General features: G+C 47.5%; 27 protein-coding genes across 27 annotated transcripts; 16 read left to right on the top strand and 11 right to left on the bottom strand.

The window, feature by feature from the left end:
* Positions 1-2,256: 2,256 nt before the first annotated feature.
* Positions 2,257-2,868, bottom strand: PtA15_5A422 (uncharacterized protein; the record flags this gene model as incomplete). Its single annotated transcript, XM_053169182.1, has 1 exon — positions 2,257-2,868. The coding sequence occupies one exon, from the start codon at positions 2,866-2,868 to the stop codon at positions 2,257-2,259; it is 612 nt and encodes a 203-aa protein (XP_053020404.1).
* Positions 2,869-3,929: 1,061 nt separating this feature from the next.
* On the bottom strand, positions 3,930-5,625 carry PtA15_5A421 (uncharacterized protein; the record flags this gene model as incomplete). Its single annotated transcript, XM_053169181.1, has 11 exons — positions 3,930-4,005; positions 4,081-4,090; positions 4,155-4,186; positions 4,267-4,363; positions 4,440-4,577; positions 4,660-4,693; positions 4,770-4,839; positions 4,905-5,001; positions 5,071-5,193; positions 5,278-5,386; positions 5,512-5,625. 11 exons carry the CDS (start codon positions 5,623-5,625, stop codon positions 3,930-3,932), a joined length of 900 nt encoding a protein of 299 aa, XP_053020403.1.
* A 312-nt stretch (positions 5,626-5,937) lies between these two features.
* PtA15_5A420 (uncharacterized protein) lies at positions 5,938-7,014 on the top strand (the record flags this gene model as incomplete). The annotated part of the gene is made up of 4 exons (XM_053169180.1): positions 5,938-5,971; positions 6,056-6,174; positions 6,467-6,832; positions 6,910-7,014. 4 exons carry the CDS (start codon positions 5,938-5,940, stop codon positions 7,012-7,014), a joined length of 624 nt encoding a protein of 207 aa, XP_053020402.1.
* Positions 7,015-7,838: 824 nt separating this feature from the next.
* Positions 7,839-11,507, top strand: PtA15_5A419 (uncharacterized protein; the record flags this gene model as incomplete). The annotated part of the gene is made up of 7 exons (XM_053169178.1): positions 7,839-8,049; positions 8,142-8,933; positions 9,006-9,197; positions 9,275-9,687; positions 9,760-9,910; positions 10,002-11,088; positions 11,186-11,507. 7 exons carry the CDS (start codon positions 7,839-7,841, stop codon positions 11,505-11,507), a joined length of 3,168 nt encoding a protein of 1,055 aa, XP_053020401.1.
* Positions 11,508-12,184: 677 nt separating this feature from the next.
* PtA15_5A418 (uncharacterized protein) lies at positions 12,185-13,472 on the top strand (the record flags this gene model as incomplete). The annotated part of the gene is made up of 2 exons (XM_053169177.1): positions 12,185-13,087; positions 13,203-13,472. The coding sequence occupies 2 exons, from the start codon at positions 12,185-12,187 to the stop codon at positions 13,470-13,472; spliced, it is 1,173 nt and encodes a 390-aa protein (XP_053020400.1).
* A 975-nt stretch (positions 13,473-14,447) lies between these two features.
* Positions 14,448-17,618, top strand: PtA15_5A417 (uncharacterized protein; the record flags this gene model as incomplete). The annotated part of the gene is made up of 7 exons (XM_053169176.1): positions 14,448-14,528; positions 14,599-14,898; positions 14,988-16,329; positions 16,361-16,410; positions 16,811-16,879; positions 17,014-17,079; positions 17,148-17,618. The coding sequence occupies 7 exons, from the start codon at positions 14,448-14,450 to the stop codon at positions 17,616-17,618; spliced, it is 2,379 nt and encodes a 792-aa protein (XP_053020399.1).
* A 221-nt stretch (positions 17,619-17,839) lies between these two features.
* On the top strand, positions 17,840-18,272 carry PtA15_5A416 (uncharacterized protein; the record flags this gene model as incomplete). Its single annotated transcript, XM_053169175.1, has 2 exons — positions 17,840-17,889; positions 17,972-18,272. 2 exons carry the CDS (start codon positions 17,840-17,842, stop codon positions 18,270-18,272), a joined length of 351 nt encoding a protein of 116 aa, XP_053020398.1.
* A 3,341-nt stretch (positions 18,273-21,613) lies between these two features.
* Positions 21,614-23,555, bottom strand: PtA15_5A415 (uncharacterized protein; the record flags this gene model as incomplete). Its single annotated transcript, XM_053169174.1, has 2 exons — positions 21,614-23,309; positions 23,389-23,555. 2 exons carry the CDS (start codon positions 23,553-23,555, stop codon positions 21,614-21,616), a joined length of 1,863 nt encoding a protein of 620 aa, XP_053020397.1.
* Positions 23,556-23,744: 189 nt separating this feature from the next.
* Positions 23,745-24,092, top strand: PtA15_5A414 (uncharacterized protein; the record flags this gene model as incomplete). The annotated part of the gene is made up of 1 exon (XM_053169173.1): positions 23,745-24,092. The coding sequence occupies one exon, from the start codon at positions 23,745-23,747 to the stop codon at positions 24,090-24,092; it is 348 nt and encodes a 115-aa protein (XP_053020396.1).
* An 11,266-nt stretch (positions 24,093-35,358) lies between these two features.
* PtA15_5A413 (uncharacterized protein) lies at positions 35,359-36,628 on the bottom strand (the record flags this gene model as incomplete). Its single annotated transcript, XM_053169172.1, has 2 exons — positions 35,359-35,369; positions 35,494-36,628. 2 exons carry the CDS (start codon positions 36,626-36,628, stop codon positions 35,359-35,361), a joined length of 1,146 nt encoding a protein of 381 aa, XP_053020395.1.
* Positions 36,629-38,266: 1,638 nt separating this feature from the next.
* On the top strand, positions 38,267-39,663 carry PtA15_5A412 (uncharacterized protein; the record flags this gene model as incomplete). The annotated part of the gene is made up of 6 exons (XM_053169171.1): positions 38,267-38,413; positions 38,497-38,648; positions 38,727-38,889; positions 38,963-39,059; positions 39,167-39,385; positions 39,461-39,663. 6 exons carry the CDS (start codon positions 38,267-38,269, stop codon positions 39,661-39,663), a joined length of 981 nt encoding a protein of 326 aa, XP_053020394.1.
* A 2,954-nt stretch (positions 39,664-42,617) lies between these two features.
* On the top strand, positions 42,618-43,694 carry PtA15_5A411 (uncharacterized protein; the record flags this gene model as incomplete). Its single annotated transcript, XM_053169170.1, has 3 exons — positions 42,618-42,683; positions 42,769-42,942; positions 43,017-43,694. The coding sequence occupies 3 exons, from the start codon at positions 42,618-42,620 to the stop codon at positions 43,692-43,694; spliced, it is 918 nt and encodes a 305-aa protein (XP_053020393.1).
* A 980-nt stretch (positions 43,695-44,674) lies between these two features.
* Positions 44,675-46,169, top strand: PtA15_5A410 (uncharacterized protein; the record flags this gene model as incomplete). The annotated part of the gene is made up of 9 exons (XM_053169169.1): positions 44,675-44,845; positions 44,933-45,000; positions 45,074-45,188; positions 45,281-45,297; positions 45,376-45,465; positions 45,527-45,633; positions 45,703-45,740; positions 45,823-45,991; positions 46,087-46,169. 9 exons carry the CDS (start codon positions 44,675-44,677, stop codon positions 46,167-46,169), a joined length of 858 nt encoding a protein of 285 aa, XP_053020392.1.
* A 5,471-nt stretch (positions 46,170-51,640) lies between these two features.
* Positions 51,641-52,324, top strand: PtA15_5A409 (uncharacterized protein; the record flags this gene model as incomplete). Its single annotated transcript, XM_053169167.1, has 3 exons — positions 51,641-51,751; positions 51,840-51,890; positions 52,013-52,324. The coding sequence occupies 3 exons, from the start codon at positions 51,641-51,643 to the stop codon at positions 52,322-52,324; spliced, it is 474 nt and encodes a 157-aa protein (XP_053020391.1).
* A 333-nt stretch (positions 52,325-52,657) lies between these two features.
* PtA15_5A408 (uncharacterized protein) lies at positions 52,658-53,481 on the bottom strand (the record flags this gene model as incomplete). The annotated part of the gene is made up of 3 exons (XM_053169166.1): positions 52,658-52,996; positions 53,074-53,222; positions 53,295-53,481. The coding sequence occupies 3 exons, from the start codon at positions 53,479-53,481 to the stop codon at positions 52,658-52,660; spliced, it is 675 nt and encodes a 224-aa protein (XP_053020390.1).
* Positions 53,482-54,683: 1,202 nt separating this feature from the next.
* Positions 54,684-56,582, top strand: PtA15_5A407 (uncharacterized protein; the record flags this gene model as incomplete). The annotated part of the gene is made up of 6 exons (XM_053169165.1): positions 54,684-54,861; positions 54,955-55,227; positions 55,311-55,877; positions 55,948-56,182; positions 56,259-56,382; positions 56,463-56,582. The coding sequence occupies 6 exons, from the start codon at positions 54,684-54,686 to the stop codon at positions 56,580-56,582; spliced, it is 1,497 nt and encodes a 498-aa protein (XP_053020389.1).
* An 8,730-nt stretch (positions 56,583-65,312) lies between these two features.
* On the top strand, positions 65,313-70,987 carry PtA15_5A406 (uncharacterized protein; the record flags this gene model as incomplete). The annotated part of the gene is made up of 8 exons (XM_053169164.1): positions 65,313-65,544; positions 65,625-67,403; positions 67,470-68,524; positions 68,610-68,759; positions 68,839-69,043; positions 69,118-69,905; positions 69,968-70,288; positions 70,367-70,987. The coding sequence occupies 8 exons, from the start codon at positions 65,313-65,315 to the stop codon at positions 70,985-70,987; spliced, it is 5,151 nt and encodes a 1,716-aa protein (XP_053020388.1).
* An 895-nt stretch (positions 70,988-71,882) lies between these two features.
* Positions 71,883-72,901, top strand: PtA15_5A405 (uncharacterized protein; the record flags this gene model as incomplete). The annotated part of the gene is made up of 3 exons (XM_053169163.1): positions 71,883-72,141; positions 72,257-72,312; positions 72,458-72,901. The coding sequence occupies 3 exons, from the start codon at positions 71,883-71,885 to the stop codon at positions 72,899-72,901; spliced, it is 759 nt and encodes a 252-aa protein (XP_053020387.1).
* A 977-nt stretch (positions 72,902-73,878) lies between these two features.
* PtA15_5A404 (uncharacterized protein) lies at positions 73,879-77,817 on the bottom strand (the record flags this gene model as incomplete). The annotated part of the gene is made up of 15 exons (XM_053169162.1): positions 73,879-73,932; positions 74,055-74,352; positions 74,452-74,514; positions 74,601-75,082; positions 75,152-75,285; positions 75,357-75,371; positions 75,451-75,574; positions 75,650-75,691; positions 75,777-75,861; positions 75,953-76,235; positions 76,300-76,493; positions 76,571-76,717; positions 76,806-76,836; positions 76,914-77,541; positions 77,614-77,817. 15 exons carry the CDS (start codon positions 77,815-77,817, stop codon positions 73,879-73,881), a joined length of 2,784 nt encoding a protein of 927 aa, XP_053020386.1.
* Positions 77,818-83,500: 5,683 nt separating this feature from the next.
* Positions 83,501-84,499, bottom strand: PtA15_5A403 (uncharacterized protein; the record flags this gene model as incomplete). Its single annotated transcript, XM_053169161.1, has 1 exon — positions 83,501-84,499. The coding sequence occupies one exon, from the start codon at positions 84,497-84,499 to the stop codon at positions 83,501-83,503; it is 999 nt and encodes a 332-aa protein (XP_053020385.1).
* A 5,054-nt stretch (positions 84,500-89,553) lies between these two features.
* PtA15_5A402 (uncharacterized protein) lies at positions 89,554-93,181 on the bottom strand (the record flags this gene model as incomplete). Its single annotated transcript, XM_053169160.1, has 8 exons — positions 89,554-90,762; positions 90,822-91,028; positions 91,102-91,181; positions 91,258-91,325; positions 91,391-92,031; positions 92,120-92,583; positions 92,650-92,711; positions 92,883-93,181. 8 exons carry the CDS (start codon positions 93,179-93,181, stop codon positions 89,554-89,556), a joined length of 3,030 nt encoding a protein of 1,009 aa, XP_053020384.1.
* A 334-nt stretch (positions 93,182-93,515) lies between these two features.
* On the bottom strand, positions 93,516-94,710 carry PtA15_5A401 (uncharacterized protein; the record flags this gene model as incomplete). Its single annotated transcript, XM_053169159.1, has 7 exons — positions 93,516-93,603; positions 93,662-93,717; positions 93,808-93,902; positions 93,984-94,069; positions 94,175-94,233; positions 94,438-94,529; positions 94,659-94,710. 7 exons carry the CDS (start codon positions 94,708-94,710, stop codon positions 93,516-93,518), a joined length of 528 nt encoding a protein of 175 aa, XP_053020383.1.
* A 1,365-nt stretch (positions 94,711-96,075) lies between these two features.
* Positions 96,076-97,720, top strand: PtA15_5A400 (uncharacterized protein; the record flags this gene model as incomplete). The annotated part of the gene is made up of 2 exons (XM_053169158.1): positions 96,076-97,584; positions 97,706-97,720. The coding sequence occupies 2 exons, from the start codon at positions 96,076-96,078 to the stop codon at positions 97,718-97,720; spliced, it is 1,524 nt and encodes a 507-aa protein (XP_053020382.1).
* Positions 97,721-100,388: 2,668 nt separating this feature from the next.
* PtA15_5A399 (uncharacterized protein) lies at positions 100,389-102,833 on the top strand (the record flags this gene model as incomplete). Its single annotated transcript, XM_053169155.1, has 1 exon — positions 100,389-102,833. The coding sequence occupies one exon, from the start codon at positions 100,389-100,391 to the stop codon at positions 102,831-102,833; it is 2,445 nt and encodes an 814-aa protein (XP_053020381.1).
* A 1,153-nt stretch (positions 102,834-103,986) lies between these two features.
* PtA15_5A398 (uncharacterized protein) lies at positions 103,987-106,173 on the bottom strand (the record flags this gene model as incomplete). The annotated part of the gene is made up of 5 exons (XM_053169154.1): positions 103,987-104,181; positions 104,296-105,189; positions 105,346-105,489; positions 105,555-105,737; positions 106,105-106,173. The coding sequence occupies 5 exons, from the start codon at positions 106,171-106,173 to the stop codon at positions 103,987-103,989; spliced, it is 1,485 nt and encodes a 494-aa protein (XP_053020380.1).
* Positions 106,174-106,324: 151 nt separating this feature from the next.
* PtA15_5A397 (uncharacterized protein) lies at positions 106,325-107,305 on the top strand (the record flags this gene model as incomplete). The annotated part of the gene is made up of 3 exons (XM_053169153.1): positions 106,325-106,620; positions 106,744-107,085; positions 107,161-107,305. 3 exons carry the CDS (start codon positions 106,325-106,327, stop codon positions 107,303-107,305), a joined length of 783 nt encoding a protein of 260 aa, XP_053020379.1.
* A 275-nt stretch (positions 107,306-107,580) lies between these two features.
* Positions 107,581-109,374, bottom strand: PtA15_5A396 (uncharacterized protein; the record flags this gene model as incomplete). The annotated part of the gene is made up of 3 exons (XM_053169152.1): positions 107,581-107,634; positions 108,562-109,034; positions 109,140-109,374. The coding sequence occupies 3 exons, from the start codon at positions 109,372-109,374 to the stop codon at positions 107,581-107,583; spliced, it is 762 nt and encodes a 253-aa protein (XP_053020378.1).
* Between the last annotated feature and the right edge of the window lie 30,015 nt (positions 109,375-139,389).

The following is a 139,389-nucleotide window of genomic DNA, read 5'->3' as shown; positions in this document are numbered from 1 at the left end:
ACAGTTCTTCTTTGGCAGAAATTTCTTTGACAGATGGTTCTTTGGTCAAATTTTCACATTTCTATGCCGGAGGTAAGCTTTCTGTTGAATCCATGAGGGCTTGCTTGCAAGTTGAAGTGCTTTGCAATGTTGGATGATCAAAATTTGGCTTCAAGGTTAAGTGTCTTGTGTGGGCTTTGCTTGGGGGAAGAACCTTTTTTCATCTCTTTTTTATTGGTCTGATTTCAATGTAAATAATCCTGAGGGTCAATGAAAGCCCTTCATATCAGCTGGCAAAAGGATCTTTTTTTTTTTGGGCAGTGCTTGAGCTGCAGAAGTTTTTAGCTACCGCACACTGTGGCCGGGACATTGAGTGGACACCCCCTGCAGTGCACAGCAAGTTTTTTGCAGTGCACAACAAGTTTTTTGCAGTGCACAAAGTACATCTGTAAATTTTAACTTTAATCACCATAATTGTTGTTGTACCTCCAAATCCACTTCCTGGATCAGGTCAGGTTAGAGAAAGATTTTCTTAACTTCATCTTAATCATCTTTGGGCAGATCTAACCCAATATCATTTTCATTTATTCAGATCCTTGTCAAGATCTCTCACAAACAACCATATAGATTTATCCTAAAAATAATGACTGTGAATTATAAGATTATGGTGTTCAAAGTTGGTTTGCATAATTTTATGCATGCATAAATCATAAAATCATAATTTTTTTCTTGCAGGGGATATGACTGTCTGATTATGTAATACAAAATTTCCTCACCAAAATATTTTTATGATTTTATGGTTTATGCATGCATAAAATTATGCAAATCAACTTTGAACACCATAAATGTATGTAGTGATTATCTGTACTTGTAGCTATTCTACTTAATGGAGATATGTACCAATTCTTGAAAAATTTCAATTTCCCAATCAAAAATTGCTCATTGTGAAGATGATCAGCACTGGTTTAAGTAATGCTGCATGTGTGAATTTCATATTTTGAAGAAAATTAAAATGAAAGCAAAATCTAAAATTGGGATTTTTGGCTATGGTACCAGCCCTTAGGCTCCTCCTCCATTAACCAGAAAGAGAAATTGGAACATGAGAGAAATTAAATTGCAAAAAAATACCAAGTGTGTGAAGTGTTCAAACACAGCATATACACTTGGGTTGCAATGTGGGGTTTCTAACTTTCCAGGCATGTAAAACAAATTTTCAGTGTGTAAAGAAGTCCATTTCTTCATGATGTTGTTTTTTTCTTTCTTTTTTTAACCTCCTACAATTCACATTTATTTGCCCCCAGTTCTAATATTGTGAGCTGCTGGGGGAAAGAGCTCCTGAGGTTTGATTAAGAAAAGGGAAGGCTTTCCATGAACACATATTTTATCATGGTAAGTGCCTTTACAAAATGAGTTTTCACAATATCTAATGTTGCCTTTTGCTAATATTTGTGTTTTACTCAGAATTTCTGCTGTCAAATTATAGATATCAAACATTCATTGTGGGAGATGGTCCTCACTGCTAGCTGCTAATTGAATCATGGCTCTTTGGCATCTTGCAGAAACCTTGGGAATATATTGTGCTTTTTTCAAACTTACAAAGCTGCCTTGATCTTGAAATTTCTCCTCCAGATCTCTACTGTTCAACTGATTTGTAACAAACTTTTCTCCCAGGAAATTAAATTTTGTGGTGTCTTTATCTGATTCAAACATGCTTCTATGACATCTCCCAGAAATCTTAGGATATTGAGCTTTTTCCATGCTCCTGTGATAGCTCCCAGAAAGCTTAGGATATTGATCCTTTTCCCACTTTCCCAAATTTTCTTGATGTTGATATTTTTCAATCATTGGTGTTGACTGATACTCATAAAAATAAGTGGGTAATTTTCTGCCTTGGTTTATATTTGATTCTGTCTCTGCTCTACCAGAAATGTTCCCAGTGTTCTCATGGTATGAATTATATTGAAAGTTCACAGGTCTATATGCTTCATTTTCCTGGTGAATTTCAAAACTGGGATGAAAGTGAGGTCCTTGTCTAGGAACAAATTCTGAAAATTTAATCCTCTTTCTTTTAAGATAATTGCTCAAATCATGTTTGTCTCTTGCAATAGATTCCTCAGTGAGTGTACTGGCTTCCAAAGATTTATTGGCTGTGGGAGATTCCGGGGTTTCACAACTTGCAGGAAAATTGTTTTGGTGAAGGTGATTGATACCACTGACCATCTCAATTTCCGGTAACACAGAATTTCTTACTCCAGGCGCTAATTGGTTTTGGAAGATTCAGATTTCGGAGAGAAGTGATTGGATATCAGTATGGGTTTTGGTGAATCTATCATAGGGAAATAGCGCACAATTATCTAGGAGGTCAAAGATCTCATCAAGATTTTGAAGCTGTTCGAAATCTTCCAACATGTCATAGGGTCTCCCAGAATAGCCATGAGCATCTACGCCTTGATCGGTTGCAGCTGTGCCAGTCAAGCCAGGGGCAAAGACGGCTTGTGGTGATCTTGTTGAATCTGTCTCCACCTCCACGTGCAAGCTCCCGCCACACGATTTCTGGCTGTCGCAATGGGCTACCAAAGAATCCCTGGGCGATTTGATTGCACATTTTTCGGAGGCTTTGTGGAATTGAGACGAGAGGTCTGCAGGCGTGTGTTCCACTGCTGAAATGGCTAACTGGCCGTTTGGTTCGGATAGATATGATTGGCTAGTTTTCTGCCAAGAAAGCCATTCATCAAGTTCATTGAAGTCAATGTCCTCATTTCTCATTCCAGTAGACTTGGCAGAGGGATCCAAGCCCTGCTGGAAACTGCCAACTGGCGTGAACTCGTCGTTTGCGCTGACAATGACGATGAGCCTCAAGCCAAGAATTCGATATGTGCTCCACTTCATGCCAGGTGACCCTGGCCGCTATCCGAGACGAGGGCTTGAAGTCTCAGTTTTTGCTGCTTATCAAGATAACAACTAGATTACTTGAGTTTTAGAGTGGTAAATGAATCAAGTTCTTGTGGGTGAATTCACAAAGGGTATCGCGAAATAGCCTGAACCTTATAGCATTGGGGAATCATACATGTACCGGATGGAAAGGTCATTGATCTACAGCTACTTATGACGTAACTTCAAGGACGGAGCCCAGAAGCGTTTGACACTTTCAAGTTCGTTCTCAAGTCTATAAAGTTTCCCACCAAAACAAGATACACGTCCGGTATTACAGGCATTGGATCAAGTAAGGGTAGTTCGCTTACCACTTAACAGTCTAACTGAAACCTGCTTGGCAACCGGCTGGAACCAACTTCAATGTAAGGGCTGGTTGTGTACGTAATATTAGATGTTGGAGTAATCTTTTCGTGTTTTATTCATTCACGTAAGCATTTATATATCTCTAAAACCACTGTGTCATAGTAATTGGTCATGACTTGGTACCTAAGACCACGTAGTCAAGCCACAACCCCCTACTCGACGAGACCGTGAGTTGACACAAAATAAATAAATGAAAAGTGTAGACAGGCTGCTCCGAGATGGTCACCAGCTATATCGAAGTTTTCGCCAATCTAATCTCGGCGTAACACAAGGCCTAATATCTGTACAAAGTGCTGGAGCAAGGGGCTGTGGTCTAGCATTCTAGGCAGCTATTGCATAAGATGACCATCATATGCTGACTGTGGAAGTGGGTCATTGATTTCATCAGAAAAGGAAATACAAAGACTCAGCAGAACACAAACGAAAGGGAGAACCATACCAGTAGGCGACGACGTAGTACAAATCATGCGGTGCGACAGGAGGAGGGGCAATTGGAAAGGTCGAACAGGCAGATGTAAGAAGAGATCGGGGGTAAGCAAGAAATGAAGACTCAAGTCAAACAAGAACCGAGGGCGAATGGTCGAGTGGAAAGTGACACTGAGGCTGCAATCTTGTAGTTCGAAAAGTTGGATTATTTGAGTTTGACGTGGCGATCAAATGTTGGTGTGCTTTTGTAAGAACTCCATTGTGAGCTCATAGCCCACGAAAGTGGAAGCTGCCGCTGGAACACTATCATCCAAGGAACGGGATGGAGACGAATCAGAGATGATATATCTTTGTGCGAATTGTGAAAATTTATCTTACGCTCGAAGATCTGTCACAATGATCACGTCAGCTGAGTTCGTAAGGTGGTGATGTTCGACAAGGGCAGCACTTACATGTTGGCATTAATCCCCGGAACAAAGCCCGACTGCACGTTGTAGGTGAATGTATAGATCAACTTGATGATACGATAAAGTAAGCAGATAATCCATATGAGAGGGGACTCACCCGCCTTCCTCCCTACAAATAGTCCGCCATGTGTCGGCAATGTAGTTGATACCTTTAGGTGGCTGGTCTGCCATTTGGATCCGGCTCTTGATGACGTCTGTAAGAAGAAAACTAGTTAAGGTGGTGCATGCTTTTATGGGATTGAATGATCAGATATGCCCTCCGAGGCTTACCAAGAGGGTAACAGCAAGTCCAGTATCCGATGCCGCCCATGGCCCCACTGCACAGGAGGGTCCAGACTGGCAAGGTCTGGGCTGAGCCGTATCGTTTTTGAAAGGCTTGCTTGCTAACCTCGAATCCCGTATAAAAGCCTAGGATTTGTTGTATGTTTAATTAGAAAAGGCTGTTTTGTTGTTGAAATTAATATCCATTTAATCATGCAGCAGGACTGACCAGCATAAGCAGGGATTTCACGAGCGACAGTCACCTGTGAAAAATGAAACGATTGGCTAATCATCTTTTTTGGGGATGGGTGAAGAATGGAAATAAACTTTTCGACCAACCCAAAAACCGCGCATAATTCCTTGTCGAAATCCCCACTTCTCCCACATCAAGCGGACTGCTTCTCGTAATCTAACCGAAGAGCGGACATCGTAAGTTTTACTTGTTTCTCGAAATAGACGGAATTCGCATCTCACCTCAAATCGTTAGGTTTCCCGTACTGAGCTTGCATTCTAACTTTGAACATTTCCACCGGTGAAGCTAGCACGCTGTTGACGGCCCCTGCCATCGAACCTGGAAGAATTGAAGGAAAGATGTTCAGAGGCTATTCAAGAAAGTATGGGAGTGGGCTAACTCATTCACCTGCAAGAGCTGTCTGGAGAACAGTAAGGTCGGGATACGGACTGACGATCCGCTTCGATACTGCATAAGCTCCAAAGAGAAGCGAGTTGACTCCCGCCACCCCAAACAAGGGCGAAAGCATTCCTGGAGGTCCCTGGTCGGTCTCAATCAAAAACTTATTCTCTCGAGATATATGTATTATTCAGAAACAAGGATTGTGGCGGATACCTTTGTAAAAGCCCAAGAAACCCTCTTGTGCTAATGTCCGTTTCGCCACGTCCATCGGGCCGGTAATCGTTCCTGGGGGAGCTATCTGAGCGCGTGTTTTGATCGTATCCTACAGATTGATGGTTCCGAAGTGAAAACATACATAATCATTGACCCAGTTCGTGTGATTAGTTGAATTTTGCCACTACTGTGTAAGACTCAAGAGAAGAAAGAGTCGGCTATGGACTGACTTACGAGCGGCTGACCGACCAATACCTGCATTGTTCCACCAACGCTGCCACTGATCAGTGAAACAGCCGTCGAGGCGTGCTGCTGCCCTGCAGTCAAGCTTTCGGAGGGGAGATCCATCTTGGAGGACGAACAAAAAACAGAGGCTTCTGTGTATTCGGTGCAACCGGCGCCACAGATTCGACTCAATTCGACGCAAGGCCGACGTAAAGACATTCGTCGGCTTGACCCACTCGACCTCTCGACCCCACCACAGTAATCTGCTCACTACACCACACCGCAATGAGTTGAATACTAAGGCCTGTACCATTCTACCCCCAGACTGTCCCTGCCACCTGGCGAGCCTGGTTTTGTGTTTCTTCTGCCAGGATCCAATTTTCTACTTTTTTTCCTACAACACCTTTCCGCCTGTGAAGTGTGGAACACTTGACCATGAAGTGTCCTTCAAGCCTGGCCCATGGCGGAGGTCGGCGCTTGCTTTAGCCCCTGTTTGATTTTTAGCTATTCTGGAATCTAATACGAGACTAAAAAACTAACATCTTTGGTTTAGTATTACGCACCAGACCAGGCAGGCTCAAGTTTTCCCTTCAGTTACCCAGCGGACTGGCTGAAATGACGTACCACCAAGCTCTTGAAACGGAGATAGAACCAGCAATGAAAATATCCCATGTTAGTTCCATCAACCTAAGTTGACTTCTGGCCGGTCCAAAATTTCCCTATTCAATCGTGCTCCAGTTGAACCGAGCATGCTTCGCAACATTGTGGCCGTGAGTGAGTGCAGCGCCTGCGTAGTTTTCGCGCTCGTCTAAGGGCAAGGGCTTCAAGGTATAAAAAGACAGCTAACCCAGTGGTCGTGCCGAATGTTCATCCCATCAACCGCTTATTATTGTAACATACTATTTAGATACCGACTTAATCAGATCCCCTATTCACATTCATTTTTACTGCTTCTGCAAGCCAGATCAAAGCCGCCACAACTCCTCAGCACACCTTCATTCAAACCTTCGTTCAGCTAGCACTTTTCGAGACTGTAAACCAACATCCACTCGTAATCTCCAAGGAAAATACCCAGACCATGCACTCAGTTTCCTTCCTGAGCATTCTCTTGCTTTCCTCGGCAGCGACTGCGATGCCAAACGGATATTCCTACACCAATCATCCCAGCGAAGCTTCGGAATATTATTCAGTAATCTATGGGGGCACGCCTTACTACGGTAGCGGTACTTTTGACAACCAGCCTTCGACGTATGATAGCTACTGGGACCCGACACTGGCATCGTCCTATCCTCATGGACGTGTAGTCGCTGCCTCAGGTGGGGCTTCAAAGGTGAGCGAAAAAAGTCATATTTCCTCTTCCTTTGTTTAGATCAGAGCCTGAAATTTCATCGCTTCCAACTTTTGCAGACAGATACAGCTCCGGTCATCGGACGTGATCAAGTTGGTGATCCCGACGGCCGCCAGTCTTCTGCGGAAATAGAGACCAGTGGATCAGCAAATCTCCTCAACTAACTAATGGTCTTCTCCAAACGGTGGTGAAGACCACCCCACATTCTCGATCATTTCGATGATTTTCTTCCAAGAGCGCAAGACGGAGGTGTCTAAATTTTTCCAACAATCCTAATGTAGTTTTTTAATCGGAGCCAACCTATAGAGATAATTTTCGTCTGTGTTTGTAAATACAATTTTAATCAAAAATAATATAGATGCATACCACATGGCGAAAAAGACATGAACAAGAACAAAAGCAAATTCGCAAATGGTTTGGGGATCATCATTGGTTAATGACGGACTCAACTTGAATCATTTCATGACGCTTAAGCAAGCAGAGATATTAGCGCCATTCCACACTTTAGAAGGGTAGCTACGGCATGAGGAAACGTCGAAGCAGCAAATTGATGAAATTTGGATCATCCACCATCCATTCAGGTTGAAACTTGAGAATATGTAATGATGATTCCGAGGGGTGTCCCGAGATATCACCTGAATTAGTGGTGACACCTACTTCAGCTGTCACACCTGTGGGCCACGTTTTCAACTTTTCCTTGTGTCGTCACTGGCCTTCGCTAGCTGATGATTGCTCTGACAACAGTTTGGAATCCGTTGACGATTCTTAACTGAATAAACTACTCGTCGTCAGCCCAACTTCGTCACACCTTTCTTGGAATCTTTCGCACCCGGTTCATGACCATCCCATCTTCATAACCAAGCGATCTCGGCCTGGGTTCAACCTCCTTCAAATACGAACTGTCATCTTCTTATTCGGCGATCGGCCTTTGGCGTTTTTCCTCGACCACACATTTCGATTGGGCAAGCGTCATACGACGATCATCAACATGTATCGTTTCAAACCAATCATCATCTATACACTTCTCGTTTTCGTCGGATTGATCATTATTATCAGCTCGACTGTTGCACATGATCAGGATTCACTTTCGGAGCCGACAGTTTCCCAAGACCAAGTCCCGCTGCAATCTAGCCAATCAAAACCACAGGACTCCTCCAACTCGGAATTGTCATCATCAGGGAGAAACCGAGAACAGGAAGGTAGGTTGACCTGAATGCTTACTATTTCTGCATCAAGCTCTGTGAATTTTGGATACTCATAATAATCTAACCTTTTATGAATATTACTCTAGGTATCGCATTATATAACCGAGCCCTACGCCTCTTGAACCATGTTGAATCTCACTCAAATCTAGTCCCGCCTCGCACCTCGCTTCATCCGCCTCTATCAATTCTTTCACCGTCCTCTTATGCACCCCTCCTCGAAGATATCCCATGGCTCAACCGAGGTGTTTTTTCATTCTTGTTGAAATTACTGCGCAAACCACTCGATTCATCAAGCGAAGATGCCGACAATCCCACCAGAAGGGACCCCAAAAAGCCAGCCTTACTCCTCGTACTCGGGTTTCCCAAGAGGATTTTTGATCGCTTTGGACGTACCTCAGCTCGCATCACGAAAAATGGGATGAAGTCGAGTTCAGCGAAAATTCTGGGTCAGAAAGAGGCCGAAGAGGCCACTTTTCGAGCCATTGAACACTTGAACAAGTCGGCTTTTGAGTACGGGAATTTGGATGCCGGTATGACTTTGGGTAACATCTGGTTATGGGGCGGAAATCCTCCTAGTGTAATACAACGAGATCCTCGCAAAGCAATGGACGCTTTTGAATGGGTTGCCAACCTCTCCGGAAACGCAACTGCTCAAGCAAACCTCGCCTTTCTATATGCCACTGGCTTTGGAGGCGCACTTGGACAAAATCTCACCCACGTGGGCGATCAGAGTAAAGCTTTACTCTATTACACCTTTGGTGCTCTCGGTGGAGATTATGCTGCCGAAATGGCACTTGGCTACCGTCATTGGGTTGGGATCGGCACTCCACAGAGCTGCCAAGAAGCACTACCCTTTTATAAGAGTGCAGCTGAAAAATGTGAGTGTTGCTAACCTAGGCTCATAATTCTGTCTTTCTTCTCACTGACCGAGTTTTCATGTATTCTCAAAGCTATGCGCACTTTTAATGCTGGACCACCCGGTGGCCGACACATGCCACCTACCAAGGTACGACTCTCGGATCACGATGGCGGGGTTTATGGCCCGGGTGCTTCTGTCGCCTCTTCGGGCAATAACAAAAATCAGCATTCGCCTCAGCAGCCCTCCACTCTCCAAGCTTGGAATGACGTTCTAGAGTTTTATCGTAAGTAACATTGTCTTCCACCAGCTGTTTTTTCATATTTCACGACATCCATTCCTCACGTTTTGATTCCTTTGTAGAGTTTCACGCCGACCGCGGAGATGCGACGTTTATGTTCCGTCTCGCACGAATATATTATTACGGTTTCGGCAGTGCTGGTGATAGCATTCAAGATTTTGCTTTGACGAACGGGCGTAATTATTTGAAATCCTTTAAATGGTTTAATCGAATCGTTCGTGCTGTATGGCCCCGTGATCCAGAAGCAGCCACATCCCCCAATGGACATGCATACCAGAACAAGCAAGGCCAATGGCAGACACCAACAGTTGGCACTTACGATGCAAATAAGGATCCCAAACAGCCCGTAGACGAAACGCATTTGGTTGCCGCCGGACTCTCTGCAGGCTACTTGGGTCGGATATACTTACGGGGAGAAGGTGTCCCACGTAACAATGCCAAAGCATTCCTTTGGTTCAGTCGAGGCGTAACTCAAGTAAGATTTTGATTGGTCCATTATCCTTTAGTGCTTATAACCAGGCATAAACTCACATGATCCTATCTGAAGGGTGATCGCGAATCTCACAACGGGCTCGGAATCATGTACCGCGATGGATTGGGCGTGCGACGAAACCTTGAAAAAGCTTTGGAATATTTCCAAACAGCCTCCGATGCCGAACTTGCTGACGCAAATGTGAATCTTGGAAAATACTACATGGGTAAGATCCATCATTCCTTGACGTTAATCGAGTAGGAAGTAGCGAGGTCGTTGAATTTATTCATTTTTGACCTTTCCCTACGCCTCTTTAGGTGTAGATCCATTGAGCGCCATTCCTTACTTCGATAATGCCATAAAGAATGGCGATACTTATCAATCCTACTACTACCTGGCCGAAATCAACGCTTTGAATGCGGGTCAGACCAGCAAGCCCGAGTTCTGCCCGATTGCGGTTGCGTTTTACAAGCGAGTGGCCGAGCGGGGTGATTGGTTTGAAGAGGTTTTCTGGAAGGCTGAAAAGGCGTGGGCCGATGGTGACGAGGTTACCGCGTTGCTTGGGTTCTTGATGATGGCTGAACGCGGTTATGAAGTAGCTCAAAACAATGTCGCCTACATCTTGGACCGTCACAAGAAACGACTTCGATTACCTAAGGAACAAATTTCGGGTAACGCAACAGATCGACTGGCACTTACCTACTGGACACGTTCCGCTGCTCAAGATAATATCGACGCCTTGGTCAAGATGGGAGATTATTACTTGGATGGATTTGGGACTTCGAGTGGACAGCCACAGCCAGAAAAGGCGGCGGCTTGCTATCAAACTGCCACTAACACTCATCTGAGTGCGATGGCGATGTGGAACTTGGGTTGGATGCACGAGAACGGGATCGGAGTTTCGCAGGACTATCACCTGGCCAAACGATTTTACGACCTAGCTTTGGAGACCAACTCGGAAGCCTCCTTTCCGGTTGCCCTGGCTCTAATGAAGCTCTATATGCGCTCGGTATGGGACTACGTTATCCATGGTGATTCCAAGTATCTCTTAGTATTTACATCCGCAAGCGATGAGCAGAGCGGTTCAGGATGGTGGAGCTTGCGTCGACTGCGAGACGAATTGACTCGAAGATGGTTGGGCATCTCACCACCTCCAGGGGCCAACCCGGCTGACGAAGCAGAGGTGAACGTCCCAGTCGATGGTGAAGGGGCTGGTTTTGATGCCGCGGCGACGCAAAGGGCCCTCGAACAGGATGAAGACCCAGTGGAATGGGCCCGCAATGCCAGAGAACGAGACCGGATGCTGGGCGAAGGAGAGGAGGAGGATGACCTGTTTCTGGCAGGCAATACCGGTGATGATTTTCTGGAAACAGCTGGGATTCTATTCCTGTGCTTAGGCCTGGGGTGCGTATTTCCTGTACCTGATCTCGACTTGGGACCGCAATATGATTGCACTGTGCCTTTAGGTGTGACGAAGTACTAATACAACCTTGATATGCAGTGCGTTCGTGTTTTTCCGTCAGCAAAGAGAGCAGGCCAACATTCGAGCAGAAGCCGAACAAGCACACGCTGAATTGGATGAGGCACTTGGAGAGCTTATCCAACCTCAAGCAGCCGTCGTCCCTCCAGCCAATGACACCAACGATCCTACTCCACCAGACGATTTGGCTGACTTGGCAGCACAGATACGAACAGCAGCCGAGATCGCTGGTGCCGATGGGGAGACAAATGAACAGAGGGAAGGGGAGCTGGAAAATCGAAATGCTCAGATTGAAGACGGATTGAGGAGGAGGACGAGAACGGATGAAGAAGAGGCAAATTAGACCGATTGACCATCCTCGACCGAAGCGAGCGGACAAAATGTCTTGATGAAAATTTAGTAACCTCGATTCGATAATATCCCTCTGGACCTGTCCTTCTGGGTGCTCAGTAACTCGGAAATGTTCTCAACTGAAAAGACCGGTCAAATAGAAGATGTGTATATATAAAAACCTCAAGATAGAGAAAAAGAAAATTCGCTGTACATTAACGATCTGACCAGTGGCTCCACACCATCCGATCTACCCCCTAAGAGGAGCTTGTTGAGCTAAAAAAGTTTCTTGCTTAGGGTTTTTTTCCTCGACATTGGGTGAACGATAGAGGGCCGAACAATTACCAATTGAATGCTGTTGTTTTTTTTAAATTCTACATTCAAAATCCATTCTTCTACCCCACACCCACCCTCTCGCATCACCACTCTCACTATGCTCTCAACCTAAACAAGTCTTTCTAAAATTTGTCGGAATGTCTTTTTGTTTTGCCTGTTTTGTTTTGATTTTTTTTTTCCGCACACAAATCCATGCACATTCCTCTTCAGATTCCGAGAATTCGCTCTTGGGAGCATCTCGATGGGTGGCTCGTTGATGCCTGTTTGGGATCGGTGAGCTTGTCCGTGACATGGTGAGAGAATGGCGCGGCCATGTAGTTCTGAGCCGACCCGCCGAAGCCAAGCGAAAGAGGGATGTCTGCAGCCCATGTTCTCCTCCGGCCATCCGCCCTTCTGTCCCGCTGCCGGCCACCAAGAAGAGCCCTGGTCCCTTCATCCTGCACTTTCGTCTCGTCTGCATCCTTCAACAGCAGCACCCCTCCATCGCCAACCCCGGCAGCCCAGCCATCCATCCCAGAATCAAGCGTAGAGGCAGCCGGGCAAGCCACCTCATGGATCGACCAGCTATCCGACTTCCTGATCTCTCAGCCCCTCCAGCCATTGTCGTATACCGCCACCGTCATCCTAGCCACGATCTTGGTGAGATCAACAACAACCCTGCCCATCTCAATCTGGGCGCGACTTCGAATCAATCGCTTCGAAAGGGTCGTCCTGCCCACTTTCAAAGCCTTCCGCACGAACCTCGCTCTCCGCGCCAAGCGGGCCTTCCTCGACCCCGCTCAGATAGCGCTCTACCAAGCGCATCTCCAATCCCAGCTGAAGCGCGAGCTGGACCGGCTGATCTCGGAGAATCGATGTCGACCAGCGGTGACGATCGTGGGCTCGCTGGCCATCCACGTGCCGGTGATTTACGGTCTGACGACGGTGCTCAGGACCGCCTGCGAACGGGTCCCTCCCGGCTTTCCGTTGGCCATCGAGCCCTCCCCGATTCTCGGAGCTAGTCTGCTCGAAGCCGACCTTGCACTCGCCTTGGTCTGCTGGGCCGCCTTCCTGGTCAACATCGAGCTTAATGCGAGCTTCCGCTACCTCCGCCGGTCCACCGCCCCTTCAGCTTCATCGGCATCTACCCCCTCCCAGATCAGGAATCCTACTTCGTTTATCGCTAGAGGGTTGAGCTTTTGGACCCCTGAAAAAATCCGCTCCGCTTCTTTTCTGGCAGGCGTCGGCATGATGGGCATCTCTTCCTCTCAGCCAGCTGTAAGTCTTTGTATTACCTTAAGGAAAATTTCCCATTCACTATTATATTGATATCGGGTTCATCCCTGGCTGCGATCTGATCGATGACTACGACCACGACCTTGGAACTCCTCAGCTGGTACTCATCTACTGGCTTACTTCGAACTGCTTCTCGATCGTCCAGAGCCTCTGTTTCATATACCTTGACCACCGCCATAACGTCCTGAAATCCGGCTCAAAAGATCTTCTGGTGGCAGATGCTTCTGAAGCCCAGCGACCGCTCCCAACCGCTGCTACTCATCAAGAAATCAGCTCAAGAGCTGCCTCCAGTCATCCCCGGAATCATCATCAGCTTCCCAAGCACTCTTCGGGTCGACAAAAGCCTCGGAAACCTCCTCCTTCCTGATCTGTGAATTTTTCTGATCAGATGGCTAAAGAGCTTGGCATCAATTTGTTTCTTTTGACAAGTTGAATTACTCCCGACCAATATTATCTTGCATGCATACCATGTGATGCACATATCTTTTGTCACTTGATCAATACGCCTCAGGGCCAGTTCAAGGCAACCACGAGGGGGAGATGGGGGATCATGTAGCTGAATTAAAGGAAAAAGAAAGTATAGAACAAATTGCAGTTACACGCCAGGATTATCTTTGGTGATTAAATTGTGAACGTGATCTCAAGCCTTTCTCTGTGTAAGGAATTGCTAAATGGCTTCGGGTTCAACCGCTTGTTGCCAATCATTTTTGTACGGTTTTCCTGGCTCTAGACAGGTTGAGAGAGGTGCCCATGTGGTGGACTTCAGGAGGAAGTGAATTTCCTTTTGGATGTGAGAAACCCTCGTTTCAGATGAACGAATCCGGCCCAAAAATCTAATGCACGTTGGGGTTGCAAGTATGCTAGAAAAACTCGACGAACTGTTTGCTTGCTGGATCGAACCCTTTCAATTTCTGGGCCCACGCGTCGTGCCGTTCGCTGGAAGGCCGGACGCGCGCCTTTGTTTTCTTTCCGGAAATATTCATTGTTGTCCCCAACTCTGAGCTGCCCAAAGGTGGTGTGGGGTGGAGAATGAGCCGGGTCAGCCGATGGGCGAGCCGAGTACGAGTTGGGTTCGGGGCGGGTTCGGTCACTTGCCAAGCTCGGCAAGCAGCTGGAGCCTGGCAAACTGGCAACAACACCAAACTCCGATACTCTTTCTTCCAGCACTTGTACATGTATTCGCCGGCTATCCCCTTCTGCTTTCTAGCTTCCAGATAAGGTACGTATACTTCATACTTCGTTTTTTTAACTTTCGCCGCAAACGAAAAAACTTATTCATGTTTTTGTAATTCAGGAACGCTTTCCCGCTGGAATCATCATCCTAGTCCAAGGTCATATAGACATGCGAGTCGCGACCACTTCCCGGACAAACACGCCTGAGGCTGCCACCAAGGAAAGTTCAAAATTTGATGAACACTTGAAAGTCAGTCAAACTCTAACTTTTTTTTAACCCCTTCTTCTTGTTCTTGCGGCTAACAAATCAATCTCGAAAGTGTTTTCAAATTGTCCTCGAAAACCTGGATCAATGTCGGAAGGACGAGAGTCTGATTGCGTCTCGCCTCCTGCATCCCTCATCTCGCGATCCCGCTCGGATTCTAGAACTGTTGTGGAAAATCCAAAGAAATGAGTCTCTCGTTGGACTTTTGGCTCGCGGATTCGATCGTCATCAAGCCAGAACAAACTCTCCGACTTCAGCATCTCCTTTGCCATCAAACTTACCCAAATTAACCAATGAAACCAAACTCAAGCGGCGTGTTCACCTGGTGAAACTCTCCATTTTGTGGATGCAAATAGTGAGTGTTGGGAAATGTGGCATTTGGATTCTTCATGGTTTTTCCATGCATGCATTTGTTTTTGCTAACCGTCTCTTTTGTTGCAACAGCATTGTCTTCAGACGATATTAAATGACCTTACAAAAGATCACAATCATCAAGTATTTCAATGCCACCCTAGTCAACAAGTTTTGAAACACTATTTTAGCCTCTCAGCATCTAGCTATCACTGCACTACTCCATCCCCATATCTATCACGCCTGCTGACCACCCCTTCTTGTGCGAACGCTTTCGTGGGTGCTGGAGAGGACTTCTTCAAGATTTGGGAAGCTTTACCTGACCATTTGACAATACGACCTCAAGCACGATTAGCGACTCGAGTTGCAAATTTTCCCCACCTATCGGCTCAACTCGACCTATTAGCCCAAGCCTTGAATGTCTCCGAAACATACTCAGACCCTCTCGATTTGATCAAGTCATGTGCCCGTGCATTGATTCGTCAGACACTTGACTGGACACTGGACGCCTACCATAATGCAACAAACGTCGCCAGAAGGGCATCACTTTTTGCCTCTCGTCCATCTCCCCTCTCAAATCAAGCCGAGCCCCGAGTGAATCCCACAATTGAATCTGAACTGCCTACGATATCCCGCCCCACAGTCCAAAATAACCCCACTGAATCCCAACAGACAAATCACATTACTCAGTCACCCTCCCAATCTGTTCAAACTCCAAACAAATCAATTGTACCCAGTCGCGATCGATCAAACTCTCCTATAAATAAAAATCATCGGGCTCAAACGCCAAAAAGCCCCGATCGATCAAGCCCTTCTGTCAATCAAAGCCATCGGGCTCAAACGCCCAAAAGCCCTGGCGAGCACCCGCTACTCTCTCACTCGAAAAACCAAGATGCTACTAGCAACCCAGTTCTCTTCCAACCAGCGCCGGATTGCTTGGCCACGACAGATGCCGGACAAGTGGATGGCCCTGCAACCCCCCAAAGTTCACTCCAAAAGACCAACGATCCTCGGAATCAGGATCTGACGCCTCTCTCTCAAACTATAAATGGCTCACTAGCACCAGAAGACACTCAATCAATCCTATCTGTACCTGCAACGCAGGGACAGCTCGCCCCTGGACATTCGGACGAAGTATCATCGACAAATGCTAGCCCATCAACTCGCCCGATAACTGACCAGGATTCGTCTGAAAAAACCAACGGTCCTTGTGATCAAGGGCTGTCGCTTCCCTTTCAAAATCTCAATAGCTCGCCAGCACCAAACAAATCACATTCAACCCTCCCAATAACCGAAGGACGGACCGCCGCAAATGATTCTGTTGAAACATTATCTTCAACTGACAAACACCTGGGACCGCGTCCAGAAACACCTCAAACCTGTGTTGGCGAGGAATCTAATCTCCAGCCTACGCCAGAACCATCTCGAGTCCCTTGTGAGTTAACATAAAACCTATTTGATGAAAGCGCAGATAACTGGATCGCTGACCCATGTCGTTGTGACAGGCGCCGACCAAGTAACTTGCCCTGTAACCCCCCAAAGGCCACTCCAAAAGACTAACAGTCCTCGGAATCAGGACCTGACGCCTCTCTCTCAAACTCTGAATGGCGCGCCAGACGATACTCAAGCAATCCTCTCTATACCTGCAACGCAAGGACGGCTCGCCCCTGATCATTCTGTAGAAGCATCATCACCAAACGCTAGCCCATCAACTCGCCCGATAACTGACCAGAATTCGGCTGAAAAAACCAACGATTGTTGTAATCCCGGGCCCTCGCTTCCCTATCAAAATCTCAATGGCTCGTTAGAAACAAACCAATCACATTCCACCCCTCCAGTAACTGAAGGACGGATCGCTGCAAATGATTTTGTTGAAACATCATGTTCAACTGACCAACACTTGAAACCACGTCCAGAAACACCTCAGCCCTTTATTGACGAGGAGTCTAATCTTCAGCCTGCGGCAGAACCATCTCGAGTGCCTTGTGAGTCAACATGAAACATTTTTGATGAAAGCGCTGTTACCTGGATTTAATTTGTGTTTCACTTACCGATCCCTGACCCAATGTCATTGGTATCTCCAGCTCATGACCGCATCCGAGAGTTAGGTGATGATCAGCACTATTTGTCCGAACATCCGAGATTACGCGTCCACCGGAACCTCCAACACGCGCTATTATCGAAAGTACGCTACTTTGATCTGAAAATTACTTTATCCATTAGGCTGACATCAGGTTTCTTGCTTGGGAGCAGGTGCGACATTCTATGGGGCCTCTCACGGATGGGAGTGTTGCAAATGCAGAGGACCCAAGGGACAAACCGACCAATAGGAAGCGGCGACGATCAACAGATTGTGGAGGTCAGGCGAGGCAAAAACGACAGCACCTTGATCCGATCGTGGAATTCGAGAATCAGAAATCCTCCAAGAAGATCTTAAAAGAATTCCGAGACAGTCCACGATTATCAAGTGCATTCGAACAAGCGAGGAGCATGGCCCTCCAGAACAACTCCGAAGCTAATGACGATCCTGATCATGAATCAGATCACTCCAGCGGCTCTGAATCGACCGAGAACAGTAGCGTAGCCGATGATCAGGATGTGGAATTGGACCCTTCAATTGTTGAAAAGTTGAAAGCCAATGCAGCCCAATTCGGGAAACAAGAGACAAGTATCTTTGCCAGATTGATGGTGCTAGCTGCCGCTGGATGGAAAACCATTAAATAACGAGATGGCCTAGTTTTTCCGAAATATTTTGTCTTGCAGTTCTTTGTTCGTTTGTGGAACTTTATTGTAATTGTTTATTTTTATTCATTGGTGAACCAAATCCAAGTCCACTATTACATCCGTCTTGAGACCGCCTCTTCGCTGCCAAGACTACTCGTCAATCATTCATCAAAGATCCGTCGTCAGCCTGATAGTCCAAGCTTATTGGATGAGGAAGGATCATGTCTATCTATCCAAGCATACCAAATCCATTTCACACATTGCACTCGATGTAAGTCTCTCTTTCCAACTTCCCAGCTAACCTACCTCTTTTGCAACGAAAACTGACCTCCTTTCCGTACCCCGATCAGTAGGTTTCTCGCCAGCTTCGTCTACTTTTCCCGTGCCGCGGATCATAACCCATCCCCCTCCCAAGTGACCCGGCAAACCTATCTCGACCAAGCAACTAGGACCCAGGCGCGGTCAGCCAACAATCCACCCTCTCGACCATCTTCCTCGGACTCCCAGTCTACCTCCTCAAGTGACACGAGACCTGCACAACTCCCGGCCTCAATCCTCAGCTCGAGCTTTGGTCAGCCAGCCAAACAGGATCACCAACCTGGCCGTCGTCGGGGGAGAAGTTTACATCCGCAGGGCCAGATCTCTCGACCCTAGAAACTAGCAAACCTTCTCAACCCCATAACAAGCTTGCTTCGTTTGCTAGCTTAAGCTTCAGGACCGTTTCCAGAACCCCACAGACACTCTGAAAATCATCTCAATGACTGTTCTAGACAGGCATCATTGGTTAGATAACCTGAGAAACACCTGGTGATTTGCAATTAACACTGCAAGAAACAGTCAAGCAATTACAAGTAGTTGACATGCACTTAAAATCACCTGTTCTCCTAAACTGATGCACAATTTTTCATGAAGCTATGATAAGGAAGACTTTCCTGTCTTTCTTTTTTAATAAAGCAAATTTTTGATATTTGATATCCCCTACTACATAGAGATACCTTGGTCACAAGATTAGTTGGTGGTTTGGAAAAGGGATTAGGTTGGTTTCCAGAGACAATGAAAAAACTATGCGGAAAGAGACTAGGACCTCATGCTGTTTTTTGTCTTTTGACCATTTCATTGGACTCTGATTGAATGAGTTTTCTTTTACCAATATGATACTGATGAAATTTGATGAAGGAATCAAACATCATCTCCCAAAATGATTTGTCATCCAACAACCATTGTTTCCATTGATTTGGAAAAAAGGATTGGTACCAACAACCATTCAAGAAGATTGACAGTTGTAACAACTTTCCATGTGTGCCACCATTGCTGAAATAATTGATTATGAGCACTTGTAGCTCTCCAAATTTTGAACTGTCAAGTGGCAGATTCACTTCTTTCACTTGCCCAAATATTGGAAGACTGCCATTTGGCTCAAATAATTCAACTTTGAACCAATCCATGAAGTGTTGACTTGGTTTATCTTGTACCAAAGCAAGTTGACTATCCCCCAATTTTGCTGCAATATTTTTTACTAGAAGATGGTTAAAAAGTGTTGAATAAAGCAGCAGATTCTTGGCTCTAAGCAGCAATATTGAATTTCTGACTCTTCCCAAAAGTCCATTTGTAATTCTGATTGATTCTATAACTGGTCTTGAGGAATTCTTTTGATGACTGATAATTGAGACCAAAAAAACTGGAAGATTCTGAAAACTCCTTGTAAAATGATGATTGCTGGGAAGTCTCTTGTTGTATTCTTCAATTTGCTTGAGTATCATTGCTGCAGTCCCCTTTAATCCCTCTAGTTCATGGGAAACAATTTCTGCTTTGAGGATCACTTTTGGTAATTCTTCAACGCTGAGCAGAATGAAATTATTAATTTTAACTGGAAGTGGTACTGAAAATCTCAATTCCTCCTTGAATTTCCACTTGGAAAAGATTGTCTCCATCACCAAGTCCTGAGAAAGAAATGACAATGGTGATTTCTTGGAGAATTTAATGAGAAAGTTAGAGATAGGAGGATTGAATTTATGGAACCATTTCAAGAGTAATAGGCATGAAGTTTTTATGGATAATTCATTGGATGTAGGTTTGGATAAAAACTTGATAATGGTTAATTGGATATCTTGAAATGCGGTGTGATCCCCAGGAAAGAGCTTTGCTTTGATTGCTCCAAAAACAGGGAGGCTTGAAGTTGGAGAAAATACTTCCTTGATTAACCACCCAATGAGTTGATTATTCAGAGAAAGCTCATCATTTGCGGTTGAATTTGTATCAAACCTCCTCAAGGCAGCTGAGCCAATAAGGAGAAACCAACTGGTTAAATTTTTCAAGTGATAAATAAAGGCTTGTTTCTCAACATATCTCCCATTTTTTGAACTTACCGGACGGACAACGCCATGATATACACCCGCTGGTATTCCTTGAAATCTGAATTTATCAAGAAGAAGAGAATAGTTTGTACAAGTTGATAAAGCTTCATATTGCTGGGTAAATTTCTCCATGAATTTTCCCAAATGAGGGTGCTGGATGTTTCTGACATTAAAAGGTTTTAGGGTTCCTAAAAAGTTGGCAGGTATTTGATTGGTTGGAATCTGAAGATGAGCCTGTTTTTTCAGTTTCTCATCAGAAGCTGAATGAAAAGATGGGCTAGTATTGTCAGGTTGGTTTGATTGACCAGTAGGATCAGACTGTGATGTTTCTCTAGATGTCAAGCTTGTTCTAGATCTCTGATCTATGTGATCCGGAAGAGTATGAATCCACCAGAGCGATCAACATAAATATTTTAACAGCGAATCAGCTCGAGCCATCAAAATTCTGCTTACTAGGATAGTCTTCTGGTGACCTGCTTCTTGCTTGGTTTCTTGAAACCTCCGGTTGGAGAGTTGATTGGTCTTCCGGATATGGTTGATAGTGATGCTTCGACATATCACCGCCACCTGCTTGAGGATGGAAAATTGTTCCAGGTCTCAATGTTAGAGAACCAACATTCTTCTGTCAAGTGGAAAATTCACATAATTTTATAATCCTGACCTCTCAAAGAACCCTTGGATGTTCTTCCGGAACTGCCGAAAGATGGATGCTCTTGTGGCGGATGAGAAGCTTGGAATGAATCTCTCAGTCCAAACTGATCATGCCATCGGATCCCATCCTCCAAAGGATCCAAGTTCCAGTCGAACACGCTGTAACAATCGACTGATGGAAGGCCATTCGTGACGAGATCACCGGGCTGCCACGGCCACCTCGAGATTTGCTTTACTGGGTGTTCTGTTGCAGCAATGCCCTGGAAGCTTGAGAAGTACAACCCCACCATCAGGCGGGGGGAAAAGGTTGCCCGTCCCCTGCGAGACATAGTGCCGTGCGGTCGAGAAGGAAAAATGTACACTATTACCCAGGCACTTGTTACGGATATGTACTCGATCAACTTTTTTATAGTGGCCCAACAAATAGGAGAGGGGCTGTCGCAACTGAATTACACTTGTATCAGCTCTAAGAGAGTCCTCGGAAATAGGTGATCTGCTGAATGATTTTCAATGATCAGAGCCGGTCAGACATACAAATTCAACTGACCCAGTGAGTTATGCTAGTTGCGCGATTGTTACAAATTTACTTTGCACTGTGGAGTGTTATGTTTCAGTGATACAAGGACCCATCCATTGATTTTGGACCCACCGGTGTTGCTTGGTGTTGCCCATGAGGGAATAAACTCAATCAATACACTATGGATATAGCCGAGCAGACGGAGTTCTACTCGATGATGCCCTGTCAGCAGAAGTGCGCAAGCTACTGTGAGGACGTATGTGTATTCAAAAGTCACCTGAGACTATCCAACAGGATACTGCTGAGGTTCTCGATTGAGCGAACGATCTCCTCGCAAGAAAATGATTGAATGTAACTAAATAATAAGAGGGAAGAAGAGTGAGAAAAGAGACGTCTGTGCTAAAAGTCTAATAAAAAACCCAAACAAGTATCATGTCATAAAGTTTTACTACAGTTAAAATTGTCACATGCAATCACGATTTTTGCGGGTTTCGGGCGGATTTTGATCTGGCTTTAGAGCTTTCACGTTTCCATTCAAGTTTCAAATCTTCTAATTCATCTAAATAATTAGCTCTACGGAAAGCGGAACATAACATAGAATACAGCGGCTTCCTGAACCTTCGAAATTGTTTTCTGTCTAGATTTGGTTCTAGATTCGAGCCAGATTGATCGAGTGAGATATGCTTGATGTTCGAGATTGCTTCTTTGGAGTGGTATGGTGACCGGCTCAGGAAACTGCGAACTAGAATGTTTCTTGTGACTTCATCTGATTTCATATTTGCTTTCTTGATCTGTTGCATAGTTTCAAGTAACCGCTCCTCGCGTCCGGCCCTGTTTGCTGATTCATTCCGAGAGTAGCTAAGGTTTGAGTCTGGATTATCGATGGGCTTGGCACTGAGCAGGATATTGGAGGTGTGTTCATCTGGGATGTATCCCCTTGAGACGAGCTCGGGTAAGACCTCGTAGGCAGACTGAATCCCTCTTCTACGTCCTATCGAATGCAGTAGAATTCCGTAGGTTTTTTGTTTTCCGTCCTCCTCAAGAATCCCACGACGTTCCATATTATGGATGATTCTCATCAAGTCTTCGACATGGCCAAGCCTTGACTTCAACGCCAGATAGAGATTGTGGGCATCATGGTCTGGGACTATGTGAGGATGTGAAACCAGAGCGTGCCACACCGAACAAGCCGAATGTAGTAACGGTCGAGGCGTTCGTCTGTCCCACACTGACATACAAGCTTTAAATTGATCCAACGTTTGCAGCTCCGGCGGAAGCTCAGCCAAAAGATCGTGGGCTGTCGAGAGATATTGATGAGAGGCACACGTGCTCATCAGCCGATGAAGAAAATGGGAGGTGAAATATTTTGCGAAGTTAGGGTGTCGGCGAAGTATTTGAAGAATCATGGCGGCAGCGGGTTCGTGACAACTCATTCTTAGGAGAGCATCGCAAAGAATCTCGACTGATTGTGTCATGCATTTTATACAATCAGTTTCCTCATTAAACGTGTCGGTAATCGCTCCGGAGAGTCCGAGGATCGCCGTAATTCTAGCGTTTTGAGTTTTTAACGAAGAGGAGAATAGGATCTTTCGGGATGCGATTCGGACGATGGAGAGAACATCCGATCGTCTTAAGTTCCTTTGCCGACTCAGTAGTCGTTTCAAAACTGTCCAATTTTGATACTTTAAGGTAGCGAAGCCGATCGACTTGAAAATCCTCTGATCAAATCTAGTCGATGGAGAAACCTCTTGAGATCGTTGAGCTTGTTCATTGTCTTCGAAAATTGTCAGAATTTTACTGGGATGCAGAAATAAGAATTCGTGGGTGATGCGAAGGATTACATCGCTATCTAATATTTTCCCTTTTGGAGTTTTCAGGAACTCGTTCCATTGTTCCCAGTGATGTTTAACGCGCTTATGGATTGAAGATTTACTAGCACGTCCGGCGTTCTCTTGCAGGGATTTGAGCTCTTTGAGGAGTAAATCTGTATCGATTTGAGTTGACGGTCCGGCCTCAACGATGCCACCTTGTCCTTCACCCATCGATTCCGAATCTGCAGTGAGAAAATAATGACTCTCATTCTTCGAACCACGTGACGATGCGCTCAGATCGATTGCAGGCGACCAAGCGGAGGATGCTGAAGTGTTGTTGACTTTTGCTTGCGACGGCCTATCCTAAAAGAAGATACTAGTTAGTATGGGCCGGACTGAGGTGTCTGAGCTTGGCAGATACTTCAACTTGCACTCACATTAAGCCGGCTTGACCGCTACCTGGTCTCCGCTGGGTTAGCTTGAAAGAGTAACACGACAGGTTCCGTGGTTGACCATCGGCAAAGATAAGTTTAGTCGAGCTGCTTGAGGAACGGATAAGCCTTGCCGGGTTGAAGCAGGTCGAGGGTGTGATGACTTGGAACATGAGACAACCAGCCCTGACTTCACCGTTCTGCTATCTCGCCAGGCCATCTGCCGGACTTTTTATACTCCTGCTGTGAATTACACAAGGAACCCTCTATAAGACTTCACCTGGAAGACTAGTAGCGAGGGCGGATGTCTCCTCCTCAGCACACGACGAACAACACACGCATGCAACCAGCGGGACCTCATCATGTCTACCGATTCAACCACACCGATACCGTCCTCATCACGTCTCTTGGAAGCTGCTAGGCCGTTATTCGATCGACTGAAGAGCTCTTCCATCGACCGTCGACGCAGGGCATCCTCAGAATCGATTTCAGTCGACCACACTACATCCAGTTTATCCTCCGTCGACCAGGAATGGGAAGAAAACATTCGGCAACTCCATCTTCTGATCGATGTGATCTTGTTGCCGTTCATCGGAAAATGGCTCGGTCGGAAAACAGCGTCTTGGCTCTATGCTCGTTACACTCAAGGCTTCGCAAACAAGGCAATTAACTCATTAGGAATAATTCAATGGATCACTAGTCGGAAATGAAAGAGCGAGTGCAGGAAATATTCAAGTCGTAGTATCAGCGTGAGTTTTCTTTCTTCCTCGGATGTATCAATTGAGTCTAATTTTACTACATTTACCTATCTTATTTTCTGCTATGTCTATCTAAGTCTAGTTACAATCACCGGTGATCAGGACATCGATCAAATCTAATATGTGAACACTCATATTCTACATCTTTTCCAAAGACGCCCAGAATTCCTTTTTGGCAGAAAATCAGCACGCGACTTGTGATGAATTTGTGTACACCCAAGCCAAGCTGACCCCGGTCTCTTGAACCATCTTTTCGCTGTTGTGTCAATCTCATTTTGACATATTTTTCCCGCTTACTTTTCAAATATCGGCATGGGATTCTCAAAACAACACCAAGATTCTGTATTCATTCACCTGTGTTTCTTGACACAATCTTTCATGCTCCAACAACTGCTTATATATCTCATCAGTTTCATCACGACTATCCCTTGGATCATTTCTCGAGTTCATCCACGGTCTTATTCCCTCATCCAACCTACATTGAACCACTGGAGGACTTCCTGTTGCAATCTGGGAGCAATCTGAGAGCCTCCCAGAGTCTCAAAGCCTAAATTTCCCTGCGAAATTTGGCTCAGATCTGGGTCTGGAAGGGGTTCCCAGATTGACGGGAAGTCCTCCACTCCCTGTCTTGATTTCAAAAGGGGAGAAGGAAAAATACTGTTGAAACTCCATGTCTCTTTGCCTTTCCATCACCTGTCACTCATTCTTTTCCCTCCAATATCCATGTTTCACCTTCTGTCCCACAACTCAGCCCCAAAAGTTGTAATAGCATTTAACTCAGCTACATAGATAGAAACAAAAGCATAAGTCCTCTCCGCCTTTTCCCTGAGACCAATGAGTCTCTTGTAGTGCGGAGCCTTTTTCCTCCCACAAACTAGCAGACTAGCCCTCTTTTTGGGCTTCCTTTTTCTTCAAAACCCGGCCTTGAGCTTTTTTCCTCAGGCCACTGTTCTCTCCTCTCTACGACTTGGAGCTCACATTTCTTCAAATACCTCCAAAATAATGAGTTTAGGATAGGAAAATAAAAATCTCACTGGGTAAAAAACTGGATGCACATGTATCAAACAACTGTTCAAGCTTGGAAATTTGTCAAAAAGACTAAGGCCCCGTTTGGAGCCAATATAATCTGGAAACTATCAAGTTTTGGCGGACCTGATCAGATGTCACATAGGATGTCATGCAAAAAAACTCATATCTTGCCTGGATTATATTGGCTCCAAACGGGGCCTTGTGGCACCAATATAAATATAGGTGATATAATCACCAATAAATTCAATAAAAAATACAAAATTCAACATAAAGCCTCCATATTTTTTTTTGTAGGCAACCTATAGTGCTGGTCTTGTCAACTGATTCAGCCATCTTAATGGTATTATGGTGCTGAAGATGGCTGGATAAGTTTATTCTGAGTTCACAGTTGAATGGAGGACTTCCTGTCAATCTGGGAACTCAGATTCTTCCAGATTTTGCAGGGAAATCTGGGCTTGATTGTCCCAAATCCTAGATCTGCCTAGATTTCCCTGCGAAATCTGGGAAAATCTGGGTTTCCAGATTGGTGGGAAGTCCTCCAATAAACCAGTACTAGTAGGTTTCCTACAAAAAAGAATGGAGGCTTTATGTTGAATTTTGTATTTTTTATTGGATTAATTGGTGATTTTTTCACCTATATTTATATTGGTGCCAAACAGGGCCTAAAATTGGAAGTATAAAACAGACCAATTTGAGGCATTTGGATGCCCTGTTATACATCATAAGTGAGCAAATTTGAGACATGCAACCCTTGTGGGCTCTAGAAATTGACAAAGTTTATTCAGGGGGCTGATTCATCAAGATTTATGACATTCATTCCTCAGGCACTCCATTATAACTACCAATTCCTGTACAAAGTGTGCAACGTCAAATCAAAATTGCACTTACAAAAGACATGCATGAAATTTAAAATGGGTCCTGATTTGATTAGGCCCCATTTGGGCACCAAATTATACCTGATAAATCATCAGATTTATAATGTGCAACCCGCAATTTACCCCCTGTCTCCACCAGATTTCTAGAACCCCTAGGGGTTGTGTGTTATAAATCTGACAATTTATAACATACTAGAGTCCAAGGTGGCTACACTGCTGCACTTTCAGGGTATTTTTCTGAAATGTTGCCATCAACATCCACAAGACACATGTGCCATCATGGCCCCTGTTGCATTCCTAAGCTTCAAAGGGGCCTGCCTTCAGTAGACTCAATGGTAGCCTCCAGAAAAAGTCCCATACCTCATTCCTATGAAAATCAGTTCAATATGAAGGGCACATTGTTTAAGCAACATCCATGTTTCACCTTGGAGCTAAATTAAAACTTTATGGCAAAGCCTCAGGCAAGTGATACTTGCTTTGTTTGCTCTGTCAATTTCAAATCCCAAATAATAAAAAGTTATACTTCTCTTGTCAGATATTAAGGTAAAATTTTAAGGCAGCCAGGCTGCCACACCTTTGGATGCACACAAACACATTAGATTATGAAACTCATTATCTGAGAAGCCCCACAGATTTTACATCCCCTTGGCATACTTTCATACTTTGAAAAATTGGTGAGCATTTCTAGATATTTTGTTTAAAGGAGTGCTTGGACATATTTTCAAGCTGTACACTCAAAATTGTGGGATCCTGAAATTTGACTTCATGGTTTTGATCTCTTTATGGTGTGAGCAACAAATCAGTACTTGACTTGGATGATGTCAGCCTCAAGGGCATGAGACTACAACACCCATGCGCCATAAGGCAACTATAGACCTCCTGGCGCAGCAAAGGAAAACCTCCCTGTTAAGAGTCAAGCTCGTGCCTCAGCCTGAGCTCCTGACTCATGTAGCAGACATGTCCTGCAAATATCACAAGACATGTAATCTTCTCGGATTCTTCCTCTAGTCTCCAAACTTCTCACGACTCAACCTAATTTGTCTCGCTCATCCCTCGCCTTTTGCTCTGCTCGACCTTCGTATCCGACTCAAGTCCCTGCTCATCGAACTCATTAGGAAAGACTCTCTCAGCCATTCAAACCAACAAACCCAACAATCTCGACATATTTAAAATCGAAAGCATTCTCATTCCTCTCGCCTTCTCCGGGGAACCAGCTTGATTCTACTCTCAACATTATCCTTGATAGTCTCAACAAATCATCAATATTTGTCTTCCTGACTATCCGTTCCTCCAGAAGACAATCAATCAATCAGTCTTCAAACTCATCCAAACCTCAAGCTCAATCAACCGCCACAGCAATCAAAGCTCTCTTTGGTCGTATGTTGTGCTCTTGTTTCTTTATTATCTTTTGCCCGTATTGACAGTGTTTTCTTTTTAGTCTGCTCTTTCTTCCCATCTTTCTTATCATCCATTTTTTGTCGTGCTCTTCTTTTGTTGTGTTTGCCTTCAGGTACTTTTTCTTTTTCTTTTTGTCTTCATTCTTTTTTGTCTCTTTGTCTAACACATGCAATTACTTCAGTTTGATTATTAACACTCCCCGCGCCAGAAGGAGCGCGAACAAGAGTGCAACATGGATACTAGCTTTATGGAGACTAGTACACCTCCTTAAAGGGAAGAATTATTCCCTGAAGGACAAACACCTGTCCTTACTGAAATGAAGGCTCAAGCGTAGCAAATACACAAGAGTGAGTGCTTAAAAGCTAGGGGACCTTGCCTTGAGGAGGATCCCCCAGATTATACCTAAACAAATGTTGAGCAGTTAGATTGTCTCATACCTACCAAGCCCAAGCAATTACAACACGGGTTGTGATTGGGGCTTTTATATAGTTCTCTTTTCTCTCTATTTCCTCCATCCCTATTCTATTTTGACTTATCCAACATATCTCTTGAGCATTTCATCCATTCTTATCTCTTCATTATTCTTAGTCCTTGAGCTCCTGTAGCATACTCCTTAAACCTTCCAAAACTACAGCACACCCAAGAATCTTATTCAGCGGTAGTCCAAAATCTCATCTTGTTAGCTGTGTTTTTAACCCCAAACTGCATGTAATTGAGATATAGTGAAAGTTCAATTTCCTTATTCTCTAGAGCTTCAGGCAGCAGTGGGCAGATACGTTCTCCAAATGGATAACTTTGAGTGTAACGTAACCTTTACAGTTACATTATCTGCTAGTTAAAGATATCTAATTTGGAGTTACGATATCTCCTGCAGAAAATGGGCTTCATTTTTTCTAGTTACATTCCCTGGGAATTTTGAACAAAACGAGTTACATTACATTTTTTTGCCAGATTTGGATAACTTGGGTGTAACTTTCTGGTAGAGGCCCTGATTTGTGGTTGTTTTTATCAATATGAGTGAGATGTTTTCTCAAGTTGACACTAAACAACCACATAAACTCAGTATGTTACCAGGAAGCCAGATCAAAAGTTGTTCAGAGTGAGGATTGAACCCACAAGCTCAACCCTCCCTCATTTCAGGGAGGCAAGCTTTAACCAATTATAAGCTAAATACATCATACCACCTCTCTCTTTTTTTTCAACCATGTCAACCCCCTTTGCAGAAATTCCCATATCAAAAAAGTTACATTACCCAAAACATGAAAAATCAGGTTGAAAAAAAAGTTACTTTACTTTAGTTTACCACAAAAAAATTGTACATTACCAAAATAGCCAATTTGGATAACCAAAAACATGTTACATTAAGGCAACTGTGGGTCGGTACGGTACGGTTATTGGTAACGTACCGATATTGTAATGGTTTTTCTCTTGTTACCGTTACCGTTAACCGTAACGGAAGTGCGTTACGATATCACACACCCAGGATGTTTGATCTTTGACATCCATTACGATATCTGCCCGCACGGAGGGGCAGATATCAGACTATATATGATCCAGAGGGGGCCATTTGCCCCTCTTTATCCTGTTAACTGGTGGTTAAGGCGTTACGCTACTAGTAACGCGAGTAACGCACCAAAAAAAATCAGGCCCGTTACGATACGGGCCTGGGGTTAAAACTGGTTGTTACTAGTGCGCTAACGCCTGAGCGCAGTAACGACAAGCGTTACGCTACACAGATAACAGTGGTTATTGTAGCGTATTGTAACTACCCACCGCTGATTAAGGGCCTGTTGTTGTCTATTTTGACCTTGAAGATGCCCTCCTGCTTGCATATAGACACCTGGGTGTTCATGAGTTGCAACATCAAAACTAAGTTGTGAGTGAGGTTGGGGACGAATAGGGCGTCCTGCAGAGTGAGGAAGTCACCAGATGGAAGGTGAAGCTTAGCCGTTCAACGCGCCACAGCCACGAGTTCAGACTTCCCGCTCCCTGTCACAATGCTGATGTTGACTGGCGTGGTCTCTTCAAAGTAGCATAGGGAGTTGAGCATGTGATTGCTTGCTCCCAAATCGAGGATGGTTGACAGTGATTTGGAGGGGGTGGTGGTGTTGTACGTGAATGAGGGTCAAACGCTGGTGTGATGCGCTTCTTCTTCATCTTTGTCAGCTGCTGTATGATAAGCGGTGCACTGCTTCTTCTCTGGGCGGCCCTGGTCTACAAGTGGTCGCTCAGGCGGCCGGGTGGACAGATGAATAGTCCAGCAAGTCTCTTCTGTGTGCAACATTGCTTTTGGATTGTGCTTTCCGCCACTGCATCGGATGATCTGTTGGCCAGGTTTCTTTGGCATTTGATATGGGCCCGTGGCTAAGGCTGTAGCTGATGGTTCGGGGTCCTCGACGAACTTTCTCTTTGTTGCTGTCTTGTGACGGCTGATGTCTCTTAGCTTAGCAATGATTTCTTTTGGCTTTGCCAAAGCTTTGAGATCAGCAAACAGCACCTGCATTAGCATGGGTTGCTTCTTTGTGATTTTACCAACAATACCACATCCGATGAGCTTGTCGGGAAACTTGAGACCTAGAGAGCTGAATTTGGCCAAGCTCTCCTCCATTTTGATGATTTAGGTGTTGAGATCTTTGTTGTATTGGATATCAAGCCATTTATTCCAGACCTGGAATACCAAGAGTAGCAAATCCAAGGCGTAAATGGTTTTGATGTCCGTCCATATTGCGTGGGGATCTTGCTCATTGGGGTTGTTGATGACGCTTGTGAAGATTGCGTTCAATATTGCTTCACTGAGGATGCTGCAAGTGCGGAGTGCTCCCTGAAGCTCATCCTCATCCAATTCTTTTGACAACAGCTCCTCTAGGTATGTCTCAAGGCGCCTTGGACAAAGGTGCATCTTAATTTTGCGCTCCCAGAGAGGGAAGTTTGTCCCGTCAAATTTTGGGACATTGACGTGGTCCTTATCGGGACTGTAGGCGTTGTTCTTCGGAGCAGAGGGAGTCTTATTGCTGGTAGAGCTTGGTCCTTGATTCCTGGTATTTGCCATTTTGAGTTGCTTTCAGCTGCTGGTTGAGGTAGTTGTATCAAGCAGGTTGCAAGACTGTAAATCTGAAAAATTTGGAGCAACTGAAAGTATTTATTACAATCAGAAACTAGTACAATTTATAACACAAGACAGCTTGGAGTGAGAAACAGAGTGCAGGACAAAGTCAATTTACAATCTTTGTTTTATCCCTGTGGCAGAGCTCTGTTGTGCTGTTTTGGTCTGCTTGACAAACAATGTTTGTTCAAGTCAGCTATTGTTATTTCTGCTTTGTTTTTTTGTGGTCTGAGGACATTGGATCACTTACCAGTCGTTTGACCGTTTGTGATCCTGTCTAGGAGGGTGTCTTTTGGTTTATTGCCGAGTCGTTCCGCAAGCGTTCTGTTTAAAGAACAAGATTGAGTCAGCCTTGTGGAAAGTCTGCTCCAATCTTATCTCAGGAACATACAAGGTTCTAAACTCTAGAGCTGGCTTTGTCTTGGCTTTGGCCGGGGCGGCTACCAATGAAGGTTTGGGTTCTATGGTCAGCAAAGCAATACACTTTAGCTTCTGGTCTGGGTTAGGTTTGGGACTGCAAAAGGAGGCTTAACGCTCACCTTTCTTAGCAGCTGGGGTCTGGGGTTTGCTTTGCCGCGCGAGCTTCCTTTGCGGTTGCTGCGGGTCAGGGTCTGGTCCGGTATTCTCACAACATGCTCCCTGATTCACTGTGTATTACACATCTTGCACCTTACAGAATCTGAAATAAGTGGTGTTACTGTTGAAGCAAAGGCCAAAGGTCAAGCTTGAGGAGAAAGGACCCAACTGTGAAAACAAAACCTGGAGTGACTCACAGGGACAGAAGAAAGGGGGCCAAGGAAGCCCTCAAGGAGGGCTTGGAGCTGCAAGTGTGCATGGCAGAAAAGCGCTCACGCTACAAGAGGTTTTATGCCACAGAGAACTCAGGGAAATGTGCACAGAAAACAGATTCACCAGGAACAAAAAAACAGCCACTTGATGACAAGTGACATCATGCTAGCTCCAGCAGGCTACACACCATCTACCCACCATCTATCCACATCTCCCCCCATCTACTTACCTCTCAGAATTTCCACAGGAGACCCTCAGTTTTGGCTGGGCACCACTAATCCTCATTTCTGGTCAGCTAATACTCAGCTTTGGCTCCCAGCTCATGCTCAGCTTTGATGCCCAGCTCATGCTCAGCTTTGGTGCAGAGCTCATGCTCATTTGATGTTCAGCTCATGCTCAAGATTTAGTCCAGTCATGGCTCAGCTTAGACTCAGATTAGGACTATCATTGGCCGGCTCAGCTGATGCTCAGCTGTGGAAAAGCCTTGACTGAGGGCTCAGGTGATACTCATCTTTTGAATAGTCTCAAAGTGGCTGATTCTCAGCTTTGGAACAGCCTTGGCTCAGCCAATGCTCAGCTTTGGACCAGTATTGGCTCAGCTGATGCTCAGCTTTTGAAAATTCTTGGCCCAGCTGGTGTTAATCTTTGGAAAAGTATTGTACCAGCTGATCCTCAGCTCTTCAGAACTTTGAAGCCTTTTCCAAGATTATGCTCAGCTTTGCACCATTGTTGGATAAGCTGATGCTCAGATTTGGAATATTCTTGGTCCAGCTGACACTTGGCTTTGTATCAGGCTTGGAATAGCCAATGCTCAGCTGTGGCCCAGGCTCAGCCAATGCTCAGCTTTGGCCCAGGCTCATTCAATGCTAGAGATGGCCCCTGTGAACCCAGGTACCTGTTTGGATGCGGGTACCCGCCAGCTTTTTTTCCAAAAGTTCAACACCCGCACCTGCACCCGCACTGCCTGGGGCAGTCAGAGCGGGTACCTGCAGGTACCCGCCCCTCAAAATCAACCGGAAGGAATATTCCTTCCAGTCAAAGAGGTTGCAAAGCCTCTTTGGCTGGAAAGAATCCTTCCGCTCAAAGAGGTTTTGTAACCTCTTTGACTGGAAGGCCTTTGAAGAGGTTACAAAACCTCTTTGACTGGAAAGGCCTACAAAAACTCTTTGACTGGAAGGAATCCTTCCGGGTGAAGGGGTTTGGTAACCTCTTCAACTGGAAGGCCTTTCCAGTCAGCAAGGTTTTGTAACCTCTTCAACTGGAAGGACTTTCCAGTCAACAAGGTTTTGTAACCTCTTCAACTGGAAGGAATCCTTCCGGTCAAAGGGGTTACAGAACCTCTTTGACCGGAAGGAAGGCCTTCCCAGTACTTCCAGTCGTTGTGGCAGCCGCCACCTGCCCAAACAAGAGCGGGTACCCGCTAGAATAACCGGGTACCCAATCGATTTCTCCCAGAAATTCAGCATCCGCACCCAAACACGCACATGCTGGCGGGTACCCGCCAGCGGATAGCAAGTACCCGCAACGGGTTTGTTGGGGCCATCTCTATTCAATGCCTACTGCTCATATTTTGATGAGAATCAGCTGTTCCTGGGAAAAAATTAGGATCAGCTGACTGTGCCACATTGAGTGCTCTGGTGCGGTCTTGCAAGCTCTACAAGTGCTGGCGGAGCAGACTTGGAGAAGCTCTGGAGCAGAAAAAAAAGCTCCATGATGTCTGCCATCAAGTGACTATATTTTTTCCCTGGTGATTGGTTTTTGATTATCCAGATGCACAGAATTTATAGCTTATTACAAATGAGGGGACAGGCTGTGGGCAGAGGGTTTATATGCATATTCATTCTGACAGCTCTGTTTATGAAACTAAAGGTCAAAACCGTAAATTTTATATGTAATTAAGGTTTGTAGACCCTTGCACTATAACTGTGCTGAAATAAAACACTGGTAAAAATAATACCAAGCTTGTTACGTGGTAATTAGCCACTACAAGGGTTTTTCTCTCTTTATGTAAGAGGTAGAAGGCTTTATTATTAATAATATATAATTATTAATAACAGGGAGTTGAGGCGTAAAAATAGCTGGTAAGAGCTTAAGCTGATTGGCTGCTTGACAGAGGCTGTAGTCTTACTGCAACTATTTTCAAAGAATTTACGCTAAAAATTGCTACATATATAAGGAATTTTGTTGAATTTAAAGTGTAGATTCTAGTAATTTTGACGTGCTAGGTGGGGTTTTTATAAGGGATACACTGCTCTTGAAAGCAGGAGGAGAATATTCACGAGTAACTTACAGGTTATGGTGGGTGAATAGTCTGGGGGATCTTTTCCTGAGGGCCAAATAGGCCTCTATTTATAGAGGGGACTTCAGTGGGTGTAAACACTGAGTCCTTTTCTCCCTATGGGAGTATCCAGGGCTGTAGCCGTGAAAAGGGCTTGGCTGTGGGTATTTTAATTGTATTAAAATAGACTAATTTCCCTGACTCTGTCACATGACATGTTTATAACCAATTGTCATGTGAAAGAGCTTCAGTAGAAGTCTACATAATACTTTCACGGGATATTTTTACACGATTAATATTACTCATTATTGTACAACAGTTTAATTTTATGTACTTTAATTGTTTTACTAATTTTTTGTATGTAATACTATTTTTGGGCGCTTTCTGTGGCCAATTCTAATTTATACAATTAGTACATGAAGGAATAGGAATAAGGGGGTACTTTAAGTGGGTGACCCCCCTTAATTTATGATGAGGAATCTGATTCTGCAATAATAATTTAATAATTATTATTATTTACTGAGTTATTGCAGTCTTTTGGATACTTGATGTATCTCTAAGGCTGACACATTCTGTAGGAATAGGGAGAGAGAAAGAGTGACATAGATGTGACAGGGAGAGAAAAGGAAACCTGGGCAGTTTCAGTTTCAACAGTTACAACTCTGATTAATGCAGGACAACAAGAGGGGTTGAGGATGTGACAGCTTGGGCCATCCCAGAAATTAAAAATAGAGCAAGAATGGGTTGGGCACTGAGCCATGAGATTGATTTTAAAAAACTCCCCACCAAAAAGGATAATTTTATACTGCTGCGGGGTCAACACACCCCCCAAGTCCCTCATTTGCAGGGTCTCTGCAGGATGTTTTCCCCCCTTTGATCAGGGAATGAGTCAATTTACACAGAAATATCACAACATCCAAACAGGGCCTTAATTATTGGACAATTTCAGATAACGTTCAGTCAAATTATCCATTGAGCAACAGAAAAATGTGTTGATGACACCTTTGCTTTGTTTTTTGATCTCTTTTGGCTTTAGTTTTTTTCCAAGGGTTAAATTCCTTGCCATCTCATACCAAAGCTCATGGAAATTATCTTTGATCCAAGGCTCCAGAAAAATCCACAAGATTTTTGAACCATACTTGTCATATCCAGAAAGTTCATCTCCTACAATGGCTCCATTGTTTTCACATATGCTTTTTGATGTGCTGATAAAAAATATTGAAGCTCTTTCTAGTTCATCTTTGTATGAGATCCTTTGTTTTTTTGCTCCAAAGATGGTCACAATCATTTCAACATGAAATAAAAAAACAGGGAAAACACTCTGGAGATGCTTTGATTTTACATATTGTTCACTGTACTTCAAGTCAATTTTTGTTTGATCTTTCCAATAAGCATACCAAAGGTCTTCATTTTCATCAAATTCTAAGCGTTTTTTCCTTTTGAAGGCAAGTGTCACTGTACCTATTGGTAATTTGCTCGCCTCTTTCTGATAACTGCCTCCATATGTACCTCTGAGAATAGCATCAGCTAGTCCAATTTGACCTGGTTCTAGGAGAAGACTTTCTGTCCTGGTTTCCTCAATGATCTTCAAAATCCTTTTGAATTGAATTTGGTTTTCTTTCATCTGGTCTTTTAATTCAAAAAGCTCCTTGTTAAATGATAAGCGTGGAAGTTTGGCTTGAGCAACATCCTCTTCCTGATTTGGAGTCTTACCATCTGCTTTCTTGATCTCTGAATGTTGAGTAGTTAATTCTGAACTAGAAAAAATGTTTCCAATATGTGAAAGTGAATTGTGTTGGTTTGGTAAATTCATAAGGTTGGCTTCACAACCTCGAAATGATTTAGAATTCATTTCCTCTGTCATTGGTTGCATAAATCTACCTGGGATTGTGAAGCCAGAATGATGATGTGAGATTCCAACACCATCTTCTTGGGCTTGTTGGTACAAACCATCCGTGAATCGAGAAGAGGGCTCTAAATAATTCATCTCTGCTGGAAGAACCTTTACACCAGGGAATCTATTATTGACAGCAGTTTCCTTGCTGGTGGAATTCATTTGTGGGTAAACAGAGCCCTTTCCGGTTAACGCAGTGCCATCCCTGAGTGTCTGAGTTTCCCAATGGCCTGCTACAGAAGTCAAGAGCGGGTTGGTCGAATAGTGTTGTAGACTGGACATGTGCAAGTCAGATAAGAGTCCCATATGTTCTGGATGCTCTTGTGGACTGCTTGATTGATTTGGAGGAATTTGATCTATCTCCTGGCTTGTATTTAAAGATTCCCCATTGTTGGTACTAGCCTTAACCGCATGATTTGTTTTCTCCAAAGATTCCGAACTGAGATTCTCATAGGGGACAAGCAGATTATGGTTCAACCGATCATTTCGAATTGAGGACAAGACGACGTTTGGTGATAAACTGGTGAGGGCATTGAGATTTCTTGTTTCTCCCTTGTTGATCTTGAAGCTTATATTGAGCCGCTGGCGTTTTGGTGGTCCTGGAGAAGAATACGTGTGCGGAGCTAGCGCATACTCTGCAATTGTTTCGTGACCGTGAGGTAAGATTCCCGGAGGGCGTTCATCAGTGGCTTTTATTTGTTCTTCCTGGTCGCTTCCCAATAGGCCAAGGTAAAACTTTAGGTCTTGAAAAGTCAGGCTACTAACATTGGATGATGTAGAGGACTTCCAAGATTGGTCGCAAGAACTGGTGGGCAATAAGTCCCCTGTACTAGCAGAAATAAGTCTTTCCAGAGCTCCTTCGGTGAGCGAATCTGTTCGAGGGCGATAGGCTTTCTTGCCCACTTGGACACTGCCGTCAGTCATCGAAATTTCACGATGGAGTGGTGAAGTTAATGGGAACATTTCCGGTTGCGCTACTGGCTCTCGGCCATTAGCTTGCTGAGAAGCCCATGAGGAGTGTGTAATGGTGGGAGCAACTCGGAATTTTTCTTCTTGGTCGCGTATCTGTGATAGAGATGAGACTACTTCCTTAAAGCTTAAGTTGACCTCATCCCCAATCATTGTCAGAATACAGCTGCCATGACACAGCCCGCCAAAAGGCGCAGGGGAAATACAGACTACAATGCAAAGCAACGTAAGTCCTGAAACTCACCCTTCAGACAAACAAGCTCAAAGCTTGGTGAGAGAAACGGTCGCTAACCCCGAACCTGTCTCATCCCATGTACAGCAGGTGATGCGAGCAACAAGTCTCCGAGGGCGCAAGCCGAATCGAGAGGAGACGGCAACACCATAGCAGCCACAATTCCAGGATCTTCGGCATTGTGAGTATAAGAGCAGCTGAGATTTAGCGATGAGAAAGAAGCACCAGGCTAACAAAGTTGCTACGCTTTCAACATCATTTTCTCATAGAACATCCATCGCTCCAAGAATCACCGCACCTCCGTTAGCCACCAGAATCAGCCCTAATCCTATTAGGTGAGTGGCAATATAAAACATAAGGGTGCGACGATAGAAAATCATCTAATAAGCCCATGTTCCTTTTAGGCATCAACAAGACCTCTCGTTGTCAAAGGACAGAAAGTAGACCGAACGAGCTCAGCCATTCTTGGCTACTGCAAAGGTAAATCCAAGATCGGATTTGTAGACTCAATAGACAGCAGGATCACTGATTCTACTGCAAAGATCATTCATACCAGATCTCTCAGTCCTTAGGATCCTCGTCATCATCGGATCCTTCTCTTATTTCAATCTTCTCTCTCATATTTCCTATCAGATCTTTTCTCCGACAATATCAATCAGCCAAGCGCAGCGACAAAACTTTCCTGCTCTTAGGTAAAACCATTTCCTTTGTCATTCTCTTTCTTTCTCAAATCATTGCCTCGATTGTACATAGCATCAGAATAGAGGATCTAATTAGAAATACAACTCTCTTAGTTGTCTGCATTTTTACAATCATTGCTTCATGGAGCGGGGTCTTGGATTCCAAGAGCGAACCGCGGCCAGTAGTTGGGTTGAACTTAGCATTGCCGCTGATGACAAAGATGATGCCCAAAAAGCCAGAGGATAGAGATGGGCGAACTGGCATGCTCGAGTGATCAACCTCTGGCGGGGATCTATTCTGTTCACGTTTGGCTAAAAGCTCTGAGCGCGGAAACAGGGACCACTGTCAGTCTGATCAATTAAAGTGTTTAAAACGATGACAAGTGAGGAGCAAGGGAAAATCTGGCCAGAAATCTTCGATGCTCAAGCGTCACGAACTAAAATAGAAACCGGCTATCCCGCAAAAGCAAGTGAAGCACCACAGAGTTTCGGCAAACCGGTGGCGATGGCGACGGTCCGTTGCATTGTGGTCCGTTACATTGTATGTACAAATATCGAGCGCAGCAATTTAGGTGTCCGCTGTAGCTTCTGCGGCGGGCCGGACTTGCCGCGCGGCAAAAGGAATGTTATGTACATACAAAATTAAGGGACAGGCTTGTGTTGTGGGCTGGGGCTGAGGTAATTATGTACATAATAGCCTACAGCCGGTGTGAGACACTTCCAACTCGCCAGCCGAACCCATAACTCCATCCGAGGAAGCAAGCCAGCCGACGCTCCGAAGCAGTCAGAGACATCCCGATCCCGGTGTGCGAAAAGTTGTACATACAACCAACTCCGGAGTGCCAGGCAGACAAATTAGACATCAGCACAAGCTTCAGAATGGACCCGTCCAACTCTCATTCGATGAGCAAGAGCTCACCCACAGCCTTACGCAGCTTGATTTGGGAAGGATCGATTCCGATTTCTTTCATACTGGATCCAAGTGAACTACCGCCCGGGTCGGATCGAGGGGTTGAGGCGTTTTACGTTGGTGAGATGATCCTGGTTCGACACTCGGATCCTTTCAGCTCACGGATATCGTCTTCTTTCCTTTCCTCCGTGCTTCTTAGACCTCGGCTCCTAGGATGTCCTACTTGAGCTTGCTAGTTCCAATCGTCAAGAACAATCTGATCGGCCTTTGTTTGGATGATAACTCTCTATTTACACTGAAGGAGGACAATATTTGGTTTGAGCATGCGCCAAGTAAAGTTGCTTTAAAATGGTTCATCGGTTTCTTATCAGCAACTCGCGCGGATTTAATACTTATTGATTACTGGTTTATTTTATTTTTCGACCTTAGGCACTGGCCGATTGGATTGATTTATGATACCCTCCTAGCATCACTACCTTCATCATCCTTAGGACTACCACTTCAAGTGACGGTGCACCTTAATCCTGTCCCAGCTGACAAAGGATTGCTACCGAATAATGTTTCGGTTTGTAGGGAGGCATTTATGAGTCAGGTCAGTCGACTTGCTTTACAATGTTGAGATACTCTGCCGGCGGGAGTTTCGTGGTGCTGAATTAATGATGCAGGTCAAGGAAGCAGATTTTGTGAGATGGGGCAGCACTAGAAGGGTGACCAACTTGAGACAAAGAGAAGCAGAATCGCTATGGGAAGGATTGGTAGAACGTTTGCTTATTTTCAGAGACGTTCTGAATTCAATTGGGAAATCCATTGCTTATTGCCCAACCACATCTTCCCTGGTCTCTGCTGCTCTCTCTATTCACCGCTTCCAGACGACTTCGACAAGTTTTGGCTCGTTGCCAGTAAACTGATACCCATCCCCCCGTCACCATCAAGTCTCCACTCGGTACCTATGGCACAGGCGCAGCCTACAAACTCATCGATTGATCGCATGCCGGACGGAAATGGTGTGCGAAATGTGCCTTTGAGAGTTTATCTTCCCGACAGCATCCCAGTTATACAAGCTCAATCAGGTCCATTGGATCAGAACGGCAAGTCAATCATTAGCCAAACCGTTGTGATAAGTCTCAGTAGTTTACCTTCAGTTTCCACTTTGCCATCCGTAGGACGACGTGTTACACTGGGAGCCGCTCTAGTTGACCTCGCGCCCTCGCTGTTCCCTGAACCAACGTCGACGTCAAAGCGACGCCTTGCGAGAGCTTTTATACACGGCGTTCAAGTGCCCCTAGAAACTGAACTCGGCTGGCTTGGGGCGGTAATGTGCTGTGCCGATGGCTGGGTTGCTGTAGTCATCCATCTAGGTCGGTAGAGCAGGCGTTTGACATTTTCCGCCAATTTCTTGTCAATCCCGACTGTTTGAACATTATGAAGACATAATTATATTTGGCTACAAAATCAATAACGCCCTATCCAGTATTGAGCTAGTAATGCTGTATGTCGATTTCGTATGTTGATGGTAGTACATGCTTCTACCCATCTCTACTACTCGACCAAATTCTGTCTCAGTACTATTTCTTCACTCTCACGAGCCAGGATTCTCACACATCCATAGTTATCATGAGTTCCTGGCATTAAAAACATTCAGGTTCCGTTGGTTCCCCTCAACAGCCTGTGGGTGTGCAATCCCTTTTTACGTTAATATCTTTCACTCCATAATCAACTGATCTTTCTCCAAATTTACATAGTCCTAATAACTGTTGTTGGTGATGTGGGGGGGTGAGTAATTGTATCTTAGATTTGCACAGCTTGCATGTTCTTTTTATACCCTTATGGATTGGTGCATATATTGGTGTAAGACCCCTACAGCTGAACCATGGACTGGATTCCAAGCTCAGCGTGGCACAGCCAAGCTGATTTCCTTTCTTGGCATGTTGCTTGCTTAACAAAGCCACCCAAATGGAGTGTTGGAGGACCCTGTGTGGAGTGCTCTCCATAGGAGAGGCTTATGAGTTATCTCTCAATTTAAGCAGGAGTGGCAAGTGCTACACAAAAAAACCAAAATGATAAAAAAAAATTGAAAAGACAGAATTGTAGGCTCTGTCCTTATTAAGACTTTTAGTCACTCACCTGTTTTGTAGCCAGAATGATTCCCGGATTCACAAATTGTTTGACCCTGATTGGGAAAACTTGCACATTCTTCAATTTTTGAAAAGATTATTGAAGGTCAACATGAACAGATGGTGATAGAGAAGATTTGAGTAGACCACATTTTAGGCACAGTGATTGAAAATATGGGAAAAATACCTGTGGAGAGGCAGCAAGGCTTGCAGAGAAGTCATAAAAAAATCAAAAAAAACCCAGCCAAATGAACTTTTTGCTCCTGCTTAAAATTTCCAGGCCACAGGAAGGGTGGCTTTGCTGCCAGCCACAGACAAGGAGGGAATTGCGGTAAGTTATGATTTTTCAAAGAAATATAAACTGGCTTGGTGTTTTTGAGATCACTAATGGATGACTCCCTCAGGCTTAGGAAAAAAAAATCCTTTTTATTGAAAATTAAGGGCTTGGGTGTCCAAATTAAGATCTAGGAGGCTCCCAGACTTGATGGGAAGTCATGCAATATAAATCTTGTTGTTTTTTAATTTTCAAAAAACACTGGACATTGTGGTGATCAAACTGGTGCAGGACCTCAAGATCAAGAAATGTCTGCTTTGAAGATTCATCAAGACCCTCAAGATTTATATCATCCTTTACCCTTCAAGGCTCAAGATCTCAAGACTCAGATTGCTCAAGATTCCAGATCTCTCCCAGACTCTTTTCCTTCTCTCCTGGCTCTTTTCCTTTCTTGGTCCTAACACATGAGCCATGTGGGTTTTGTTCTGTTCTGTTTCTTTTCTTTTGTTTTCTGTTAAGATTCTTTATCATTTGATTGTGTGATCCCTTTCTTCTTATTCTTATTTGTGTTGCTTTATCTTTGATTGTTGTGGTGTTTTCTTTGTTTTCTTCTTTTTCCTCTTTTTTCTGTTTGATGTTTGTAGTTACAGATGTGATGACATTTCCTGTGACATGTCACTCCCCAGAGTCCAAGTTCAAGTTTGAACTTGGAGGATGGGACAGCATGGGACTTGCTCTGATCCAAGAGAAATTTCATCAATCCTTTTCTGATCCGCTGGTAGTATCCCCAGCATTATCCTGATCCCTTATCATCATCCAATCCTCAACAAACCAACCATTGCTGACGGTATTCCATCCCTGTTGTCTCTCAAAAATCCCCCCCCCCCCCCCCAATGCTATCACTTTTTGATCCACATCTCATTTTCCGGACCACCCACAAGGGCAGCTCAACAGTACCTATCCCTCAACGCTCTGCCTACCACCTGGCACGGTAGGAGTTCCACAACATTCTGACCTGTTTTATTCCCTTACACATATTGATGGGCTATATACTATAGCCTACACCTTGTTTGTAAAAATGCATCTGTTGAAAAGTTCCTGATCAGTTTTCTCCACTTGTGGGACTTTCTGCTTGGTATACTGAGGAAGTTTGTTGAAATTGGATCTTTCTGGGAAAGCCACAAAGAATGAGATGAGTTTTGACAAAAATTCAGATGGGCCAAGTAAGGGAGAAAATCTCACTGGATGAAGCTCAAGTTGGTGTAGAGAAAGAGTGAAGAGAATCAGAACCAATATATTCCTTGGAGTTTAACCCGGTTGGCTGTTGGTGATGTCATCACGGCTTTGCAAGAGAAACAGTTGGGTAAAAATTGAAACTTAATATTTGTGAAAATTGAGTGAAGATCCTGTCCAAGCATTCTGCAAAGGGCAATGGTTAAGGCCCCGTTTGGAGCCAATATAACTATAGGTGATATAATCATTTGTAAATTCAATAAAAAATACAAAACTCAACATAAAGAATCCAATTTTTTTTTGTAGGAAACCTACAATACTGGTCTCATCAACTATGAAGTCAGATTCAACTGATTCAGCCATCTTCAGCACCCTAATACCATTATATTGCTTTGTTTTGGTCAAAAGCAATATAATGGTACTACAGTACTGAATATGGCTAAATCAGTTGAATCTGACTTCATAATTGAAGGGACCAGTATTGTAGGTTGCCTAGAAAAATATTTGGAGGCTTTATGTTGAATTTTGTAGTTTTCATTGAATTAACCAATGATTATATCACCTATATATTTATATCGGCTCCAAACGAAGCCTAAAGCTCGACCGGGGTCCGGGTGACACGGTCTATGTATCGAATCTACGTAATTATTTATAAACCACCGGAGTCTTGAACTCTTGTGTCTGTGAGCTACTCTCTTGATGGCTGCGATCACTCGACATCAAGTCAGCTTGTCCGATGGCGTAACGATTTCTCTATCCCTCCATGTAAGCATACTCCTCTCTCAACGTCTTTCCGGTCCCATGCCATGTGTGTGCGATGAAGATTTCATTTAGCTGATCCTTTGAGTAGCTTCACCCTGCACCGTTACTTCCAGGGCTCGTCATACTACTACACGGTCGCTTGCATAATTCTACTCGAGGACCATGCAGCGAGTTGTTCTCAAAGATCTCCTATTCAACCCTGACCTATGATGCTCGGGGGATGGGTGAAAGTAGTGGAACCACCGGGTGGTGCAACATTGATGTGAGTCTCCTGATCCGATGATAATATAATTTTTTTCGTGGCAGGCTCCTTACCCTTGCTTACTACTCTCAAAGCAAGAGGTGGAGGATCTACAGCAGATTATCAGCCACATCAGAAGCACATTCGGTCCCCCCCTAAATCAAGTGATTGCCATCATCGGACACTCCAAAGGCGCAGGCGTTGGTTTTCGGTGGGCATCCCTGAAGGATTTACACCAGGAAATCAGCCAGCCGCACCTGTATGACCAGATAGACCGACCACCACTCCTGGTTTCACTGTCGGCTCGATACGATACCTCCGATGTCGGGCTTTCGCGTTTTAATCAAGAACAGCAGGCCAAATTGGAAAACGAAGGCAAGTTCGTATGGCTAAGCTATCGGGCCGGACGAAACTTCTGCGAGCGGAGGGATTATATCGTGACGTTAGAGGATATCGAAAAGGCCACCAAAGTCTCATTGGAGTGCGTCAAAAATATGCGGGAAAACGCTCAGGTCCTCTTGTTTCACGGCAGAGCAGACGGGACGGTCGCCGTTCAACATGCCGAGAAGCTCGGCCGACAACTTCGCGACACCAACCCGAGCACAAGTGTGGATTTGGTTCTAGTCGAGGGCGCAAAACATAATTGGGATCAGGAGGGCGAGATCGAGATGCTGGTCGACTGGATTAACCCATGGATCAAACGCCGAGCAGGGAGAGATTCGACTAGGATTCCTGCAGATAAAATTGTAGATCACCTTGGCCCTCAGAGGTAGATTCGGAGCTTTGAATCTCTTGTGCAAGTTTCTTTGCATATTCACAATTCCAATTACAAAAATTTCGTATGTTTTGTTTATCTACATGCAGAATAGTTTTTTTCTTGACTGTTTCCTATTTGAATGGTAGTCCCAGAGTCGCAATGACATGACGACAAGTCACAAGAGCTCTTATCAGAAGTCAAGTAATTCTGCAAGCAGCTAAATTCTTATTGAATGGGTGACATGACAGCTTGATATGATCCTCGGTACACGGTAAGGGGAGGCCCGTATATCAAGGTCTTGGATTGATTTTTGATTCTCCACTGTTTAGCTCTTAATTATTCCGCTGCATTGGTTGAGAGGCATTCATGTTTTTGAATACCGCAACTTGTTTGATCGGTGTGCGTATGTAGCTTGCGATAAGATACACTCTGTCATACAACGCAGTCCCTAACCTGGGGTGTGTTTTGATCTCTGCGATCAACTTTAAACCGGAAAAATATAAATCCTTGTTTTTGGTTTTCAAGCTGCAAGACCAAGCCCCAAGATGGCTATTCTTGCGCCCTGCAACGGTGGTGGTGTGCATGGCTGCGTTGTATGAACACTTGCCTTAGCTAAAAAACATTTGCCTTGATCTTGCTTGGCACGGAAGTCTGTACAGCATGAGACTGGCCTCTAGTTTTGGCATGGACATCCGAGTATCTGTCACCAGTGTGACCCATGCCGTTAGTCACTGTACAACCTCGATAGCTTTTGTGGAGAAAGGTTCTCACCTCGGTTACGTCATCATCCAGCCTATCTGATTCTGCATACAGTAACCCCGACAGTTTGTTCCAGAATCCAGCGGGTGTGACTTTATAAGGCCTTCGGTATTCAACACTTGTCGGGATTTTCCTCGTTCTCCTCCATCTCTCTCTGCTCAACTCCTCTCCATAACAAGATCCCTTCACGTCGTTCACCTCACCCAGTTTATCGCGAGTCCTTTCAAAAAAGCTATCATGGCAAGCCAGACAGATGTTGTATCCGAGTCTTCAGCCCCAGCCGGCGAGATCGTCCAAAAGAATGCTAAAAAGTTCAAGTTTATCCCGCCACCAACATTTTCCAACAAAGAAGAGGAGCGCAAGTACAAGCTTGGTAAACTTGCTGCCGCCTTCAGAATCTTTGCCCATGTGAGAATTAACTAAATATCATCTAGTCTTTACCTTTAGTTTTCAGATCGGTCTTGACTGACACCACTTGATATCGTCGTTCGCTAGCATGGCTTTGATGAGGGCGTAGCTGGTCATTTGACACTAAGAGATCCGATTCTCACAGATCACTTCTGGTGAGTATTCGTCCTACCCTGAGCAGATCTCCAGGCTAACGGTAAGGCGTACCTTCTGCGTTGCAAACTAAAGGGTAAATCCTTTCGGTCGAGCATTTTCTCAAATGACTGTTTCCGACCTGTTACTCATCAATCCTCAAGGTGAGATTGTGATGGGTGGTAAACCGGACCGCCAGGTTTACAACGAGGTACGTCCGAGGTTCACCCTCTCTCGCACCATTTTTTTTTAGCATACCGTGCAGATACGTTGCCCCTCGCTCAAATTCACTCTCCCATGTAGGCAGCATATGCGATCCAGTAAGAGCTCTTCTCGCTACTGGACAATTCCTATGAAATCGGAGAAGGTCACACATTTACATATGCTCAACTCTCTAGCCATGCCATCCATACCGCGCGCCCTGATGTCGAGGCGGCTTGTCACAGCCATAGTGTTTATGGACGTGCATTCTCTACGCTTGGTATTGAGTGAGTTCATATCCTCTCGTCTTCATCCATGTCTCAGTGGAAGACTCACATTTCCCTTCAGCCTTGACATCACCACTCAGGATGCCTGCGCCTTTTACAACGATTTGGCGGTGTATCGTGGCTTCGGCGGGGTTGTTTTGGCCTCTGAGGAGGGGGACAACATTGCCAGTTAGGTTTCCTTTGCTCCAGTTCAGTTTTAGCCTGGTTTCATGACGTTTGACTGAGATCGGATTATAGAGGCGCTTGGTCAAAAGAAGGCCGTGATCTTGCAAAACGTACGCATACTTCCACTAAACATTCATTCGTCCCGAAGCCACATTCCAACTGTTGCCTGTGCTTCTTTTGAGCCGCAATTAGCACGGTTTGTTGACCACAAGCACCAGCATTGAAGCCGCGGTTTGGTGGTTTATCTCACTCGAAAGTTTGTGCAGGATTCAGCTTTTAGCTGATGCAGCCGCTGGTGGGAGAGGGATTCAAACCATCAAAGCCGGTGACCAGGAAGCAAAATTCACCTACCAAGCCGTGGGTACGTATATGTTAATGTAGCCATTCTGATCCGGGCGAGCCCAAGGTGTGAACTCTAATGCTCACTGATGCTGTCTTCCTCTTCTATTTTTACAGGCTCTCACATGGCAGGCTGGGCTCAGGCTCAACCCTACTTTGACCAGATCCACGAGAAAACCGGGGGCGCGTACCTCCAATAGCAGCTTTTTTGCAGCATTTCTCCAAATGGCCTAGGATGTAGTTTCTTTCCTATTTTTTCTTTGTGAGAGAGTGGTGGCCGATGTACAAACCCGATTGGCAAGCAATCAACGGTATATATTCTGTGAAAAAATGACAACAACAAAATTGTTTCTTTCTGGCACTGCTTAAGCACCGGCAAAAGATACCAGCATATCTACATAGCAGCAGCCGGAATGTAGTTGACTATTGAATTGGAGTAAATTGGGGCGAGCTTGTAAAGAACCTAAGAGAATTTTCATTGCAAAGAAACAAAGACCAGAACCGTTGATTTATTGGTGAGACAGACCAGAGAAGGACAAAGGACAGGAGAGTGGACACAGGACTAAGACAAAAATACAAGGATTAGTCATAAGAAATGACAACAAAATCAAGCAGAGATAGACCAAAGGAAATGTTTCTGTTGGTCCATTTCTCACCAAGTTGAAGATGAGACAAGATGTCTGCGGAAGAGAGAAAGAGTCAATTGAGTATGACCAAGATTGACAGAAGTGGTTGATTGAGTTCAATCAAATTTGAAGATAATTCTTGAATTGTGAGTTGAGATTGAGCAAGATAGTGAGATTGGAGAAGGAAGGGGAAAAGAGACAAGTTGGCAAGTAATAAGTATTGGCGACTGCGAGTGAACAAGTGATCTGAGGAAAGCCAGTGATGTGAACCAGGTTCCAAGTGTGACCCTGACTGGATTAGGTTTATCTTGATGATCTTCACAGTTCAGGCTGTGCTTCAGGCGCCACCTAGAGAGCTTTCACATTGAGTTTCACCAGAAAAATACCAGAAGCGTGTTGAGTTTCAACTGCTTGTTTGAGAGCCACAGAAAGAAAGAAAAGGGGGCAGAGATGCCAATCTTATAACTCATTTTTTTTATTGCAGCTGGTCATAGAAGATGGTGCTTGTTATGACACCTTGAATTGGTCATCATGCACTTCAAAAATAACTGGGTCAACTGTAAGCAGTTGACATGCGGGAACTTGAAGGAGGCTTGTGGTGTTACTCCACCCTTCCTCAAAGGGTTTCCTCAAACAAGCTTAAATGCCCAGTGACTGTGCAATGTGCACATTGCACATTGACTGTGCCTCAAAGGCAATTAGTTAATTACAAGCACCAGGAAAAAAATATAGTCACTTGATGGCAAGTGACATGATGCAGGTTTGGTTTTTGCTCCAGCGCTTCTCCAAGTCTGCTCCACCAGCGCTTGTAGAGCTTTCAGGACTGCACCAGGGCATTCAATGTGGCACATTCAGCTGATCCTAAATTTTTCTCAGGAACAGCTGATTCTCATCAAACACTGAGCAGTAGGCATTGACTGAGCCTGGGCCAGGAATTTTCAAAAGCTGAGCATCAGCTGAGCCAATACTGGTCCAAAGATGAGCATTGACTGAGCCAAGGCTGTTCCAAAGCTGAGAATCAGATGTTTTAAGACTATTCAAAAAAGCAATGGTGGGCCGCTACGCTGCGCTAGAAATCAGCCAACTGCCAACTACAGTGGCACAGCTGGCAACAGGATTTTCCAAACTGATCCCTGAATTTTGCAGCCCTAATTGACTGATCCCTCAGGGAGGCTTATAGTTCAATCCACGCAAGGCAAGCAGTTGAATGCTGCAAAACAGACCATGTTAGCTGAACTGTCCTCAAAATGGAATTTTGGCTCTGCATCTGGTAACCCTGATGTCCTGACTCCTTGATGCAATGGTCCTGCTGGACCATTTTGATCAGGGAGGCTCCTAGAAGATTCTCACCAGTTTAAGTGGTTTAATGCTGCGGAAAGGGCCGCGTAATCTGCTGTTAGCTCATTTTTTGGCATAGCGTAGCGGCCCACCGTTGAAAAAAGTATTATCACCTGAGCCAAGGCTGTTCCACAGCTGAGCCAAGGCTGGTCCAAATCTGAGAATTCTCTGAGCCAAGGCTGGTCCACAGCTGAGCATCAGCTGAGCCAAGGCTGGTCCACAGCTGAGCATCAGCTGAGCCAAGGCTGGTCCACAGCTGAGCATCAGCTGAGCCAAGGCTGGTCCACAGCTGAGCATCAGCTGAGCCAAGGCTGGTACACAGATGAGCATTAGCTGTTACAGGAGTGGTAAGAAGCTGAGTATTGGCTGGGCTAAGATTGATCCAAAGCTGAAAGTCAGTTGAGCCAATACTTGTCCAAAGCTGAGCATTGGCTGGGCCAATGATAGTCCTAATCTGAGTCTAGGCTGAGCCATGAATGGACTAAAGCTGAGAATAAGCTGGCCCAGGACTGGTTCAAAGCTGAGCATGAGCTGGGCACAAAAGCTGAGCAGGAGCTGGGATGATCTGGGTGCCAAAGCTGATTATCAGCTGACCTGAAAATAGGATTAGTGGTGCCCAGCCAAAAATGAGGATTTCCTGTGGAAATTCTGAAAGGTAAGTAGATGGGGGGGAGATGTGGGTAGATGGTGGGTAGCCCGCTGGAGCTGGCATTGTTTCACTTGTCATCAAGTGACTATTTTTTATTTTCTGGTGAAGTGGGTTTACAATGGCAGCTTGGTTGGAGCGCCCTGCATGTCAACTGCAAGTGGTCAACCCAGTTTTTCTTGTAGTGACAGTAATGAAATATTCGCCAAGTTCTTTTGACACTATTGCTCAAAATGGTGGATGCAGTTCACCAAAGAATTGTGTGCACATCCATTTCATTTGGCAGCTGGCCTGTATTGCTATCACTTGCCGCTGGTAGCCTATGTACTTGGTGCCATGGCCTGTGGGTCAAGTGGTCCGGTTTGATGTCTAATATATTTTCTGCTTGCAGGTGCTTTGAATTTTGAGTCAAACAGCCGGGCTTGAAGAACTTGATTTGTTTCTTTGTTTTTCAATTTTCACTTCAACCACTACCAGATATCCTGTGTGGGATATCCAGTACTGAATACAAGATACTATGTATCACAAAGCACACTCTGTTGTAGGATTGTGCCAAAAAGCACACTTTGCTCATTGTGGTGAGCCCAATCAAAAACTTCATTGCATCACTCAGACACCTAATCTGAAGGAACCAGCACCAACACCCTCTAGAAATCATCCTGGTACACATAATCTACGCCCACAGACACTTCATAATAGCCTAGAATCATCTCTACAGGCGCCTCAAACCCTTCAGTATTTGCTTTCATGGATGGCCCTCCATGATGGGCAATAAAATATGTATACAAATTCAGGTTCAAAGTGGGAGAAATTCCACCATCAAACAGAGCCAGACTATTAGGAAGGACCCTGAGTATTCACTACATTTTACCCCCCCTATATTCCATCAAGGCGTAACTCCTTCTCAGATGCATGGCGGCTGATGCACCATGGTTATTGTTTCCTCTTATGTCATCCCAAGCCATGCAGTAGATGCCTTGTTGGTTTGTTGCCTTTTCCCCTTGTTGGAGGCTTTTTGTACCCTTGTTCCCATATTTCTCTTTGTCTCAGAACCACCTGTTGTCCCCTCACTATAAATGTAGAGCCTTTTGGCCCATTCTGTTTGTCCCCCATCAGATCTTCATTGTCTCTGGTCACAGTTTAACATTAGATATCATTAGAAATATTTACCCTTATAGTGGAATACCAGTAACCAGTCTGAATCTACTCCTTTTCCCATAATTTTGTCTAGAAAGCACTATTCTCAATACTTCATCAGCCACACTTTTCTTTAAGAGTCCATACTCTTATTCTTGTTCCATATTACTCTCCCAACCTGAGAGGCAGCTCTTCACGCACCTCCCTCTCTAAGCTCTATTACCCCAAAGAGTAGTTCCAAATTGTACAAGTGTTTCAAAGAACACTCCATTCCTTGGAGTGTGCCAAAGCGCACTCTGTTCCTAGGATTGTGCCAAAGCACAATCCTACATTAACAAAACTATCAAAACCGCAACCAGTCCACTGGAACCCAAAAACTAAGAGTTGGGGTGAGTAAATTGTAATCTACAAGTGTGATTACTTGGTGATTTTCATTTTCCATTATGTACCATCTGAAGTGTTTTATTAAAATTGGGATTTTCCAATTCTTTTCCACTAGAGTTGAACTAAAAACACTTCATGGACTTAAAACAATTCTCCCATTCCTAATTTTGGGCCCAAATTGTTGTGGGTGAGACATCTTGAGACCTGAATTCCACAGAAAATAGTCCAGTGACTGGAGAATGATGTAGTTGAATTCAGTGGGGAAGGAGCATCATGATCAATGGTGGTGGCAACACCACTACCACCATCAGTGTGTTCCAAAAATTGGCAAAATAGTGCAACACAGTGGACATCCACTTTTCTTGGCACCAAAAAGCAATAGCAACAGCGGCCAAACAATATTTTTAGCACCAGAGCAGTGAAAAAATTCTCCATGTATTTTGAACTTGGTTTAGGGAAGCTTTTTTTTTGCTTTTGCTGAAGAATGGCACAGTGAAACTTAAAGTGACATAGCAGCTGGCAGCGCTTTTGCGCGCTGAGTGGCTTTTTGCTGAGTATAGTGTTGATAGCGCAAGGCACTGCTGCAAATTTATGCACTAAAGAGCTGGTGTTTGTCTCTATTCCACCCAAACTTCAAAAACCTTTGATTATATCTTCACAGTCATTTCCAGCACTTTGACTTATTTGAATGTGATGACTAAAAATGAAAATCACTTCACCAATTTGTAGTAAAAAACCACATCCACTGCAGAATACTGCAGCAAAGTTCTGCTATTTCAGTGCTCAGCGCAGCATATTCCCACTTTTCAGCCAAAGATTAGTGGTACCAAGACCCACTTTTTGCCACTGCAAACAGAGCACTGAAATCTATGAATTTCTTAGAAAAACCAGCAGCAATTGCAGTGGCGCACCCACTTTTTCAGCATAGCTCTTGTGGTGTTTTTAGTAGTGAGGTACTAAATACAAGCTGCATACTTAGTTCCATCTCCCAGCCAAAATTGCAGTTTATGATTTTATGTAAAAAAATCTTCTGCAATTAAGGTGTTCAAAGTTGAAATCATAAAATTTTCATTACATAAAATCATAAAATCATAAAACTTTCAAATGATCATTTCATATGTACCATCTTAGAAATGTTGCTCTAATTTGAGTGTTTGGGTGTACATATTTTTTTCACCTCAGAATTTTATGATTTTATGGTGTTATGATTTTATGCAAGTCAACTTTGAACACCCTAAATTTTGAACACCATAGATCAATCCTTTCCATGATAAAATCACAAACTGCAATTTTCTCTGAGAGCTGTTGTTTTAAGCTTCATGTAGGCTGACATCTCCCAGCCAAAATCTGCTTTTTGATGTTGAATAAAAAAATCCTTCTGCAATTTCAAAATGCTTCTTGTTATAACTTGTTTGAAGTGTGTCCCCTGTCATTTCAAGATTGTCCTAAACCCCCGACGCGGGCAGGGCTTTGCCCCGCGCAGCCCATCGGGGTCACAGTACACCACTTGCCACTCCATGAGGAGAGAAATCCTGGAAAGATGACGGCAAGACCGGGATCTATGACCACTCAACAAGCAGGAGTACCCGATTCATTACTCGCGTCGAACATTCCTCTGATCAGAGCCCCTGGCACATGGCTCCCAAAACCAGTGAGAATCTCCGTTCCTCTTTCTCTTCAGTTGTTTGTTCGGATGCATCGCTCCCGTTGACATGACATTGGTCCTTTCGAATCATTAGATTGCTTGTCCCAGTGATCTTCATCCATTGCCGGAAGACGTCACGGCCTATGTAAGTCCAGCACCCTTTGTTTGAAAGTTGCAAGGATTGTGTGTCTCGGTCATCTTCTTCCACTTTTGCTCGTCTATTCTGACGGTTTTCACAACTTGCTGGTTTGTTATGAGCAAATACAGTTCGTGTACCCATATACTTTGGAGCCATCATCATTGAGATATTTAAACGGTTTATCGTCACATCCGACAAATTGGGAAACAACCTTACGGTCTGCCCAAACTTACTTGGAAGAACGTCGACTTCGAAAAGAAGCGGAGCGGATTCAGATCGAAAACGAGAAAGAACAGATCAGATTGAACTCGTTGAGGCTGGTTGCGCCCGGCTGGAATGGTGCGATGGAGTCTATCCTGAGTGCTCCTTCAAGCGCTCCTCCTACTGTATCGTCTGCCCCCTCCACTAGTACCACTCCTCCAAACTTTAGCTCCTCTTGACATCCTTGATTATCTGCAAGGAGTAGGAACCCAAGAGGACTTGTAATCCATTAGGATCTTAATTGTTAATTTTGTAATCATACCGGTACACCAAGTTCATATTGGTGGCCCATTGAGATTCATTTTTTGGCACCCACACAAGACAAAGCTATACTTCAACAGCGTATCAGAGGCAATAATCCTGAGAGGGTATGTGAATTGAGTGTTATACTGTTCATGAAAAAGATCTTCGATGATCCTGCTCTAGCCCGAGATGTATGTAAGAATAACTTTTGAATTGCAGAAGCCTTTTTTTGAAATTGAAGTTACAGAGTCATTTGAAAATTCGCTAGATTAATCGTAATCATCCTCCTCAACATCCTCTAGTCTCCTTCTGCCTTGGTCAGGAGCCAAATTACCGTTGCCATTGCCATTGATGGTGATGACAGGTGCGAAGTCCATCTCTGTATCGCTATCGCTATCGCTGTCACTACTATCGTCGTCGTCGATCCCTCCAAACATACCGTCCTCGTGATCGCTCGGAGTTTCCGCGTCTGTAGGAGGGGGCTTGGGCGCGATATCGAAGTTAGGTGCCGTCAAGCGATCTTTTTCAGGAGGGAGTCGGATCCCGTAGCGCTCGGGGATTGGAGGAAGAGCCGTTCGATTAAGGTTGTCGGCCAGATTAAGTAAGAACTGGTTATCATGCAGCGTGTTCAGCGAAAATACCCATCCGTTGGACCAGCTTGGGTGGCTCGAGTACTCCTACTTACCTCCTTGCTCATGGGCACACTCATTGAATGCTCCACCTTGGCTTGAACGGCAAGACGAACGTCTTCAACGTCCGGTCCATGGGCGGCATGGGCCCTTCCAGCGTGTTCAGCATACACCAGAGCATCGGATAGGATATCGACCGTATAGCCTTATGATTGCCGACAGATCAGATCACTTAATCGCGTGAGTGGAATGGGCACGAAACCAGTGAACTACGGACGATGAGCAAACTCCATAAGAACCCGAACGACGCCTTCCGAAGCCGATTGCACACCCATAGACGCTAACAACAAGGCGATAATCCGCGCATCTCTCGGCGTGCTGGGCACAGGAAGTTGTCTGACCGATGGCTCAGGCGCAGACGATGTTGCGCCTTCTGCGCTGGTATTGTTGGCTGGTGTCGACATTGAAGGATTGTGGGTTTCCCAGTCAGATGGAGAGAAAGGTTGGACGGATCCAGATTACACCGGGGGCGGGGGCGGGGGCGGTAGTTCTCGGCGCGTGAGGGACGCCAAACCTGGCCTGAGCCCGGCTGGGTTTAGGCAGCCCGTTGGCGGGCCCGCCCAATTGCCATCCCTGCGCCAATGTTGGAAGAATTTGGGATCCAGAAATACCCGCGGATATTGAGATATCCGTCCATATCCGCAGGTTTGGGAACCTTGGATCTCAGATATCTGGTGTGGTCCGCGGTCCTTTAGCTTTTTTTTAGTGAAATTACCCTATGAACTAACATCTACGTGAAATAAGACAAACACAAATTAAACCCAACACAACTACTTGAGCACTGGTGTTAAAAAGAAAAATTGAGGAAAATGAGAACATCTTGAGAAAAAAGAGGAAAGAGACGAGAAAACAAGGAAAACGAAGAGGGAGGGGGAGATCATCGAGACAATTGCTCAGGGAATCGGTTTGTGTCCTGGATACAACCACCTCGGCTTGCCGATTGTAGAGTATCTTGTCGAGCCGTTACGCCTTGAAACGGATGTGAAGAGCCGGTCCACCAGATATCCCGGATTGTCTACCGGATATCCCGCACGGGATACTGGAATAGCACTAATCTCTCGGGTAAAGTAACCCCGGGTTTGTGGGCATGTCAGTTAACCGAGTCTATTTGGAGCGGGCAGACGCATTCGTTGGGCCAGCTTCCAGGCGAGCTCAAGCCTGGGTTTGTTGACCCGGGATTTAGCCCGGACCGATGCGATTGCCAGTCGGGTTAGTTTGCCAGAAATCGGCAATTTAACCCGACGAATGCGAATACTATTGATTGGGTGCCTCGGTCTTCGCAGCCGGGCCAACGAATGCCCAATTTCCTCGAGACTGTTGTTACGGTCATCATGGGCACCACAACGGACTACCTTGGCTTCCTACACCATTTTTGAGCCTCAATTGGTTGTTGTCTCTTTTTATCCACCGTCGTTTTCCAGGCCCAAGTGTTGTCTTGCCTCATTCCTCCACCGCAGGCCGGCAGCCAGCGACCCCCCATCCATCCACTGTCTAGTTGTTATCATCTGAAATTTTCCCATCTCCTTTGTGCCATCTGGAGCACTTAGCAGCGTCTGAAGGCACCTCTGTGTGCATAAAAATTGAAACCCTTGAGAAGCATCCGAAAATGTTTTACTCACTCTCTCGTCTGACAATTGAAATATTATTTCTCTTCAACCTTTCCATCCATCTGGCCTCTTCTTCGCGGATCCCGTTTGGCCCCATGTCAGAGCTTACTGGCTCTGCTGCTATTATCGACAAAATACTCTCTCCTGGTAGCCCGAGGAATACGACACCCCTTTCAGGTAAGCTCAGTACCAATCACAGAGACTTCATTATCATTTTCGGCTATTAAGACCTCTATTTCTCTCCCTTGGAATCGATTGAATCGCTGTTAGGACCAACTCCGACTGAGACCAGCAACTCAACGACACCCAGAAAATTGAATAAAGATCCAAATACGCTTGAATATTATGGTTCAACGTGTTCACTTTCTTTCACAAGGAGATCAAACGACCGCGAGCCTCGAAGTCTGAATGAAAAGATCTCCCGGCGAGCTCTAGATCCTTCAAGAGATTACGAACGTAGCGCTTTGTTTTTGACTGAAGCTGCTGAGAAATGTGTGGAATCGTCAAGAGCATGGGGCGCGACTGCAGGTTATCCTTTGGGAGGTGCGTACTTGACTTCGCTTTTACAGAAAAAAACAATCAATACCTTTTACTGACTGTGCAAGTTGATCTTTTTTTGATCATAGTGGGTGTCTGTTACTCCCTCGGTTACATCGATGAGCCGAAATCAACTGTGGGTGGACATATCAATGTTTTCAGACTTGGAACAGTTTCTGAATTGAGCAGAATGGACAGCATGATGGATGTCAATGAGCTGGAGGATAGCGCCCGGCTTCAACTTTCTTTCTTATCCCAAAACTCACCGGATGGCTTTGCAGAATATTCCAAATCAAGTCTTGAAGGCGCCTTGCGTCTCTCTCAGCCACCTTGGGCCCCTTCGGATGATGCTACGCATCTAATCAATCCTGCCAATCCTCAGTTTACTGCGTCCTACGGCGAGACAGAAATGGTCCTTATCGGTTCCTTTCACTTGAACTTGAAAGATGCTTACGTTCCTAAGGCCTCAAGAATCAGAAAGCGTGATGATGCGGAAAGTCTAGCGGCTTTGATCCCCTCTGGGGCCAGACTTGTCAGCCGAGGGACACCAGTCCTGGAATCGCATTTCTTTGATCTCAACGATCGTCCAACAAAAAGATCGCAGCTAGCTGGAACAAAACCATGGGGGTTATTCAAACGACAAGCGATGTCCTCTAGTAATTTTTCTTGCCACTTTCATCAAACCATCCGAGGTAACTAGCTGACCTCTTGAACCATCTGTTCTAGTTTCATCGGATTCCGAATTCAGCTCTGATACCGCTTGCTCGAACGCAGGCTTGTCTCCAAACACCTTTTTTTCTGGCGGAGGAAAAGATGCCCCAGCTGCCATTGAAGATCGACGCAGGACCTTCGTGTCTGAACCAACAACAGCCCCTATCGTTCCACCTTCTCCATTTCTCTCCCCCGCGTCCCGGGACGCAAACGCCTCTTTTGAAATACCTTCGAAGTTTATGGCAGCCAAGTAAGCAAAAAAATAAATAGGTTATTTATGAGTAATCTTAAATCTGAGATGTGTATTTCGGCTCGCTCTTTTTTAGCTCTCTCAAATTGGCAGGAGGTATAAATTTCAATGTAACCGAATACCAATTGCCTGGACGATATTTGATGGTCCTTCCAGTTGGCCTCATCATTTATGGCGCATTATCTGCGATTGCTTTACTTGTGAGTAGTTTCCTAAATTTTAAGCTCGAATGAATCATTGTCTCATTAATTTTAAAAATAAAACTACGATGGAACTATAGATGGTCATAATTGTGACCTACGAACGTAAACAGTATCGAGACCAGTTTCGAAAAAGGAGGAAAGAACAGCGTGGAATCCCCTCCGTAGAATTCGGTAACTTTTCCGACAGACGGGTTTAGTTTATCAAAGTCCGACGTTCTGATTAGCAAGCCATGAATGTGTTATCAGTCCCTCCTTCGTGGAAAGTCTGCAAGACAAGAAACTCCCCTCTTGCCGTGTGTTCTGATTCATCCCACAATACTTCCCCTCTGATTATCATTATTATTCTCTCAGAAGTCTGAAAATTGGTAGTACTTTAATATCAATGCTGTCGTGTCATTTTTCTTGTTTAAATAAGTATGGTTGTATTTTTTTATCAAAACTAGTGCTTTTGAGCCACTGTTGGTGTGCGGAACTTGAAATTTGCCAAACTTGACACACGTCCCTTCCTCCTTCGGAAGCGCGAATTGGCTGTAATGTCCCAAAGCTTGCGTGAGGGCAGCCAGCCATTTGGCTGGGGTGGTCATATACCAATAAATATTGGTTTGTATTGGGGCCCAGTACACTTTAAAACTGACAAGCCCGAAACATGTAAGGGTTTTTCAGCCTTGTCTCTAGTGGCCATCCTGTCCATTTGCACACAAAGGGTGGGGTATACAGAAGTGTGAAAAATCCAAAGTTTTTCCCATACACATATTTGGTCATACCAGGCCTCAAGAGAACACCAAATGAACTTATGGAACCCCACTGGATTGGAAGATGCACCCTCTTGGACCCCTCATGGACACAACCAGTCCCAGTTATAACCAGAGTGCTTGTAGCGCTAAAAATCACCAAAAAGTACCAATTCCGCAGTCAAACTAAAGCAAAATAAAAAAAAACCTGCTTTGCTATGTGCAGTTCCAATTTTCAGTAGCAATTCTGGCACTTGGCTACTGCTCCAAGTAGCGGTTTTCTGCTAGCTCTGTTGAAATAAAAGTGTGTTGCCTGATAAGAAGTGGCGCTCCACCTCCTTTCTAGATAACTCCGGGTTTGTATGGTTACCAGTGCTGGGTTTCTGCAACATATGAACCTCTTCAGCGCTCTGCTATGATCCGTCTAGTCTACGTAAGATTCAGCTTCTCTGCTTGCACAAAGTAAAACTCTGCCAGTAAGTAAGAATTTGGGTGGTAAATACTCTCTGAAGTACAGCAATACGGAAAAGCTACGTAAGAATAGCAGTAACTACAATAATAAAGTAAAGTGAGTAGTATGTAGAATGATAGAAGAAGAAGTGAGAGAAAAGCCCCCCAAAAAGTCCCTATTCCTTGAATCCCTCCACCCGCATAACTTGACTCCCAGCCAACATCACCCACATCCTAAAATCCGCATGCATCACTTCAAGCCTAGTACATCTCCAATGCCTATTCTCCCGCACCCTCTGAATAGCCTCCAATCCCAGTCTCTACCTGGCGCGTCCGTCCCAACTTCATCCGCTTCCGCTGCCCCAGTTCACCTGGTGCCGGTCTGCACTATTCAGTCCGTCCAAGAGTTCCGCCAAAATCCTACTCTGACCGTTCTGCTAAGTCTGCAAATCTGGAGTGTGGCTCAAACCCAGGTTCCCTTTTCCCCTTTAAAAGACCCCGGTCCTACAGCTTCCCCGTTTGCTGACTTTCCATGTGCTTTTGTAGCTGTACATTCAAGGTTTTTCCTCAGCCTACATATGGGATGCATAAGCACACATGATTATGGTCTGTTTGAATATGTAGACTGAGCATTTTGCGCAGCCTCCCCACTGCATTTCTGCACGTGCTGAAGTGGGCCAACATTCTACGCTGCTTGCCTATATAAATCACCACAGCGCTAACACTACTCTGGATCTAGAGTAGCAGGGGTTTGCTTTGCTACACAAAAACACCACTTTTTGTAGCAAAGCTTAGCTCTTGTGGTGTTTACCCATTGCGTGGAAGACTCTTTTTTTCATTTACCCATCTCATTTATGCACACCTTGCATTAGTATGACCTCATCTTTCACCTCATACCCCATTTTCTTCGTGTGCATAGTATCTTCTGACACAATTTTACACAGCCCAACAGCTAAAATCCCTCATCCAGGGGCTCAAATTCCTCAAATTTGTCTATATAAGGAGCTCTCCCGCCAGCTGAGGATGATAATTGGGCTGGGTGTCCATTGGCCCGCCCGAACCCATCCAGGTTTGGGCCGGCCACGGACACACTTTTATTAGAATTATCAGACTTTGGCCCGGCCTGCTACTGCTATCAAATGGTGCGGGCCGGCGCAGGCTGCCCAACGGGGGCCCGCGGGCTGAACCAATCTGACCCAAATGCCCCCCGGGCACCTACCCAAGAACATAAATGCATGTGCCCTCTGCCAAATAACCTTGGCAGGGTCTATGATAATATGCAGTCTACGTACACTAAGTCACCAGTCCAACGTGTTTACTTTCCTATTCTCACTGTGTTGAGGCTTTTGTGCACCCAAGACTGGATGAAGAATTATAATGTGATTTTCTCTCTCATCCTTAGACCCTCTGCTCTCCATCCTATCAGATCAATCATGTTGTTTTGTTTTGTTTCTTTTATGTCTTTGTCTTTTTTTTACAAAATCAATGTTATCACAAATTTGTTTCTCTGGCCAACGCAGGCTGCCGGCGGGTCGCCCACAGGTGCCCGCTTTACCACCTATCTCCAAGCCCACCCAAGCCGCCCGTGTCTGTAACGAGGCAGACACCGGTTTGGGACGGACACAATAATTTGGTGGTTGGACCCGGCCCGGCCTCTCCAGCATTGTAGCAGGTTGAGCCGGGCTAGCCCACGGGCAGCCCAAACCCACCCAATTATCATCCTTACCACCACTTGTCTTCCCTTCAGCTCAGTACTCACCAGTTATTTACATACCACCCTCTCACTTACCAAGGTCCAATACCACCCTATCACTTACCATTACCACCATCTCTAATCAAAACCCTCATATTTGAAAATATTCACTGAACTCACTCTCAACTCTCACCAGGAAAAATCAATTGTCACCAGACATCAGGTGACATCAAGCAACAATGGCTGTCAATTTTTTCCAGCTCTGGCACTGCCGCAACTAGGCTACAATGGCCCCTTTGTTTCCTACAGGGGGCTGTACATGTGGCCAACTGTGCAACTGGTGGGTAGCTCAGTGGACTTAGGCTGATGTCACCTGTAGTCCAGTGACAATTTAATTTTCCTGGTGAGTGGGTAGTTACTTTTCCAATAACGGTAACGTAACAATTTTTCAGCCATTATTGTTACCGTTATTTGTAACGGCAGTGCGTTACGGTACCACTACAAAGTGACAGAAAAAGATTGATGTTTGTTACGTTACTGGCACCTGCGGAGGGCCAGACAGATAACAATAACGGCCAATTTTGGCCCGTTATGCGTTATCTGGTGGATAATGCACAGTAAAGACCTCAAAAAAAGAGCCCGCTACATTACGCGCAAGGCCTGCAAAGACCCCGTTACAAATAATGTAACAGGCAGCTGCGGGTAGTTACATTATCCAAATTATGTGAATAATGTAACATAACATAACCATCCATTGTTGCTACCAGCTGTTGAGTAATTTCATCTGGAACAGAAAATACTTATCACTTTATTAAAACATTCCAGACTTACCTTGGTGGGTCTTGTTAGCTGATAACCAGAAGGGCAGATTTTTACACCTCCATTGTCCCCTTCACCATTCAGCAAAAGGGTTTCACAACTAATTTTGATTCTTACAACAGACAGGAAAATAAAATATGATGGTCCTGTCCATTTGCCCTAGGGACGGCATATGGCACCTGGGTACCCCCCTGTTTTTTCACAAATTCCCACACCCGCCATGGGAGGTACCCGGGTGCAGAGGGGGAGGTAGCTGGTGTGAGAATAAAGGCCGGTTGATGGGTAGAAAAGTCCACTAGCTGCCTTCTTCAAGAATATATGTGTCTGGGCTGAGTGATTATTGGTGTCTTGGCTCCACACTGCTACTTTCTGCTAGCCTTCAGCGCTCCTCAAAAAGCCTGATCTATAGCGTAATAATCCACACTCCGCAAGCACAAATCCACAAGTAATCTCCGTAAGCAAAAGATAAGGTTGCATAAAACTCTTCTAATAATCTACACCAGGGGAGATATGTTCCCACTCCCCAGGGAGTGCCTTACCATAACTTTTTTCCATAACTGTGCTGGAGGCCTTTGGTAAAGAAATATTCAATAGGTATGAAAAAGACTGGAAGTCAGCTTCAAATCAGTTGGAAATCATCCTGAAATAAACCATAACTTGCCAAGGAATAATCCAGAACTCATCTGGAATTCATCCAGAACTCATCCAAAATATAGGCCTTTCTTGGCTCCATGACCAGTGTGTCCTTTTGATGGGGATGTGAAAGGTGCAGTATGTCATATTGTTCCCCTCATGTACTCGTGTACATCAGGGGAACAATTGGTGTCTCAACACAAAGTTTTTACTTTTCATGTGGCTGTGAAAGGCCCATCCTGTGATATTTCCACCTAAATGTACGCGCGTACATTAGGGTGACTATTAGCAAAGTGCAAAAAAGTTCACTTGCATGTGCACATGTGGATTTTGAAGAAAAGAAAAAAAAATCACACAATCATTTTTGTGAAGAGGCCAGAATATGTGGCCAAACTGGGGTGGCACTGCAATCCAACCTTGACTTACCTCAGACTTTCACCCCAATACAATAGTTTATCACCATTTTTTTAGCCAGATTCAAATTAATTACAGCATTTCCAAGAAAATGGGTTTCACTAATTTTACTGCAACATTACCACATTCCAAAATTCTAAACCAAATAATACCAAGTTGACTTTTACTTTAATTTTGTACATGAGGGCATATAATGTGAATTACAAGAAACTCATTTTTTTTACAGGAATTACATTCAAGAATGGCAATTTTGCTTTCCTATCCTTTGACATCATCAAACAGGAGCAATTGATGAGTTGGACTTGGGTGAAATATCATTTCATCATATTTTTTCCTCTAGTTGTACCTAGAAAACAAAAGAATTCTACACAACATTGTGTTGACTCCCAAATCAATTCTGAATGAATTTTGACTCACTTCTGCATCCACTTCAATTCATTTAGGGATGAGTTACTGATGCACATCAGGCTCACATCCGACCAAAACTCACATCAAATTCAGCTCTGGCACTCCCTGGGGAGTGGGAACATATCTCCCCTGGTGCTAGTAAATCCGTAAGTGTAAGTATCATGATGAGTAGTAAGAAAGATGATGGAAAAAGAAAAGGGAAGAGAAACCATGGACCTCCACCCCCCTTCCTTTCCTCCACACAATTTGCCGTTCCCACCCAATCCTCCAGATCCAACACTTTCCTGCACTAGTCCTTCAGCTCCACCCGCTTTCCCACATGTCATTGTCCCAGACTCCGCTCCTCTCCAACGCTTGACCTCCCACGCCCTCTGTCTAGCCCCTTTCAGTCAGTCTCTTGCCACCGCCTCCGCCACAGTTCCACCCGCTTTGGCTGCCTTGGCTCACCTGCTGACGTGCCGCTGCTACCAGTCCACCAGTGTAGTCTGCTGCAGTCCAGCCCTTTCTTTCTGCTCCGATCTCACTATCCAATCCATAATCCGTGATCTGTGCATTTCATCCGCACGCAACTTTCTGTAAGGTTTCTTAGTGTGCTTTCTGACATCATCCTTGGTGCTTATGTCATGGGAATGCACTTTGCGCTCAGCCGCTCTGTGCATTCCCGCCCGCACTATCTCCGAGTGGACATTCTACCATGCCTGCCTATATAAATCACCACACCGGGTGCCAGGCACAGGTACCCGGGCTTGCTAGGCTCAAGAGGTTTTATCCTCTTGGATAGCTGGCTGACTGGTCATTGAGAGGTTGTATCCTCTTGGATGGCCGGCTGACCGGTGAGGAACTCCTACTGTGCCAGGCGGTAGGCAGTTGGTGGAGGGGAAAATGAGAGATGAGTTGATTGGCTGCGTATGCCCTCTGGGGTGATTGGCCGTTAATGAGCGCAGAGAATTGCGGGAGTGTGATCAAAACCAGAAGGTGGTGGAGATCGGCGCTTGCGGGGTAATGGACTTAAAAGACGTGGGATTCTGAGAAATACAGGCGGAATGACGCCAAGACAATAACTTTTAATTTGATGGAAGACTGAAATTTATGGTTCAGAGTAGGTCCATGCCGCTCCAAAGCCTGAGTTCAAACTGAACCTAAACCTTGGAGTTTGTGACATCTCACAGACATCTCATCACAACCTAGCGCGCACGCGCGGGCTACAACAAAACAAGACAAGAAGCAGAAACAAAACAAAAGAACACAAAACAAAAACCAACCCTCCTCATCCAAAACCCTAACCAACTTGCGCAGAGTGAAATAAGAAAGAAGCAAAACAAAACATGATAAGGAGAAACTAACAAGAGAAACCAAACCGCCAACACAGAAACAAAGGAAAAGAAAGGAAAAAGAAACAAGCCTGCGATGTCTTGAGGATGCGCGCCACGCCGCGCCATTGAGCCTGAGAATGCCTTGAGGTTTGGGGAACTTGAGGTCTTGCTGTCTTGAGCCTTGACGTCCTCTGGCGCGCGCCACGCGCAATAAAATCTTGATCCTACGTGTGTCCCAGTCTGTCCACCACACCGGTCATTGAGAGGTTGTATCCTCTTGGATGGCGGGCTGACCGGTCATCAAGAGGTTGTATCCTCTTGGATGACCCGCTGACCGGTCATTCAGAGGTTGTCAAAAAGATGAAAAAAGACAGAAAAGTATAATGGGGGGATTCAAAGAACCCCCCAATATGACAGTTTTCTTTTCCATTTGCATGCAAAGGTTCAGGACAGTATGGAGTGGTGCTAATTTCTGTTTTCATGCAAACAGACAGGACAGCCGCAAGATTGTGTGTACAAATATGCCCCTGTGCCTGTGGGGTGCCAGGTAATGTACTCCAATCAACCCACTGTGCACAGTCACACCAGAAGTTGCTAGATTTGATGTGAGTGTAAGAGTCTGGTTTGGACTCTTCACTTAAGGAGCAAAGAGCTAACTTAACACAAGCCCCCCCTGGTGGGAGGCTTGCTGTGGCTGGCGGCAAAGCCGCCCCTCCTGCAGGGAGGGACTTACGGATTATCCCAAATTTTACGCAGGAGCAGAAAGTTCATTTGGCTGAGAGGTTTTCAAATTTTTTATAGCTCCTCCCCCAGCCTCTCCACCAATATGCCCTATGTGGACCCTATTCTAATTCTCTTTCTCTACAATTTGGTCTACTCAGATTTTTTCTATCACAATGACCTTTTTCAAAAGATCAAAAATGCACAAGTCTTCCAAATAAGGTTCCACTTGTTTGGGACTCCAGGAGTTGTTTTTCTGTCTACAAGTTAGACAAGTGGCTCAAATTCCTCACAAGAACAGAACCTACAACTCTGTGTATTCAGTTTTTTTATATTAGTTGGGATTTGTAGTGTAGCAGATCCTTTCTGCTCCTGCTTAAATCAAGACATAACTCATGAGCCTCTCCTGCAGAGAGCCCTCTGGGTGGGGTCCCCCGGACCCTCCGCCCAAGAGGCTTTGTTAAGCTAGAGCTAACACCATGAAAAAACTGAGGGTACTAGGTGGTAGGTGATGTGAAGCCAACTCCAGCCTTAACTTTAACCATAAACTTATGGACAAGGGGTAGAACCCCCTGATGATGATAAAGGGGCCATTGTCATTCAAGGGGAGTAATGTTGGATTACCACTGGAATTTCAGCATATGTTACTGAATGTCACCTGACACCTATTCACATCAATTTTTTCATGGTGTAAGAGGGTGGCACGGAGATCTTGTCTTGAGTATTTCTATGTAGTGCCCAACTGTGTATTCCATGCAAGGGCCTGATGAGGTATTTACAATGGGATCTCAATGGGAGGGGTCCACAGTCTGCCACTGGGGTGGTATAACCATCAGAGTTGTGGTAGTAATCTGCTAAGGTTCAGGCGGATGGATACATAGGCTTCTCGGTGGATAGCATACATGCAGCTCCTGAAGGTTTAGCGTGTCGCGTGAGGGCGTGTCGTGCCGGGCGGCGGGTGAAGAGGGGCTTGGGATGCGAGACGCGTGTGTTTCATCAGTCGGGAGTCCTTTTTCTTTTCTCGAGGGACACTTGAAGGCTGTCAGACAGAAAGAAGAGCAAAGCAACCCTTCTTGGAGCACGCCGCCTAGCGAACAGGCTCACCATTCCCATCTCTGAATGGTAAGTGGGCTTCCTCCGAGAGCATTAGTTGATGGACCTTCTACTGATTCCCTCAGCACTGATACATACACATCAGTGCTTAAATACATAGCAGACTTTCATCCAACCGTCTCCTCTCGATCGCCCACGACACCATCGCCGTCAGTCTTCCATTGCCCGGAACTTCTTGCCGATCTCAATACGCACTTCCTGCCTTACTTCACAGGCTCATCACGTCTCCTTTCCAATCCGATCCACTTCATCCCGTCGCCCTCAGAGCCATTTATTACTTCTCGATCTCAAAAAAATCAACGAGCACATTTCGATACCCACGACTCCACTGTAGCATTGACCGGCTGTCCCAGCAGCCTTTTGAAAATTCTGAAACTGTGGGTCCTCTCTTCTTCATTTCGGCCATGCACTTGGCTATTCTAATCATCACCCAACTTCCGGTCCCACTCGGCTCAAGTGTTTGAATACCTGAATCCTTCCAGCTCAGATCCACCCACTTGTCCAAGCGCTTGCCGGCTCGACTGAACGGGCTCCAATTCATCGTTTCGCATTCACTCTGCGCATAACCCCTGCCCCCTCAGGTACCGGCTAGCCACTCCACTAGCCATCCATTGGCGGCCCTTGTAGTATAGGATGCGCACCTGCGATCCATCGAGCCTCACCCCTAGACTCTCTAGCCGAACGTCGCGCGACCCCTCTGACGCGACATCTAAATCATCAGCAGTCTCCACTCGCATGGATTCCAACTCGGCCAACATGACTCCTCGCGAGCTTTCCAGTAAACCCTCCTCATCGAGACTTAACTCGGCTCGCACATTGCCCCGAGCGGACCAGAAGGATTCCGAGAAAGAACCATCTTCTCGTAGTGAGTCATCAAGTCCATTCACCCTCGCCCCAGCTCATCGTCCAATGAATACTAAAACTGCACTCTTCTCTTGACAACAGCTGCTAGTGGCGAAAACCAGTTACATTCGTCGGCTGCTGCTCCTAGACAAAGTGAAGCTTTCAAGCGTCTGGGACAGGCAAGTTTGGTTTCGTCGTCCATTTTCAAATCCGCACCTTTCACTCCCAATCAGCCATCCCGTCCAGCACTCAATCATCAGCCATCTACCGTCGCACAGACCGCCGCACATTCTACCCCGGGCTCTCGCATCTCCTTCACCCCACAGCGTGCCCCAGGTACTCAGAGCCAAATGGCAGCTGCTTTGCAAGGCCTTGGAATTGCCTCCCAACTTTCGTCAGCTGCAGATACCCATCGTCCCCCAACTGCCACTCGCCCCTTACCAACTCCTACCCCTTCGACTCCCCTCCAAGGCCCTCACAAGCCTGGCACCAAGCGCAAAAGCGACGAGAACCTTCCCATCCCTCCTCGACCGCATCCTAACCTCCCACCCTCTGCACCACCTCTGCAAATGATCAATCAGATGAACCAGAAGGCCCGCCCCCCTCCTCGGCAAAGCAGCGCATTCAATGTTCTCACGCGCAACGCTCTAGTCACCTCATCCCCCTTCAAAGCGTCTGGCTCGGATCCATCAATCAACAAGTCTACCTCTAGCTCCTCCGAACACCTCAACCGCGCAACCTCGTCATCCCCCTCCACATCATTCACTCCATCCTCTGAAGGCGACGAAGCTTCCTCTCACGATTCAGACGTGGCTCCTGGCACTCCGCCATCGCATACCAGACCCGATCTGCCTGTCCCTCCGACTTCCCCCCGCGCAGGTGGCAGCGCCAACGGAGTGCTCAAGACGCAGAGACTTGGTGGTCCCCGAAGCTTCACTCCCCCTCATGCTTCCCGGTCCTCCGGCTACGCCTCTGAACCCGAAAAGGGTGGTCAGGATTGCCGAGCCCCGTCTGCGCTAAGCTGCCCGAATAGGCGTCGTGAGCGTCGCAAAACGGTTACCTGGGGCGGCGAAGACGTGCTCGAGTTTGAATGGGAAGAAGAATGGCGCCGGACCAGTAACGCTTCATCCTCGGATTCGCAAATATCCGACTCGAAACCCGAAGATACATCAGACATCAGCACTGAATCTGATCTCAGCGAAGCCCCTCAAGCGTTGATCGACCACCCCAATCCTGAACACCACTCGCATCCATCTGAATTTTGGAATGAGTCGTCGGGCACTACGACACAAGTCAACGGCTTCACTCACCACGATTCCAATGAGCACGAAAAGCACCAGGAAGAAGAAGAAGATGAAGAAGCTGATGATGTCATGAACCACTCCCAAAGCTCTGTTGTCATTCACGATGATTCAAAAGAATCGCTCCTCCATCCAGGCCACGATACCTCATACACTGCGAACAGTCAATCGAGCGAAATAGATCCAGTGGATCAAATGGTCGATGAATTGCTCACATCTCCTGACTTAGCAGAGCTCGTCAATGCTCAGGCCGCTCAGACTCAGTCTCCGACATCTCCTGAAGACGACCAAGACCGAAATCGCCTGGCTGATGATCTTGTTTCTGCTGAGGAGAGCCAAAGTGCAAACACCCAACAAGCCGATGAAGCTACAAAACAGAAGAATGACGCTCTTCCCGCAAATGATGAGACCAAACCGCGTTCTCGCTTCCCTTACATGAAACCACAGGAATCAGTCCTGCCTCCCGAGCAGCCGGATACCATTCACGTCTCCGAGGCACCTTCCGCGTCTGAAGCCACCCCTCAAGCGGCTTCATTCCAGCCCATCTCGCTCTCCAGCCTAGGGCTCGACGACAGTATTTGTAAGTTCAGATATCCTTCACGCGGATATGTATCTGTTTATTTACTTGTTTTCTCCTCCTTTCCAGTTGGCGAAGCCTCTATGATATCCTCAATTCTTGAATCATCAACTCTCGATGTCGAAGGTCTAGATACCATGTCATTAGCACCCTCCCAACCGATGCTGTCTTCAACACCTCGCGCCTCTTACACCGACCAACTCCCGACTCCCGATCCCCCCTCACCCCCTCTCTCTGCGGCTCCGATGGATATTGACGAAGCTCCATCTGCTCATACCAGCCCTCGACGACCTTTACCTAGGCCACCACCGGTGCCCTCCAGTGGTCATACTGCCCACCCGGCCCTCCAAGCGCTGTCTGCCGGCACACCGTCTGCCTACAATCTGCCCGAAGTGCCACACAGCTCGCCTTTCCCCTCATCAAACCAGCTTTCTGGCGCGGCTACGACTGCATGGGTTCGTCCGACAAGCGAAACTGTGGCATCCGAGTCTGATACGGGAGGCGAGAGTGGACCTGGCAGTCCAAGTGGACACAGACCCAGAATCACTCGCAAGAAGATCCACGATCGAATCCGGGATCGAGAGCGCGCCTCGCAACTAGGGGACGAGTCTGAGGAGCCCTCTCTGAGCATGCTCTCCCGGGCAGCCACTTCTCATTCGGCATCAATACACAAACTGGGACTGAATGGCGAGGAAGAAAAACTCGAACTGTCTCGGGATCTCACGATAGATTCGGATGAACCGAGTCGCTCGACCGTCACTATGGGCCCTCTCAAAGAGATTCAAGCGAGGCCTCCGATGAGGGCCCAGCAAGTGAAACTGCCGAGCACTGACAACTTACTCGGGCTCCAGGAAGCTCAACTCGAGCCCGGGAACCTGAGTGCGATGTCGAGTGGACTCGATAAACTCGCGCGCGGCTTCCAAGCCACCGAAGACGGGTCCAAGTCTTGCGATTCTTCCGTCTCGCTCTCCAGACCGGATGGCTTGAACGCTGCCGAGCCCGCCTCCCTACCCAGCAAGCTGGTCATGATCAAGGGCGCCGGACGGAGGAGACGCAGCGCGTCGACTGGTGGCGCTGACCTGGACGAGACTGGTACTGGTGCTGGTGCCAAGGCTGCTGTCAAGGTATGTTTTATCCAACCTGGTCTCCATCGCTTTACACTGCCTTTTCTTTGTGTCCTCAGCTGAGGTCCACTTACTTCTCTATCAGTCTACCCCCGTCAAGCGTCATTCCATGGCTGTCGACAAGGAAAACTCAAAGATTACATCCGCCTTACTCCACAACACTATTCAACCCGCAATGGCCAAGACGAACTTACAAGAGCCGCTCAATCAAGTCTTGGATAAAGCTAATAAATCCGTCAGTGTCTCCGTTCTCGCTAGGTTAGGTTTCTCATCTGTTATCTAACCTCATCTACGTATTTGTTTTCCCGACACAGCGAACGTATCGCGTCTCTGAGCCAGACGAGATAGTGGTCGCCTCCGATCATACAATGACCGCTGGCGTGGCAGGCGATGTGGCGGCCAATCGTAATTGGCGCAAGCTCAGAAAGGTGTCGGATATCAACCAACACGCAGCTCAACTGAAAGCTTTTTGGGCTCAAAACGACAATGTTAACAAGATCGGGCGAGTTTTCATCAAAAGTGAGCCGCACCTTTTTTTTCGGAAGCCAAGCAGAGACTGATGTCCCCCGCTGTGCGCCCTGCCTTTGAAAAAGTGTCCAAATTGGTCTTTCGCGGATTACCAACATCCCAACCCCCAGCTCATTTTCAAGTGGTAATCGACAATGGGCTTCATAAGGTCAGGACCCCGTTCTACAAGTTGGAGCCTGAAGTTACGATCGGCGTCGAATTCGAGCTTGTTCGAGCCAAGAAGCTCGAGTTCAGTCTAGCCTTCTGTATCCCACTGAACGAGCCACTCAATGCCCACCTCAAGCCGCCAATTCCGCCCCAGCCTGTCTCTCCGCCCCGCCCCGTCTCCCAGGCCTTCCCGCAAGCCGTCCCCCAAAGTCCTAAACGTCTGTTTGGCTTCTTTGGCGCCTCCTCTAAGCGGAGCTCAAAACATCAGCAGCAGATGCTGCAAGAGAAACAACAGCAGATTCAAATGATGGAGCGCGAAAAGGCCGCTCTGGCTCGCCAACTGGCTGCTCGGGCAGCACCTCATCCCCTCGTGGGCCTGCTCGATCGAAACCATGTACTTGCGACTGCGCTCGTCAACTTTGAACAATACGCGCAGGAATGCTTGGGCAAATGGAAACACGCGGTCGTTCCATGCATGTCTGCGTTGGAAGATCCTGTGAAAGCTGAGATGCAGATGCGCCGGACCTTCTCGGGACCGATCGGCCAAGTCAGTCTTGAGTTTCTATCGCTCCCGCCGATCCCCAAGCTTCCGAACGCCACGATTCCCAACTCGGGCTCAGAGTGCCTGAAGGGTCTTAAGATCGCTGAATGGTGGCAGGAAGTATGGCACGAAGGTGTTCTCAGCCAGTTGGGCGCTGATTGTCTGGTAAGCCGTCCACCGATCCCTGTCCATTCTTAAAATGCTTGCTGATTCTTATCATTCTTCAGACCTGGAGAAGAAGGACGTTCAAGGCGACGGGCGGCTCGCTTTTTGCGTACAACGACATCATGAAGAAGCTCTCCGCCGAGATCCGACTGGCCGAAGTGGTCTCTCTCCAAGACTGCGGGAACGAGAACGTAGACGAGAACGAGCAGCCGAAACAGAGCACGATCAACGACCAAGGCGAGATCCTACCCCCATTCACCTTCCGTCTCGTTTTCAAGGACGGCTCCGAGATCCTCTTCCATGCCGACAACCAAACCGAATTCAAGCGTTGGAAAAACGTGCTCAAGCAGCTGTTGGGCAAGATCCAACCACTCCCAGCCTGGGTAAGTCAACACTCTTTCTCGGTTATCGTTGCTTCGGTAGTCCTAACGACCTGTTCTCTGTTGTTGTTGCAATAATAGGCCGAATTGTTACGGCTGCAGATCGCTGCCCGACAGGCAGCCCTGGCGGATGAAGAGAGGGAAGAGGAAGAGCGAGCTGGAGGGGGGCAGAAGCAGTCTGGGAAGGCTGGCGGTCACCGCCAGCCAGGCCGGCGACCGCGCTCGCCGAAGTCCCGGGCGATGGCCAACAAGCCTCCGTCGAGCTCCTCCCAAGCCTCGTCGATCTCCACCATCACCTCTGGCGCGTTTTCCAGCCTGTCCGAGATCACCTCGAACACGTACGCCTCCTTCCGCCCCGCCTCGTCCCTCATGACCTCGCAAGCCCCCTCGCAGGCCCCCTCGCATGCATCCTCACACGCGCCCTCCTCGTCCCGACTGGTCGTGAAGCTCTCGGACATCGGCTCCGACGCCTCCTCCTCCCGGCGGCCCCCCTCCACCCTCCTCACCTCCTCCCCGCGCCCCACTCTCTCCGTCATGTCTTCCGTCGGATCCACCGTCATGTCCTCCGCCGCTTCCACCGCCTCCTCCGTCCTCTCGAGGCCCACTTTCTCCGACCCGTCTTCCGCCGCTCACCCGCCATCCTCATCCAGACCCATCCAGTCCCAAATGAAACGCTCCAAAGGCCCCGTCAAACTCGCTTGATCCTCCCTTCTTGTATCCCCTCTTTCTCTCCCCTTTTCAACCCAATAAAATAAAATCTATAAAAGATACAAAAAATACAGTTTTGGTCAGTTTTGTCTTTCTCTACTTGATTGCTTGTTTGTACACATCCACATTCTCTTGTCCGCTTGAACAAAGACCACAAACAACCTCAAAAGTCGCCTTCCACCCCCTTCGCTCTGCCTCATCCTACCTGGTGTCTGTGTTTGCATATCCATTTTATTTGGTTTCTTTTTTGTTTTAGTTTTTTCTAGTCATAATCAGTTGTACACTTGTTTTTTCTTTTCTTCTTCTCTTCTTTTTCCTTCGCGCCATCAATTTATAGACCTACTTCAAACAAACACACACATCCTTGTGTCTCCTTTTCTCTATCTATCATTACTTAGTACTTGATTAATAATGATCATCACATAATTGTCCAATCCAATAATTCTTGTCTTCTGAGCTTTTGGCTTGGTCCAACAAAACCTTGGCAGTTTTGCTTCCAAATCATGCAGACCTAAGCTTCCATCAAGGTTCTAGTTGCACGGATGTAGATATGCCTTGGACGCGTCTCGCGGCGTCTGTCAAACCAAATCTGCATCAATAAAAAATGAAAAAGAGCCACTGTCCTTGTCCCTCTGCATGAGGGGAGAGTCGGCAGACGCCGTGCGACCGGAACCCTGCCAATCAGGCCGGTGCAATGCAACAAGTGGTTTACTCCGCCGGGGGACTCATTGTGGAGGTTACATAATAGCAACTCTGCGGGTTCCAATGTCTGAGTCCGGCGTTTGGAAATTCTCTGTTCGACCGGAACCTTCCGAAAACCCGGCGCACTAAACGAACAAGATTCGGGAACAGCGGGAAGTATCTCTCTTAGCCCTTCAAGACCTCGCGGATGGATGAGACCGGGCGGCCGGAGAAGCGCGCGGCTCCGGAATGCTCGGAACTTGTCGAAAGCGTACACGCCTGCTCGCGGTCATTGAAGGACCACCTCGCCCAGCTACGACAGCCTGCTCCCCCACCATCGGCTTCTTCCCGCCTGCCTAACCTTGCTGCACCCTCATCAGCGCCCTCGTCTACGAATGAGCTCTCACGCAAAACCAAGATCAACCTCCAAGGTGTCTTGGCTGAGTCCTTAGACGACTTACTCGGTGGTAAATCCTCTCTGCCTACTGCAAACTCATTCCGTTCCTGTCATCACCCACCAGGTTAATTAAATATTGATGATCGGTCTTTTGGTAACCTTGTTGGTGTTACTGGTACTATCAGCTTATGTCGAATTCATGGTCGGGTCGGCTGAGGACCGAGTGATGAAACCCGAACTAGTGAGTCTTCCCCACGAGACACAACACCTACTTTCCCCTCCCTATCGTACTGTTAAAAGAAAAAACGACGCGTTTATTTTTTGTAATGAGGATGATATTAATCAATGGGAGAGGACAACCCGTGTTTGATTTGTGATAACACTAGGAAAACTTGCGTTCGTATTTCCGAAGGACAGCGCGCGGTTCGAAATCACAAGAGGGGCGACAGGAGTTAATCGGAGGGGCGAGCCGGCGATTTATCGAGCACGGAGTGGGGGCAAGCAGACGGACGCAGCCCAGCGTCAATCCCGGCCCGAGTTCCACCTCGTCTCCAGCGCCAGCAACAGGTCGGCAACAGGACCTCAGGGATGGAGAGGACAACGACAGCTCATCGACAGGGCCTAAGAAGGCCCGTCTGGCCCCACCGGAGATCGAGCAGAAAATCCGCGCCGGGCGACTGGCCGACAATCCTCGCCTGCCCGAGATCAGACAGGTTGTCAAAACTTCTCATCCTTGTCATAATGATCGCGCGCTCGAAGGACGAAAGGAAGATGACGATGATGACGACGGTAGTGAGGATGATGGCGAGTTGAAAGTTTATGACGATTGACCTTGGCCACTTCAAAGTCTCCAAAAGCTGAGTTGGGTAAAATACCCATTGAGAAAGTAGCAGGCTGGGCAACAGCTTTGTAGTATAATCATTCACAAGTGTTCCGTATTTTGAAATTGCTTGCTTGAAAATCACCTCCACTATTCATCTCTCAGACTTACAAATACATAGTAATTTTGCTCAATATACAATAGTGGTGCTCAAAGTTGACTTGCATAAAATGATTACACCATAAAATTATAAACTTTTAAGCCAATAAAAAACATGTATCACCCAAACACAAGTAGAGCAATGCTATATCCCTCAAAAGTGAGTGTTGTGATTTTATGATTTGAGAATTTTATGATCTCCAATTTGAACACACCTAATGACCATTTGCATCCAAGTTTGAAGTTGAAAACATAAATTTTTCAAGTCATAAAATCATAACACAGGGATGATATTTTATGTGCCATTTTAGAATTGCTGCTCTACATTGGGTGTTTGGGTGGTAAATGTTTCTCAGCTTTAACTCCCCTGATGACTGGTTCTTGGTGTAGTCATGAACAATTCAGGACAGCTGAATGATTATTTGTTTAGTTTGTTGCCAAAAAAAGGCCTTAAAATATGCAAGTGGAAAATGTTTGTGATACAAATAGGCTAACAAGGGAGGCTCGCAGATCTTGAGGCCACGATACATGGTAATGGTATGTAACCAAGTTGAGAAAGAAGAAAACAAATGATTAAGCAAGGGGTTAAATCAGGGCGGAAAGAAAAGCGAAGCAGCATTTTTAACATTGAAAGCTTTGAGCAGTAAAATCAGTAATGTTGGCAGTACATCTGGGGAGACAATGTGGAAAAAAAAGACACGTCCAGGAAGTTAATGAAGAGTAGAAGAAAGAAAACCGAACCGTTATCACCAAGCTATAACAAAAAAGTCAGATAATGTATCTGTATGTGTAAATAAATAGCATCACTCGAGACCGATCAAGAGGTGGTCAAAGACGCATAGCATGTTTGGACTGATGCTGATGTTCGAGTACCTTAGCCAACTATCAAAGTCCAGACGAATCCAGCAGTAGGAAAGACCAAGAGAGAAAAGCGCGATCAGCACAGAAAACTGAAGAATGCAAATCAAGGTAAATTAGACGCAGGAACGAAAAAAAGACAGTACCTTGAGGGCCTCAGAAGTATCTTTCCTGGCCGCGATCGAGCTGGGTGGAGGACGCTCGTCGTCCGACAACGTCCATCCGAACCGATCCGCAGGAGCCTCTTCTGCCGAGGAATCTGGCTGCTCACAAGGGGCCTCCCGGGCAGCGACTCCGTCACAGTTCGTGGAGGCTGCTGCATTACTGACCGGTTCAGGCAATGGGTCTGCACTAGCAGAGGGCTTCCGGCCATGCCTTTTCTTCTTGTTTTTCTTCTGCGACATGTGCGGCTCGGAGAGCTTTTTCATGGTCTCTTTGACACGTCTGATGGTGGGAAAGAAAAATGAAAGTCAGTAAATCGTTTAGAAATCTTGTCACCCATTCGACCAGGAAAGATCCTAGTGCAGGTGTTTACGACTCAACTTGTTTGACCGCTTGATGTGATGCTCTCGTTGGACCTGGATCTTCTTATATCTTCCCATGAATCTGTTTTTCGTGCAAGATAGAACATAAGCAATCTATTTTTTGGAGACAAGCCAGGAAAGTGACGCGAAGTGGAAACTATGACTTGCTTGTGATCCCAGATCTTCCGACCTTCAGCCCATCGTCTGAGAGGCCCGTCCTTGATGACTCCTAAGTCGTTGGGCGAGATTCTCAGGATATCGAGCTCGGCCTCATCTTCCAAGGGTCTAATGTGCCCATCAAGAGCCACCCGTTCACGGATCATTTCGTCCACAAACTCGGGGCGTCGTTCCGGGAATGAGGCGTGGTAGATGGTGTGTTCCAGTTCGGCCAAAGTGGCTTCTGGAAGAGTCGGCCGAGGTGGCGCGTCAGGTGCGATGCGAGAGAGTTTTCGGTCAGACGGAATGCGTGCGACCAGCGGAGAGGGAGGCGGCGTGGGAAGCTGTGCTGGTGGAGATGTGAGCTTCGACGTGAAGATCGGCTGATTGGATTCAGGCATCTGCGAGGAATCTGTCGACGCAGACACCTGCATGTTGCCTAACGAGCCGGGCGGGGGCGCTGACCCGCTCTGTTCGGGCTCGTGTCTTTCATCCTTTGAGTCCGAAGGCCAAATTTTAGCTTCAGATGACAACGCTATGACAACCCAGGAAGGGAAGCTTACCTGACTGGGTGATCTGGGCTTGCTAGAAGTATTCGGAGTGTTTTCGGTTTCGGAAGCAGTGACGAATTTACAAAAGGAGCCGATTGCCCTGTAGCAATACTTGGCCGGTCGAAGGAAAGAGAACATGGGCAGAACTAAAGCGATTCAAAAGGATGGGTGAGTACTCCCCGGATAAGAACCTCTCAGCTTGAGACATGAAACTCACCATGAAACATCTCATCTGGATTCAGGGAACAACAAAGAGGCTCATAGTCAATAAACCGGGCTGTAATAGTTTTAGGCATCGAAATGAAACTCACCGTAGACCTGAAGGTGAACCTTGGTCGGCGGGTATTCAGCCGCCTTGGCTTTCCTCTCGGGGTGAGCGTTCAGTAAATCTTCCCGTAAATGATATCGGTCTGGGTGTGCGGCACGATGAGCAAGCTGTCAAACCAACAATAATGAAAAATCTACTGTCAGCAAAATTCAACAGAAAATTGCTTGGCTAGAGCGACCTACATAAATGATTTCATCCCTGAGAACTTCGTTCTCGCCAGCAATCTACACAGCACAGAATACAATAAGAGAGTGAGAATCAGTGACCTGCATTGAGCTTCAATTATTCGAGATAGGGAATTATACTTACGATCAGCAAGGGTGGCAATCCACCTAGACTTGGTGAGAAAAGAGGGGAGCAGTATGGATGAGTTAATTGATCATTGGTAGCGTAGCTGAGGACAGTCGGCAAGCACACGAGAGAGTAAAGGTAAGAGTCAGAAGCCAGACACAGGAGATTCAAGATGTCTCGCAGTAGATTCTTACAGTTGAATTTGCTGATCCATTTTGACTGGTTGACCATCTTTGAGCTCGATGATTGTAGTGGCCTGATCAGACCCATCGGTGCGGACTTTGATCTGGGAGCATACCTTCAGCTTGAAGGGGTTAAGATCTTGATTCGGATTTAAGAATTGCGATTCGGAGGTTGTGGCAGAGGGTTGGGCTTCCGACGGGTGTGCGGGCATGGCAGAGGTTTTGCCAGATACGCTGGACTTGAGGGATGGCGGCGGCCAAAGCACACTGGGCTGATGCATAAATCCGTAGGGTGCTACAACGGTTTACTGGATTCGTTAGGACCATTCAACACAGGAGAGCTGATGAAAAGGACATACGTATAATGTCTGTATCGGCGTTGCTCATGATGGACGGGAATGAGTGTGTGAGATCGACCCATGGGGAGATCAATACAGCGCCAGCGGGCATCGGCAGTCCAACATCACGAATCAAAGTCAGCAAAGCCAAACTAAGACCTCCACCCGCAGAGTCACCCGCAATGACGATTTTGGACGGGTCTACCATCCTGTGTCTGAATGGCGGTAGAAAGAGGATTGGGTAAGTAAGAAAGTGAGACTGTATGTGACGGCAAGTCCAGTGACACGTAACTTGGCATTTTCCGGCGGCCGGATGAGATAGAGGTATGCTGCAAGACAGTCGGCCAATGCACAAGGAAATGGATATTGAGGGGCGAGCCGGTAGTTGACAGCAAATGCGCGACCACCCATCTTCCGAGCATACCTCCAGATGGTATATCTAGAAAAACAAACTTATATCAACTGAGATCCCCTAGCATTATAGAATGTGGCACCTGGAGCTATGGAAGAGAGGGGTGAGGACTTACCGATGGGTATTAACGCTGCCAAAGTAATAAGCTAGATTTCGAATATTGTTGTTCAAGTCAGGGTTTCGTGTAAAAAAACCATTCGGCTAGAGAAATGATGATGCTGACCTCCTCCGTGAATATAAAGCATGCAAGGCATCTTATCCAAGTCATCCTCGTACGGGTCACTGGGCATCTCGTCTTGGCAGGAGGATGAGCTAGGATTGTTTGAGTCCACAGGTTGAATGGGAGTTGTGCCGGGGTCGAGTGTGGAGAACAGGTGAGGCAGATTTTCTTCGTCGGACAGAGTGGATTGCAAAGCCGGGGCAGCAAGTAGGTCAGTAGGTTGAGCCGAGCTGTTGTTGACAGATGATTTGGAGGATGCGTCGGGGTGACGGCGAAGAGAGCCAAAGATGGTTTTGCGCCTTGTGATGGACACCTCGGGTGATTTGGAATGAGAAGATCTGCCCTGGGTGGGCGCTGGCGAAGGGGATCGTTTCGACGAGGAACGCGACATGGACCGTGAGGAAGGCGACCGAGGCAGGTCGCGCTTCATGGCAATCCATTCCCCCTCGACTGAGCCGTCCTTGTTACCGCGAAGCTGCCACCACTGCCGTCCACCAATCAGATTCTTGATCTCATCAGGTCCAAAGGCCGCGGTGAGGTACTCGGCAGCGGAAGAGCATGTTGAAGCAGGAATGGAGACGCGGATGACCCTGACGCTCCAGGGGGCCGGCTGGAAGGTATTCGCAAGGCGCTGTAACAAAAGGGGGGAAAACCAATGATGTTAGTAACGGCCACATTTGACAGGCAAATAGGAAATGCGGACCTGCACGTCTTCCACAGGGTATTGAGTGATTTTTTGACTCATTGATTTAGCAACAGCTAGTGCTTCATCTGATTTCAGCTCGCTGCGATGAGCCGGATCAGTATCTGGAGATGGAAGGATGTGCTTGAAGAATGTGCCGACAACGGTTGGGAGTGCCATAAAGCTGACTGTGAGGCCATTGAGCGGAAGGATTGGTCCAGACATGCTGTCGAGTCGGATGTGAAGACACTTGAGGTTACGCTGAATGGATATGGAACTTGACGTGGATCTTGCAATCTGAGCTTATGATATGGTCTGATGTGAGGTGAGTGAGTGTTAGTGTTCTGAGTCTGGGGGTTAGACTAAGGTGGTGTTCTGTTGTGAATTTAATCGAGGGAATTTTCCAATGAAACTTGCACTCGAGAGTTGGTGCTTGGAAGGGGTAGGGCCGCCCTCCTATGGAATTGCTGTTTATATATTTATGACGGCGTTTCGTAGATAGGGGCCAGGGTCAGAGCGGCAAGACAGAAAAAAAAGGGGATGGATGGGCAGGCGAAAAGAGCAATTCCAAGGCAATCAGCACATAGATAATTAAGCTGTACCCTCAATCGGGCCGATAAACATGGGCGATCTAATCCAGCGATTGAACGGGTATGCAAGATCAAGAGGGAAGTGACGACAGAGGGGGTGACGACAGACCAGTCCAGAAGGTGGTTGTTGTCGAATCCGCGGTAACCCTGAGCGAAGGTGGGCAGAGTCGGAAAAACGGATTGGCTTCCAATGAGAGAAATCTAGTAAACCTGGCAAGCATGTGATGGACAATCCACCGGAAGGAAACACAATCTCTTTTCTTGGGAGCTGAGATTCGCAGCGAGCCTTGGGCCGGCCTGGGCCGGCTTGGCATGGGCGGATGGGAGGTTGTAGAATGATAACAAGAGGCAGGAGGGACACACATAGTTTCTATGTAGGCATGGAGGAAGGATAATCAGAGAAGCTCACCACGGTTCGAAAGAATCCGAGTACGATGGATCCAACCCTCGGAAGGGTCTATGGTTTTGTGCAATTTGTTTTACAGTGGGCACTCGGTTGAATGTCCGGAAGGAGTGTGAGGAGACTCAAGAGCAGCTGATGTGAGGCCATGTGAGGTGCGAGACAAGCTAAGGGAAGAAGGAGCGATAAGGTAAGTATATGGACATCAAGTCAAACCCCTGCGGAGAAAGACGGCAGCGATACATGTACAGTGGGTCATCTAATGTTTTTGGCACCACATTTTTGAATGCAGAAGCTCAGGTCAGCAGGCCACAGCCTTTAAGTCATGAGATTGGCTACACCCCGGACGCACTTTTAAGGTTTTCCTTCGGGTGACCTTCGAAGGGAGCGGTTACATTCGAAAAACCATCGAAGTGCCCTTGCTCGAGTAGTTTTCAAAAGTCATCCGAAGATTGGAGGACTTCCCGTCGGAATCTGCGGGTCTCCCAGAAGTGATCTGGACCCCAAAAAGCTAGATTTCCCTGCGAAAATCTACACCACCGGGCCTGTTTCTGACATCCCAGACCGTTGTTACAACGGTCTGGTTCAGCAGACATGTTCCCAACGGGCCTGCATCGTCTATGTCAAGCGACCCGTCGAGCATGCGGAGGTCTGACCGCTGCAACAACGGATGGAAATAATCCGTTGTGCAGACGAGTTTTCAACGCAAAGACAACATTTGGTGTCTTGATGAAGACTCTGACCCCAGGAATCGAACCCAGGACCTTCCTGGGGACCTACATAGGCTGCAATTCCGGGTGTGCACTCCAACCAATTGTCACTGCGGGCATCTCGCTGTTGCTGCGGGCCGCAGCGACATCATGACGCTGCATATCAGAATGCAGCGTCAGCTGCAGCGACATCTGGCTGGCTGATCGATTTGCCTTTGGACAGCCGGCCACCAATACATAACAACCTCTCGATGACTGGTCCTTGTGCCGGCCATCAAGAGGATTACACACTCCTCTCACTCCTCTTGGTGACCAGCTCATGGACCGGTCATCAGGAGGAGTCCACACTCCTCTTGATGCCAGCACACACCGGCGTCAAGAGGAGTACAGACACCTCTCGATGGCCGGCACAACGACCAGTCACCGAGAGGAGTACGCACTCCTCTTGATGGCTGGCCCAAGGCCCGGTCATTGGGAGGAGTACATACACACTTCCCTCGATGGATGGCACAGACCAGGCATCAAGGTGCATGTACTCCTCTCGATGCCAGCCTGTGTTGGCATTGAGAGGAGTATGTATTCCTCCTCCCGATGACCGGTCCTTGTGCTGGTCATCAAGAGGAGTGTGGACTCCTCCTTCCAATGACCAGTTGTTATGCTGGTCATCGAGAGGAGTGTGGACAACTCTCAACGGCCGGCACAAGGACTCCTCCTGATGGCCGGTCCTTGGGCCAGCCATCAAGAGGAGTGTGTACTCCTCTCGGTGACCGGTTGTTGTGCCGGCCATCGAGAGGTGCGTTGTGTGTACATACCCCGGTGGCCAGCTGATGGACAGCCGGCCAAGTGTTGCTGCAATACTTGCCGCGCGGGGTTCCAATCCCCACTGAATCATCAGATGTTGCTGCGGTCCGCAGCGACATCGAGATGCCCGCAGTGTGTGCATGGTGCTTTCTGATTGCACCATGCCCTCTGCCCCTCGTCATCAGTGTTTCCCTGCGGGGACCAGCATACCACCTTGCCTCGGTCCCAAGGTGTCTCCCCCTTTTGCACGCTCAGACGCCCCGCCCAACCGATTGCAAACCGCGGTCCCACCGATAAACCAACGGTCTGGTGGGCCCAACGTTCATCAGAATGACATGAGTGCCATATTTTAACGGAAGCCGGTGCAGGCGGCCCCTCCAAAGGCAAACTGGTGGGAGAACATTGTCCCATCGGTGAATTGCGCCCGTGGTGTAGACTTTTTGGGTCTACTGTAATTACGAAAAAGCTTGTCCCTGCCCGGGACAGAGCTCCAAATATTTGGAACAAAATATTCAGACTTCCGCCCAGTACGGCGGAAGTTTTGGAAGATACACAAGTGCACAGCACTTGACGTGCTGGCCTCTTCCAGATCAGTACGCCTGTACCTCTGCGCCTCCCTCCGTCATTGCTCCGGTCCGGCCGCCCGACAGGATTCCTCCCCCCCCACATCCTGATTCCCCCCATCCCGAATTCCCCACCCCCCACCTCGGTTGCCCACCTTGTTTTTCCGGGCCCCTCAACCACCTTTGAATCCAGTCCACACTCGACCTCTCAGGTATCAATCATCTTCCGGGCACCCCAGTAAGTCCACACTGTCTCGCATTCCATCAGTGATACCAACAAAGAAAACTGACCTTTTTTTCCATGTCATGCATTAGGACATGGGGTACGTGAAGTATGTCGCCAAGGTCAAGACGATTGTGGTGAAACTCCTTCTCCAAGGGAAATCCCGCGACAACATCAACGCTATAGTTGATGAGAATATATCCTCCAAATCCCTGAGCCGCTGGAAGAACATGTTCATTCAAACACACTCGGTGGTCCGAGACGCCTCGCTATACAAACCTTGTGGCCGCCCGCTTGCAATCTCCGTCGAAGAGCGGGACTTCATCTTGGATATTATCGGTGTGGACCCAACGTTGTATCTTGACGAGATACAGAAGGTGGTGCTCGAGTCCTCGGGGGAGCTGTGAGACATGGCTATTCAATCCATCGGCTTTAAACCAAAGATAAATTCGCCATTATCTTTGGTTTGGAACCGATGGGAGGGCGGAGCTGGATGGAGCTGTGTCAGAACCGCGGAAAACAAGGTTACCACACGCTTCTGACCAGTATTGCCCAAGTTTTTTTTTCATATCCCCCCTAACCCCTAATCCCTAACCCCTAACCCCTAACCCCTAACCCCTAATCCCTAACCCCTAACCCCTAAACCTGCCCCCAAAAACCTGCCCCCTATCCCCCAAATGGGGGATGGGGACAGGGGGGATTGAACCAGCAACCTGCCTATTACCAGGTTTGCAGCAGAGCTGCAAACCACTAGGCTATGAAACATTTTCTGCATGGGGCTGTTTGGGGGAATTTATTACCCAGGCCAGCTCCAATCAGCTCCATCCAGCTCCGCCCTCCCATTGGTTCCAAACCGAAGATAATGGTGAATTTATCTTTGGTTTAAAGCGGAAGAATTGGATTGACACAGGTGGGAGCTGTATGCCATATCAACCATCCACGATGACCTCCGACGTCGACTTGGCCTGACGCTCAAGGTTGCGCAACACGTTAGCCCATCTCAGGACTCGGTGAAGCGAGCAAGATGGACCATCAGGATCGCCGACATGCCACCTGAGTATCTTGTCTTCGTCGGTAAGTTTGATGTTTGTTATATCCGCATAGTGCCCTGCAAACGATTGTGTTCACTGACCCTGTTTATCTATCTATCAGATGAGTCCTCCATTTGTATTGCCACCCAGCACCGGCGATTCGGACAGGGGGTTCGAGGTAGGCCTACAAAACGAGTTTGTCGGGAGTTTCAAGGCCCTCGGTTCACGCTTCTCCCTGGGGTGTCAACCAAAGGACTCATAGGTGTTATGTGCCAGCAAGGAGGTATTCAAAGAAATGACTTTGAATACTTCCTTGATGAAGTCTTAGTAAGTGTTCCACACTCAAATGGTAACACTGAGGACTCATACTGACAGAGTGGCAGTTCAGTTTCCTTTCATGAATCCCTTCCCAGGCCCCAGGAGCGTCGTCGTAATGGACAACTGCCAGGTCCATCACCGCGGCCAAGTCGCTCACTTGTTCAAACGTCGCAACATGCTCCACCTATATCTGCCCCCTTACAGCCCTGATTTCAACCCCATCGAGAAAACTTTTGCGGTCGTGAAGAACCACCTCAAGCAAGCCCAGGTGCTCACTGGAACAAATGACGACACCACGATCGTCAAGGATTTTGTCTCCGACTTGGTCACACCGGAGCTTATACAATCCCTCTTCCGCAACTGCGGGTACATGTAATCCCCTCACCCCTCAACTTTCTCTTATCTGAGTGTCTGATTGTAACATGTTTCATATGTCTTAGCAATAAATGACTGGTGTTCCCCCACTGGGTCCTTTGAGACTCACTTTATTAAATACTGTTCAATCTTCCTGATTTGGAGGACCGCCGCGGGTCATCCATATCCCTGAGCCCTTTAAGGCTCCAAGTTCCAAAGTCCCCTCTGTCTGAAGGGCCAAGACCTATAAGTCGTCATGTCTTTGCTTCTGGCCCCCTCAGGTTGTGAGCTCTTCATGACTCCAAGTCCATGGTTCCAGGTTTCCTCTCTGGACTTGGTGAGGTCTTCATCTTGCCAAGTCCTCGCTTGGCCTCTCAGCACGCAAGCGGTCCTATCGTCCGAAAGGACTTCATAAGTCGTCATGACTTCCCTTCTGGCCCCAGGGTTCCTCTCTGGACTTGGAATTGGTGAGGTCTTCATCTCGCCAAGTCCTCGCTTGGCCTCTCAGCGCGCAAGCGGTTCTATTGTCCAAAAGGACTTCAGGTCCTCTCGGCCGATAGAATGTCTATGCCCAATTGATGCCATCCTCTCCTGTGTGACAACTCGCAAAGACCCGGGCTTCCTGACCACTGGGAATGAGCCCGTCATGTCCCCGAGGCCTCATAGCATCTCTTGGGGGAGCGTGGATCTGATGAAGCGCCCCCAGTTCTTGCTGCCACTCGGCAAACAATAACAAATTATAATGGGACCCTTTGTGATTGGGACGTCACGGACGTCCCAATCACGAAGCAAGGAAATGATGATCAACTTGCTAACATGGTACTCGAGTTACTTTGAGAGAGAAACAAGGGAGGGCATAAATTGGATGCCCAACAGACATGGGCAACAGTGGTGGGATTGAGGCATGCTGGGGGTTACCTATGGGGCATCAGCATCAACCATGTTGGACCCCGGTGCCTTGTCAGAGTTGTCCGCGGGTGGGTTGCTTGCGGCACCGCTGCAATCTGGATCAGCCCGATCTTCTTCCTCGCTAACTTGCTGAAGGAGCCGGGCACCATTGCAGATGAGTCGGGCGGGGCCGGCTTTGAAACCAAGTCGGGTCAAGTTGGCCTCCAAACTGCGTAAAAAGTAGGACCACAAAGTGATGTTTTGATCCTGGATTAACCACCGGGTGTGGAAATCCTCGGCCGGGATCTGACAGTGCCGTAAGAAGAAAGCCATAGCGTTCGCTGCGGCCTCGCGGGGGGGGGCTGAACTGCTTATCCAAGAATTCGTCGAATCAGGGGTACCTGGGGTGGAGTCTGCACCGAGGTTCAGGCAACCCAAGCGGGCCAAGTTGATAGGCGTGATAGTTCTCCGGGGTCCGGCGAGCGTGCAACGTGCATTCCCCATGACTACGATTTCAGGGGATGACGGGGCTTGAGCGGGATGGTTCCCTCCACGGATGTGCTCGATCAAAGCGGCAATAGATGAGGCTGTGGAGGAACCGGTTTCAAGTCCTCCTACGTCCGCATGGTTGGGTGCCTCTGCGTCTTGTCGGGCCTGACTCATCAAACGAAACATCCGGGTAAATGGCGATGAAGTACGAGCCCGGGGTCGTCTGAGGGGAACTGAAGCCTCAGATGAGGGACTCGCCTCGGGGGGATTGGTGACCGGCGCACAGATCACATCCTGGGCGGGCCCGAGGTGTTGGCGGCCGGCTACGGTTCGAGCTCCAACGTTGGCCTGCGGCGGCGCAGGATGGCTGGCTGGGCTTGGAGCGCTTCCGAGGGCCAGAGGGGGGGCAGGGTCACCTGGCATGGCGTCATTGAGCTGGCCCATCCGGAATTGAGTGGGAATATCCCACGGATCAGCTTGGTCCCGTTCGAGCTGTTCAAACTGCGTTTCAGCAACAAGGATTTGGTTGGGGGCAGACATGGTTGAGTTAAGAAAACTGATTGAGTGTTCCTGAGGGGGTTTTTTTGTGACGGATTGGTATTTGGCAAACAGAATATTGATCGATTGGGTGTGCCAGAACAGGTTTCAGTGGGTGAGGGGGGGGTGATATGGACTGGTCATACTGGGTGGCTGGCCGGACCGGAGCGACGACAGAGGGAGGCGCAGAGGTACAGGCGTACTGATCTGGAAGAGGCCAGCACGTCAAGTGCTGTGCACTTGTGTATCTTCCAAAACTTCCGCCGTACTGGGTGGAAGTCTGAATATTTTGTTCCAAATATTTGGAGCTCTGTCCCGGGCAGGGACAAGCTTTTTCGTAATTACAGTATATTGACATCTGCGAGAGTCCCAGATCGCACGGGAAGTCCTCCATTTTCCCAATTTTTGGGAAAAACTTCGGATGACTTTTGAAAGTACAAATTTATCCGGAAAAAACCCGCCCAACCAGCGGGTTTCACTGAATCATCTCTTTGGAGTTCAACTCCGATTGCCCTTCGAAAGGCCTTTGGTGGAGAAACCAGCTCGGCCAAATTTCTTTCAAAGGGCATTCAGAGGATATTCGAGTGCCATCCTCAGGGTTCCCCACCCAAGGATATTCCAATGATTTTCAAAAATCATTCAAAGCTGTCCCCCCAAAATTTTCCAGGACAACCTGGTGGGCCAAAGTCCGCAGCAGTTCACTTTTTCAACCTTGTTGACCAAGTCATACAAGCTCCAGCAATTGAAAACCACAAGGCTGATTCCAGGACCCTGGCAACCCCCTATAAATGGGCGGCACCAAAAATATGCAAATTTGCAAAAATTCATACATTTGCAGAGCCCATTCATACACGTTTTGTGCGTACCCTCAGAGGATTTCCAAAATTTTCATACATTTTTCATGCCTGTCATTATTTTTGCAGACAGGGGCGCAAAGCCTGTTTTTTTGTTTTTGCAGCTAGCCATTTCTCATAGCTCAAGATTTTTCCAATATACATTTTCTGAAATAATTCAAGTCAATTTCAAAAAAGAAAAAAACAAGGACAGAGAGTTTGTATAACAACCTACCTTGTCCTTTATTATTACCACATATTTACCAAAGATCAATTGGTTTGTTTTGGAGATGGTGCCACCTTGGACACGCAGCTGGGCATTCACATCAACATGTGTTGATGTGTTCCGCACATCAGATAGCTTGAATTGAACCTGAATGTTCCACCAATGCATTCTGGCAATCAAAGATTGTTGCAACATGTTTTCCTTAAGTACTAGAGCAACCAGCTTGCTACATTCACTTGGCTGAGGTGCTTTATCCAGGTGTGATTTAGATTGGGTTGGAGCAGCTATAAGAAAATTCTTCTGTTTTCTTTTCTTGTTTCCAGAATTGTGGTGTTGATTTTCTGTATTGTGTTTCTTGTGCAGCTCAATCATCAAGTCATGGTTTAGCTGATGTTCACCGTTGTTGGAACTCGTGATTACAAGCTGAGGGGGGGGGGGGGGGGGGGGGGGGGGTGGAGAGAGAGAGCAGTTGTGTTCCCCTCATAAATTCATACATTTCTGGTTACTACCCTCCCTTCTCTGAGGAAAATTTTATAAATTTGAGGTACCCACCCTTAATGGCAAAAAAGGCCATTCATACATTTTCCATGCGTACCATTTTGCAATTTGGCCGGGAAATTCATACATTTTGGTGCCACCCATTTTTAGGGGGTTGCCAGGGTCCTCTGATTCCCGGGACTCATCTTCTACCATTCCATCCCAGCTGAGCTCCGCCGTGTCGCAAAAGAAAGTCTTTTAAAGGTGTTGGCTAGCGTTGGCCATGTCTCTCAAGATCTCCGGTAATCGCCACAGTTATGCTCGGAATTGACTGCTGAACTTTTAGATTGGCTCGCTTCTATTGAGGCCTCTGCTGACCAAGTCGTGCACTTCAGCCGCCCTAATGTGAGTGCATACATAAATACATATCTGGAGCTTTGTCTGGATTGATCCACTCTGGAAAACGCTCTGTCAGGACAAGCCTGCAGCCCCAGATGGTTGACAGTTGCCCACACATCCTCTTGTTTGTTCACGGTCTGACTTTGTTGTTCTCTTTCCTCAAGGCTTCTCCAGGAGGTGCTAGCTAGTAAGCTGGCTGACAAACGCCCTACCATTGTATACTCATGATACAAGCCCCTCGACTATGCCCAATTTCTTTGCTGGTGAGTCTGGTCATTTTCCTGATCTACCTTGGCCAACTTTTGTCATCCACTTTCCCTCTCCTGCCAAACACAATTGCCCTATCATGCTGATCATGAAGTTCTTTTGCCTAGGAATCATTGACCTGTGCAGCGCCGCCCTGCGCCGCCCAGCTTTTTGATACAACCAGCTCAAGCGAGGTAAAGTAAGATCAAAAAAATGGGTTTGGTTTCCCAGCTCGGCTTGATAGCGGCCGTTCCGAATCAGCTCCCTTGAGCCCCAGGCCTGGGATCTGTGATGGCATGAAGAGTCAATCATTCTCAGCTCCCTCTTCCTTGATATCTCAATTCCCTTTCTGCATTCTTTCCCCCCCTCCTCTCTCTCTACTACTAGCCTGCACTACTAGATTCATGATTATTTTATTAGCAAGTTTTCCCAACATACCTTGTAAGGTGTTTTTTATTATTATTGCTCAAATTGAACACAAAAACCATATGTGTACATGATGTAGTCAGCGTCCCTAAAGGGGAACTGAGCTGTTTGTGGGTGCATTGCAAGGGTCTGGATGGGTCCCCGATGTGTGGGGGTGAGCGGGCTGATGAGCATTTGAAAAAAAGAGCTGGCCTGTAAGGCTCCCTGCTTGAATAATTTTTGAATTTAGTGTGAATCCTCAATCAAATAACATTGGAAGTCATTAGAATTCAAATGTTATTTGGGTTTCCTCTGGAGATTCTCCGACTTTGTGCCGGATGCTCTCCAAAGAACACTTTGGAGGAAACTCAAAGTGGATATCCTCTTTGGAGAAACTCCAAGATGGATTCAAAGGACTCCGGGATTTGACTTCGGAGTCCCTTCGAAAAGCCGGTTTGACCTGACCAAGACGTCCCCACCTTGCAGACGGGAACTTCAAAGGATCTCCGGATTCAATCCGGAGCTCATTCAAATTTTTTTGGCCGGGGTGTACAGGGGTGGAAAATAAGTTCCTAAGAATGATGATGAAAAAAAAAGTAAAATTAATAAGGTCCTGTTTGGAGCCAATATAATCCGGGTGATATATGAGTTTTTTTGCCTGACATCTGATCAGGTTGGCCAAAACTTGATCAGATGTCACAAAATTCCAGATTATATTGTGCAATTGGAGGACTTCCAGGACCCCGGAAGGGGTCTTTCAAGCCGCCTTATGTACGTATCCAAATGTTACAGCCCCTACCTACAGCTACCCTGGCTCAATGCATCAACAAAAATATGTGTAGTGACACCTTCAAACCCATATTAATTCTGTACAGGGGTTTAAAAAGCAAAAGTGGGGATGGCAGAATAGATAAATCCAAATAACTCCTTGTGTACACGTATCTTTTTTTAAAGTTTGGCTGGAGCCTACATAAGGCGGCTTGAAAGACCCCTTCTGGGGTCCTGGACTTCCTGTCGGAATCTGCAGGTCTCCCAGAAGTTATCTGGTCCCCACAAAGCTAGATTTCCCTGCAAAAATCTAGACTGTTTGGGTCTATATTGACATCTGCAAGAGTTGCTTTTTTTTTTTGAAAATTTGTTGTTCAAGAAAAGCCTTGAACACCAACTTGCACAAATACATGCAGGTTGTGCATGGCCAACTCTGAATCCCCCTATTACAAAAGCGTAAACATGCTAGCTTAACAAAGCCTCTTGGGCGGAGTGTCCGGGGGACCCTGCCCAGAGGGCTCGCTGCAGGAGAGGCTTATGAGTTATGTCTTGGTTTAAGCAGGAGCAGAAAGAATCTACTACACTACAAATCCCAACTAATATAAAAAAACTGAATACACAAAGTTGTAGGATCTGTTCTTGCAAGGAATTTGAGCCACTTATCTATCTTGTAGCCAGAAAAAGAACTCCTGGGGTCCCAAACAAGTGGAGCCTCATTTGGAAGACTTATGCATTTTTGATCTTTTGAAAAGGTCAACAGATTGTGATAGAAAAAATCTGGGTAGACCAAATTGTAGAGAAAGAAAAGTAGCATAGGGTACAGATAGGGCATATTGGTGGAGAGGCTGGGGGAGGAGCTATAAAAAATTTAAAAACCTCTCAGCCAAATGAACTTTCTGCTCCTGCATAAAATTTGGGATAATGCGCAAGTCCCTCCCTGCGGGAGGGGCGGCTTCGCCGCCAGCCACAGCGAGCCTCCCACCAGGGGGGACTTGTGTTAAGTTAGGTAAACATGAATCTATCAAGCCACTTTTGGGGGGAAGATATCCGTGTTCAGCGAGATCAAAACAACAGCTCCCAGCCAACATTCTTATGAAAAGAGCAGAGAAAGAAGTGCACATGGAGTTTTGGACACACACACACCAATATGACTATTATGAACCATAGAAAGATAGAAACACACAGGCGCATATACACACTAAATACAATTACACACAAAGCATACACACACATAAATATATACATTGCAACACCACAGCACCTCGCGACCTATGATCCACATCCACACTGGCTCCAGTGGAACCACCATCTACCAAGCCTCCATCCGGCGTACATACTGTATAGCTCGACCCCCCTCCACCTCCGTGCCCCGCGGTCCCACTCCTGGGATTGAGAAAAAGAAAAGGAAATTAGATTGTATATGTAAAAACAGGAGCCGTGGAAAAAAAAAGAAAAACAACAGGTTGGTTTATATATGTATAGGGCGGTGTGTTTGAATGAGTTTATGCACTGATGAACTGAGGATGATAATGTATGTATGTATATATTCATGTATCATATATATAATATATATCAAAGAGGAGATCATGATAGTGACAGGACTAAGATGGAGGAATATCGAGATCAATTCGATGGCGTTCTCTTTCGTATGGAGGGAAAGGAGGGCGGGTGTGTGTATGTGTGTGTGAGGAAGCAAGAAACGCTCAAGGAGGGGGGCGCTCGTCGTCGGAGATTTCGATAGGGCTGACGGAGTCGGTGCGGTCGGGCACGTCAAGGTTGACGCCGTTGCTCCTAGTCCGGGGGCCCAAGCCGATAGCGCTGCGGGCAGGGTTAGCGGAGGAGCCGGCGAAGTCGTCGGGGTCGACGGCGGAGCCGGGGGGCGAGGTGTCGCGGTGGCCGAGGAGGCGACGGGCGGAGGCCGAGCCGGCGCCGCTGGCCATGTCCACATCGCTCCTGCGTCGGGTGATCGAGTGGGCAGGGATCCGGAGGCTCTCGTGTCCCGTCCCTCCTCGCGTCGGTCCGTATTGCTGTAAACCCCCGTCCGGTGTGACCAGGCCACCGGCCCGCTCCGGGCCCGCATTCGCCGCCCGAGAGACCCGGCTCGTGGCCGTCGAGCTGCCCGCGCCGTTCAGCTGGTTGTGCTCCGCTAGCGACCGCTCCCGGAGTCCGAAGGGTGGCCTGCGGGCGCCCGGGATACCGTACAAGGGGATCGGCGACCGCAGCACATCCGACTCGTTGCCTACCTCCAGCTCAAAGTGCTCAGGCCCATGTGGCTGGCTGTACCGCCCATGCGGCGCCGAACTCGAGCCTGCCATCGACTGGTTGTCAGATTCTTCAGGTTCGTCGACCTGCATCATCGTCGGCGCTTCGTCGAAATGAGTCATCGATCGGTCGTTGACCCCGGAGACTGCATTGGCACCCATGTTGTCGTTGTTGATTTGGAAAAACATCCGTGAGGCGGGGTGTCTGGGTAGATCCGGGAGCGATAAAAGCTGGCCGTTCCCGCTGATCACCGCTGAATTGACGCTCGTGCTAGGCCCTTGATGTAAGAAGTCAGACAAGGCCACCCTTCCGCCTCGTTCAGGCAGCCTCAACTCTCTTCGACGATTGCCTAGGCCATAGAGTTGTGGGTTGGTCTGCTGTCGGGCAGCGGCCATGGCTGCTGCCATTGTTCTTGGGTCTGGCATACTGTTGAAGACTGATAGATTGGGGCCGATCGGAGCAGCCGAAAGGGTCATGTTGTTCGGAGTTTCTTCATCAATTGAGCTGTTGTTTGATGAAGCCTGGCCTACTCGGTTGCGGTTGTTTGTGCTGGTGATTGAAACGTATAGAGCGGCAAGATAGTATCTGAGTTCGTTGACACCCTTTCCGGAATAGACGCAGAATGCCTGCCGTTGGTGAGCATTAAAGTCCTGAGGAGAAATTCATTAATCAGTGTCCCGTTCAATTTTAATTTATCAGTAGGAAATACCTTGGGCGGAGCCCGACACCAGGCTTGTAGATCGGTTCTCCTGAACGCTGGGACGCCAGTTAAACTGAGATGAGTCAACCGTTGCAGTCTTTGTAACAGCCAATGGATAGCGCCGACGGTGATGTTATCACAATAGGAGAGATGGATTCGCTCGAGGGATGTTCTTTCGACCAGAGTATACACTGATTGGTCGGTGATATTGGTGACCTAATTTATTTGCCAGCAAGAGAAAGATGGATCAGTTTGAGTGCGCTGGTAAATTAGTCGGTCGTCCACCTACCCGAACCAGGCCGATTCGCTTCAACCTGGGCAGACATTGCGCTAGCTCAAAAACACTCATGTCCGTCAGGTTGTTACAGCCTGTAAAAATCGATAATCCGATGATAAGAATCAGTAACAATTTCTTAATCGAGGCAGCGAGGAGACTGGACCGCACATGCAAGATCGATGTAACGCAGGCGAGTACAACTCCGGGCAACTCGAATCACCGCACGGTCTGTCAAACTATAAGAGGAGGGACATGAGCCAACTAAATGAAGCGGGACAAAGGATAAGGAACGAGCACCAACCTAACAACATGGCCAAGATGAAGATAGTGGAGGTATTTTCCCAATCCGCAGATCGAGTTCAGGGCTTCATCGGTCAGTCCGCCGCACTTGGCCAGGACGAGGTTCCGGATGCGAGGCATGTGTTTGATGATCCCATCGAGGCTAGCATCGGTGAGCTTGGCCAGTGAGGTGAGGTCGAGGAATCGGATATGGTCGAAATGCATCACGGACTCCTCCAGACGACGATGGCCGGTGAGAGAGGAGATGAAATCATAGGCCGAGCTGTCGAGCTGGTGGGCCACCATCCCGTTGGCTCCGTTGTAGGAGGGGTAAGCATGGTAACCGTTGCTGCTCACACCATTCGCCGTCCCCGGATCGGGCCTGTTGTCCGGATCCTCTTCGAATTCCTCGAGGATTGGATGGCTGATGCCGTCGGCACCGATGTTGCAGTTCGATGCGTTGGGAAAGCCTCCGTCAGATATCTCGGTGCAGCCCGAGAGACTCAGTTCACGCAGATGTGAGGAGTGCTTCCAGAGCATCCATAGACTGGCGTTCGTCACCAGCTTACAGCCTACTAGATCGACTTCTAGCAGGAGGGGACAGGCGACGGCGACGGCTAGGAGTGCGGCATCTGTGATTTTTTCGCAGTACTTCAACTTGAGCTGATAAAATTAGGAAGAATCAGCTCAGTTTTTTTTATATATCTTTTTCTGTCAATAGTTTGTTTTTAATGTGAGGGCAATGACTTACCCTTCTGAGAGCTTTGCAGTGCCTGAGCGATTGGAGACCGGCGTCGGTCATAGTTTTACAGCCAGATAGATTGAGACCTTGCAAGAATTTAGAGTATTGGCCGACGGCATGGATGCATTCGTCGGTGATTAGTTTACAGTCGGAGAGGTCGAGGGCGACCAAATCCTGAGAGTTTTTGAGGATCTTGATGATGGAGTCGTCGGTGATCGAGTTGCAGCCAGAGAGGGTCAGACGTTCGAGTCGGGTACAGTTGACGAGCCTGAGTAAGATATGGTCAGTCATATGGTCGGCAATACCGGAGAAGTTGAGCCTTCGGATGAAGGAGATATAGGGGAATGTCTGGTTTTTTGAGGCGAGTGAGACGAGCATCTTGATGAGACATGAGGTCGATGGGAAGGTGGGCTTGTGCCACAGAAGTTCGATGCCGCACTGGCACCAAGCCTTGCAAACCAATAGAGCCCGCCCTAGATGAACAAGAAAAACGCCGAGTTAGTCGGAATGGTCTTGGAGGAGAGAAAGAGGGCACTGACTGAGGTCGCTGGTGGATGATACGGAGCGTAGGATTTGAATGAGGATTTCGTGGGGCAGTGAGCTGGAGAGCGATAGGGGGCGGGCGTGGGTGGATTTCCAAGTTCCGTTTGTGGTAGGTTTGGGATGATTAGGGGTTGCAATGGTGGTGGTGGTGGTGGTGATAGTGGTGGTTTTTGTGGTTAGTTTGGCGGCTTCTGCGGGGGAGTGAGCTGGAGGGTGGCTGGTGTTCTGCTCTGGGGGAGGGTCGATTGAGGGTGCGTTGGTGAGGCGTGGGCTGAGACTGTTGAATGGCCATGGATGGGAGCCGATCCTGGCCGAAGGGGTGGCGAGAGCGGGTGCGGTTGGATGGTGGAGGAGATGGGAGTTGATTCTGAGGTTGCGATCGTCGCCTCTTCTGGGCGGGTCTGGCCCGGGGGTGTCTTCGTCTGATTCTGAGGAGGCTGTTGAGGAGGGCGAGGAGGGGTAGCGCCGGGGGGGCGGTTCCTGGCGGCTGATGGGCGGGGAGGATGGGCCGGGCTGAGGGGTGGACATGCTGATGGGGGTGGTGGTTGTGTGTGGGGTGGGGTGGTGAGTGGGAGTGTCCGTTCTTCTGGTGGTGGTCAACACGATCGAGTCCGCCGGCCTTTGTTATGGCGACCAGCGGATTACATAAGCAGCATCTCACAGTCACTACTCCCACAGCCGACACCAACAAACATCACTTTCACATAGACATCATTTGGATGTATGTATTTCTCGACAGTAATAGACACATCCAATATCTTGGCAAGTTTTCAAAAAAAAAAAAAAAAAAAAAAAAAAAAAAAAAACACAGGAGTAACACAAGACAACAGAAAGAAACACCACAGTAAACGAGGAAAGAAATCTAGAACAGGGCCTCGAGTGTCATCTGTTTGGCAATATCTGTATTGGCGACAACCTGCTTAAACTCTTCAAACGACAGCTTGCCATCACTACCCAAAGAAACAGATCAGCATCCAACATCCTGAATCGAGCCATACAACCACTCACCAATCTGTGTCAGCTTCCATGATTGTCTTGTCAACAATCTGTTGGAGTTGTTGATCCTTGTAGGGAAAGTAGTTTGGTTAGAGAACAAGAGAGCTGGAATCAGTGCAGTCCTCTCCCCCTACAAACAACTGAGTCATTCCACTAACTTTCAGGTTATTCCCCACCATCATCTTCAGAACCAGGAACAATTCTCCATTCGAAATAAACCCATCTCGGTCCATATCGTACACTTTGAACGCGACTGACAAACAAGAAGAGAGGTTAGAATCGATTATTAGCCTAGTGGCCTCAGCCAGCACCAAGAGCCGGAAGGGATATTCACATTTCAGTTTCTGCTCGCGATCTCCTCTGCTACTGAATGCGGATAACCCATCGACAAATTCCTGGAAATCTACCGTTCCACCACCGCTGTCCATCGAAACCAGAAGGGGTCGATGATCAGTACAGTATTTTCCCCAACAAACGTGGTGGTCGATCGAATAGAGGGGGTGGACATGGTAAAAGACTACTGACTCTTCATCAAAGATCGCGATCATCCTTGAGGCTAATGGGTTATTCGCAATCGCCGGGATCTGAAAGACAGAAAAAAAAATGGCGCGGGGATGACTTCAGTTAAGTGATCAGGACAGCTGTTGTTCGAGTGGTTTGCCCCTAAAGCCATGCAGGCAGCCGAAGAGCCAAGCTCTCCAAACTCATATCATTGGGAGGGCAGCCGCAGCGGGGCATGCATTGGCCAAGTGCTCGTCGGGTTCAGAGGGAGGCAGTCCACACCCTACCTGTAAGAATTCATCCTTATCGATCGAGCCCGATTGGTCCCGATCGAGCTTCATGAACCGTTTCTTCAACCTCTGGATCTCGTCCCCCGTAACTTGTATCCAGCATCGTTGTGTTGTATCCGTGCAATCAGAGTCGAGTCAAGGAATCATCTCAGTATCTGGGTGTTTCTTTCTTTTTTTTTTGAAGGCTGTGATGGAAAGATATGTATGTATGTACTGACAGTTTGAAGACTTTTCGATCTCTTGAAGCAGCTGAGATCCTGTTTGACCCATGATGCGTTGAGATCGAGCTGACTGGGTGGTGGTTGGATGGGGGAAGTGGTGGTGGTGGTGGTGGTGGTCAGGAGAAGTGAGTTGACCGGAACTGGAGAGCGGTGACGAAATCGATCCGATTGCTGTGAAAGTTGAAACTCTTCGGGCTCGACTCGGATTGGGCACTTTCCCGTCGCTGGCCTCGAGCCCATGATACATTCAAATAATTGCTGCCTCCTCCACAAGATATTTGTTCATCAACACTCAGCTCCTTGGATGAGATCAAGCAGGCCATTCCTTCAAGCATTGCTCCCGAAACCTCCACTTAATTATAACTTCTTGTTTCAGTTCAACAACAACCTGCTCTCTGATCTTACTGCAAGCCTTGCATAAATAATTAGAAATCATGATCTTTCTTTCTCTAATAATTGTCTGAAGCCGATCCTAGAGGTTAGAACGGACAAGCAGTGAGACAGAACCGCAGCTCAAAAAAAAAACGGTTACATATTTATTTACATCAAGAAAAATGTTTTACAAAGGACACATCATGTGATTCTTCAGTCGCACTCCGGGGCAATCACGGGATCCTCTCCATGTTTCAAACCTCGGATGTCACTGTCTAGTTCAACGAAACCAGCCTCCCTTGGCGGAGGGTGCCGAAGGAGCCTCTCGAGTCTTTGTGGGGAGAGTGGGCTTGCCCGCCGGGCCGGTAACCACTGTCCGCCCCCCGCAGGCGAGCGGTCTTGTGTGCTCCAGTACGCTCCTCAAAATCCAACATATCTACACGGATCAGATCGCTTGAAACCATGCAACAGCTGTTCATGTGTTCACGTGGTCTATCCATAGCTTTTAAGTGTCCGTTTTATGGCTCCAAAGCCCCCCCCCCCCCCGATCAACGTTATTGAGACAGCTTGTTCCACTCGGCTCAGCCCGGAGCACGGTTCTACTTCGATACAGCTTGCCTGGGCGACGGCAGCCATTCGTCCGTGTCGGTGGGGCAGGTCACATATTGACAGTGTACTCTTGCCAAGGGTACCTTTACCAGAGCCACCTGGAGCTTTTTTTGGCCCAAAGATCAAGCACAGAGGGGGCGGCTCTTGCTGATTTTTTTTCATTCCCCATCGATATATGTGTATGCTTGCGTGCTTAATTTTGTTTACGAAAACATTTCCACAACATCTCAAGATGGGGTCATCACTACGTCCATCTCTTCTTCGCCGTACTGCATCCCTGAGAAATTCCATTTCCCTACTAATCTTTACTTTCAATCTGATATTACCAATTCTTGGGGTAGAAGATCTCCTGACTAATCCCAGCGTTTTGCTCAAGTCCCCAGACCAACTAAACAATGAGCTGCGGGAGACTCAAGGGACAAGCCAAGAGGCCATGATTCATAAAGTTGACGAGAATCTCAGTAAAGAAACGCACAATGGCAGGTTTGACTACAAGGTGAAAGAGGATGGGGGTTCTACCGTTCAAATCGAGACATATCACCGCAACATAAAAATGTCGGATTTGAAAGAAGATCAGTTCAATGCATTTTGCTTCCAAGGTGAATACGGGCAAGATCACATTACAGAATTAAAGAAATTGAAGGCTACAATCGACTGCATACGCAATGCAAAGACCGTGTCGAAAAATATTTATCTGAAATCATACGGAAGTAAAGCACAATTTGACAAGAAGATGGCTGAAACTGAATATCTAGCAGATGTTACCAGAGGCATGTTGTCAGATATTTTTGACAAACAAGAAACCAAGCCTGAGGATTATCAGTGGATCCAGAGGAATTTATACAATGGTTATGCGGACGTCAATCATCCAGGGACCCAGAACAGCCTTTTGAAATCAGCAACAGCAGACAGCTCGGAAATAAGCTATCTAGAAGGTTATTTGCAAGCTATACGGGTTTGTCTTGGAAACAGATCAGCAACAAAACAAGAACGGATTGTCTTGAGTTTGGGGAGGGCTGAGCAAGCCGGCTTTACGATCACCAAGGATGAAGTTGATCTAGTAGAAAAGATTTCTAAGATGTCTCACACTATAATCAATCCCGACAGCGAGGTCCTGCTTTCAGGCGCAGAGAAGGAACTATTGGGAAAGATTTCTCTTAATACAATTTCAGTTAGACGAACAAATTATATAAACAGGCTGAGGAAGGAATTTAAAGTACTCCAGAGGGAACTAAAATCAGGGCAACATAAACAGGAAGATTTGGAGCTTATCATTGAGGCACTCAAAGAATTATATTTCAAGGAAGCAAAAGGCCAATTATGGACAGGAGATGATGAGACATTGCTGATCAATCTGAAGAGGTTAAGCAGAGATCTAACAGTAGGGGGGCTTGAACAACTTGTGAAAAATCTCAGAAACCAGAAAGCTTACAATGTACTGAAAGGCAAAGCAGTTATCCCAAGAACTCCAGATGAGATTCAGCTTCTGAACAAATTGAGGAAAAACATTAAAACATATCAAGAAATTCCCCCAGAGAAAAATACAGAAGAGCTTACAGAACAAGAGACTGCTGAAGTTGAAAAATTAGCAAATCAGTATTATTGGATGAAGCAGCAGCTTTGGAAAAATAGGGAATATGATCCAGTAGGAAGTGTAATGCAAGCAATGAAGAATGAGGTTCTCTCCTTGCAGAAGCTATCAATTGAATTCTTGGAATCAAGAAGAGAAGCACTAGATTCCAGTCAAGAGATCCTCTTAAAAAAGTTAAAACATGGGATTCCAGAATTGAAAATTGGAGGAGTGGCCATGTCAACAACTGAAAAGGAAGTAAGAAAACATGAAATAGATCTACCTCATTGTGACAAAATACAAAGACTTGAGGAGTCACTCAGATCTTCAAATGATATTGAATTCATCAAAGATTACACTGTCAAACAAAAGGTGTCTCTTTTTGATGAAGTAGTTTATTCAATTCCATTGTCTGAGTTTTGGATTTGGGGAAATCGGAGACATATGAATGTAATTGATTCTACAGAGCTGTACAGCATTTTTTCTATTGTAGCATCAAATGTTCTAACCTTTTCTGAGAGATGCAAGGTGCTGGTTTATTCAAAAATCATGATAGAAGACATGTACATAAAGGGGAGGCCAGCTACAACCTTGGAAGGCTTAGCTTTAAAAAGACTTGATTCCATACATTCTAAGAAGATTAGGAAACTTGATGATGATGAGTTGGATATCTCTAGCAGCTTGGAAGAAAAGATGTTTGCAAAACTATTTCCTCCAAAAATGAAGAATAGAATCAAGGAGTTAGCATTGGAAGAGCTTCTGACACAATCCTGCAAAGCCTCAAAAGGAGATCAAAAGTTGGCATTGAAGCTATCCCAAAATGTTGACTTGAGTGAATTGGAACAAGGAGAATTGAAAAAACTTTTTCATCTTCTTCCAGAAGAAATTTTGAAGGTAGGAAGCCTCAGTGTGCATAATCCAGAGGGAGATTTCCAGAAAGGGAAAAAGACACACATGATACAACCTTCCAAAGATTTGAATCCAGGCTCCCCAAATGAATATGATTCTTCAGAGACCTTTCTGATTAATGATAAATTTTGCCATATACTGGTCTTGATTCAGAAAGCCTCAGAAAGGATTAAGCTTAAGGAAAGCACACAATTTTTGGGAAACCCAGGAGACTTTATGATGATTGAATACAGAAATGAGATTTCACATCTAGAGCAATTTGAAGAAAATGCTTCAAGAATCAACAGATTACATGATAAGATAAAGAAACGGATTTCTAAAGCAAAAATTCAGCCAATCTGAGTCTGACTTGTAGAGAAACACTTTTAAATTTCTATCATGAGTTTTTTTATTTTTTACAAAAATGAGATATCTTCAAATTCAGATATGCTACTGCTTTGAATTTATTTGCACAGATACTATTTGGAGATAAAAATCCTCATGAAATACCGGACTAGATGCCAAGGCATATTTGCCACTGCAATTCAAAAGTCACAGGCCTGGTTTCCCAGAAGATTTTGGAATGTTGATAATTTAACCATTATTTATCAAGCATCCTCAATTTTCAATATTATTCTTGTTAGCATAATATACTATTGTAATACAAAAATTAAACTATAAAAAAAGAAACAATTTGAACCAATCAACCCCAAGTACCACCCATCCCCAGCTGGGGAACTGGGTGGAACTGGGTAGCCCGCGGGGCCACCATTGGCCCACCATCAAGATGTTCAGGAGAGCAGCTCAGATGGCCAGTAATACTGCAGGCCATTGAGGGAGGTGTGTACATACTTCTCTTGATGACAAGCTAGAGAGGAGTACATGGATACACCTCCCTACTGGTCATCTAGAGCACACTCCCTTGATGGCCCTCTCAATGACTGGTGTGACTGGTCATTGAGAGGAGCCGGTAGTTGTACTGGCTATCCAAGTATATCACTGCAAGCAAAAGTCAAGCAACTGCCAACCTGCTTGCAGTTTCTAGATTTTTTCTTGTAGTGTATGAGAATCAAAATTGGTTCTGAAAACCAAATTCCTGTGGTAAAGGTGCTCATTCTCTCACAAAACAGTTTTTAGAACTAATTTGGTAACCAAATTGTTTCCCAAACCTTATTCAGACCAATTTGGTTCCAGAAACCACTATCCAACCAATTGGGTTTTCAGAATCCTATCAAAGACTTCCAGTGCACCTGTGGTGGATTCATTCAATCAGTTTTGAAGATTTGCCCTAAAACGTTCAGGGGAGAATGCCCATCAGTGTTGCCAAGAAACCTTCCTATTCAGATTTCTTTGTACAAACATATTTTGTTGATTTTTAAAGTTTTTTCTGTGTTTTTGGGATTGCAAATCCTTGTTTTGTCTGCGAGCCTGCAGACATTGTTGCCTCTTGTACGGAGAGCCCTTCGGGCGGGGTCCCCCGGACCCTCCGCTCGAGAGGCTCAAGTTAAGATGCTCAGCGAACCGGCAAGCTCGCCGGTCACACTCTTCTCAGCTTGTTTCACCATTTTCATCTCCCGTAGCCTGTAGGCATTCCCATAATCACATGATCATGACCATTAATGGCCATGTGATCAATTCATGGCATGTGAGTATGCTCCAATGAAACTAAAATCCACAAATTATCGATCACCGGATTTGCGTGCCAACGGGAAGCTTTCAACTCGGGTGACGGTTTGGCACAGGTGACTTTCTACTACAGGAAACTTGACCTGTACTGTCGAACTTCATCAACGTGCTCTTCGCTCGGGTAACACTCTTTGATATTGGGGAGCTTCATCAACGTCCCCTTGGCTTGAGCAATGGACGCTCTTTGAGCTCGAACTTTAGGCTGACCGAAGTCATTCTTACAATCGTATCGAGGGTTTAGTGCTGCATTCAAGAAACGACACGTCATCTTTGCCAACCGGAGCGTCACATTTAGAGTGAAATGTTTTGGCCAGAGGCGTTGGGTAAACTTCACATTTATGTACAATGGGAGTTTAATCAACTTCGTCTTGACTTTGTGTACGCTTTTATTCCTCTGTTAAGGAAACCCAATTCTGAACGAGCCTACCGTGGGGTTTGAAAGCCTGTAGGATTCTCGGGACTGACCAACGTCGGTCCTTGACGGCGCCCTCGACATACCCATAGCGGTGATAAAGCCACCTGTGATTGTCTTGGTCATAAAAGAAGACTTCCTCCTCAATTGTGATTTCTCAGAGTTCACAAATCTTGCAATAGTTTCCAAAATGGCATTGGAATTACCGTTACGTAACACCAAGAACAGGTTCATCATTCTAATTCTTTTGACTTTTGATCTTGTATTAGAAATTGCTGCAATGGAGCTCTCTCCACACTCATTCGTGAACCTGGCTGATCCACACACCTCTGAAAATCAATATGGCTACGCGTATCTTCCAAAATCATATCTTACATCTTCATATCACCAGACAGCTCCGCTCAGCCGTTACCAACCCCCTGAAAGGACATACCAACCGTTCACGATAGCATCTGATGGAAGGACTGAAAGTACTTATATTGCAAGGGATGCTTTCAGACCTACCAAGCCAGAAACTACTCTTTCCATTTCCAGGGCACCAGTGCCACTAGATCCAAAGCTCACTGCCCCATCAAAAATTATTGCGCCATCCGACCGGAGGGTTTCAAGTCAAGGGCACGGAAGTATTTCAGGGCAGCTTTCCAAAACTGTTGCGCAAAATAACAATCCCTCGACCTCCAGGGTTCCGCTGAGTCGCTTTGCGCAATCACAAGCCATCAGGCCACCCACCGGGGGCGCAGGATCAAACCGCGGTCCCGGAAGTATTTCTGAAAAGGATTCCATACACTCTATCCAGAACGATGGACCTTCACCTCGGCGATCCACCATGGTTATTGCAAGCAAAAGACCTGAAATTATATCTGGACGGGTCTCCAGCCCAGTTTACGACGGCCCTTCATTTACCATCTTGAGGTCAAGGTTTAGACCTCAACACCAGGAAAAAAAAATTGGGTCACCCACTGCGGTTATATATTCAAATCATGAAAGTCCCAAGAGTGTTCTTGAATCTCAAAGGCCTCCAGCACAGTCTTTGGGTCCATCAAAAACTCAAAGGCCACCGGTAACTGGAAATATGCCCTCAATTTACAAGCGCCCTGTTATGGATGAAAAGCCAAAGAAAGCAGGTTTCAGAATCAATTCAGGTCTACATGGCAAGAAGCTCTCAGATCCAAATGAAAATGAACTGGGATTTATTTTGTTTGCTGATCCATTTCATCAATCAACTCGCTTGTATAGAAAAAATATAGCGGAACATCAAAAAAGATTGAGAAATTTACGTGGCACTATTGATAGCATTTCAAGTGCAAAACTTGCTTGGACGGAAGTTGAAATCCTTGGGAAATCCTTGGAATCAGTCAAGCCTGACCTTAATCATAGCATCAAATTCTCAGGTGTCTCAAAAAGCTCCAAAAAGGAGACAATTGAATTTCAAAGACAGCAGAAGTCTAAAGACCTTCTTGAAAGATTCCAAAAACTTCAAGCAATTCAATCAGCCAAAACCTCCGGGGAAGATCTAGATTACATCATTGAAACGCTCAAGGGCCTGAGTGCCGAGGAAAGAGGGGGACGATTCTGGACTAAATATGATGTGGAATTAGTTGAGATTTTAGAGTCCAAGAGCAACAAATTGCTTGAAGATGGACAACTGAATCTCAACAAAATGGTGCACAATGTCAGGAACCAAAAGGCTTATGTGGTATTAAAAGCAAGTCTTGGCCATTATACCAATCCAAAGAAATTGCAGGCATTAACCGAGTTATTTCAAAAAATAGCGAAACATCTTGGATTTAAAAGCCCAGGAAATCAACCAGATCGGCAAGCAGGTCATTTCATAGAACAAGAGACTCAAGAGGTTAAACGATTTGCAAGACGGTACGACTGGATGAAAGCACAATTATGGGAGACCAAGAGCTCGGACCTAATCAATCACGTCAGGAAACAACTGAGTGAGGAACAGGGCTCTGCAGTGAGGGAAATTACAATTGACATGTTGAAGATCCAAGAAAGGGAAGACAATAGTCTTAAGGATCGCTTGGACCAGTTGGAGGATAGAATTGCCTCCAATAATGTGGGGAATGAGGTTGATCTAGAAGAATCTATTGAGTTTGAAGACTCTTTAGATCTTGATCAAAAGCTTGCAATACTTGAGCTGGCACTCTGGAAGATACCTCTAAACTTAGCAGCGGACAAAGCATTCCAGAAACTGGCGAATGATCCAAAACTGATGAAAGCATGTCTAGATAGAGTAGAAGACCAAAATCTTGCATTGAAGCTCTCCCAAAAAACTCTCAGTTTAGACCAACTAAAGCAGAAGGAATGGGACAAACTGCAATTCCTCTTTCCCAAAGAGCTCAAATCGCTAGTTCATACCACTTCTCATGGCCAGGGATTAGAGGTCCCTTCTGACCAAAGAATGAAGCTTCTGAAAGAGGCAACAATGCTCCTTCAAAGAGCCTCCGAATCCCTCTCTCTCAGCCAAAAGATCCCTTTCGATATCACTTATCCCGTTCATCATTTCCTTAACATGGAAGCAAACCTCGAGCTCCAAAGACTCCGATTTGAAGTCAATCAACTCGATCAATCTTCCCAAGACATCGTGCGTAAGGCGCTACAAATTGAGAAGAAAGCATTATAAATAAGTTTAGCCTTTTCAACTAAAACAACCGAATTAATCAATACAAGTAACCCATATCACACTTTTGTTGATAAATTTCACTCAAGGGTTACTTCCAAATAATTATCTTAAATTTCTTCACACTTATCATTGCACTACACACGTAGAGAGTGCCTCAGCCATATGAGTAATTCCAGAGTCATTCATTCAGTCATGCTGTAGGTATAATCCCAATCAAAAGCAGCTTTTTGAGAACGTTTTCCCAACTGGTTAAAAGTCTTTTGAAAATTTAGTTTTTTCTATAGTAAAGTTGAATGCTCCATGAGTTGAGTGTGGAGAGCGCTCCGCGCGGGCTGCCCCGCTGTGTCAAGCGAGACCGGCGTCCGGTCATGCCCGTGCCGAAAGGACATCCTCTTGAGGACCGGTCCATGCACCCCCAAACCAAGAGTGGATTCTCTTGATGAGCGGTCGTACTGTGTCCGAGCACACTTGCCTTCCTCTCAATCATCACCGTTGGTCGATGCGCCGTCAGAGACGGGCTATGTCCACCACCGGGCTGCTGGAGAGCTGCACGAGAGAGCGAGAGCGCCCGGGTGCAGCCTACAGAGAGCGGTACACTGCAGAGCTCGTGACCCTCCCAAAAGCCCCGAAACTTTGAATATTCGGTTGCTCCATTCTCAGATCGGCTCGTCGAGTTGATTTGGGGACCAACTGGACACACTCCCGCGCGGCTATCGGGCCCGCCGGCACTCCCCAAGCCTTCGGAGTCGCTCCTCGAGGAAAGCTAGATTGCACAGGCTTTCGAAATGGAAGGTCATCAGGAGGGAAACGGAGGGATGGTGATCCTCCACCGCGACCGACGCGTACTAGCAAAGACTGACTTCTTGGAAGCCGAATTCGAGGTGTGAGGGCGAGTACTGGGAGGGAGAGGTGAGATTGATCTGGACGCGACTATCGGGGACTCCAGTGTTTGGAGCTCTGTCACATGCGCTCCAACCTGGTTACAGGCTACACTTGGATGAGAGCAGATATCTCAGAAGCTGCCACCCTCTCTTTATAATTCACAAAGACCTCACGAAGAAAACCCCATTGGAAGCGGAAACAATTACTTATCGGAACAACATGAAACGGAAGCAATATACACAATAATGATAGGCCAGAAGATTACAGAGGATCAGGAGGAAGGCGGAGGTTTGGGGTCCATATTAGCGAAGATGGATGCGAAGTCGATCCCATTAGAGCTACCTGTTGACAGAGTAGAGGAAGGGAAGGTGAGGGCACTCGAGGACGGGCCGAGAGTATCGTCGGATGAAGAGGCAGGAGCAGGAGGCGCGGTAGAGGTAGCGAGGGAGCCCAGGATGTCGGAAGCCTGATTGTTGAAGGGGAGGAGAGGGAGATGGTGAGGGTTGGAGACAGCAGGCAGAGAAGAAGAGGAAGGGGAGGGGAAGGAGAGGTCGATGCCCAAGCCGATGAGGCCGGGGACCGAGTTCTGTTCGAGGGCCTGTTTGGCGGGCGACGAGGAGCCGCTGGGCCCGGTGGAGTGGGCGGCCGAGGAGGGCTGGGAGAAGCTGGAGAGGAAGGCGGAGAGGTCGGCTTGGGTGGTGATCATGTCCACCGGTCCCGCGTCGCCCAGTGCGCTGCCCGTGCTGGCCAGAGAGCTTGACGCCGACACGCTCCCGCTCGGGTCCTGGGTCGGCGGGACCGAGAGCTGGGCGGATGGCTCGATTGGAAGCTGTTGCTGCTGAGCAATGGTGATCGAAGAGGACGGCACATCGGCCGCCTCGTCGCTCGAGGGCTGGTTGGCAGTTTGTGGCTGGGTAGATGCTTCTTCTAGGGGGACGATCGCCGAGTGATCGGGCAACGAAAGACTCTTGGGCTGAAGGTCGTTGTTCTGCTCGATTTCGCTCGGCTGCTGATGGTCGTTGCTCTGGTCCTTTTCGGAGGGGGGAGGGAGGACGACATGGGCGTGCTGGTTGAGAGGGGAGGGGACGACGGAGCCATGATGGCTGCTGCCGAAGAGACTGCCGTCGCCGAAGAGATCTCCGTCGGTGAGGTCGGAGGTGGATTTGAAGTCCAGATTCGCCGTCCCGGGGGGCTCACCCCCAGCAGGGTTGGGGCTCGTCGGACTGGTGGCGGATGATGACCGCGCAGGTTTCTGCTTCGAGGCGTGAGTGACGGGGACGTTGTTGAGTGCGGTTTCGGGGCTCGAGTCGCGGTCGAGATCGATCTCGATCGGCGCTGGTTTTTTGATCGGCTGGTCGTCGGGAGTGGATTCATCAAGTGGAGGGATCAGGCTATCCACCAAGCTCGATCTCGTCGGTTGGTCTTCTGGTGGTAGGCTTGGCTGATCGGCTGGGAGGGTGGGAGGCTCAGCATTCTGAGGATCTTGGGCTGCTGCTGCTTCTGGTGGTGGTGGTGTTGCTGGTGCTGTTTCGGGTGGATTGGGTGGTTGGGGTGATGGGGACTGTGAGGTGAGATCGATGGGTTGGTTTTGGGTGGTTGGTAAATGGTGGGAGTTGTTTAGTATTTCGACCTCTGGGTCTTGTTCGATGATGATCGGCTCTTCCTGGGTGGCTTTCTGGTTCGGAAGGGGTTCGATTTCCATGGGCGGTTGGTCGGGTGGTTTTGATTGGATTGCTTGATCCAGGTCTCGTCTGGTGATTGCGATAGACATGGTCTGAGGGAGAGAGAGATAGAAGCAGTTAGAATTTCCTTCGGGTGGTTTTCATGGATCGGGCGTACGGTGATGGTTTGGATGTTCTGTAGGATGCCATCGAATGTGGCGAGGTTGAGTTTGAGTTGCTCGAGGAGGTCTCTTGGTGGGAGATTGCTAGGGTTGGTTTGGATGAAGGGCGTGATGTTGAGTCTTCTGAGCTGCAGGTTGTAGTTGATGATAGCTGCGATCGAGCGGAAAGTGGCTTGGAGCTGAAGGTCGAGTTTGTCGATTTGATCGTTTATGATCGATTCATATTGGTGCTGCTGATTCTGCGGCTGTGGCTGATACTGCTGCTGCTGCTGCTGCTGCTGATATGGCTGCTGCTGATGCTGATAGTGTGGCTGCTGCTGCTGATATTGGTGCTGTTGTTGGTATTGCGGCTGTTGCTGATATTGCTGCTGATATTGCTGCTGCTGTTGATGTTGCTGATATTGTTGCTGATATTGTTGTTGTTGTTGTTGTTGTTGTTGTTGTTGTTGTTGTTGCTGATAGTGGTTCTGCTGGTTCTGTTGTTGGTCCATGGTGATTGATGAGTTTCCGGTTTGGTCGAGGGAGGTGCCCGAGCTGGAGCCGGACAAAGCCTTTCGAACGGGGGTCCCTTCGGAGGGACGCTTTCCTTCGGGAGGCGGGGCCCCCCGAGCGCATGCGGGGACTTGGTGCTGAGTTCGGGGTGGCAGTCACCGCCTTCCCTCTTTCCATATCCGATGAGCCCACCACAAAAACACAAAACAAACCAAAAAAAAGCACCCCTTCACTCGTTTGGACAGGATGATAGTAAGCAAACCAACTGCTCAACATGAACAGACACACTCCTCCTGACACCACAGAAACCCAGGGCCACACTCAGCAGGCTCCCCTCGACAGCCTACTCGACCATCTCATCTCCATCAGCTCACAGCTCATCGACTCATCAACAAACGCACTCGCATCGACCATCAACTCCAGAGAATGTCTCTCGACCCTCTCCAAGATCGAAAACGTACTCGACCGCTCGATCAGGATCCGGCAACGAGACCTCACCCGGAAACTGAACTCGATCGAATCACACCAGCTCGAACTGGACAAGATTCAGGACCAACTACACTCGCTCTGGCCTCAACAACAACAACAGCAACATCCTCCTCAGCACCATCATCACCAGCATCTTCACTACTTCATCAATCACCATCCGCAACACCCTGTCGAACACCAACAACAGCCAAGCCTCAAATCTAGCCCATCCCTCAAACTCAAACCGCTCCTCATCCATCCAGAGCCATCATCAAACCACCAGCCAAGCCCAGCCAACGCCAGAGAGCACCACAATCCGACCAACCAACTCCTCTCGCCATCAGTCCCCTCCGTCCGCTCAGACCATTCCTCCATCCTACTCGACCACCACGCCCGACAGTCATTCCAACACCCCTCACCCCTCACCGTCTTCCCCCCCTCACAACCCCCCTCCTCCCACGCCTCATCCGCATCCTTGGCCACACTCTTCTCGCCCCTCCGGATCGCCAAGAAGGCCTCCACCATCATCGCCTCCTCCTTTGCTACCTCGCCCCCCACTCCGCCACCGCCAGCTCCTCCTCCTGCTGCTGCTGTTGGGGCTACTGCATCCAGATCATCAAGCCAATCCTTCTCCTCGCCCAGCGTTCCAGCATCAACACTCCTCCGAACCCCGTCGAGCATTGATGCTTCTCAATCCGGCACTTCCATCGCTCCCTCCCCACCTCCACCCAACAACCTCCATCACCAACTCGAACCCGCCCCCTCAGATAATCATCATCCTCCTTGATCATCGCCCTATCCAGAGCGACCCCTGTCCTCTCTCTCGCGACCGTGGTATGTGCCTACCACATAGGTACATGTGTCATGCTTTTGTTATTCCCTCATACTTCCCATCTCATTCGTTCTATTCTCGCAACAGGATCGTCATCAACTTTAAATCTTTCGTTTTCTCGCATTATAAGGATCATCATCAATGCAATGCGTGTCTTGTATAATACCTACTGTCCCTTCCAAACACATCTATCGTCCTCCATTCGCCTTTCACAAATCTCTGTAAACACGTTACTCTTCACATTCGCACTCCTCAGTTCTTTTCTCCTTCCCTTCTCGTTTATTCTGTGGTAGTATTTGGGGGATTAGCTTATGAATATTTTGCCGCTTGATTTATTCTAGTCTATCACATTCATACCGTCATCATCATCAAATTTGGGATCCACATACCTCTATGTACTTATACATGTCCTCGCATAAATATATACATTGGTTCTCATATTGTACATGTATTCTTATTCTTATACCCATCCCTGCAACCATGTACCCTGCCAAGCTGATCCCCTCTTGGGCAAGTTGGCTGAGGGTTGAGTGCTTAGAACACTCACTTGAACTGCCGTGCTACATGAAGGCTTTTTTCTCAGTTCCCTTAGCGCATCGTATGGGGTCCTGTCGGCCCAAATGTCTTTTGAGTGGCCCGTGAAGACCTCCTCCATCATTTTCTCAACAAAACGAAAAAACTCAAGATGTGTGTTTTGATTGGAGACCTCGCATTGTGCAAAGTATCTCCTGGGATCTGCGCACTGGGCGGGACATCAGATTGACCACCCCCACCGCTCGTACAGAGTTTTTTGCAGTGAGCAAAGCGAGCTTAACAAAACCTCCCAGTCGCGCCGCGCCCCCCGGCAGGCCTAAAATTCGTGAACAAAGTGTCTCCGGAAACATTATATAACATTTAGATTCAAGTTGAGAAAGAGGTCGACCAAATCACAATCCTATCACAGTTCTGAGGGCCTGCGCCATCGGTTACAATTATAAAGCACGGCTTTTTTTCCCTCTACACAAAAAGTCGACACTGTCCACTTAAGTGTTGAAATGCCCCACATTTGAGCTTGAGGCTGGGTTTTGCTGAGGGTCAGGTTTAGTCTTCCGAAACACGGAGAAAATTGCAGTTGATATTTTTTTTTTCCGACGCTCCGTCCCAAGTGTCTTCGAATCCTCCTCCGTATCTGACATCAAACCCTGCTCAATGTCATTCTTAAAAGCCTCCACAACTTTCTTTCGGGTCAACGCCTCCGATCTGTTAAGCTTCTTGCGGAGATTGGGTGTTTCTTCACGGGGGTCTCGTTGTTCCAATGCCTGTTGAATTTGAACATGCAAGTCGTTCGATGGATCTTTGTTTTCCGAGAAATACCTCATCAGCTGCGGCCTGATCTTCTCGCGGAACCGGCTCATCATTATTTCGATCTTCCCTGCAGGGAGCGAATCCGCGGCTGCTAAATCTGCATCGCTGAGGAGCTCGTGGACTGTGCCATGAAGCTTTTCGAGCTCGTCAATCGTATTCTGGGGTAGTGAGTAACCTTGTAGTAAGAGCGCGTCGGCAGTGTTGATGAATTGATTCGGAACATTCACAATTTCGCCGTCATCAGCTGGTAGTGGCTTCATTTCATTTTTGAGCAATTCCGTGGCTACCACTTTGTAAAGATGTTCGATCAAATCCGCTCCGTCAAGCGCCCTTTGAAATCCTAGACTCGCAGAAGTAGCATTGCAGAAAGAGTTATTCAAAGCGGGTCATTCATCAGGCCACTTCATAGCTGGATAAATAAGTTCAAACAAAATACGAGTTATACCTGGTCGGCCCGGAGTGGGGATCGATTTTTTCGAAGTAGGACTCACTTTTTCCAAGACCGAATTCATCTTTTTGTGTAGAACTCCGGCTTTGGGAACGTCTGTGATTGTGTGTTGCTCTGGGATCAGGTGTATATCATTCGTGAAAGTAGGCCGACCGATAACAGCCAACTTGAGCCCGCAGATTACTAAGAGTTGAAGAGAAAGACAAGAGTGGTGATAATCTTGGAAGCGCATTGTTTTTTTGAAGACCAGTTTTATTTGCTATGTAGGTGGTAGGACTATAGAGGAGTGCGGTGACTAAAATATAATGAGCGAGTCATCCGATCAGTGGGGGCTTTGCCTTCTTCATATGTACTCATTTTTTTGCGGAGTGATACCGGTTTAGATCTCTTGTGTTTTGAGTCTGTACCAATAGGGATTCTAAGCTAGTAGTAGCATGTAGCACGGGGTGTGTAGTGATGTGTACCATGGTCGATTCAGAAAATACTCAAAACTCCTAACTAGTGGAATGTCAGAGGTTTATAAATATTCTTTCAAAATGGTATGAGCGAATATTTTGTTCCATGGCAATGTATAATGCCAGAATGTTGGGCCAAGTAGCGACCTAACACCAACCACATCATTCCCTCCATTTCCGCCTGGAGTGGTACCGAAATTCCGTGTTGCATAGCGCCGACCGGTGGAAGCTCCCTGGCGGCGCCGGAAGGCACGGTGCGGAAGGCGTCCCGGAGGGACTTTGTGAGATTGGACCAGGTGGCAGGAACACAATTGCATTTTCCCCAATATCAACCTGAGGAATTGTGTCAAAATTAAGTCGCCCAACTGGCAACGCGCAACCAAAGGGGGGGATCCAGGGACTATCCAGGAGAAGTAACAGCCTAACTAAATTAGGGGGTACATAATTGATTTTTTCAATCAAGGTGGAACTTGTTCCCCTTCTCTCATAAGCTACACTAGGGTTTAGCACTTTGGAAAGGAGTCAAATTCAATTGAAAACCAGCTCCAACTTGACTCTAGTTATTACTGGAACTATTTTAGAACAGATTTTCAACTACCTTGCAAAGCAATATCAAATACTTGGCAGAAACATGTATTTTAATTTACCACGGGACACTATGAAAAAAACTCGAGAAACCACTGCCAGTTGACATGCGGCATACTCCAGCCAATACTCAATTAGGACTAAGTTCATACAAATGAACACCAGGCTGGAAGGCCCTGGAATATTGGGATCTTCCCTGTTCAGTCCATGAGTCTTCCAGACTTGCTCAGCATGGCCTGGTGCTAAGCCCACCAGATCATTGCAGCTCAGTTATTAGTGCTGATGACTGCTCCCCCTAAGAAGTCCTCAGCTGGACAATGGACTACTACACCACAGACGCAAAAGATCGAAAGCCTTCCGAAGTGAAATCAAAGATTGCTCGAACTCCCCGCCAGCAAGAAGGGACGTCACCAACTTCGTCAAACTAGTTGACCAAGTGAGTTCGAACTGAGTGTTTGAAGTCCTTTCGAACACCCATTGGATTACATCCGATGGGCCAACTTCGAATATTGATCGGGTGGAGACTTCGAACAAAACGCAAAGTCTCTTCAATTATTTTTTGAATTACATTCAAATATAATTCGAACTCAGAGGTGTTCAAATTATATTTGATTGTTGTCTTCGGGATACCTTGGAGTTTCAATTGAAGCAAAGCCGATTGAAACTCGAAAGCACCCGGAAAGTGCTCTCAGTTCAAAATGAATTCGAGCGGACTGGGAAGCAGACCGGGGCAATTGATCCCTTGCCCCCGACCCTCCCCCCTGCGCATTTTGCGCGTTCTCCTCGCTAGCATTCAAATGGCTCAGAGCCCCATATGGAGCACTTGGTAATATCATTGCGTGTATAATAGCTTTTCGGACAGGTGTATAAGATAGACATAACAGGAGATAGGAGCGGGAAAGAGACAGAGCGAGAGAGAGAGACGGAGCAAGCTTGAGAGAGAGCAAGGGAGGGAGGGAGAGAGTGGGAGGATCTTGCCAGGATGGCACCACCCGAGTGTTCGCCGGCGGGTTGTCCTCGTTGTTGTTGTTGTTGTCTTTGGCTGGCCCTTGCCCCGCTGGAGCAGCGTGGTTGGTTGAGGCGGGGAAAAGGTGGTCGCGCTCTCAACAACAGCCAGCCGCGACAGAGCAAGCTTGAGAGAGAGCAAGGGAGGGAGGGAGAGAGTGGGAGGGAGGGAGGGAGGTGAGCGGATGATATTTATAAGGTCCACTACTCCGGCGGCCCAACGTCGATCTGGACCTCAGGTGCATCTCGATCTTGGTGGTGATGTTCGAATTCTGTTCGATTGTCGGTGGCTGGGGATGATATTCGAAGTGAAATCAAAATGACCTCGAAAGCGGTTTGGAGGGCAATCAAATGATATTCGAATGGCAGTTGAATAAGGTTTTCACCGGAGTTTCTCCGGCAACTCCCACGGATATCCCGGATATTTGCCGGATTGATTTTCCACTTGATTATTCCTTGAATTATTTCCCAAATATTGGGAAAAAAATCAAGGAGTATTCGAAATCCCAACGAGTGGGGCCACTTTGATTTTTTTTCAATAATTTTCCGTCACTTCGAACGGCGTTCGGAAAAGACGCAAGGAAGTGCGTCCGTGGTGTATTCCCTCCTAGTTCTTCAGGCAAGTTCTCTCACCTGGTGAACATTGACAACAGAACACACCCTTGTTGACCGGGAGGACAACCTGTACACAACAGTCAACCGGGAGCAGTCCCTCCCGGTCAACAATCACCTCCAACAGGCAACCAAGAGCGGTCCCTCTCAGTCCTAAACTGTACACAACACGAACAGGAGGAGTCCCTCCCGGTCAAGGACATTGGCAGTGAAGAAAGAGACAACCAGGACCACAGAGCAAGCCAGTTGGGCAGCAGAAATATCAGATTTGTTGAGGTTTGGGAGGCAGTGGACTTTTTGGACAATTCTTGGTCCAGCCTCAGGCAACAATGGGAAGTTACTTACGTTACGTTATCCAGCGGGATTTTTGTAACGTAACTTCCCATTGTTACCAGATAACGCGTTATTGTTATCTGGTGAAATTTTCCTGCGCTTGTTTGGATAACGTGACGGAGGGGACTTTCCGCCTTGATGCCGCAAAAAATAACGCTGATAACGCGCTAACCGCGTTATCCGGCGTAAAAGCACCGTAAAATGGGCAAAAAACCCGCGTTATCCGCACGTTATCCTCCTCAGATTGCGGGGGATAAAGTAACGGGTCTAATACAACAGAAAAAAAATCAAAAAATAACGTAACTAAAACAATGCTTGTCAGCGCAAGGATAACAGCACCAATTCAGTTACGTTATCTGTTACTTTTTGTTACAGATAACATAACTTCCCATTGTTGGTCCAGGGGATCGTACATGTTTTGGCGAACGCACACAGATGGAAGGGGAGTGTATGATAAAGTACACATCTCCAAAAGAGCCTAGTTTTCTTAGGGCTCTGGCAATCTTCTTGGCGGTACGGGATGCGTATGTTGGCGGAGGCTTGCGGGGCTTAGGTGCTTTGATCATCATTGCACAAGCAGTCAAAGAAGAGACCACACGCTGTGGTGGCCTTCCTAGTGGCGTCCATGGCGCGAAGGATTCCTCAAGTTTTCAGCCATCAAGACATCAACTCACGGGACATCAAGATCAATCAGCGTGCGACGCGTGCGGCTGGATCATCAAGATGTTTCAGGAGCAGGTCCCCGGTTCTTTTGTGCTTGTTTTTGTTGCTTTCCTTTCTTTTCTTTCCCAGTCTGATGTTCTTCTGTTTCTTAAATGCGCGTGTTGGAGAGGTTTTGTATGCGGAGGGTTGGTTTTCTTCCTTTGGTGTTGTTTCTTTTCTGTTCTTTTCTCCCTTCTCTTGTTGTTGTGGCGCGCTTGTGCGCGCGGGTGTATGATGACTTGTCCACAGCATGTCACAACCCCGGAGTCTGAGTTCAGTTCGAACTCAGATGATGGGGCGGCATGGACTTCGTCTGAACCATAAATTTTGTCTCAGATCATCTGTCAAACTCAAGAGTCCCAAATCTTAAAGTCTATTGATCCCCAAATTTCTTGGCCGTTATACCCGCGGAGCTTCTGAGTTCATCCTCTCAGCCCCGGCGCCGCTCCCTTTCCTAGAGTCCTCTTTGTTTAGATCACTTTTCCCGGCCAGTTCGCCGGCTCTTTTTCCCAGATTCTCAACAAACAAACCACCGCCAACGGGAATCTACCCCCCGTCGTCTCTAGCCAAAATCCCCTTCCACTTCCGCTATCTTCGATTCCTTGGACTCACACATCACCCGGATCACCGTGAAGGCAGCGCCACAGCGCAACATCCCTTCCAGTAACTGCCGACGGCCCAGCACCGGTCGGAGTTCCACAACGCTTACGGCTGTGCTGATTGCTAGGCCCAATTGCTGGAGGGAGATTATAGTAAACTGTTAGGTTTTCAACCGCAGAGCTCATACGAGTGATGACGAGTGATGAGCCAGAGGCTTGAGAAAAGGGCAGCAAGGATGGCAATCTCGCCGGATCGGCTCAGATGGGAGGCGCGGAAAAATAGAGGGAGAACCGATGGTTTGATTTCTGTGTACTAGGCTATGTATATATAGACTAAGTACATGACATCAAATTGTGGTTGAGAACTATAATGAATATGAAGACAATGAATAGAAGAATCTGGAACTCTCAACCACATATCAAAAGAGAACAAAGTCTGTCACAAGCAGAGCACACGCACACCAGAGGATAAGGAGTATTGGGAAAGTTTGACTATCTAATCTCGGCAGGGACAATGTCAACAAGGCAAGTAGGGATGGCAAACATGACCACAAAACATACAACCAGACCATAGGATGAGAGAAAGCATAAGAAGTGATGGAGTTTGTTCAGATGGAACCAGGTGAGAGATGGATGTGAAAGGAGGCAGAAGGAAGTGAAAACCCAACATAAACTTTCAGCAAACTTTGACCCATAATCAAACAGGAAGCCATGAGATGCTTACATGGGTTGGATTGCTCTGAGGGGTTGCTAATTGAAGAAAGAACCACTTGAGTCCCTTTCGGACCCTGTCGGTCGTCAGCCTTAAGCCATGCGAACGGAGCAGGGTTGCCAGGGGACAATGGGCTCTTTTGTGTGTTGGCAAGCGCTCGAAGGAGGTGTTTACATTTTGTTTGAGTCATCCGTACCTTTGAATGAGGAGTCTGTGAACAGCAATGGAGTTTCCTCTTAAATGACAGAGAATCAAGAAAGAGCAAAGCGTCAGGGAAAGCAGGCAGGGCGAGATGGATAGGACATAAAATACAAAAAGATTTCTTCAATGCTCTCAAATTTCAGCAATGGAGAAAGCACTTGGTGGATCACTTTGTTGGCTTCCACTGTAGTTGTTGTGTGTGAGGTGCAGGAGCAGGGGCCCGGGGGTTGCCACTATGCAACAGTTTTGTTATGAGCCGTAGCGCGGAATCCGCAGCGCAGACTCACATGTACATAGACTACACGTACATGTCACGGACCATACTCAAGGTTCAAGAGGCTGGAGATCCAAGCCTCTTCCTTATCCTGCAATCTACCATCTTGGATCCAGAACCCCCAGAACCCCAGAACCCAGACTCCATCTTCCTCTCCACAGAACAGACCATAACATATTGCAGGATCTACTTAACGGAGACGAAGACAAAGAACCCAACAGACCAACAAGAACCAGATCGCTCCAACTCCGAAACCCTGAACATCCCGACTCCAAAACCTTGAATATCCCGCTCCAACATCAAAACCTTGAACATCCCAACTCCAAAACCTTGAATATCCCGCTCCGACATCACACAGCAATACGATGGATGCCTCCGAAGCCGCCAAACTCCGACAACAACTGGCGGACATTACTAAGAAGGCCAACGACGAGGAGGAAAAACCCCGCCAGGCTGAGGCCAAGTTGGAGGACGCACTCCGCACTCCAAATCCACCCCCTCCCCCAACCGTAACCAAAACCCCCAAGATTGCTCAACCCAACAAGTTCAATGGAGAACGCGGAGCGGTGGCGGAGACGTTCGCCCGCCAGGTTGGCATCTATATGACTGTGAACAAGCACTTGTTCCCGACCGACACGACACAAATCCTTTTTGTGTCCTTGTACATGACCGGACCCGCAGGCGTGTGGGCGGCCCCGTTCCTTGACCAGGCAGCAGTGGAACCACCCACCCTGACCTACGCGGAGTTCACGGCGGCCTTCTGGGGCATGTTTTTTGATGGGGATCGAGCGGGAACCGGCGAGTTCCCTCCGGTCCATGCAGGCTGAGAGTGGGGACTCAGGGATCAGGACAAAGAGCCGAGTCATGCGCAAGTCAGAGGCTGCGCATGACGGACGCCTGGTATATAATCACCAGCGTCACGAAGCGAGACAGCGCAGTGTGTGCTCCATCTCTTCCTCCTGATCGCAAAAGACAGTCCCCATCTCGGGCGTTCTTCTTTTTTCGCATGTTTGGCCCGTTCAAGCACGACGAGGTAGCGCGGGTTTTTCCATTTTTTCGAACGAGCCCACTGGGCTCTGTAGTCAACGCGGATGGCAAGATGAGGCCCATCAACGACCTATCTTTTCCGCGCAACGATAACACCACCCCGTCAGTTAACTCCTTCGTGGACAAATCAGAGTTTGGAACGACTTGGGACGATTATAGCGTGGTTGCGAATTTTCTCAAACAACAAGTTGAACCTCTGCAGCTGGCCATCTTCGACTGGGAGAAGGCTTACCGCCAGATCCCTACGAAACCATCCCAATGGCCCTTCTTGATGGTAATGGACCTGGAGGGGGGTTTGTACGTGGACACAAGGATAACTTTCGGAGGGGTAGCCGGTTGTGGCTCTTTTGGGCAGCCAGCGGACGCTTGGAAAAGAATAATGGAAAGTGAATTCGACGTAGTGAAGGTTTTTCGGTGGGTGGACGACAACATGTTCGTGAAGACGGCCGCGTCCACCTGTACGATCCTGGACGTAGTATTGCGATCTGTGGCACTAGGAGTCGCAACTAACAAGGATAAATGCTCAGACTTCGCAGACGAGCAGAAATACATCGGGTTCGTGTGGAACGGGAGGCGTCGCTCTGTTCGAGTCCCAGAGCCAAAGTTGAGAGAGCGGATCGGACAAGTAAAAGCATTTCTAGTCGTTGGCGCAGAGTTCCGTTTCAAGGAGGTCGAAGTCCTGGCGGGACGTTTGAATCACACCTCATATGTGCTACCCCAGTTGCGTTGTTACCTGCGGAGTCTGTACAGGTGGATGAATCAGTGGAAGAAGTTGTGGGCGGCGAGATCGGTACCAGAAGACGTGAAAACAGACCTCCAGTTCTGGCTGACGACCTTGGAAAATTTCAAAGAAGAGCGGCTCATCCCTACACCGGACGAACAAGAAATCAACTGGGTGGGCGACGCATCCACCAGTTTTGGCATCGGGGTGCTGATCGGTCACCGCTGGTCTCAATTGAGGTTGAAGGAAACTTGGGCGGAAGCGTCGCCTAGGCGCACGATAGCCTGGCTGGAAACGGTTGCAATCAGGGTCGGAATTCTGATGCTCACGCAATTACAGTGGGTTGTACGCGGGTCCAACTTCGTGGTGTGGACCAACAACACCACTACGGAGAGCGTGTTGGCCTCTCGGAAATGTAAAGACACGCACGTAAATGAGGAATGGAAGCATATTCAAGCGTTACTGGTCGACGTCCAACTTGATGTGACCCCAAAGAGGGTCGTCTCCGCCGAGAACGCCGCGGACAACCTTTCAAGAGGGATAAGGGGCCCGCATGTAGCGAGCAACAGGGTGTGGTTCACTATCCCTGATGATTTATCTCCCATGTTGTTTCATGCTTGACGGTGCGCGGGTTTCAATGGGCGCGAATACCGGTTTCATTTTCTCCTGTCTTTCCTCCTTTTGTTTATAGAGTGTCCCATGCAGGTCTTTTGTTGAACACGACGCTGGCCTGTTTTTTCCCTCTGTTTCTGAGGTGGCATTTCTCACCTTTCTACGGCTTCTTTTCTTCGCATACTGAATTGCTATCTGAGTTTCGCTCGCGGTTTCTTACCATGACGTCGGTCACAACTAATAACCAGCTTGATTTACGCGCGTTTAGCGCTTTCTTGTCTAACGGGTCCACCTCAGTGGTGCCGAGCATAGCAGACCTAGTTATCATCGACAGCTGGAAACAATCCACTTTGTCAAGTTACAACGCGGCAGTAAAGAAGTTTTTACGGTTCTGCTCCACGACCGGGGAGGTTTTCGACAAACTCCCGATCTCAGAGGCGTCTCTGGAACGATTCTGCGTCTGGGCGGGGCGGAATAGGTTCACTGACAATAACGGGAAGATCAACGCGACCTCCCTGAGGAAGTACATCTGTGGACTGAAGGCATGGCATCACTTCCACTCAACCACCTTCCCGACCGGGAACAAGGTGCGAATCGACTTACTATTGAAGTCCTCTTCAAGGTCCGATGTCAATCACCCGAAGCGCCTTCCTAAGCCGCCTGTCATGCTGTGGGACCTGATCCCACTTCTCAATCTCCGTCTTCGAGGCTCCGACGAGGAACGTGCGATAGCAGATCTGTGCGTTGTAGCTTTCTGGGGCCTCGCACGTTTGGGAGAGCTCACCTACGAAGCGGACGCGGGGCCCGTGCGATACGACCAATCACTGTTAGCCACCGACGTCGTTTTTACAAACGACCCCACACTCGGGAGGGTCGCCACACTCACCCTAAGGGGGGCGAAGACAGCCCTGCCTGGCAAGCCTCAGTTGATCATTTTGACGGAACAGCACCATGCCCTCTGCCCAGTAGCGGCCGTAGCTCGGCGACTGAACGAGGCGGGTAAGACGCCAACGTCTCTATTTGGATACGGGCCGGCGGAATCCAGGCGACACCTGACGAGGCGGGCCGTGCTGAGCAAGCTGGATACAATTTTTGCGGGGAACGGCGGCCGCGGCATCTTGGGCCATAGTTTCAGGGTTGGTGGCGCCTCGTTCCGATGCGCCCTCGGCATGAGCAAAGCGGACGTCTGCCGTTTGGGTCGCTGGATTTCTAATTGCTATACTTTGTACATAAGAAGCTACTCAGTCGCGGAGTTGGAGCGCACGAAGTCTCTGTTGGTAGCGTTGCAGGAGGACCATGTTCAATGAGAAGTGTAGTGTCATATGTGCGGTTTTTCTGTCTGGAGTTTGTGGGTGTTCACGCAAGGCTCAGGCTCCTGTTTCAAAACCTGAGTTCTGGGTTTTCGCCTGAAACCCAACTCCTCCATCGAGAGCACACATTCCTACTCTTCCCTCTGGTCAGGGCGTCGTGGGTAAGACAAGTCACTCTTCCCTCACGCGCCTCTCCTCCCGCACTCGTCGCGGGAAACTGACTGCGGCGCTACCCGCAATCCAGTAGCCCGCGGCGAGTACCAGAGAGAACGCAAGCCGGAATGGATTGATGGGGATCGAGCGGGAACCGGCGAGTTCCCTCCGGTCCATGCAGGCTGAGAGTGGGGACTCAGGGATCAGGACAAAGAGCCGAGTCATGCGCAAGTCAGAGGCTGCGCATGACGGACGCCTGGTATATAATCACCAGCGTCACGAAGCGAGACAGCGCAGTGTGTGCTCCATCTCTTCCTCCTGATCGCAAAAGACAGTCCCCATCTCGGGCGTTCTTCTTTTTTAGACACCTCCCACCCGCCCCTTTTTCTCTTCTAGATGAGAGGGTTTTCGCCTGAAACCCAACTCCTCCATCGAGAGCACACATTCCTACTCTTCCCTCTGGTCAGGGCGTTGTGGGTAAGACAAGTCACTCTTCCCTCACGCGCCTCTCCTCCCGCACTCGTCGCGGGAAACTGACTGCGGCGCTACCCGCAATCCAGTAGCCCGCGGCGAGTACCAGAGAGAACGCAAGCCGGAATGGATTGACCCGGAAAAGAAGGCAAAGGCGGAACGAGCCCTCCGAGCGCTGAAGCAGACCGGTTCTGTGGCGGACTACACCCACACCTTTGTCCAGCACGCCTCCGCAGCGGGATGGGAAATCCCCACTCTCCTCAGCCATTACCGCCAATGTCTGAAGCGGGACATCCAGATGGCGCTCATCGTTTCCCGCACCGCATTTACAACCATTAATGAGGTTGCTACCTTGGCCCTGGAGCTTGACACGGCGATGAGCGGAGCGGAGGCCGGAACAGCGCCGGCTAAACAGAAGATCAACCCCGACGCCATGGACCTATCAGCGTTAAACGGACAACTATCCGACTCCGAGAAGGCCCGGATGATGCGGGAAGGACTCTGTTTCCGATGCGGAGCGCAGGGCCACATCTCCCGCGACTGTCCGACCAAGAAGGGAAAAGGCCGCGGAAATGCCAGGATTGCGGCAATGGAGGATCAGATCCGACAATTAGTGGAAGGGATGGCAGCAATAGGCGGAGGCGGACCAGCGGATAAAGGCGGCAAAGGCCGGGCCGACTCATCAAAAAATGGAGGTGCTCAGGAATGAAGGTTGTGCCTTTCCTGAGCGCGGCGGAGTTGTCTTGTAATATTGGTGCTAGTCAAACTTTAACCAGAAATGAAATTGATCCCAGATGTTTCATCTCTCGCACCATCACAACTCCCAGAGCCACACCCCAGAACCCCTTACCCCCTGCCTCCTTTTTGATTGATTCCGGAGCGACCCATGATGTGTTGAGCGAGTCCTACGCCGCCGCGGCAGGATTACTCCGCAACGCCACCGCCTCAAGGCGGACAGTGTCGGGATTCGATGGATCCACATCCCGAGCGGCATATGAGATTGACCTGACCCTGAATGAAGAGCCCCGCCCTTCAAAATTCATCATCACCCGACTGAAAGACACGTACGACGGTATCCTTGGGATGCCATGGATCCACAAACACGGACACCAAATTGACTGGACCACCCGCACACTCCGCTCCAACCACTCCGACATTGCAGCTGCCTCCGCAGCTTCGTCCACTCCGAAAACATCCTCAACAGAGGGCCAAGGGCCCATGATGGGGAAAGCTAGGATTCGTGACGAGGGGGTGTGTGTTTTACCGCCCCCGCAATGTGAGTTTGATAGACTACCCTCTTCCATACTCCCTGAAACGGCTGGCAAGATTTTTCTCCCCGTAGATAGTACTCCGCACCCTGACTGGAATCCCGCCCCCCCACAGCTGGAATGGAACCCCGCCAACCCCGCCAACAATTTTGCTGCCGCTTCGGCGGTATCGTCCACTCCGCAAACATCCTCAACAGAGGGCCAAGGGCCCATGATGGGGAAAGCTAGGATTTGTGACGAGGGGGTGTGTATTTTACCGCCCCCGCAATGTGAGTCCGATAAAGTTTCTCCACAATCATTTTCCGAAGCAGCTGGCAAGCCCCTTTCTCTCCTAGAACTTTACACTGCAGAGATTAGCGCCGCCAAGACATTGTGGTCGACCTTAGCCCGGCTAGCAGCGGCAGGAAAGGCAGCTATTGCAACACGGACTGTTGAAGAACTTGTCCTGCAGTGCTACCATCGATTCATTGAAATGTTCCGGAAATCCAGCGCTAAGAGCCTACCGCCACGAAGAAAGTATGACTTCCGTGTTGACCTAGTCCCTGGAGCCACACCACAAGCAAGCCGAATCATTCCGCTTTCACCGGCGGAGAACCAGGCACTCGACACACTGATTGCGGAAGGACTGGCCAGCGGAACAATCCGGCGGACCACGTCACCATGGGCGGCCCCAGTTCTGTTCACCGGAAAGAAGGACGGAAACCTTTGCCCCTGTTTTGACTACCGAAAACTCAACGCACTGACAGTGAAAAACCGCTACCCCCTTCCGCTGACCATGGACCTGGTTGACAGCCTGCTAGACGCCGACACCTTCACAAAGCTGGACCTCCGCAACGCCTACGGAAACCTCCGAGTGGCGGAGGGAGATGAGGATAAGCTAGCGTTCATCTGCAAGGCGGGGCAATTTGCTCCGCTCACCATGCTGTTTGGACCCACAGGAGCGCCGGGATACTTTCAATACTTCATGCAAGACAGTCTCCTGAAACGAATTGGAAAGGACACTGCCGCATACCTGGATGACATTATGGTATACACACAGAAAGGCTCCGATCACACGGCGGCGGTCAACAGAATCCTGGAGACCCTGAGCAAGCATCAATTATGGCTGAAACCGGAGAAATGTGAATTTTTGAAACCGGAGGTGGAATATCTTGGACTCTTAATTGCGTGTAACCGGATTAGAATGGACCCCGCAAAATTGAAGGCGGTGACGGAATGGCCCGCACCGCGGAACGTTACAGAACTTCAGCGGTTCATCGGATTCTCCAACTTTTACCGCCGGTTCATTGACCACTTCTCGGGGAAGACCAGACCTCTACACGACCTGAACAAAGCGAAAACGCCCTTTGTCTGGGATGACAAATGTAACCCTGCTTTTGAATGCCTAAAGACCGCCTTCACCTCCGCTCCGATACTTAAGATTGCGGACCCGTACAAGCCGTTTATCCTGGAATGTGACTGCTCCGACTTCGCGCTTGGAGCAGTCTTGTCTCAAGTCTGCAACAAAGACAAAGAACTCCACCCCGTCGCTTACTTATCCCAATCATTGGTGCAGGCGGAGAAGAACTACGAGATCTTTGACAAGGAACTATTGGCCATTGTTGCCGCTTTCAAAGAGTGGCAGCAGTACCTGGAAGGAAACCCGCACCGCCTGACCGCCATTGTTTACACGGACCACCAGAACCTAGAAAGCTTCATGACCACCAAGGAGCTCACTCGGAGACAGGCGCGGTGGGCGGAGACCATGGGTTGCTTTGATTTTGAAATCATCTTCCGCCCGGGCCGCCAAGCCACCAAACCCGATGCCCTATCAAGAAGACCGGACCTAGCCCCCGCCCCTGGTGAAAAACTGACCTTTGGGCAGCTGCTGAAGCCCAATAACATCACAGAGTGGACTTTTGCGGAGATATCGGAGTTTGAATCCTGGTTCGAGGACGAATCAATTGACTTGGCGGAGGCGGAGCACTGGTTTGAGGTAGACGTACTGGGGATAGGCACGGAGCACGGAGCGGAAAATGAACTGGCGATGGCTGATGCGGAGATCATTGCAAGAATCAGAGAATTGACCCCACTCGATGCCCAACTGACCGGATGGATAGAATCCTTGAAAACCCCCACAGGAAACCGGAACAGATACACGGAGACTGATGGCATCTTGTACGACAAAGGGCGGATGGTGGTACCGGCAGACCCAGCACTGCTGACCGAGATCCTGAAGAGCCGACACAACACCAAAGCGGCGGGCCACCCAGGCCAATCCCGCACCCTTGCCCTGGTCCAACGGAGTTTTGTGTGGAACGGCCAGAAGAAGTTCGTCAACCAATACGTGGATGGATGTGATTCTTGTCAAAGAGTTAAAGCCTTGACGCAACAGCCATTTGGGACACTGGAGCCGCTACCAATTCGGGCGGGGCTGTGGACGGACATCAGCTATGACCTCATCACAGACTTGCCTGAATCCCGCTCCCACGACAGCATACTGACTGTTGTTGACCGTCTGACAAAGATGGCACACTTTATCCCCTGCAGGAAGTCCATGAATGTGGAGCAGTTAGCGGACCTGATGGCGGAGCACGTTTGGAAACTCCACGGCACTCCAAAGACTATTGTTTCCAACCAAGGGAGCATTTTCGTATCCCAAAGCACCCGTGAATTGGACAACAGACTTGGCATCCGCCTCCAACCATCTACGGCGTACCATCCAAGGACAGACGGACAGTCGGAAATCGCAAACAAAGCGGTGGAGCAATATCTCCGCCATTTTGTGGGCTATCGACAGGACGATTGGGCTCCGCTCCTGGCAACGGCGGAATTTGCTTACAACAACAACAATCACACGTCAACAGGGGTGTCACCATTCAAGGCAAATTACGGTTTCAACCCATTGTACAGCGGAATTCCATCGGCGGAACAGTGTGTACCGGCAGTGGCGGAGCGACTCCACCAGCTTGCGGAGGTACAGGACGAACTGAAGCACTGTCTAGAAGCGGCGCAGGAGGCCATGAAAAGCCAGTTTGACCGCGGAGTGCGGAAAACACCAGAATGGAACAGTGGAGACAAGGTTTGGCTAGATGGGCGCAATATCTCAACAACACGCCCCAGCCCCAAATTGGAACACCGCTGGCTTGGACCATTCCCAATAGCTAGCAGAATTTCAACCTCCTTTTACAAACTGACCCTTCCGCTTTCCATGCAGGGAGTCCACCCAGTTTTCCACGTTGTGGTGTGCCAAATCTGTTTCAAGTATCAAATTGCATAAAGTCTTGGTTCACTGTATGAGAAGGAGGCATATTCTTGGTTGTATTATTGCATGATTGGATTCTACAGGTCATTTAACCCCTAGTCACTCACTTGAACCACTAGGCTAGCTCCACTCAGTCAAAAGTTATTTGGATTAAACTGTTTGTGACAGAACATAATCAAATACTATAGAATTATATTTGGTAGTACATAGTATAGAATCAGGTACAAGTACATAGTTAGGGTGTAGTCTATACAGGTGCACACACGTACCCCTGTATAGCCACATGACATCATCAGTCACATGTTGGATCACACGTTTATCAGAAGGCTCACTAGCTAAAATCCCTCAACAGAAGCTTCCATGCAGCAAAAATCCCTCATAGGAGAAGTCACACCAGCATAAATCCCTCAACTGACTTCCCCACCAGCAAAAATCCCTCACATTTTACTATATAAGGAGCCCTTCCTCCCCCCTCATTTGAATTCAGCATGTGAATAGCAGCCACCAACCAACCAGTCACTCATTCATTTAACAGTGTGATCTCAAACATCCACTCACCCAACACCTGTGATCATAATCAGGTTCTTAAATAGCTTGTGTCATTGCACATCATCTGAATTGTTTGATCTAAGTCTGATAGAGACTACTACACATAGTGATCTCTATCAAGGTTTTGCCACAACAATAAATAAATTTTGTTGTCAGAATCCTTGTGTAGTACAATAGAGGGGCAGGTCCTTCAAACCACCCGTAACATAAATATTGCTTAACTGCAAATATCATATTTGTTATCTCCCCCTCGCAGAACTGCCACCCGTCCCAAAAGGAGTTCTCACAACGTGTCAGTACTCCGCAAACACAAGCCCGACGAGATCGCCCACCGACAGCGGCGGACCCCGGAGCCAGTAACAGTCAATGGCGGAGATGAGTGGGAGGTCGACGGAATACTGGACAGCCGGCGGAGAGGGCGGACGACTCAATACCTTGTCAGCTGGCGCGGATTTGGACCGGCGGAGAATTCTTGGGAGCCGGAGGCAAACTTGAAAAACAGCGGAGACCTGGTGGCGGAGTTTAACTCAAAATTTCTGGAGGCGGCGGCCAGGCATCGGAGGACGTGGAGAAGAAAGTGAGAGGGCAAGCTTTTTCCCACTGGGTTTTTTAATGCTGCCCGGGGACAGAATGCAGAGCCAAAAGAGGAGGATTTTTTTATTTTTATCTTTATTTTTTTATTTTTCTCATTGATCAACCAGAAAAGGGGTCGGCTTGGGCATTAAAGGGGGGATAATGTTATGAGCCGTAGCGCGGACTCCGCAGCGCAGACTCACATGTACATAGACTACACGTACATGTCATGGACCATACTCAAGGTTTGAGAGGCTGGAGATCCAAGCCTCTTCCTCATCCTGCAATCTACCATCTTGGATCCAGAACCCCCAGAACCCCAGAACCCAGACTCCATCTTCCTCTCCACAGAACAGACCATAACAGGTTTCACGTTATCTTACAAGGAAGCCAGCTGCTTCCTCGTAAGATAACACAAGCCATCCCCTGTACGTGCCAAGCATCCAAACATGTGAGCCAGCAAGAAGCACCCTCCGCACAAAGGAGAGCGCGTACAGCCTTGCTTCAGGACGTATGTACAGCCTGGGCCGGCAAGAAGCGCCCCCCGCACAAAGTGAGATATCAGATTGTACAACATATATGCAATTTCTTTTTCCAATATTGGTAATGGTACAGCCTGGGCAGAGAAGCTTGGAGGAGCTGGCAAGAAGCGCCCTCCGCACGAAGTGAGAGAAGGATTTACTTTGTGGGCTGAGCGCCAGCCAGTTCAGAAATAACTCTTGTACTTGAGTGGAAGTCGTACCAATTGTCAACACGCTTGTTGGCAGGTCGTGGCTTTACTGCACCCTGACGTGCACGGGAGGTTTGAATGTACTGTTGGATAGAGTCTTGGGAAATCTTTGGGAAATCAATTGATGGCATTGATTTCTCCCAGCCTCCTGCTTTGCTCTATCTATCCCAAGCTTTGTTTCTCAAAATGACTGTCCTTTTCAAGAAACAAAGCTCATAAAGCAATTTCACAGTATCCCTCAACATTCCAGAAAAGAAATCCAGGAGTTATGTACAGACAGGTACAGACCGGGAGTTATATAAAGACATAGTGATTTAGATAGAGACAGGGTGTATAACAGTGAGTTATATACAGACACAGTGGTAGGAGTGAAACTAAATTCTTGGAGGGGAATGTCGGAGGAATGAGACTTGATCTACAATGTTGGTTTCTGTTAACAATTTCAAAGCAGTTTCTCAGAGATTTGTCAATGAAATAGAAGGATGTCCAACCTCTCTCATGGTGGCAAGAAGGATAGCCTCAGGAAGTATTATATCAGAAATATAAGAGGTCTTGTCCTCTTCAGAAAGCTGCAATAATGGAGGATCTAGTCTTACCAATTGCTTGACCTGCGGGAAATAGACACTGTCATGTACAGTTGTTGACCGGGAGGGACTGCTCCCGGTCAACTGTGGTATGTAATTGTAAACCAGGAGGGACTGCTCCCGGTCGACTGTGGTATGTGATGGCCAACTGGAAGGGACTGATCCCGGTTGACTGTTGTGTACAGTTGTTGACTGGGAGGGACTGCTCCCGGTTGACTGTTGTGTACAGTTGTTGACCAGGAGGGACTGCTCCCGGTTGACTGTGGTATGTGACTGTCAACTTGGAGGCAGTCCCTCCCGGTCGGCTCGAGCTTATACAGCCTCTCTGGAGGTGTTGCGGGGGCAACACTCTTGTAGTCTTAGAGAGGCTTGTGTGTAAACTTGGGTTGCGGGGCTGACAGGATTCACCAATTACCCCTTTAAAATAAACATAAAAAAATTAACGCACCCAGTTCACAATTCCAATATATGGATTCCATCTTTGCGCTGATGCGCATCTTGTGAGATATGTAGCTTTTCCAGAAGTTGTAAACTTGATTTTCTGGTGACAAAAGAAAACATCTTTGATTTGCTCTTTTTTTACAATGGAATGCCTGATTGCACTTTGTTCCATTGGACTGTTGAGCCTATTAAACCCATAGCTCCTTTCACCTGAGGGCCAATGCGCCTCTGTAAGTCTTGACTGGTAGTTGGTAAGCTTCTTGGCGGAGTTTCTGATCACACTCGTTTAGTCGGAACTCTAATAAACAGACCAAAAAACAAGCAGATAGAACAAGTTGAACAGACACTTTGAGGTATGTGATGTTTTTGAATGAATGAATGATGTGATGGACTTACCAGCGGGATCCAGATCCCAATGAAAAGAGCGTGCTCCTTTGTGCCGAGACCAATTACTGTTGCCAATAAGGTGGGGTCTGTTGCGTCGGGCCGAGACCAATGGCTGTTGCCAATGAGGTGGAAGGGTTCTGTGAAGCAAACCAGATCCCGATGAATGGAGTGAATTCTGTCTGGCCGAGATCAGTCGTTGTCACCAATGAAGTGAAGGGGTTCCGTCCGGTTGAGATTTATCCCTTGAGTCTTGGTAGGTCTTTGCTAGAGGACTGTAGCTAATCAAGGTTCATCAGAAAAAAAGAAGAAAAGGTACGAGAAAATCAACTTAGTATTTAATTGCAGATTATGGGTTTCAGAGTTTAATAGTCAAGGAGGGATCCCAAAGGCCCGACTTTTCAAAAAAATATACAACATACTTGAGGTGGAAAGTTTTTGGATTGGGTATTTGGACCGGAGCGGAAAGACAGGGCTGGACTGCAGCGGACTACACACGTGGACTAGTAGCAGCGGCGCATCAGCAGGTGAGCCACGGCAGCTGAAGCGGGTTTCACTAGCGGGTGGAACTGGGGCGGAGGCGGTGGTGAGAGACTGACAGGCGGGGGCTAGACAGAGGACGGTGGGAGGTCAAGTGTTGGAGAGGAGCGGAGTCTGGGACAATGACATGCAGAAAGTGGGCGGAGCTGAAGGACTAGTGCGTGAAAGTGTCAGATCTGCGGAATCAGGTGGGAACGGCGATGCGCATGGAGGCTCCCGGTTTCTTTTCTCTTTTTCTTGATCCTATTATTCTATCATCTTACGGATTACTCATTATTGTACTTACACTTACGGACATACTAGATTATTGGGAGAGTTTTACGTGAACTTATCTTTACTTACGGCATTACTTGCGGAGCGCGGAGCTTTATTCACTTGCGGATTATTACGCTATAGATCAGGCTCAAAGAGGAGCGCTGAAGGCTAGCAGAAAGTAGCAGTGCGGAGCCAAGTCACCAATAATCACACAGCCTGGACACATATATTCTTGAAGAGGGCGGATAGCGGACATTTCTACCGACTTACCAGCCTTTATTCTCACACCCTAACCGCCACCGTGCACTTTGTTTCACACAAGCCCTACCACACCAGACTTGATCTCACCTCGTATTCTGTGGGTTGCAGACAACCCATACCCCAACGCAACGTACTACTTTTTTTGACGACCAATTTAGGGCCCAATTATAAACACATATTGGAATTTTATCCAAAAAAAAATTGAAATTCATTCAAAAATTTTCTATCCGTACTTTTTTTATGTACAGATTCAAAAATAGCCCAAATGACCTGGAGGAGGTCATCCCACCATACCAACCCAATCCAATCTCAGCTCTTCCACAAAAAGCTCAATGGTGATGAACGCTTCAAACAGCCCACCCCACGGAACAAACCTAGCTGACTATCAATACCAGCTGACTTGCAGATACCTTCCCCCAACCCCCAAGCAGTCCTCCTGCCCATAACTAGCGGCTCCCCCCGGTCCACAGCATCCACTACTTGAAAATTGGCTCCCAATCACAGGGCACCAAATGATGCTCTCTCCGCAAGCCGCCCCAGGGGGCCAATACACCAAACACCAACCACTCAGCGCCAAATCAGTACACCAGCCTCAATCAGGTCGGGCCCAGCCCCGGGACAAACTACATGGTGAGTCATTTGTTAAACAGCCTATTCTGCATATTTCTGTCATGATGCTCTTGTTATTCTGTTTTTTTCTTTCTTTTTCTCTTTCTTGCATAAAGCCTGTATAATTTTTATCAAACTTTTCCTAACTGAACGCTGAACACCCCATAGCTTGAATGATTCAATGAACAATCTTATTTCAATCTCTCATTGGCATCAACAGTCTATGTAATATTTGGCTCTTGATGGCCTGTTGCCAGTAGTACATTAGTGCAGTCTTTTGTCATGATGGCCGGCACTGTCATCATTGTGCGCCCATCCAACCATCCAAGTCAGAATCTCCAGGCATTGATGACATTGGCAACCAGTCGGCGTGTTCAGCCATATATATCCTTGACACAACACCCCCATCTGTGAGCTGCAAAAAGAATTTGCTGGTTTATAATTGTACATAATTATCCAGGCTTTTTTGAAACATATTTGGGACTTTATTTGCCACAAAAACGTGAGAGATTTTGTTTTCAATCAAGTTTGGAATATATTACAATAAAACTTCAATATCCAAGTTTATTAAAAACAGAGTTTAAACAAAATCAGGTGCGTGGTTCTGGTCTGCACTTTTCTCACAATGAAATAAACTAGGTACACTGGGAAGACTTGTGGGAGAGAGGATAATGAATATGCAAGAAAAGCAATAAAAGGAAGTGGAATCTCAACCAAGGATATCACACATGATTCAACTCTGTCACAGACAGAGTGCGCGCACATAAGAGAATATCAGTAAACATGAAAGCTAGCAGTCAGAACTATAACAGGGATCTAAGTCAACAAGTTAAGGATGAGGCAGTAGCATGAAATGTATAAAAGATACCCATAATGGGTGAGACAAGCATAAGAGTGAGCAAACACAGGATCGGGGAAGGATGTGATGATAAGAGGCAGAAGGAAGAGATGAAAACCCAACAGGTGCCATCAATAACCCCAATATAGGTGGCAACTGAATGCATGACATGGTGGTGCCAGTATGACTCTGGGTCTGGGGTCCCTTTCACATCACTGTGGCACCTGTACTGCTGGCACATCATAAAATAGGGGGTTTTAAAGTTGGCCAGATGCAACTTGTGTACACTTTTGCAAGTCAGCATTCAAGTCAGATCTTGAACACCAAGTTGTAAAAGCACATGCAAGCCATATTGTACTTGGCCCCTGAAGCCTTCTTAAATGTTTTTTTGCCAGTTGGTGTTCAAGAAAAGTTATAAAGATGATGATCGGGTACCCGTTTGAGGGTACCTGGTACCGCCTGGCGGGTGCGGCGGGTGCCTGTCGGGTACCCGCCGGCGTGTACCAGGTGCGGTACCAGGTGCCTGTCTTGGGTGGTAAAATCTGCGGGTACCCGGGTACCGCCTGCCCCACACCCCTGCTGTGTGGACATGCTACGCAGCAGGGGCCCTGTGAAAATGGTTCAGGCATGTCACACGTCCATTTTAGCGGCATGTACACATGCAGTCCTCCTGTTGGTTTTCCTTCCCCGATCATCATCTCCCCACCCATGGCGCCCCCCACTCGCAAGCGAAGAAGACCCATCAGATCAGAATCTTCCCCCTCATCTTCTCGGAGTGAATCTTGGGCGCGTCTGGCCACACAGGAATCCAAATCCAAATCCGATGAAAGAAATGACGACAACAAACGGGGAAAATCAACTAGTCGAGAGGACCTCATCACCCCAAGCAGTACCCAGCCTCTGTCAGGAATAAACCGCCAGGAGAGTGATGATGAAGAGTTGCGTGAGTACCTTCTATTCACAATTACCTTGTATGGCAGTCAGATCAATTCTGACTTTTATTCATTTTTCTTGTTCAGGAAGGGCCAAGAGGGTTGCCGCAAACGCCCTCAGTTCATGTTATAAATCCTACTTAGTACCAGAGCTCTCGGATCAACTTGACAAGAATAACCGACGCATGATTGCTTATCCGTGCACACTGTGAGTTTTATCAAACTGATTTTATCACCATCAATAAGCTGACAAGCGATTTTAGTTGTGGAACTAAGATCAACCGGCCAACATCGGACTTGTCTTGCAGCAACTTAATCAAACACGCTGCAAACTGCCTCCGGAAACACAATGAACAAAAATCTAACAGTAATCTTGCCCGGTTTGGAATTAAGGGAACTGGGGACATTGATCCAAAAGAGGTTAGTTACAAACTCAATGAACAATCAAATTACGCTGACCATAAAAAATTTACTTAGGTTCCTCAACTTTGCGCTGTATGGTGCGCTGAGGCCGCCAGGCCTTTTTCGGCTCTAGTGGATGCCAGCCACCAGGCCATTCTTCACCCGACAGTTGTCAAGAATCTCCCAACAAGACAAGTTGTTTCGAACGATATCCACCGGCTCTACTTGGCTATACAGAGGGATTATAAGTCAGTTTTGGAAGTGAGTGCTGCTCTCATTGTTCATTATTTTCTGTTTTCTTGGACTGATCGTTTGATTGTTTGATCATTTTATTTTTTGATCGTTTTATTAGGCACACAAAGGTGCATTGTACCTTGGAGTGGACTCCTGGCAGTCACCCAACGCTTTTGACATCCTGGGGATTGTCATCTACCGACTAGCAGGGGAAGAATCAGGGGATCCAAAGTTAGAGGCCATGCCTCTAGACTTTGTTCGCCTCTCCCAAAGACACACAGGGGAGTATCTAGCCGAGACCGTCCGCCTGGTTGTTGAGAAATTTGGAATTCAATACAAGGTCAGTCTCAATTGGTTTTCTCCTGTGATCGTTTCACTTTCTGAGACATCTCCCTTCAGATATGTGGCATTGTCAGCAACAATGCAAGCAACAATTTGACCATGGTACAAGAACTGAAAAAGCAAAAGTGGGTGCGGTTTAAAGGGGAGCCACAGTGGGTCCGGTGTTTTGCCCATGTACTGAACCTGATCGTTCAAGGGAGCCTACGGCCCTTTGGAAATAGTAAGCAAAATCCGTCCGGAAAAAATCAAACTGAACCCACTTTGGATGATTCCGAATCGGATGATGATGATAACGAGGGAAGGATAATTTTGCAAGTCTTTTTCTCTTTCACTGTTGTGTTCTTTCAAAATACTCATTTATCTCTCTTATGTACTAGCTTCAACACCAAGCAAGATATCCCCCCTGTAGCAAATCCGAGAGAGATGATGAGAGAGAGATTCAGTCTTGTGACGAAAAGTATACAGAAGATTCGGAGCAGCTTAGTCTTGAGGATATTGAGAATGCTAGCGAGGAAGAGGAATGTGATTGCTATACAACTCAATGTTGCAAAGTAACTTTGGCAAAGGTTGGAAGCTCATTATCGTTTCTTTACAACTTATTCCCCTGTAACTGATGTACCATTCCTTTTGCCTCTAGTTTTGTGCCATTGCGAAGAAACTGAATTACTCCCCAAACTCAAAAGCTGAATTCATTGAAATATGTCGCGAAAAAGCTTGTGAAACTCCTCACACCGTTGAGGAACTCTGGCCGGTGCTAGGCCGGCAGCAGTTCGTGGAGGGGAAAAGGAAAATGAAAGGAAACTAGTCGTATGCCCTCCGGGGTGATTGGCCGTGAGTGAGCGCAGAAAGAAACTTGAAGCGTGGGGGGGGGGTTGATTTTACGACGGCTGGAGTTGCGCGTCGGCGATTTTTGTTTGAGAGAGGAGCCGGGGATACTGCCGGCGGGGGTGATCTAAACCAGGAAGTTGGAGAGGATCGACGTTGAGGGGAAAAGAACCTTGAAGGCGTGAGAAAACTCAGAAATACGGGCGGAAGACGCCAGGAGTAATAAACTTTAGATTTTGATGGAAGACTGAAATTATGGTTCAGAGTAGGTCCATGCCGCTCCAAAGCCTGAGTTCAAACTGAACTCAAACCTTGGAGTTGGTGACATGTAGCAGACATCTCATCACAACCTAGCGCACACGCGCGCGCAACAACAACACGAGACAAAAGACAGAAACAAAACCAAACAAAACAGAAACAAAACAAACCAACCCTCCTCATACAAAACCTATCCAACGCGCGCAATGTGAAAGAGGAAATAACAAAACATGATGAAAGATAAACTTAAAAGAAAACAGGACCAAGAAAGCCAAAACACAAGGAAGAGGGGGGGGGGGGGGGGGGAAGAAGACCTGAAACGCCTTGAGGATGCGCGCCACGCCGCGCCGTTGAACTTGAGGAGGCCTCGAGGGCTGAAAGCTGAATCTTGATGTCTTGAGTCTTGACGTCCTCTGGCGCGCGCCGTGCGCGGCAAAAAGCTTGATTCCTCCGCGTGTACCAGATTGTCCACCACATCCACCCACGACTTGCAGTCTGTCCCTAGACTGCTTGTCCAATGCCCGTGCCTAAAGAAAATCCAAGCCCTGAAAAGGAAAGAGAAAGAAACCAGGCGCGCCCGCGGTGCTCACGAGCGTGGCAAGAAGTAGAGTTTTCAAGAATCGCGGTAGTAACTACCCAGGAGATGCATACTTGGAGGGGAACTTACTTCTGGTCAAGAATGTCCCCGCGAGAAAAGAACCTCTTCATCTGATCCGCCGTGAAACCAACAACTAAGAACAGCGCCGTCGCTCTCTTGAAGCATGTAGAGATTGTCCAAAGCTTGATGATCGATGTTATTGATATTCTGGAGACTCTTTGGGTTAAGAACGAAATGACTGCTAGCGTTGGTCTGAGCGATTCGACGGACAGGAAGCTTGATTTCTACTTTCTCAAACTCCGCAAGGACAAAGAATTCCAACCAGATCGGATGACAATCAACAGCATAAAAAGTCGAGAAGCTCCACCCGTCGTTCCTTTGACCGCACGCCAACTGGAAAGAATCTAGTTTACCCTCGTTGCGGAGACGATGGTGAAATGAAAGATCTTGAATGAATTGAGCAGCTGAGGAGAGACGTGTTTGATGAAATAGACCCTTGTTCTGAAATTTGGTCCAATCTGATGAGAGAGATTGTTCCAGAAGAATAGAGCTGAATAGTCCAAGTAGGTTGTCACCGATAACGCGTGGGTGAGATCCCAAAAGGAGAGATTGTGATTGGGAACCGGGCACAAAGCCTGCAGTGTTGAATCCTTCGCCTAGACCACCGGACGGCTCCTTCAACACTTCCAGCTTGTTTCCAACTCGCCGATGAGAAAACCGCGCCCTCCTTCGACCAATGACAAAAGGAATGGCTGCCAATGCATCCAAGCCACTCTCCCAAAACGAATTCGCAACCTTCTGTAGATGATACAACGGTCCTTGTATCTCGCTATGACGATCAAGAACGGTCGGCCGTAATAGAGCCAAACTAAACAAAAAGAAGGGCGACCAGGCGTCGCTCACAAAAGTGGCAGAACGTAGGGTTTTTGACGTTGACGTGGCATCTTGCCCGGAGGTGCACAATTGGGAGGAACTTACTTTTGGTTCTCCCAATCCCTCCGTCGTCCCAAAATACACAAATCCTCCTTCCGCTGCCATTCGCAATTCCGCTAGTTTCACCTCATCGCGGAGGGTCATTAGTTTTACCTCGTCGCGGAGGCTCGGGAGTTTAGGCTCATCGCGGAGCTGAACTAGTTTTATCTCATTGCGGAGGACGTCAGGAGACGTATCTAGTTTATTCTCATCACGGAGAGAAGATTCATGACATAGTTTATTCTCTTTGCGGAGACGGGTACGAGTTGGAACTGACGCTAGTTTTTCCTCATTGCGGAGGCGGATTGTTGAGGAGTCATCTGCAATAGAAAGACAGAGAGGATGGCCGATGGGGCTCACATATGTGGCACGCGGTAGAGCTTTTGACAAAAAGGTGGCATCTTGCCCGGAGGTGCACAATTGGGAGGAACTTACTTCTACTCCTCCCATCCTCCGCAGAGACCCATTATCCTCCTTTTCACCCTTCACTAATAAACCTTCGCCGAAAGTGGCCGCCCTTGCGGAGAAACTGGAACTAGAAACTTGAAGAGACTTGAGGGAAACTGAGCCGATGGAAGAAACTGAGCGAAATGGTGGAAACATTTTTTCGGAATTTTGAGAATTTTCTGACTGTTTTTCGGATTTTTGAGATTGTTTTTCAAGATGGCCGTGAGAAGATAGAGAGAAATAGCAACCATGAGACCCTAGATGAACAGTTGATCCAGCGGCGAGATGTCGGGACCCTAAATTAGATCTGCCGCCTCCCGGATCAACCGCATTTACAAAAAATGACGACCCTCCGACGGGTCGTCGCGTGCCTTCCCCTTGTGAGAAAGGACCGCCTTGCGTCCGTGCCCCGGAAACTCGCGCTCCCAGCGCCCGGAATCCACTGAGCACAGAGAGACCTCAATCTTGCGGCCCGTCGAGTCCGGCAGCAGGATCCGCTCCCCTACTTGATTGTCGAAATTCAAGGTAGCGTTGAAATCCATAAGAAAGGGTCTACCGAAAATGAGGGGTCCGTCCATACGCGTGATCCAGAAATGACAAGACCCGACAATCGTCTTGCCCACACGAATTGGAACATCCTCCGCCACGCCGACAAGCTCGCACGCTTGATTTCCAATGCCATAAACAGCTGAACTAAAATTTACCCGCGGGCTAATGTTGAATTTGTTAGCCATCGAGTCCGAGATCAAATTCAGCTGGGATCCAGAGTCTATTAAAGAAAGGGCGTTACTCTCCTCGTCGCCAACCAAGCAGGGCATATACCCCAACGGACAGGAGTAAAGCTTCATGCCGTCAATCCGGCCGTCTCCCTCCGAGTCCTCTGCCAAAGTCCCTGATGACACCTTCATCTCGTCCGCCCCAACCTCGACTCGCCGCCTCGAAACCCATCTCTTCATTCCCTCAGCTACTGACGGGGCCACCGCTAGCAATTCGGACACAGTGATGTTGGGAACCGTGACATCGAACATCTTCTTGAGCATCACGTCCGTGGCGTTAGGGTGATCCTTTGCGATGCCGCGCTCGAAGCGCACCTTAGGAGACGATGAGATTGCCTTGGGCGTCACCGGTGCGACTGGAGCGTCCTTAGACGTATCTTCCATGGAGGGAGCCGCCGGCACCCGCTCAAACAACTCGGAATTGGCATCCATTTCGTCCGTGTCTGATCCGGATCTGGGAGCTGGGTCCTTGCGCGCCGGTCGACGCGCCGCAGAAGGGGGAACGACCGGAGCCTTGAAAGGCTTAGGAGCCTCGTGTTTCTTGCGCGCAGGGTCGGCCTCATAGGTTCCAGAGAAAGATTGAGAAGAGATTGAGGGTGGGCGCCAGGGGTCTAAAGATCCACAAGTGGCCCGAAACTCCGCCTCCGGCACGCTAGCCGTTGCTGCCTTTGGGTTGTAGGAGGCTACTACATGCCTAATGGGCCTCGAGTTGTCCACTGGAATAAGCGCGCCGTTTGGAAGAAAGAAGCTGCCGCCGCGCTGTTCCACTAGTTTGGCCTCCTTGTCCTTCTGCAGCTCCGCGCATCTGCCGAGCCCGTGCCCCTCCCTGTGACAATAATAGCATACCATTGGTCCTCGAGGCGCCGCGGGCCGCGCCTGAGCCGCAAACTTCTGCTCCAACCGCTGCTCAAATGACTGGAGCATGCGTTCGATGTCGTCCATAGTAGCGGGAGATCTAGCCTGCGAAGGCGCCTCCTTCGGACGGCGGTCGGACTCGATCTTCTGCATGACCTCGTTAGACTGTTTGAAAAGCCCTGCGGGAACCGGAACTTCAGCGCGAGAATCTTCGAACGTGAGAGCCGTCTGGTTCCTCATAACTTCCTCCACGGCCGTCTTCAAAATCTCAAACGTAGGTAGTTTGAACCGGTTATCTTGAGTAGTTATCATAGTCTTGTCCTTGATCAGTTGATCCCTGATACGCTCCTGTAGCCCTAGCGAGAATGACTGATAATAGAGTCTCTTGATTTCCTCCACAGAATCGATGTGGTCCTTGCGCAAAAGATACGACTGGATAGGTTGCCAAGACTTGCGAAAGTCCTGAAAGTCCACCACCGACTGCACTCCTCCTTTATCCTTCCATGCCTGAACCAGCTCCTCCAGATGCCGAGTGGTAAAGCGAGCTGTATCGATTTTTCCCCAATGCGAGAGCATAGCCGCTTTCAAGAGAGTCCAATTCGGAGGTTCGAAACCGTCCAAAGTCTCGACCACATCCTTGACTTCAGCCGTGCGAATGAAAAACCGCACCTGCTGGGCCATGTCGGCCTCAGAAGCGCCATCGAGCCTTGCAGCCAACTGGTAATCGGCCAGGAATCTCTCTACATTAGAGCCATCGAAGCCCAGGGACTTATCCTGCGGCTTAATCTTGACCATCCGAGCACCAGATGCTCCGGCCACCGGTTCTGCCATCGCGCTAGCCGATTTGATTGATAGCCTAAAAAAAAACGAGGCGAAATCGGGCGGCTCACGAAGTGGCAATGTAATGCTTGACAAACTTGTAGCAGAAAAAAAAAAAAAAAACCCTCGGAGGTGCACAACTGGGAGGACTTACTTCTAGTCTCCTGTGCCTCCGCCGCTGAACCCTAAAACAAAAGAAAACGAAAAGAAACTTTTACTGAGAACAAAGACCGCCAAGCGTCTCGAAACCGTCCAAATCGGCGAGACTGTAAATCTTGAGGTCGCTGGTTCGATCCCGGCTCGGGGGACCAAATGAGGAACTCTGGCCGGTGCTAGGCCGGCAGCAGTTCGTGGAGGGGAAAAGGAAAATGAAAGGAAACTAGTCGTATGCCCTCCGGGGTGATTGGCCGTGAGTGAGCGCAGAAAGAAACTTGAAGCGTGGGGGGGGGGTTGATTTTACGACGGCTGGAGTTGCGCGTCGGCGATTTTTGTTTGAGAGAGGAGCCGGGGATACTGCCGGCGGGGGTGATCTAAACCAGGAAGTTGGAGAGGATCGACGTTGAGGGGAAAAGAACCTTGAAGGCGTGAGAAAACTCAGAAATACGGGCGGAAGACGCCAGGAGTAATAAACTTTAGATTTTGATGGAAGACTGAAATTATGGTTCAGAGTAGGTCCATGCCGCTCCAAAGCCTGAGTTCAAACTGAACTCAAACCTTGGAGTTGGTGACATGTAGCAGACATCTCATCACAACCTAGCGCACACGCGCGCGCAACAACAACACGAGACAAAAGACAGAAACAAAACCAAACAAAACAGAAACAAAACAAACCAACCCTCCTCATACAAAACCTATCCAACGCGCGCAATGTGAAAGAGGAAATAACAAAACATGATGAAAGATAAACTTAAAAGAAAACAGGACCAAGAAAGCCAAAACACAAGGAAGAGGGGGGGGGGGGGGGGGGAAGAAGACCTGAAACGCCTTGAGGATGCGCGCCACGCCGCGCCGTTGAACTTGAGGAGGCCTCGAGGGCTGAAAGCTGAATCTTGATGTCTTGAGTCTTGACGTCCTCTGGCGCGCGCCGTGCGCGGCAAAAAGCTTGATTCCTCCGCGTGTACCAGATTGTCCACCACACCGTTGAACGAGATGTGTGAACCCGTTGGAATTCAACCCTCATCCAAGTGAAGAGTATTCTTTGATGTCAGGATGCGATGTAAGTCTATATTGACATTTCTGACCATAAAATTTTTGATGGTATTGGTTTAACCAACTGAAGGTATTTGTTTTTTAACCAACCCCAGTATCGAGTGGCAGCGTCACAAACGACATGGGATCAATTGGAAGTTCCACCTGGATAAGTCCGACTTTGACTTGGCACATGACCTAGCGGAAATATTGAACTTGTTCTATGAGATAACACATCAAATATTGATCTCAGGCTCGGCTCGCTTATCAAACATTGTCATGTACATCGATCAAATTACAGATCATCTATCAACAGCAATAACGGGTTCCCATTATCCACCTGCAATGAAGAATGCGTGTTGAATCGGGTTGAAAATCACAAACAAATACTACAGCTTGACTGACTCATCCCCTCTCTATAGGATAGCCATATGTAAGTACCTCTTGTCATTTACCTCATCGCTTTACTTTTGACTGATGATTTTTGCTTGTTCAAGTACTTCACCCATCGTTCAGGGACGAGTACTTCAAGTTACTCTGATGGGAACCCGAGTGGATAGCCGAAGCAATACGGCTTGCGCGGGAGATGTGGGTTACACATTATAAGCCGGGGCCCATAGCTACGAACCCGTCTTCGGCAACTAAAATATCAAAGGTAAATGCTCTTATTCCATTGATCAAATATTGGCTCATAAATTAAGATGTGTATTAATGTTTCCCAGCCAAAGACTAGCATGCTAGCTGGCCTTGGCAACGCTGCTGCGGCCCAAGGCGGCCACTGCTCAACTGACGTGTTGGATATCTGGCTCTCTGGGGCACTTATCCTGGTGGATGAGGAACCAGTCAATCCATTGAAGTGGTGGATCGAACAGAAGAAGTCTGGAAACACTCACGGGGGCCTTGTTCAAATGGCACTTGATGTCTTGAGCTGTCCAGGTCAGTTGAAAATTTCCTCCCTTTCCCTCTTTGTTGCTTGAGCTGATCAATCTTTCAATCTTTCACAGCGACATCAGTTGATGTCAAACGTGCTTTTACTTTTGGTCGCAATTATGTATCACAAAGGAGACACAAGCTCTCTGCTCGTTCTTTAAGCAGGGGTATGGCCGTGGCATTCTATTCGAAGAATGGGATAATTGAAGATGGGGTCTTGGTCAAGTGGAAGCAAGGGATTCAGGCAGAAAAGAAGGTTCAGGCAAAGGGGAAGGGTAAAAATAAGATTGTAGTTATAGATTAAGTATGGTATTAGGGTACCTGAGTGAATTACATACAAGTTTTGAGAGCATGTACACGGGTATACCGCCGCGGGTTCCGCCGGTACCCTCCCAGGGGGTACCAGGTGCGGTACCAGGTACCAACTTTTGGTCAAAAATCAACCCGGTACCCGGACCCGCGGCGGGTACCCGGGTCCCAATCATCATCTTTAAAAAGTTATGAACACCAGCTTGCAAATGTCCATGCAATTTGGACCCAACCAACTTTGAATCCCCCTAATAAGTGTTTGGAAAGTCTTGTCCAAGCAGTTATCAGACAG

This window comes from Puccinia triticina, chromosome 5A (genome assembly GCF_026914185.1).
Source record: "Puccinia triticina chromosome 5A, complete sequence".
NCBI classification, from domain to species: domain Eukaryota; kingdom Fungi; phylum Basidiomycota; class Pucciniomycetes; order Pucciniales; family Pucciniaceae; genus Puccinia; species Puccinia triticina.
This window is presented reverse-complemented; position numbering and strand designations above follow the sequence as displayed.